The sequence below is a fragment of the Tenrec ecaudatus genome, chromosome 1 (assembly GCF_050624435.1).
Source record: "Tenrec ecaudatus isolate mTenEca1 chromosome 1, mTenEca1.hap1, whole genome shotgun sequence".
Lineage (NCBI taxonomy): Eukaryota > Metazoa > Chordata > Mammalia > Afrosoricida > Tenrecidae > Tenrec > Tenrec ecaudatus.
In genome coordinates, this window is record NC_134530.1 from 177,768,594 (window position 1) to 177,912,772 (window position 144,179).

The 144,179-nt window shown below is 47.8% G+C and overlaps 1 protein-coding gene and 2 pseudogenes across 1 annotated transcript; all 3 read left to right on the forward strand.

The window, feature by feature from the left end:
• The first annotated feature begins 12,034 nt into the window (after nt 1-12,034).
• UCK2 (uridine-cytidine kinase 2) lies at nt 12,035-70,428 on the forward strand. The gene is made up of 7 exons (XM_075564359.1): nt 12,035-12,347; nt 49,987-50,146; nt 50,843-50,939; nt 57,224-57,366; nt 66,660-66,757; nt 68,787-68,835; nt 70,009-70,428. Exons 1-7 carry the CDS (start codon nt 12,249-12,251, stop codon nt 70,146-70,148), a joined length of 786 nt encoding a protein of 261 aa, XP_075420474.1. The 5' UTR covers nt 12,035-12,248; the 3' UTR covers nt 70,149-70,428.
• A 7,250-nt stretch (nt 70,429-77,678) lies between these two features.
• LOC142437186 (large ribosomal subunit protein eL36 pseudogene) lies at nt 77,679-78,021 on the forward strand (annotated as a pseudogene).
• Nucleotides 78,022-78,769: 748 nt separating this feature from the next.
• LOC142437187 (rho GDP-dissociation inhibitor 1 pseudogene) lies at nt 78,770-80,168 on the forward strand (annotated as a pseudogene).
• Nucleotides 80,169-144,179: the final 64,011 nt, after the last annotated feature.

The window sequence follows — 144,179 nt, forward strand, 5'->3', positions numbered from 1 at the left end:
ATACCTATTCAATCTGTATGCTGAGCAAATAATCAGAGAAGCTGGATTGTATGAAGTATCAGGATTGGAGAAAGACATTAACAACTTGCGATATGCAGCTGATATAACCTTGCTTGCTGAGAGTTGCTTGAAAGTGAAGACTTGAAGTCCTTGCTGATGAAGACCCAGGACTGCAGCCTTCAGTATGGATTACAACTCAATGTAATGAAAACCAAGATCTTCACAATTGGACCCATAAGTATTATAAATGGGGAAAAGATTGAAGTTGTCAAAAATTTCCTCTTACTTTGTGATCCACAATCAGTGCTCATGGAAACAGCAGTCAAGAGATCAAAAGATGTGTTGCATTAGGTAAATGTGCTACACAAGATCTCTTTAAAGTGTTGAAAAGCAATGAAAAAGTAAACATTGAATAAGGAAGACTGAAAAAGAATCGATGTATTTGAATTCTGGTGTTGTCATAGAATATTCAAAGCCCCACGCACTGCCAGAAGAACAAACAGGTCTGTACTGACAGAAATACAGCTGGAACGCTCCTGAGAAGCAAGGATGGTGAAACTTTGCCTGGTGCACTTTGGACATGTTCTCAGGAGACATCACTCCCTGGGAAAGGACATCATACTGGGTAAAGCAGAGGGAAAATGAAAACGAGGAAAGTCCTCGTCAAGATGGAGTGACACAATGGCCGCAACTATGGGTCCAGGCATAAGAACAATTGTGAGGATAACTTACTGTGACCAGGCGGTGTTTAGTACTACAGGTTGCTGTGAATCAGAAGCAACTCAGACACCTAACAACACCAGTGGCCAGCCATGTGAACAGTCTTATCCTCAGGCAGTGTGTGTTCGAGAGTGGATTACCAGCTGCCTCCAGCCAGCCCAGGGAGGGGCAGTCTCCCCAGGGGCTTGCCTGGGTGTGTCCTTGATAGAGATCCCAGTACTCGGGTCTCATCACCATGAGTCAGGCCTATCAGCCCTGCCCTGACTGCCTTTGTGGGAAGGCCTCGAGCACTCCTGTAAGCTTTTCCATCAGCTTTATTGAAGGGTTCTAAGCATGGGTAGATCTTCAGCAGCAGACCTCTTAAGAAGTTTGAAGGGCAAAGGTATCCATTTGAAGGCAAAAGGGATTCTCATGCAGCAAAAGGGATTCTCGTGCAAGCCATGGCATATTCAATAGCTTCATATGCACGGTGAAAGTTGGACAATGGAGGGGAAAGACAGATGCAGAATTGGTGCCTTTGAATTATGGCGGTGGCGAAGCATATTGAGAGTAGTGTGGACTACCGGGAGAATAAACAAACCTGGCTTGGAAGAAGTAGAGCCAGAATGCTCCTTAGAAGTGAGCCTGGTGAGAGTTTGGCTGACATGTCATCAGGAGCGATTTGGACATGTTATCAGGAGAGATTTGTCCCTGGAAAAGCACATCATGCTTGGAACTGAAGAGGGCCATGGAAAAAGAGGAAGACTCTCAAGGAGATGGATTGACACAGCAGCTGCAACCACGGGCTCCAACGTAACCGTGATTGTGAGGCTAGCTTAGCACTGGGCAGCGTTTTGTTCTGTTGTGGCTGAGTGGAGACCGGCTCTACAGCTCCCAACAACCATCCATTTCCCCCTTAATTCAAGAGCTGTAGGCAATCACTGACCAACCTTCTATTTAGATTTGTCTTTTGGGGACATTATTTTTACATTTTTAATTTCAAAGTGCCTGCCTCAATAATGGACTTGGGTGATAAATTAGAAAGCTGTGGCAAACAGGAAAAAGGACTTGATATTTTTTAAATAGGTACTAAGAAAGGTTACAGTGGTTAAGTATCATGCTGCTAACTGAAAGGTGAGAAGTTTGAATCCACCAGCTGCCGTATGAGAGACAATGTTTCCAGCAATGTGGAAAGCTCTATGTTGTATAGGGTCACTGTAAGTCAAAATTGACTTAATGGGAGGGAATTTGTTTATTTTGTAAGAAAGGTCTTAAGCAGTCCTGGTGGCACAGTGCTTAAGGCACTGGCTGCTAACCAAAAGGTGAGTGATTCAAATCCACCTGTCCCTCTAGAGCAGTGGTTCTCAACCTTCCTAACGCTGAGACCCTTTAATACAGTTCTTCATGTTGTGGTGACCCCCCAACCGTAAAATTTTTTAGTTGGTACTCATAACTGTAATTTCACTATTGTTATGAATCTGGTGACCCCTGTGAAAGGGTCATTTGCCTCCCAAACTGGTTGCGACCCAGAGGTTGAACTGCTGCTCTAGATTCCCCGGGAAGAGACAGGTGGCAGTCTGCTTCCATAAAACTATTTACAGTCCACTGGAGCTGAATACAGACAGAGAAATAAGTCCCTCCACCTACAGAAAACTGATTTTGATAAATAACTGAAATAGATTCAATGGCAAAGCGATAGTGGCTATCTAACAGACTCTTGAACAAATGGTGCTGGCAAAATGGGATTTCCATTTACAGTATAAAAGCAGAACCCATCACTGTATATAAGAAAAAGATGGATTAAAAATTAACTCAAGACAGATCAAATATCATCTCTGAAACTGTAAAGATAATTATAAATATGGTAAATTTAAAGGTCCTAATTCATGGCATAAGTATATTATCAAACAAAAAATACACAGTAAAAAACTCACAGGGCAGAGTAGGGTTTCAGAGAATAAATCTTCACTGAAGCAAACAGACTTGTCTTTCTCCATGGACTGGTTGGTGGGTCAGAACCACTGACCTAGGTCCACAACTCTATACCTAAGGTGATGAAAACAAACAAACAAAAAGGATTACCCACCTCACTCCCCTCAAAATATTTTGCACATAGGTCAGCTAACTCAGCTGATCATGCCAACAGTCTTTCAGCAACATTGAAGGTAAGGAAGATGATCATTTTAGGGAACGTATTGTAACCTGGGATGAGTTGGTTTACGGAAGAGCAAGGTCCAATCATAACAGTGACTTACAAGTGGCTGTATCCTGGGCTACAATACAAGGTCAGCAGTTTGAGACCATTAGCCGCTTCACGGGAGAAAGACTGATCCCTATGAATTAGTCTTAGAAATTTATGGGGCTTTCTACTCCGTCCTCTAGGGTCTCTCTGAGTTGGGGTGAACTCGATGACCGTGAGTTCGGTTTGATTTTTATCGGGCAACAATAACGCTAGAGTGGTACCTATACACCTTAGAATAATTAACCATTTGAGATCAAAAGAGCAGGATTTATTCACAAAGTTGAGAAAGGTTTGGAAAAGAGGAATGCAAATGGAAAACAGGGAGGAAGTAGGATAAGTGATGTTACATTGTGGGGAATGCAATTTATGAGAGCAATGTGTATGAATTGTTGAATGGAAAACTAATTTGCTCTGTAAACTGTCACCCGACTTGAAATAAAAAGGGGAAAAAATTACCCCATTTGGCGTTCAAAGCATCATCCCCAAAGCCTTCTGAGCTGACTTCTCTGCCTTGAATTTAGCTGAGTCCATGGAAATCACTGTTTAGATGGGACCTTATGTTCTGGAGTGTGTTGGTAAATCAAGAGTGCCCCCGGTTATAACTAATTCTACAATATTGTCTTCATTAACGTCTGTCTTGCTTAAAATCTCATTTATGGAAAGATTAGCTCTTTGGGCAGTGCTTTCGGCACTAAGAGAGCTGAATGCTCACTAAGGCCACGATATCGACCTGGAACAGGAAATAATGAAGTAGGTGCGATCTGAATCTCCTGAGCTGTCACATCGATGGTAATCCTGTGATCATGTGCCGCCTGTTGCTTCTGGGATCAGCAATAGCTTCTTCGCTCCTCCAGGTTGATGGCGCTCCCTCTCCTGGCTCATCTTGGATGTCTTCCCGACCTTCTTTAAAACACTGCATCCAACTAAGAACCGTTGGTTTCTGGGGGAGCTTTCCCATCAACTTGCTGCAAAGCCTTGGTGATTTGGAAAGATGTCCACTTGTGTTTTTTTGTTAGCCGTGACCTCAAAATCATTATTTTACATGGTAAAAAAAGTCCCCTTTATTTTGGAGGTACTTGAATGGGATGAAGACACGGACATTGCCGAGGGAACTTTTCTGCAGGCATCCACTGACTACACGAGAGGTAAGCCCCTTTGGTTTGTGTGAGTAGGAGAGAGAGCAAAGTCCACTAAGACAGCGTTCTTCATCTTACTTTGGTGAGTAGTGAGCAGCCATCTAAGGTGCGACTATTGGTCCGTCCCTGTCAGGACGACAGAAGAGGGATGCAAATAGGAAAACAGGTGGACACAATTAAGCTAGTGGACAAGCAGCCCACACAAACATCAGTCTCCACAACTCTGACACGAGAAGAACTAGGTGATGCTCAACTACCACTACCAACTACTTGGACAAGGATCACATTTGATGCTCCGGGATAGAGTGGGAGAACAACGTTCACCGGAACTCATAATCCTCAGGACACCAGGTTTACTGGTCAGATGGAGACTGGTGGGACCCCCAAGACAATTAACCAGTTACCTTTCAGGTCTGGAACTGAACTAACTCATGTTAGAATAGTCCGCCAATTAAGCCCTGGTGGCATACTGGGTATGTGTTGGGCTGCTAACCACAAGGTCAGCAGTTCAAAACCACCAGCCACTCCTTGGGAGAAAGATGAGCTTTCTATTCCCATAGAGTTATGCTCTCGGAAAACCCACAGGGGCAGGCCCACTACGAGTTTTTTTTTGTTGTGGTTTTAAGGCAAAAAGGACAGATTTAGCTAAGGGCAGGTTAGGAAAGAAGGAGGAATGGAAACCAGAAACACAGGGAGTAGGATAAATGATAGCACTCTGAAGACATTGAAATAGATGAGTTGAAATAAAATGTGATGAATTGTTGAATGCAAAACTGATGATCTAAAAAAAAAAAAGCCTGATTATCCACTCTGTAAACCTTCACCAAATTCACAATAAAAAGTTAAAAATAACAAAACAAAAAACCCAGGACAAACAATCTGGAGGAGAAAACAACAGGACCAACTGTTCCGGGGTGGGGGTGGGGGTGGGGACATGGGAAAAGGGGAGGTGGGGAAAAGGAAGTGGTGTTAACAAACCCAGGGACAAGCGAACAACAAGTGACCCAAAATCGGTGGTGAGGAGGGTGTATGAGGCCTGGTAGGGCTTGATAGGGGCAAAGTAACCGAGAGGAATTAGGGAAACCCAAATGAAGGCTGAACATGGTAGTGGGACAAGAGGAAAGTAAAAGGAAATAGAGGAAAGAGCTAGGAGGCAAAGGACATTTCTAGAGGTATAAATGCAGGCATGTACATATGTAAATATATTTATATAGGATGGTGGGGAAATATATCTACGTGTATATATTTATAGGTTTAGTACTAAGGTAGCAGATAGACAATGGCCCTCTGTTCAATTACTCCCTCAATACAAGAACACTTTGTTCTATTAAATTGGCATTCCATTATGCTCACCTTCCCGATACGATTGCTGAAGATAAAGTGGGTGCATAAGCAAATGTGAAGAAAGCTGATGGTGCCTGGCTATCAAAAGATATAGGGTCTGGGGTCTTAAAGGTTTGAAGGTAAAAAAGTGGCCATCTAGCTCAGAAGCAACAAAGCCCACATTGAAGAAGCACACCAGCCTCTATGATCGCGAGGTATAAAAGGGATCAGTTATCAGGCTTCAAAGAACAAAAAAATCATATCATTGTGAATGAGTGGGGAGTGCAGGTTAGGGACTCAAAGCCCATCTGTAAGCAACTGGACATCCTGTTACATTAGGGTTGCGGGGAGGAGATGAGCCAGTCAGGGTGCAATATAGCACAACTTTCCTCTAGTTCCTAAATGCTTCCTCCCCTCTACCATCATGGTCCTAATTCTACTTTACAAATCTGACGAGACCAGAGCATGTACACTGGTACAGATCAGAACTGGATGTAGGGGATGTAGACAGATAAACCCCTCAGGACCAATAATGAGAAAAGAGATACCAGGAGGGTAACGGGAAGGTACAGGAGAAAGAGGGGAACAATCTACATATAACCCCCTCCCTGGGAAACCGAAACAGAAAAGTGGGTGAAGTGAGACGTCGGACAGTGTAAGATATGACAGAATAATAATAATTTATAAATTACCAAGGGTTCGTGAGGGAGAGGGGAGTGCGGAGGGAAGGGAAAAAGGAGCTGAGACCAAGGGCTCAAGAGGAAAGCAAATATTTTGAGAATAAGGATGACAACAAATGTACAAATGTGCTTGACACAAAGGATGTATGTATGGGTTGTGCTAAGAGTTGTATGAGTCCCCAATAAAATGATTAAATTAAAACAAAGTTTTTTAAAAAAGAGGGCAGAAAGAACCCCCCCCCCAAAAAAAATCAATACCGTATTTTGTTTGGAATTATGCATGTATGAGCTGGGACCTTAGTAGTCATACTTTTGGATGTACACTATTATATTTCTGATTTTGAATGGAAATAAGATAAGCATATAGGCTAGTCCCCGATGCATGCAGCACCCAGAGGTAAATAAAACATTGCCACTGGAGAGGTGAAATGGAATCGGCTTGTCGCGCTCAGAACCACGGATCCTTCACGAGAGAAGGGATGCAGATCAAGAACTGTCAACATCACTGCTTCTTGGCTTTTGGCTTTCGCTGCAATTGCACACTCATGCTGACTCTGTGCTACCTGGGCCAGAACCAGATCAGACTGGAATCTGTATCAAACAATCCAAATTTCCCCCCCAAATCCACTCTCCCCCCCCCCCACAGGGAAGAAAATAAAACCCCAAGCAGGTAGTGAGAAAATGTTTTCTTGACTCAGCTTTAATTCTGAATTTTATGAGACACATTTGATTTTTTTTAAAAAGCCGGAAGGGGAAAGAGAGGAGCTCAAAAAATCAATTCCAGAATCTGCAGTGTAATTGCTACAGTAGGCTCGAATGTGATTTGAACATCCCTACCTCTGGGAACTGGTGACCCGCCTCCCAAGAGAGAATGACACAGCACAGGGACTAGCATAAGCAGCTTGCCTTGCTTTACAGAGAGCCGAGATGCGACAGTCCTTGTCGAGGTCACCCGTCTGGAGAGGACTCTTAATAATTGAAATGAGCATGGGCACATACTGCCTATGAGGGGAGCTGGCCCTAGGGAGGGGGAGGAGAGAGGAGAGAGGAGAGAGGAGAGGGACAACGTGAAAGGAAGGAGTGCCGAGTGTAAACGGATGTCCTCTGCTAATTAGACATTACCTTGAACATACAGGGGTTTTGATCCTTGCCCCCCCCCCCACCTCCTGCAACAGCACTTTTATGTATATTAGCTCATGGAGAGAGGTCAAATATGTATTATTAAAGAAGATGTAGGTTAGCTAGTTCATTAAATAAGTTAGGCCAACTCTTTCCTAGATATACTAGGACGAGATAAGATATAAACTGTTCTAGGAAGACGGGAAAACATTCAGAAATAATGATTTCTGGAGAACTGTAACTGACTAAATGCAATCAGAGGAGTACCACCTTTCCATCTTAAGTGGTGTGAAATAAGGTCTACTTGTGGGCGCCTTTCTACCTCTTCCACATTCGTTTATCTGTTCATTCAACACAATACTCCTTACTTGCCACTCATTCTACTCAGTGGGCTTTGGAGATGTAGAAATGAGACACGGTGTCTACCATGGGCCAGAAATACACAGGATATGGAATATCATAGTTAACAATAAAACAAAAAAGCAAGAAATCTATAATTCTGTTCAGAGAAAGCCATTTTAACAAACAAAACGTAAAGAGATGCTGTGACGGACAGAGAGAGGGGTGGGCCTGATGAGTAGATGTATAAAAAAGGAAGTGAAAAACCCCAACTGAATCCCCTGCCATTGAGTTGATTCCGACTCAGGTGATACCATAAGACCGAGGACAACTGCTCCCATAGGGTTCCCCAGGCTGTGAATCTTTACGGAAACCGGATGACTCTGTGAAGCAAACATAACGCCCTGACACTGAGTTGATTTCAACATACAGTAACCCTGCAGCGCACAATAGAAATATCCCTGTGGGCTTGCGCTTCCAAGGTTATACATCTTCCTGGAAGCTGAAGCTTCATCTTTCTGTAGCAGATTGGCTAGTCAGTTTGAACTGCTGACCTTGAGGCTAGCAGGGCTACCATGTTTTCCTGAAAGTAAGACATCCCCCCAAAATAAGACCGCTCTGAAAATAAGCCCCCCCCAAGCTACCGTAACTCTGGGCTGTAGCGGCATGTGCCGCCGCGCAGCTCACTGTTGGCCGCAGCACAGCCAGAGAAGACAGTAAGTGCGAGGTCTCTTTTAATAAAACAATAAATAGTAAATGTGTACCGTATTCTTCTTCATGGAAAAATAAGACATCCCTGAAAATAAGACCTAGCGCATCTTTGGGAGCAAAAATTAATATAAGACACTGTCTTATTCAATGAATGTACAGATGCGCTTTACACAATTGATGTATGTATGGATTGTGATAAGAGTTGTATGAGCCCCTAATAAAACGTTTAAGAAAAAAGACACTGTCTTATTTTCGGGGAAACAGGGTAGTAATAGCAGAAACTAGGCCATAGACATCTGTGTGTTTACCGCATTCCTTTATCCTCGGCGGGTGGAGCTGTCAGGTAAACATTGGAGTGTTAACCAAAAGATTGGCCGTTCAAACCCACGAACAGCTCCTCGGGAGAATGATGAGACGATCTGCTTCTGTAAAGGTTAATAGCCTCAGAAACCCTGAGTCAGAATAGACTTGGTGGCAGGTTGTCCCTTCAACTAGGAGCACAGTTGACACAGTGGGTTAAGCATGGACCTGCTGACCGCCAGGCTCACGGCTCAAAGCCTCCAGGACAGTTGAGTTTAGGTTTACAGTCTTGGAAACCCATAGAGCAGTTCTACACCATCTTATAGAGTTGTCATGAGTGGGAATTGGTTCGGTTGCTGTGGGTATGGGTTTCCCCTCATCTACCCGAGTATCCCCATGTTAACCCTTAACTGGAGTCTGAAGACGGCACACATGGTTAACAGGGCCAGCTGCAACAGCAAGCTAGGAGGTTGGAGTCCACTCAGGAGTACCTTTGAAGAAAGACCTGGAGTCTACTTCAGAACCATCTGACATCGAAAACCGTTGGAGCAGTTCTGCTGACATATACATGGGGTCATTATGATTAAAGTCTGCTGTCTGGCAAATGGAGAACAAACAAAACCCAACCTACCAATCTTCACTAAGGGGTCAAGCCCCACACCCAATACAAGCCATATCTTGGGCTAGAAAGGGTTTTGCAAATGTCCTTGACAATCTTAGGGAGGGGATTGGCTGTTGGGAGAAGTGAGAGTGGCTCCAGGTCAAGTTAATGCCCCTCGGCCATTTGGTAAGACACCACTGTAGCTCCCTCCTCCCTGGCTTCTAGCTGGTTCTGAATCAGAGACTCTACAAGGCAGGGTAGACATGCCCCCCAGCCCGCCCCTATGCAGAAACTGTTTGCTGGAGTAGAAAGCCTTATCTTTCTCCCATGGAGTGGATGATGGATTCTAATTGCTGACCTTGTGTTTAAGAGCCCAAGGGGTAACCCAGTAACCGACTAAGCTAAGGGTCCTTCCATTGAGCTAACCTCTCCCAAAATGCCTGGCTCCGGGCGAGAGAGAGAGCTACTCTCCCCACCCTGAAGTTCTGCCTTAGTGTCTGTGGAGTTTGGGTTTGGATGGTCGTGATACAATCTTTTCAAAAGTGGAGAGAATGTTTGCATTTCATGATATGTCCAAACTTCCTTTAGACTTTTCAAACTTGTTTTGAACTTAAAGAAATTGACCATGTTTTCAAAAGAGAATGCTACTGCTTTTAGTTCTCTTTTAGACCTGGCACGCCATCAGCTCATTGATACCAGTCAAGAGGGAATGTTTAGTGTCTTCTACCGGGCTCTGTGCTCAGCAAGACGTGTTTCCAGTTTCAGCCCTTTTTTAAGAGCCTATTTTTCCCCCCCTCTTCAAACAGTTACATAACACCTACACAGTGCCAGGCACAATTCTAAGAACTTTACATATAGTAATTCATTCACTCCCCAGAACTAGGACACAATGACCACGATTATTCCCATCTGACGGTTGAGTAACTGAGACACTGGGACATGGTGTATGGAACTGGCTGTGAATGCTGAAATCTGTATGGAGTGGTGGAGGCTGGCCTTGGCACCAGCTCCTGGGTGGGACACGACAGGCAGGAGGGCCATATAAGCCCCTGAAATCAACACACCATCTTACACAGAGGTTTTCAACCTGTGGGTCGGGACACCTTTGAGGGTCATACGACCCTTTCACAGGGGTCGCCTAAGACCATTGGAAAACACATAAATATTTCACAATACATAATTACATATTGTTTTGTGATTAATCAGTATGCTTTACTATGTTTAATTATGTTCAATTTATTACAATGAAAATACATCCTGCATATCAGATATTTACATGACAATTCATTACAGTAGCAAAATTACAGTTAGGAAGTAGCAACAAAACTAATGTTATGGTTGGGGGTCACCACAACAGGAGGAACTGCATGAAAGGGTTGCGGCATCAGGAAGGCTGAGAAGCACTGGGCTAACATCACAGGCCTCTCCAAAGAGAAGCAATACCAGGCATCGCATTGTGAGTTAAAGACTGACCAGCACGGCCAGTGAATGATGCTAGAAATATCTAAATGGCCCTTGACAGGGGAATAAGAAAAGTTCTCCATTCCTGTATACTGCCTCTATGATACTGTCTTTCTGGTGGTGCAGTGGTGTCGTTGGGTTGCTAACTGCAAGTTCAGCAGTTCAAAACCACCAGCCACTCTGCTGGAGAAAGATGAGGCTTTCTACAAATATAAAGAGTTAGTCTCATGATTAAAAAAAAAAAAGAGTCTCAGAAATCCATGGGGGCAGTTCTACCTTGTCCTATGGGGTCATTATGAGTTGGATCAGACTCGATAGCAGTGAGTTTGGTTTTAACTCCAAAGCACCCTGGTGGCACCCTGGGTTAATCAGGGAGCTATTCATCTAAAAGCAGGTGGTTGGACAACCCCCCAACCCCCCCCTCTGTGGTAGAAAAATGAGGCGGTCTGCTACTGTATCTTAGGAAACATTAAGCAGTAGAGCTCTACTGGGGCCTGCAGGTTCACCATCAGTTGGAATCCACTGGATGATGCAATCTTTTTTCTAAGAGGTGACTAATTGCCAATCTCTGGAAAGCCAGTTCAGTTACAGGCATTAACTGGGTCAAGACAGTATTGTTATTTCATGTTCCCACAAACACACAGGAACCTTAGTCTTTGGTACTTGAGGTATCAATCACTGTGGATTGGAGGGATGATTGACTTTCAGAGGCTAGGGACCCTTTATCTACCCTCTTCGGTGTAGAGTGGATTCCCTATTGTTAGACCTCAGAGCAGCTGGTGGGTTTGAACCACTGACCTTGTATTAACAGTGCAATGCCTGGCCCACAAAACCACCAAAGCTGCTTCACCCTTCGTGGAAGCCCCACACAAACTGCCCTCTTTGAGAGAGTCGCAGGAGGCAAGGTCAGCTAAGGGGATGGGGCTTGGGAGTTCCCAAGGCAGGAAATATCTAAAGCCAGCAGCTGACACATTTTGGCAAATTGGGGGATGGGGACTCTCATTTTCTGAAACCACCAGCTAATGGGCAAATGGAATGAACTCTTGGCTTCATTTAAATCCCCCAAGCTTGTTCTAATTATGCGTCCCAAATGTGGGGGCCTCTCCCCATTATTGAATCTGCTTAGTAATACTTCACACGCATCGCCCCCCCCCATTATTATTATTTTAGATGGTAGCACACCAAATTAAACACAACATAGCCTGTTCCTCTTCCCTTTGGACCCACCCAAGGTCTTCTGGGGGCGGCGTCCGGGCCAAGTGGCCTGCAGGGAGGGTCGGGCGCTCCCCTTCGCCGGAGCCCTGAGTGGCCGTGGGCCAGGGAGGGGCGGGGGCGGGGGCGGGGGCAGGGGCAGAAGCCTCGCCGCCGCCGCCTCAGCGAATAGCAGCCGGCTGCCCGCCCGGATTGGAGCAGCAGCATCACGCTGACCTCTGACTGGGATGTAAACCGGGGCGGCCGCTGCGGGCAGAGGCAAGCGCTCGGCTCCCCCGCGAAAGCAGGCGCCGGTGGCCCGGGGCGGCTCGGAGGGGAGCGGCGGCGGCTCGACCTCGGCGGTGCCGGGCGGCGGCGGGGAGCCGAGGAGGCCCGACGGGGGCGCGGCGCGTGCCTGCCATTCGCACGGGCTGCGGGCGCGAGCCATGGCCGGGGACAGCGAGCAGAGCCTGCAGGACCACCCGCAGCCCAACGGCAGCGAGCCCTTCCTGATCGGCGTCAGCGGGGGCACGGCGAGCGGCAAGGTAGGGCCGCGCTCCCGGGCCGGCCGGGCCCGCGCGGCGCCGCGTGTGGCGGGGGCGGGCGCCGGGGAGGCAGTTGCTGCAGCCACCGCGTGGCCGGCGCCGCGCCGCGCCCGGCCGCGGTCCAGCGGGCAGGCTTCCCCGCGCCTCCGCCGGGGGTGCGCTCGGGGCACCGGGGTTCCCGGGGCTCCGTGGGCCGCCGATCGCACGGCAGGCGGACTCGCCCCCGACCGGGGCTCCCCCGCCTTTCTTTCTTTTTAACCCCCGGCGGCGGGTAACTGGTGGCCGGGATCGTGCGGGGGGAGGGGCAGGGAAGCGGATGCGTAGGGTCCCCCCGCCCCAAAGCGGGCTGCTGGGGCGCAGGGCGGCGGGCAGGGTCCCGAGCGAGCCCCGGGCCTGGAGCCCGCGCCCCGCGCTCTGGCACGAACGTGCCGGCCCGGGGCCCCGCCGCGGCGGCGCGAAGGGCGGAGCGAGCCGGAAAGCCCGGGCGGGAGGGCTGCGAGCGTGGCGGGGCCCCGCGAGGCGCCGCGGGGGCCCGGGGCAGCCCCCACCCGGGCCGGGCCCGGGGTGTGATGGAGGGTTTGGGTGGAAGCCCACGTAGGCGCAGCGAGATGGCTGCAGTGGGAAGGTGTCCTTTGTGGATCTTAGAAGAAACGTGGTCGGCGCCAGTGAGAAAGTTGCCGTGGCGCGACGCTCGCCCGTCCCCGCGCCATACGCGCCCCGACCCTGGATGCGTATCCAGGGGGGCGCCCCCGTGGGCGGCCGACGCCCCCGCAGCAAGCGCCCTTTGTGTTATCTGCCTGGCAAGGGAAGTGACTGCTCAGCCTGACTCCAGGCTGTGCCTGCAGGTGGAGAAGGGTGGAGTCCTGCCAGATGGTCCTTTCTTCGCGCCCCTAACTGCCCGTGGGAGGTGGCCACCGGCCGCCCTGCCCGACCTCATTTGGACCGAGGCTTGCGCAGGGGGAGCGGCAGCCGGGGCTCGCGGGTGACGATGGCTGGCACGGTTAGGGCGAGGCAGAGCAGGAAGGCTGGTTGGCGCCATGCGAAGCCAGCCTCGAGGTTTTTTTCCGCTCCGGAGCCGACTCTTCGGAGCCCCTCCTCCATTTTGGATTTTCATTTTCCCTCCAGTCCCGGACTCCTTTGGCGCGAGAGGAGGCACAGGCTCGGCCTCCGTGGGACTCCTTCATGAAGTGACCCTTGCCCCTGGCACCTACCACTTCGTGCCCCCTTCGAGACCGTGAAGCTAATGTTGCATTTTCCCCTGGTTGCGCGTTTTAAAAACCTGCCTTATGTCTATATTACTAAGGATCTAGTAATTCAAAGGAGAGCCGTCGTGCCGCCTACGTCGGGAAGCTTTTCCTGTCCCCCTGTTTCTTCAGCCTATTATTGCACAGGGCCTTTCCTTTGGTTTCCTGGCTGCATCCTCAGCGCTCCCAGAAGGCGAGGCCATGCCAGCACAATGCCAGCCTATGGTGGGGGCCCTAATATAAACTGATGATCCGAGGTCCAGCCCTTCTGGTGGGAAGGAGACCAGATGTGCAGATAAAGTGAGGCCTTTGGAAGCGACTTTTGTAATTGCCCCCAAAGAATTTAGTCACCACAGAGGCGAGAATTAAGACTTTACATAGTGAAATAACTCCGGTCTTTTTGTGTGTTTCTCAATCATCACCTGTTGTAAATCGTGATGGTCAGCAGAGGAAGATGTGTCACCTAGCTGAAATGTCAAATGGGAGCCAGTAGCTAGCCATTCTAGGAGTCAACCTGTCCCCATTTCGCACCGACGAAGCTCATGGAAACTGCCAAGTCTGTTTTCAAGGATGCTGTGCGTCTTTGGCATATGAGAAATACTTTGTCACTGCTTAGATCTGTTTAATAACTTTTTAATTAAGTAAAGTTCAGGGGAGTATTGAGCTTTTGAAATCCTATGTTGTAATCAGTTTCCAGCAATTAATACCTGATTCTGCGAGTTAAGAGTCCCTGTTTTCCCTGACTAAACGTCTAGTGACTCAATTTAAAACCATGGCGACATCTCCTTCAGGAAACCTTCCCCGTTCTTCTAGAATCATTCTTATCCCCTGTTCGCACAGGGTATTCATCACCTTTTAGGTCGATGTGCTTGACTGTTAACTCGGGTTCAGTGTGAGGCCAGCTAAAGGCCCTGGAAGAACGTCCTGACAACCTACCGCTGAAAAGTCAGCCAAAGAAACGCCTACAGAGGGTCAGCTTTGTGCTCCGACACAGATGGGCTTGGAAGAGTCGGGGTTGATTGCATAGCAGTTTTCTGTTAAGTCCTTTGTGCCTTTCCTCCAAAGAATACAAAATTTGCGATGGCCAGTGTCAACAAATTGGACCTCCTCTGGAAGCCTGAATATCTGGTGCAGAAGGGTGTGGGACAAAGTCAGGCAGGCACCTCAGTGGTCCCACCCCTGGGTATTTGATTAAATGCTGATTAAAGGCATCTGGAAGAAAACCAAAGAGCATCATCAAAGACCATTTTAGATCTAGAAGGAGCGTCAAAGTCTCCAAGGCCCAAATATTTAGATTACATTGATGAAACAGTGAGGCTTGAGTTCATATATTCAGAGCAGCTATTTATTGGCCAGTCCAGGCCTCGAACCAGTGATCCTTAGTCCAGTATTGACCGAGGTGTGCAGTTCTCATGGTTAACTTGGAAAAGGATAGGTCAAAAATGCCAGGAAATAGAAATGCAGATTGCTTTGTGTCCCAAAGCCCAACCATACATAGATCTTTATTGTCTTCTCTCCTCCTTCCTCCCTTTTTTGTAAAACAACAGTAACCTAAACCCAATCTCCCCTTCCAATTCCTGAGGAATAAGCCTGTTCTTGTGTGGGCTCTTAATTTGTCTCAATGTTGTGGCTGATCCTAGGAGCAAGTATTCAAGCTCAGACAAAATCGTTTGGGTAATAATAAGCAAGGCAAGAGCAGTGCTTTTGGCCCAGGGACCACGATGTAAAGCTTCTCTTTGAAATGAAGCTGGGCTACAACTTCAGTCAGCTTTGCTAGACCCACTGGCAGGCCACTGTTGAAAACTGATTGCAGGATTATGGGGAGATGGAAAAATTACTTTTGTTGTCTTTTTAAAATCATTTTATTGGGGCACGTACAACTCTTTTTTGTTGTTTTTTTGTTCTGGGTCTTAGATGTCATTTTATTGGGGGCTTGTACAACTCATCGCAATCCACACATACATCCATTGTGTCAAGCACTTTTGTACTTCTGTTTCCCTCATCGTCCTCAAAGCACTTACTTGCTGCTTGAGCCCTGGGGTCCTTTATGGGTTCTAATTTTAGGACTGCACATTTCATTGTAATCTCTTTTTTTAACATTTTATTAGGGGCTCATACAACTCTTATCACAATCCATACGTACATCAATTGTATAAAGCACATCTGTACATTCTTTGCCCTCATCATTTTCAAAGCATTTGCTCTCCACTTAAGCCAGCTGCATCAAGTCCTCTTTTTCCCCTCCCTCCCTGCTCACTTTTGTTGTCTTTAAAGTACTAGATTCTCATATCTCTTCCTGAAGGGACAGATTGAGAGGTAATTAGCATTGTGAGGAAACAGTGAGTTCAAAGCACTTTGCCTGCACCCCGTCACATTTGGGTGCTGTGACTGTTGTCCATGGGACCTTTTCTTAGGTCCATTGAAAAGACAGCTGGGTCTGGCTTCCCTGCTCCTCCATGCTGCCACCAGAGTGGTCTTTCTCAGATTCAGCTCTGCTAGTGTCACTGTGATTTGGAAGGACCCCCTGCTGCAGGTAAAGGTCAAATCTAAGTACAGCACCAGTTCCCTTGGCCCTCGGAACGGTCCTGAGCCCATCCTCTCCCACCCGTCTGGCATCCCAATGTTGCTGTGACAAATTCCAATAGGAGGTAGCTTTAAAGAATGGAAGTTTATCTTGCAGTTCTAGAAGCTAAAAGTTCAAATCCCATTCTTTCTATGTCACAAAACAAAACAAACTCACCACCTAGTCTGTTCCAACTCACAGCCAGACTGTAGGACAGGTAGACCTGCCCTGGGCTTTCCAAGAAGGCCGCTTTCCAGGAGTAGAAAGTCTCATCGTTCTGTAGGAAGAGCAGCTGGTGGTTTCAAACTGCTGACCTTGCGGTTAACTGCCCAAAGCATAACCCAGGAAGGTGCCTGGGCTCCTTTCCTTGCCAATGGCCCTAGGCGTTCATTGGTTCTTTTTTTGTTTTTGTAGTTTTATTGATGTATCTTACACTACGCTATATCCATTCCCGTACAATTCCCCCCATCAGTGCTACCAACTAACATTCCATCCCCCCCAATCAACTTTTCTCCATCCACCGCCCCCCCATCAACTTCCCTGCCTTTGCCACTGTCTCTGAGGGGTTATCCATCTTGACTACCTTGTACCGAGTAGTCTTAAATGTACAAGTGCACATATGCAAAGCTGACAGGATTAATGAGCTGTAACACCTAAAGATCTTAATAGTAAGGGAGGAAATCTTAAGGAAATAGAGGATAGTCATGTGGTTCATCAGTGCCATACCGCACCCTGGGTTTATTGTCCTTTCCACGTACGGCCTTCTGAGAGGGACTGTCCAGTTACCTTGCATGCGGACATTGGAGCATTGCTTTGTTCTTGATGGTCCTTGGGAGGCATCTGACTTCCCCACTGTGTTTTCCTCTGCCTGTGCTGCTCTTTATGTAACTCAGAAGTGATAGGTCTAGGATTATATCACATTACCCTCTGGAAAGTGATTATATTATATCCACAGGTCCAGGGGTTTGGATTCCAACATGCTGTGTGAGGGGACACACGCAATGTATCTCTCACAGTGAGACATACACGCTCATGTTACTGAACCATTTCACATGCACGTCTGTCTGCTCAGGGTCATGTTTGGAATGGCCTTCAGACCGTTCAAGACTCAGCTCTGTTAGTACTTCCTCCAGGGAGCCCTGTTATCCATTTCCTCAGTGATGTGTTTTTCTCACTTCTGCTTCCATAGATATACCCCCCCTTTTTTTTTTTTGGTATGCCACATTTTTGTTTTGGACTGAGGTCCTTTGTGATGCTTCCTTCGTAGGCCATAAGCTCTAGATGCGAACATCTTGTTAGCTTGCTCCTCAGTGCCCATCATCATGTTTTTGAAGCAAAATGATGGCTGGTACAATAATAACCTACTAATTTTTAGTTGTTAAAGCTATATAAATTAGGGTACATTTGAAACTACTCAATCATAAGTTTTGTATTACATTGACTTAAAAAAAACGCTCTTGAGCCCTCATTAGATTGGCTATTCGGCGCTTCAACATTAACTTAAGAATCTGGTGCCGTGGTTAAGGGGCTCACCTGCAAGGACTGGCAGTTTGAACCTCAAGCCACAGAGGTGTGGCAGTTAGCTTCTGGAAAGATGGACGGCCTCAAAACCACAGGGGGGAGTTCTCTGCTCCCTGGGTTGCTCTGAGCCACAATCCACTCAATGGCAGTGGGTTTGAAACCGATAACGGACACTTTCCTTTGGATAGCCATCATTGTACGGATTACCATATGAAGTGCTTGGGGCAGGATAAGAGAAAGTATGAGAGAAGAGCTTTGTCCTTGGTGTTTCACAATTAGAAGCTAGGTTCTTGTCCTTCAGCCCATTTTATCATTAAAGCATTTGGATATCTTCCCACCTTGAAGGTGGCTGGGCAGGCGTTCTTCCCCACTTGGCAGATGAAACACGAGGTAAGGAGAACATTTGACTTGCCGAAGCTCCCGGGGCTCCTAAGAACTGAGTGGAGCCCAGATTTTTTTCATTTCTAAACCCATACCTGCTTTGAACTTCCCACCAGCAATGACCATTTCTTCATAGGTATTTTTAGGGAGGATGGTGGTGACCATATGCGAGTAATTTGGGTCCAGAGAGGAAATTACAACCCCCTCGGCTCCTCTTGACCATGAGTCAGCATCTGCTTTTGGTGCTCTCTGGAGCATGCCCAGGACCCAGGTCTCCTTGGCTCCCATGCTCTTGTTCCTGGGACCTCAGCTGCACTCTCCGTCTGGAGAGGTCACACCTTCCATCAGTTGCACCTGGAACTAGGGGCAAGTTTAGTTCTGTCTTTTCCTCATTGCCGGTGTTGCTGGCGCTCCACATCAGTGGGATCTGGCCCTGCTGCCCTCCCAAGATGGTCCCCACTGCTTTGTACGTAGCCACCCTGTTTGACCTGCCACACGTTCTTCCTCTCCAGGATCTCCGCACCTACTGTTAGCTCAGGCCAGCACAACCCCTGATGCAGTGCTGGCACAGCGCAAACGCCGCCTCAACTGCAGAGCACTCTGAGGTGTGCCGCTGTTTGGTTAGGTCTTGGGATAATGAGGCTCCGTAAAGGAGGCAAGATTGGGAAGCTTAATGCTGGAGGCTTCTGAGATGATACTGTTGGAGCTGTTTTAAGATTTTGAAATCTCTTAGGTTTCAATAAAAAGAGGTCTTGAGTATATACCCAATCCCTCATGGAGTTGACTCAAACTTGCTACCCATACCGAGTGTGGGACAGCTGATACATCTTTCTCCCTTGGACCAGCTGGTGGGTTTAAACCGGCTCACAGCGCAACACCTGACCCACAGCACTAACTGGGCTTCTTGTACTCCTAATATGTATTATGAAAGGATGAAAAGTGAAGTAATTTAAAAAATACTTCTTAATAGTATAAAACCTTTCATCATTAACATAATTAATTTTATGATTGAAGATTTAAAAAAACCCTATATAGCCCCCCCTCAGGAGGTGAATAACAGAAATTTGAGTGAAGGGTGAAGGGAGACAACGGACAGTGTAAGACATGAGATAATAATATGAAATTGATCAAGGATTCACGAGGGTGGGAGGGAGGGGAAAAAGAAAGCTGATACCAAGGTCTCAAGCAGAAAGAAAATGTTTTGGAAATGTTGGTGGCAACATAGGTATAAGTGCACTCAATACAGTTGAATGATGGTTCGTTAAGAGACCCCAATAAAATTAATAATAATAATAATACTAAAAGCCTTGTTTAATATCTGGTCTTAATGTAAGGTCAGTTTCCTCTACACATAGTGATAGAATGTCAAGTGCTCTCTGTACAGCTGCACACATAGTTTTTGGCAACAAAGTTGCTTAAAAATGGAATAATTTGAAAGATCTTTTTCAGTAGATAATTGGGTTTGAGTTGGCAATGTGATAAATGTGTTATTTCCTATGTAAGCCAGTGTTGTCACTGGTGGTGGTGCATCTGTTCCAGCGCAGTAGCTCCCATGCACTACGCACGCGGCCTGCCCTGTTGTGTACGGCTCCATTCACTGCAGCTACTGTGTCATTCGGTCTCCTTGACCCTCTGGTTTTCTGTGTCCTTCTCCAAGTCACGCAAAGAGCATTCTGGTTGCACTTCTTCCCAGGCAGATTTGTTCCTGAAGTCCATGCTAATGACAATATTCCTCACCAATGTCATAATTTTAAAGCATCATTTCTACTTCTATACTTCTCGCTCATCCAGCTATGTTGGCAAATGCTATGATTTGGATCAGGTACACTTTTTTTTTTGAAATCATTTTATTGGGGGCTCATACAACTCTTATCACAATTCACACATACATCAATTGTGTAAAGCACATTTGTACATTCGTTGCCTTCATCATTCTCAAAACATTTGCTCTTCACTTAAGCCCCTGCCATCAGCTCCTCATTTCCCCCCTCCTCCCTGCTCCCCCCACCCTTATGAACCCTTGATAATTTATAAATTATTATTTTGTCATATCTTACACGGGATCAGGTTGACAGCTTTGCTTTTGAACACTTTTTTAAAAAAACATTTTATTAGGGGCTCATACAACTCTTATCACAATCCACACATATACATACATCAATTGTATAAAGCACATCCGTACATTCTTTGCCCTAATCATTCTCAAAGCATTTGCTCTCCACTTAAGCCCTCTGCATCAGGTCCTCTTTTTTTTTCCCCTCCCTCCCCGCTCCCCCCTCCCTCATGAGCCCTTGATAATCCACGGATTGTTATTTTGTCATATCTTGCCCTGTGCGGAGTCTCCCTTCCCCCCTTCTCTGCCGTCCATCTCCCAGGGAGGAGGTCACATGTGGATCCTTGTAATCAGTTCCCCCTTTCCAACCCACTCACCCTCCACTCTCCCAGCCTCACCCCTCACACTCCTGCTTTTGAACACTTTAAAAGAAGTCTTTTGTGGCAGATTTTCCCACATACATGGTTTTTGATTTCTTTGCTGCTTTCCGGGGCATTGGGGATCCAAGTGCTTCAAGATCTCTTGGCTTTTGGCAGGCATGTTTGTCATCTGGATAATCAGGTTGTTAATGACCCTTCCTCCAATCCTGATGCCACATTCTTCATATGGTCCAGCTTTACAGATTATTTGCTCAGATTGCAGATTGAGTCAGGAATAGGGATAGAACTGGCACACGCCATTCCTGATCTTAACCAAGTAGTAGCCCCTGGTTCTGCTTGGCTTATGTACAGGTTCTCCAGGTGCACGAAATAAGTGTTCTGGAATTCTCATTTTTCACAATATTATCTATAATTGATTACCACATATTCAGATGCCTTTGCACAGTCAATAAAACACAGGTAAACAAATATCCCTTTGGTATCCTTGGCTTTTCAGACAAGATCCATTTGGCGTCAGCAATGACTCATTCCACATCACTTCCTCTTCTGTATCTAGCTTGGATTTCTGGTAGGTAATGATGATGTATTGCTGCAACTCTACGAGTTGTTGTCTTTAGCAAAATTTCACTTGCATGTGCTATTAATGGTTTTGTTTGAGAATTTCTTCATTCTGTATAAAATAGAAAGTCAGAACATTTATTTTTGACAATGAAATACTTCACATGGGCATGTAGTTTTGCAACTTTGACAGGAAAAATAAAAAGAATTTTCGCCCAAAGAAGAAAAGATAAAAGGTGGACTAGTTGTGAGGTGCTGATTAAAAAATGCCAATCAGCATTCAGTTGACACTTAACGTGTCTTTTCTGATAATTTCGTTGCTGTTGTTGGGAAGGTAGCAGAGTGTAGGCCGTTCCATACACGGATTTCGACTTGTGTACTTCCTGACATTGGCTCCACGCTCCTCCTGTTTTAGGAGGGCTGGCGGTGTAGCTGCTAAACTTAGACTGCTGACTGCAAGGTCCACAGCTTGAATCATCAGCCACTCCAAGGGAGAAAGATGGGGCTTGCTCCTCGCATCAAGGGTGACAGTTTCCGAGACCCACACTGGCAGTTCTCTCCTGCCCTATGTACAGGGCCACCATGAGTCGGCATCCACTGGACAACAGTAAGAGCCTTCTGACAACAGTTTTAGATCGCTCCTCCCCGTTAGCATAAATTCCGCTCGCTCTGGACGGCTCATCAATTAGACCCTGCGTCTTGTCCTTCAAGGCGCCCAGGTGGCATCATGGTTATGTGGTGTGGGGCTGCTAACCGCAAGGCCAGCGGTTTGAAATCACCAGAAGTCTCGAGGGAGAACGTCTAGGCCTTCCACTCTTGGTCATCTTCACAGAGGCACTTTCATCCTGTCCTGTAGGATCGTTAAGCGGGTTCCCAAGGACCGAATGAATGGGAGTGAATAGTTTTTTGGATGCCCTTCAGTTTCCAACTCCCTAGTGAACCTTTAGGACAGGGTGGAATTGCTCTAAGGGGTTTCAAGGCTGTAAGTCTTTATGAAAGCAGATAGCCACTCCTGCAGGAGCTAAATGCTTAAACACGGTGACATTTGGGTTCCTTTGGAGCTGCCGGTAGCTTTGAACCGTCCACTTTGAACTTAGCAGCTCAATGCCTGCCCCACACAGTACCGCCGGAGAGTCTACATGCTTATGTGCTCTTTAGATCAGTAGTTCCAAGTTGCCTTCCAGAGGATTTGATTCCACTTGTACTCACTAGCAGTTTTTAAATTTTATTTTTTATTATTTTTAGTTATTTTATTGGGGCTCTTAACAGCTTTTATCACAATCCATCCATCCATTGTGCCAAGCACATTTGTACATATGCTGCCATCATCATGTTCAAAACATTTTCTTTCTATTTGAGCCCTTGGTATCAGCTCGTGGCCCCCCCCTCATGAACTCTCAATAATTGATAAATTATTATGTTTTTCATGTCTTACACTGACCACTGTCTCCCTTCACCCACTTTCCTATTGTCCGTTCCTCTAGGGAGTATAATATCAATCATTGTGATTGGTTCCCCCTTTAGTCCCCTACCTTCCCCCTACTCTCCTGGTATTGCTACTCATTATTGGTCCCGAGGGGTGTACCTCTCTTGGGTTTCCCTGTGTTTTGAGCTCTTATCTGCACCAGTGTGCATGCTCTGGTCTAGCTGGATTTGTAAGGTAGAATTGGGGCCATGATAGTGGGGGAGGAAGCATTAAAGAACTAGAGGAAAGACTGGCTGCTTTCTTCCTTGTGACCCTGCTGGAAGGAGATGTCCAATTGTTTGCAGATAGGCTTTGGATCTTTGTTCTGGATCTTTGGTGCCTGAAACCTTTCCCCGTGGAAACCTCATGGTCACACAGGCTTCACCAGAAGGGTTTGAGAGTGCCACCTCTTAATGACATTAGATGTCATTGAACAATTTATTCGTTTGCTCATCTGAATAAAAAACAGGAATGGGGCATCGTTAAAAAAATTCAGGCAAACAAAAAATCATATCAATGCGAGTGAGGGGAAGCCCGGAGTGCTTAGCTATTAATGAAATGTCAATAAGAACAAACTCTGAGTAGTACAATGGGGTGCGGGCCACCCAGAGGTGCCTTAGAAGACCAGCCTGATGATTTGCTTCAGAAAAGTCACAGTTTAGGCCCCAAACCACATTCTCTGCCATCCATTTGACTCTGACTTAGGAGGACCCCTCACTGTAAGACAGGTAGAACTGCCCTTTGAGTTTTCCGAAGCTGTAAATCTTTAGTGGAGCAGAAAATCTTTCTCTTTCTCCCTCAAGATGGTTGTTGGATTTGATCCGCTGACTGTGGTTGCAGGTTCAGTGCACCATCCACTCGCCATGCCGGCCCGGCCCTTTGGAACCCCGTGGAGTAGTTGTAATGGCCGCCAGGAGTTGAATTGACTTGACTAGCAACAGTTACAGTTGGACAAAAGGAATCCAGTGTGGGCAGAAGGCAAATTAATAGGATTAGGAGGTACAAATAATGATAGTAGGGAAGGCCAGGAATTTCATGAAAGTTTCCATTTAAGAACAATTGGATGGATTCTCCTAGCTGAAAGATCAATATTGACTGCTGGGTACAGTTTGCTCAGGACAGCAGGAAGAAAAGAGGTGGAGGGAAAAAGGGGCCTTTTGGTTTTGTGAATCAAGTGTTCCCTGAGGAGCCAGGTGGAGGAGGTCAATGGCGTGTGTGCTTCCGAGAGGGAAGCCAGACTGAAGGTGCAGTTACTTGTGGGTTCCAGGTCCGGGAGGGGCGGGGAAAACCCAAGAACCACAGCAGAACGTCTCTTTGGGGCTGCAGCCCATGAAATGGTCCTGAGGCCATCCTGGCAGAGACTTCGGACTTCTGAAATGCAGGCTGAAGGGACGTCGGCAGGGCACGGCGGGCGAAGAAGCCTGTTTCCCAGAGGGGCTAGCTAATGCTTGGGCACCAACTATAGTGGGTTTCTGCTGGGAGAAGCACCTCTCCCCAGCTTTGACGGTATGCTCCAGGTGTGGAGTGACTCATTTGGGAAGGTGATTGTGACACCAGGACCTGGAAAACCTGTTAAAAACAGGAAAAGCTAGGTTTAGATTTTGTCAGCATCTTTTTAAGAATGAGTAGCCCAAGGTTTTCCTGATCGATGGTGCGTGCGTACTTTCTTAACTTTTTCATTCAGTCTTTACCAGGTAACCTGCCAGCAAATCGTAATTCTCTCTGTAACCCGGCCACCTTCTGTGTAAAGGAAGTATAATTAATAACATGCATTACAGGTAGCCCCCCTCTTATGAAGTGATTTTATTTCAACGACTTGTCAGAAATCAGGTGCGGATGTAAGCTGAATATCTCATTTTTATTTTTCATTATTAGTGACCTTTATTAACTTCTAAGTCCAACCTTTATTTGTATTTGTCGGAAAGCTATAGATTTATTTACTTGTTTTTTAATATGTGTAAAAAACAAAATTTGACGGCCCGAAGGCAAATATGTCAAAAGTGAGTGATTCTGTATTTAGACACTGACTTGATTAATGGGTAAAGGGGCTGGCCTGAGTGACCCGAAATAGAAAGTTCTTATGTGTAAATTAGATGGATTTGAAAGTTTCTTCTAAGGAGATTCTGTTCCTCCCCACTCCCACCCCATTCGCTAGGTGCTTTCGCTCCGGACTCTACATTTTTGATAGTACAGGAACAAAAGGACTGGGTTGGCTCTTATCATTCCGACCGACCCTCCCACTGCTTTAGTAAGCCCTAGCAGGCTCACCGTCTCCCGGTTATAAAAATACCATGGGTAAAATACAAAGGAGCTCCTCCTGGGCATCTGTCAGAGCCTATCCTCCCAGGGGGTAGCAGGCGTGAGGGACAGTGTTAAAGTTGGCATTGTGATGTTTTTTTTCCTGTGGTTGATCCTTTTGTTTCTTGCCTTTACCCAAAAGCACAGATTCTCAGCTTCTTTCCGTTACTTTGTTTCTCCTTTTACATCTTAGAAACACATAAAACAGAACATGCCCATTGAATATTTCCTATGTAGATAAATCCATCACACATTCTTCAGCTTGTGCAACTCAATCCACCTTCCCCCGTCCTCCACAGCAAGCGTGCCCTCTCTCCCATGCCTGGTAGGGAGCCACTAGTGATTGGTTCCTATGTATTTCCTTAAGGATCCTTCCTGGTTGGTGAGTTAACCACAAGGTTGGCAGTTTGAAACTACTAGCTGGTCATTGGGGGAAAGGCTTTCTACTCCCAGAAAGAGTAACAGCCTGGGAACCCCAAAGGGGGCAGTTCTAACCTGTCTATAGGGTCGCCATGAGTCAGAATTGACCTGTTGGCGACGATGACTTTTATTTATTTGCCTATTTCATATAAGTGAGATCATATATATCTGCCCTTCAGAATTGTTTTCGAGGTTCCCTTGTGTTGTGGGCACGTGTTGCATTAGAACTTAAGTCTGAGCGCTCGGTTTGTGGAGCAGTATGGTTTATGGTGGGAATGGTTTGTGAGTCTCCACACATTCAGCCCCCCTTGAGTTCTTCCTGAGTTTTGATGATTGCCAGTGGGCAAAGCTCTGCCCTCATGCGGTGCGTGCTTGGACGTGGATGGCTCTCAGTCCCCTATCCAGCTTAGGAAGGGCCCCTGGGACTTGCCTGGATGTGCCCTTGGTGGAAATGGCATTTGGTCATCACATAGTCCTGACTTAAACTCTGACTCCCTTGGTCAGAGGACCCGGAACCACTTTTTTTTAAACCACTTTTGTAAGGCACTTTAGTCTATTTATCGAAATTATGGTCCCTTTCCCTTAGTTCCACTTGAAACTGATGAACTCCATCTCCCACCGACCCCGATTTTGTGACTGTTTCTTGGTCCTCAGTATCCCATGTAAGTGTCCTTATGGCTCTGACCCCCTGGGCACCGTGATGACCTCATACTGATGGTCCCCTCCTCCACATTCTTGATCCTTGTCCTGTACCAGACTTAATGAATGAACCTCTATAAAGGATATTTGCATTTGGGGGCTTCCTTGTCTCCCCTAGAACAGTATGCTCCACATTTTGTCTATCCATTCATTAGGTGAACATTAGGTTGTTTCTGCCTTTCGGCTATTGGTCTCAGTTTCTCTTTGAACATTTGGAAACAGCTCATAAGTCCCCTTTCTTTTCCTGACCTGGGTGTGAATTTTAGTGACAGCAGGCCCAGCTCTGTAGCTTGTACCCAGCCACAAGTCAAACTCACCGCCATCGAGTCGGTGCCGACTCACAGACTGCTTTCTACTCCCATAAGCAGTGAGTCTCAGAAACACACGGTCAGCTCTACCCTGTCCTAAGGGGTCACTGAGATACTGGGCACAGTTTGGCTTTCTGAAGGCGCAGTCCTTTTATACAATGATGGGCAGCATAAGTCAAGCAGGTACTCTTGCTGCTTTGCTCTGTGTAATCCTCCCCCTTTGGGGATTTACTGAAGAAATTCCAACCATCCGGAGCAAGGGCTGGGGGCGCAGCCTATATTTTCTGCTCCACCAAATGCCACTGGTGTCTATTTAGCATGGCGATGGAGCCTTTCCCCTGGACTCTCGGGAAAGGGAGAGGCTAGTTAGGTAAGTGTGTTTGTTTTGTGGGTGAGACGAGCAAAGAATTGGTGGATTTGTGGACTGACTGGACCGGGAAATGGATCGCATGGGAAGCGTGGCCAATGTGGAAACTACTGGGATTGGGTAGAATGGGCCCCGGCGTCTCTCCAACATCAAGAGAGCGTCCTCTTAAAGGTTATTGTTCCCAAGGCTGCCCTCTCCCAATAAATCTAGCTCCTTTCTTCCCAGTTGCCTCCTTGTTTGATTTGCCCTGTGAATAACTGAGGTGCTGTCTCGGGCAGTTTCCCACTTAGATCAGAGAAGAGGCTTTAGAACTGGGCACTGTCAGGAAGAGGGCCTTTCCTGGAGACAATGGATGCTGGGAAGCAGCTCATTGTAGATCAGATCATCTCAGTGATTTTATTCTGTTACCAACATTTCTCTTCGCTGCACTTGTCTGTCAGTTTGTCGTGCTGCGGTGGCACGTGTCTTGGTCGCGGTGGTGATGCCAAGAGCTTTATCACCGGCATTTCAGGTACCAGCAAGGTCACTCAAAGCGAACAGGTTCAGCAGAGTTTCCAGACTGAGAACAGACTACCAAGAAGGAATAGGCTGTCCACTCTGAGGAATTAGCCTCTGAAAACCTTATGGCTGGTGCTGAAACATTGTCAGATACCGAAACCCTCATGACCAGCGATAGAACCATGCTGAAGATACAAACCAACCTGCCTTTGAAGAAGCACACCAGAATGCTCCTTCGGAGCCAGGCGGTGAGACTTCCTCTGGTCATGTTATCGGAGAGACCATCCTTGGAGAAGGGCAGCATGCTTGGCGAAGTGGAGGGACAGGGGAAGGAAGCCCCTCTGCAAGATGGACTGACACGGTGACTGCAGCAGTGGGCCCACACCTAAGGACGGTATTACTCTGTAGTGCTTTAGGCTCGCTAGGAGTTGGAACAGATGCGCTGGCACCCAAGAACACCAGCAGTTTTCTTTGCTAATAGCACTCTCCTGGTGACTCCATCATGACTCGTGGCAGGGTGGGACTGCCCCATAGATCGTCATCTGCAGAGCTGCTGGGTGCCTACGAACCACAACCTTTACGACGATAGGGTCCGTGTCTGTGGGGCTCCACCCAGCTCCATGATTTCAAAGTCAAGAAATCTTGTTGCCCTTCAGGTATTTTTGGAGTGGATTGCCCTGCGGGGCACCGTCTCCATACTGTTGGTTTTATTGTTCATGTTGTCCTACCTGTTATTTGGCTGGAAGGTGGCCTCTTGAGAATGTATTTAGTTAGTTTCAAGTTAGAAACTGTCTCTTCGGTTCTTCTTGTCTTTCTGACCAGCAAGTCTGGTCTTTTATTGTCTTTGGGTTTTTTCTGTCCCTCTCTCTCCATTGTAACACCTGTTCTAACAGCGACCTTTCATGGTGGTCTCGGTCAGTAGTGGTTTCAGCTGGGGTCCCTGTAGTTCGGGGGCTTTCTCCAAACGGCAGTGTGTCCCCTGTCCTGTAGAGACCAGCTCGATGGTAGCGAGGGCGGTAGCTCTGCTCTCAGGAGTGAGGAAGGAGGCTGTGGTTCGTGGCTACCGTTAGTTTGGGGACTAATGGCTTCCTTGTGTTTTGTTTCCGTTTGCTCCGCTGTACTTCAGGCAGGAGGAGGAGATGCACACAAGCTTTTGCTCTTCAGACTCCCACACAATACTCAGAGCCGACCGGAGAGGCATATCTTTATGAGCCGTGTGTGTTGCTAACGGGCCTAAATGTCCCCTGTGACCTTCATGTCAGAGCTTCAGTTCCAATGTCGAATTTCTGTACCTGTGCCCCCTCCAACCTATAAGTAGACATCTGTCGCTGTGCCTACATATGCATGTGGGAATACTCCCACGAGAGCCTCTTCCCCATTCAGCATGCTTGTTTAGCTCTCTATCAATGCACACATTATTTATATAACGGCTATGCTAGATTGTATGTATAGATTACGGCATTTAACAAAGCTGCCCCTTGATTCTTGTGTGCCTCTCAGTGTCTTTTGAAATAGGCCCGTGTTTCTATATTTTTGTCACTTCTCAGGTTTTGGGTTTCCTCACGCAAGCTCCTGTCCAGCTGGGACTTATGTAGCCTGTGCCAGCTGACTTGCGTGCTCCAAATTTGTAAGCCCTTACTGTATGAACACACACACAGTGCGACAGAATAGGTGCTGCTTGAGTGTTGCCTTGGGGTTAGCTCATGTCACTGAGTCGCGGCTGTGATGTGAAGCTGGAGGTTCTGGGAGTCCAGGTGGGCAGGGTAGGGATTGAGAAACTTGGCCATGGCACAGCCAGCCACCCTGAGTGGAGACTTGAACTCTTGTTTCCTTGTCCCGGATAGCACGGCACATCGGAGAGACGCACTGATTAAATTTGGAAGGCTCTGGAGCCGGTACTCTGGTCAGCCTCCACATGGCCCCTCGCCTCTCGGCTGCGGAGGAGCTGGCATTCAGGTGCTGTGCAGTAAAGTGTGACCGTAGGTAGGGAAGTGTTTTTAAGCCTTAAAGAACTCTCTGCGACAGTGTAGAGCACATCGATCATAAGACACTGCTAGACATTTTGGGTGTGAGGCGAAGTTGGTTTGTTTCTTTTCCAACAATTTTGTTGGCATATAACGCATACCTAATACAATTCAATGGTTCACATCAAGATGAGTTGTACAGTTGTCATCACAATTGGCTTTAGAACATTTTCTTCATTCCTGTGCTCATCACTATCAGCTCCCCAGTTCCTCCCACCCTCCCCTGCCGTACCTCGAGGAGCCATTCATTCATTCATTCATTCATTCAGTTACTGCTTCTCTCCAGATCTACTTTTTCTGGATTTCATATACAGGAAAACATCACGGAGTTCTTTCAGCTCCTGGCAGGAGGCCCTCTTCCCCCGAAAGCCCCCTTTCTTTCTCTTTAACCACTCCTTCCTTTGTCCCTAGTCTAAACCACTTCATCGACATTCTATGCAAACCAAGAGTAATTCCTTAAGGAAAGCTACTTGGACTGACTTGGACAGCTCAACTTAAGTGTGGTTTTCCAAGGAGAAGATTTTGACTGTTATGTTTCTAACTGACTCTTAGACTTGGGCTTGCGTGGCGCCAGCTTTAGAGCATTCTAAATAGATCATTGGGGTGGAAATGGCTTCCAGAGTCTGATGTCACTCCGGACCATAGCAGATTCCAACTGGGGTACGCTTCCAGAGCCCAAGAAGGAAGGGCCCGGGCCCTAGGGTTTTCTTTTGACCTGTGGCGAGCATCTAGACATAGGCAAGACTGAGGTTTATCATGCACAAGCTTATTGCTTGGGGGGAGGGCAGCATTTCATTTCTAGGAAGTTGGTAATAGTTCCCAGAGTTCTCTCACACCTGTTATCTCAATTGATCCTCAGTCAACAACAGTCTTGCAGATGACAAAATTCAGGCGTCCCTCCCCCTCCACAGCCCATACAGCTGGTAAACGTCAGAACCAGCACATGAACACCCTTCCAAATCCTGCTTTCAACTAAGTTCATTGAAGCAACTGGCCACCTCTGGTCCTCAGTACCATTTGAGTCACTTCAGGCCACATTGAGCACCTGTTGTATCCCTAGTGCCTGGTCTATAAAGATGAGTAAGGCAATAATAGAAGGCGCGTAGCTGACATAACTGATGACGGCACGGTACGGGGTGCAGAGTGCCTTGGGAACACCCTTGAGCAGGGAGGGAGGGAGACGTAGGTGGCCAAGGGAGAGCAGAGCAGGTGATGACTGAGCTGGAGGCAGGGTGCACAGCAGTTAGCTCGCTTGGAGAGGGAGGCAGGCGGAAGCATTCAGGTGACAGCAGGAGGGCTGGTGTCAGCAGTGTGCCCTCACATCAGGACATGGCGGGGGGTGGGAGGAAACGGCCGCTTGAGGCCAGCTTTGTGGCCTGGGTGCCTCAGTGGCTCCTGTGTGCACATCACATGTCCCTCCCCTGTTGCTCTGGTTGTCATCTGTCACAATGCCCCCCCCCACTTTCAAGCCCCCTCCAATTACCTTCTCATTTCCCTTTTGACCCCTCCCAGCTTTTACCTTAGACTGCCAGTGTTGGCCTAGCACCAACTGTATGAAGTGATGGACATTGTAGGCTTGGGGGATGGGTTTGTTGCCCCTGGGCCAGATAAACAGAACTCAGGAAACACCAGGTGGCCATGTGATCTGGGCACCGAGACCCCACGCCGCAACCTTTATTGAGTGTTGTGGCCATTGTATGAGATGCTTGATAGCCTCGTGTGAGCTGTGAGGTGTCGGGCTTCTACAGCAGAGGGAGGCTCAGGTTACCAATCGATCCATCCAAGGTTGCTCAGCGACGGAGGCATAGCACCAAGGGTGCACGTGTGGGTGAGCCTGTTCCCAGTGTCCTGCGTGTCATGCAGAGTGACTGGCTCCCTCCTGGTCTGACATCCTAGCAGCCTTTCCCTACATCCACTCAGTTTGCTGACAGAGCGAGAAGCCAGGTGTTCTGCCTGGCCAGGGAATTGACTTGCCCCTGGAGAGAGCGTTCAAGTCCAGGACGTTGATGGGCAGGTCTCGCAGTGGAATGTCTGGGCGTGTCCCAGGATCTGCTGAGGCAGCAGCATCCGCATGGTCCTGACGACTTCCTGCCTGGCGCACATCTCACAGGCCACCTGGCACTGGTATCCCCGTAGCCAACCCTGGGCACCCTCCTTGCCAGAAAAAAGGCCTTTTCGGAGGCGAGGGTGAGTGGGAGAAGCCCAGCATGCCAGCTGTGCCCAGAGCGGGTCCTATAGCCTCACCTGCACGCATATCTAGCCTCAGAGATCGTTTGGGAGCTGCGAGAGAACGTTTAAAGGGCTGGGAAAACTGGGAGTCTCTTGGAGCGGCATCTGTTAGGAACAGGGGCGTTGCCGGGATTGCATTTTGTTTTGCTCCAGAATGTTTAATGCCCGCATGTTTTGAAGTGTGGGAAAGTTAGGACCGTTCCACCAGGTCACAGCATTTACTACGCAGGTCCTGGAGGGCCGTAGTTAAGTCTGCATCAAAGGTCCCTGTGGTCCAGGTGCACTTTGAACTTCCTGGGACAGTTCTTCCCAGTGAATGCCTTCTTCCCAGCCTGCTTTACGGAGGTTACTGCCAGCTTCAGTCACCCCAGTTGCTACCCCCCTGGATTTTCTAGCTGTCTGGAGCAGGAGCCCCATGGCCACGTGCCCTGTGGGCCTCCTTCTTGACTGCTTCCAGAAGCTAACCGCCCGGAGCCTGGTGGGGCCTCTCTCAAGAGTTCTTTTGCACTCTATGTTCGGATCTATGAGCCGTCCACTGCATTTCAGATCTCAGCACTACCCTGTCCACAAGGTCAGCGACCTTGAAAGTGAAAGAAAGACCCTTCCCCCAGGCAAATCCAGACAATAGGCTATTTGCCGTCTCCTGTGCGACCTGTGTGCTGCCTTTGCGCTGTGCACCCCACCTCCTTTTTAAAGTTGCCACCGTGTCCACTCAAAACAGATTTTACAATCGTTCCCAGCCTCCATGCCCGCGGTTAGGAGCACTGGCGGCATAGTGGATTCAAACCCACCAACCATGCCACCTCATAGTGACCCGTTAGGACAGCATGGAACTGGTCCATAGGGATCCCGAGACGGTAAGTATAAATGGGAGCAGACAGCTTCCTCTTCCTCGCACAGAGCCGCTGGTCTCCTTGAACTACCAACCACGTGGTTAGGAGCTGAAACAAATGCATAGAGGAGAAATGGGTGAGGTAGATGGCAGCGCACACAAAAATCGCCCAGAAGCAGAAGTGGAAAAGAGACCAGACACGGCAGCGAGAAAGCCTTCCCTGCGAGCCAGCCACCCGCTGCCGTCAGACGCGATTCCTTGTGGTTACCAGTCCAACGCTTAACTGATAGTGCCACCAGGACTCCCCTTCCCAGAGCCCCCCCAAACTGAGAGAGTGCATTTGTGAAAGCTGTCTACCTGCACTAGATGATTAAGACCTGTGGGTCCGCCCCCCCCCCCCCCGTCCCAAATTCCACTGCAGCACCCTCCCTCTTGGGACCAGGAACACATGGCTTTGACTACAGGCGACAATCCCCATCATCTTTGCTGTAGCTGGTACAGACTCCTCCAGGTTTCCCTCAAAGAGGAACTGTAGGACCCCTCGTCTTCCACCCACACCCGCCCTTCCTTGACCCCACACCACACTGCAGGCCGTGTCCAGACAGGCAGTGCCTCTGACCCACGGACTGCTTTCAGGCTCAGCCACAGGCCGTTGCCCTTTCAGTTTCTCTTTTACCTGCATCTAACACCTGGAGTCCCTTTTTTGCTATTGGAAGCTTTCCTTAGTGAGAGAGAAGAGGGGACAGAGGCCTTAGGACGCAACTCTTCCCTCCACCCCCCACCCTCTGGGATGCACGAGAAGAGTGAACTTGTAATCTTATCTAATATCTAGTAACAGTTTATCACTCCCTTGTTTTTTATTGGTATCCTTGGAACTTTGATGGTAAACTCCAAGAGAGTAGGGACATGTCTGCATGATTTATCTCAATTGTCTAATTATTTACCAGGTATGAGTAGGCACTTGAAATTGCATGCTTAAAAAAGAAAGACAGCAAGGTAACTTGTCAATAATAATGCGTCATAGCAGTACTACAGTTAGTAAGCAGTGATGGTTGTACGGTAAGGGTGGCTCTGCCCCCGTGGCCAGCTGAAGGCAAAGAAGATGAGACTCAGGTTAAACACTGCCCAAGGTCACACAGCAAATAACACCCACGTCTGGATGCAAACACAGGTCTGTGTGACTTTAGCCTCTTTCTGCCCATACTGTTCTTCTGATAGGGAAATATAGGTGAGGCATATTATCTTGTATATATATCCACATAACCACTTTCATAATTTTAATAATTTTTTATCATTTTCAGTGGACAAATGGATCATTACTGGGTGGTCCAGGAGTGCTGGTGGCACAGTGGGTTTAAGCATCTGGGCACAAACTTGCGCCACCAGCTAACCTCAGGGGAGAAGTCGAGGCAGTGTGTCCCCTTGGCCTTGCCATTTCTCCACCATCCTGGGTGTGGTTGCCTTCAGTCTAGCAACGTCTTCTGATGAGACATTCGAATCTGCCATCAGCCACGTTTATGTGGCAGTCTTCTTTGACCTCCCATGTCCTGTGTATCCTGCACACCCTTGGCCACTATTGTGACCTCTTGTTAATGGTCTTGCTCATCCGGATGGTATGTCTTGGCCCTTGTCCCATTCAAGACTTAGCACATGTCCTTTAAGAGAAGGGGGGGAAAGTAGGCGAGAAGAGTCCTTCCAGCATTTCCGAAAGAAATTAAAACACAAAAACCTTGCACGTAAGTGTTGGTATCCGCAAAAGTGTTCATAATAAGCAAAAGGTGGAAACAATACAAATGTTCATCAACTAAAGAATGGATACATGTGGTTTATTATATTAGAAAAGGAATTAAGTCTTCATATATGTAATACTTCAACACTGACGAACCTTGAAACCATTTTTATAGAGTGAAAAAGACCAGTCCTAAAAGTCATATATTGTACACTTACTTCCACTTACATGAAGTAACTGAAATATGCAAACTAGTAGAGACAGTAGATTACTGGCTGCCTAGAACTGTGGAAATTAACACTTGTGCTCTAAATGCTGAGTAACATGACATTAATGTAGTGACTATTGTATAATTATGCATATCTTTAAAAAAAACCCAAGGGAGAAAGATTTCAGGATCAAGAGATTCCTAACCAAGAAATAAACGCAGATTTGCAGCATTTTCCAATGATTTGAATAAAAATTGGTAATAAGATCAGGTACAACTCCAAGAGAAGACATTGGAGAAGAACCGAGCTGGCCTGGAAGTCACAGGAATGAGGCATGCACGCACACATTTACTTAGGCTCCCTAGCATTCTTTCATGCTGAGTTTAAAACTCACTGCCCCCTGAACGCTTGAGCCTGTGTTGGCAAACATCTGGTTTCTCCCTGAGGTTTCATACTTCCAAATGGAGATGCTGACAGCTAATGAATAGGTGAGGCCTTTGGTTTGAGGGGGGTGGGGGTGGGGCAAAGAAAAGGTCACCAGACACCCTTGGAAACTGTACAGAGCAGGTGTTTCTCTGCCCCATTGGCCACCTAGGAGAGTCCTTATTGAAAAGAAAGTCATTAATCCCCGCATCACCCTTGGTCGGAACCCTTAATTCAAAAACAGGCAGGAAGCAACACGGTGCCCTGGTGTTTGCTCTTACCAGCCACTTGGCTCATATTCACAGCCTCCTAAGCTCAGTCCCCCGCCCCCCCCTTTCTGAGTGAACAGCTTGGGTGGCGAGTGTCTGGGGCCGCACCCCTCCCAGGGCTCTAGAAGAGTTCTGGAAGGGCTAAGCTTCCTGTGAGGCAGCCAGTGATGAGTCCCCCATCCCCGCCCCCCCAGGGCTGCTGTGTGCCAGACCCCGGGTGTGGGAGGTAAGGGTGGGTGGGAATGAGGAGAAGGCGAGCCCCTCCATTGGTGTACTGAGGGGAAGCCTCAGGGGAAACCCTGTGAGGAATTGTGAAAGGATGCCGAGCCGGGCTGTGCCTCCCTGAGGGCCAGTCTTCAGCCTGCACCAAGTTTGCGAGCCTCCTTGACAGGCAGTCCTGTGGCTGCGGGCAGCGAGCGGCCTCCTGGCTGCAGACACAGCCAAGTGGCCTCTGGCTTCAGCTCACAGGTCGTGTGAGGCTAAGACGTGGCCGGCACACAGGCAGTGGACAGACAGATGCAGTGGCTGCTCTCGTCTCGTTTTTCACATCTGGAAGAGAAGTCCGTTAGACCGCGGTCGAGGAAGGACGAGGAAGGAAAAGGGACTGTTAAGTTCTTCCGTGGCGCCTGGTCCTGCGCGCCTGTGGCTGGCGCAGGCCTCTGTTGTGGCGATTGTGTCCATCCGTCTGTCCGTAAGCCCGGTGTGTCCGTTCTCCTTCGTGGGATGCGCAGCATTCTTCGCCACCGCCACGGTTTGAATGCATCAGTTCTTGTCTTCAGTTTCTGCAGCCACTGAAAGCCCACGGCTCCGGTCAGATGCGCCTTAAATAAGCCGTTCACTGAGGAAAGCTCTATGTACAAAAAGTCAGGGACTTTGATTGGAGTTTTAGAGATCATGTTTGCTGTCTGGTTTTTAGCTGCTCCCAGCCAGACCCAGGATGTAGGTAGGGCTGTAAGTAGGGCCCGGGGGTGAGGGTGGGGGGGACCAAACAACTGTTTTGATTTCATCAAGGCAAGACCACGTCTCCAGTGTTAGGTGCCTGGGTGTGCTGGAGGTCTGCTCTTCATTCAGCCCCACTGCTAGAGGGGTGTGTATACAAGGGCAGAAAAGAAAAGTAGTAGGGCAGAAAAAAGCGCTGGGCTGTTGGAGAACAAACCACATGGGCCATTTTCTATGAGTGACATTAAAAAATGACCTTTTCTTTTAAGGTAACATCTTAGACTTATTTTCTCTTTCTTAAGCAATACCAGTATTTCATCAACACCAGAAGTTAGACTGTAAACCTAATTCATTTATTTATTGTTTGTCTAAGAAAATGTTCCCAACTTTGCACAGATGATGAGTGTGTGTGTGTAAGTGTGTGTGTGTGTGTGTGTGTGTGTGTGTGTAAGTAGAGGGTTGCCTATAGGGTCTTTTGTAAAGAAGGAAGCATTCATTTCAAGCCAGGAGCTCCCATGGATTCATGAAGTGCCGGTGGAAGCAGATGTTAAGCACACTAAATCTCACGGCCATCTCATAGCAGAACATAGGGCGGAGCAGAACTGCCCTGTGGGCTTCCGAGACTAACCCTTCGAACTGCTAACCTTGCAGTTAGTGGCCCAACGCGTAACCATTGTCACCAGGGCTCCTTGTGGGGATTAATATGAGAATGTTATTGGGACTCATCTCCAACTCACAAGGGTAAAGGTCTCCTTCCACCCAGAACTCCTCCTGGCCTCCGGGCTTCTTAAGTATGAGAATAAAGAATTTGTCTTCATACACTCTCTTCCCAGTCCTCAATTTCCCACAATAAGGAAGGAAACAGTGATTCCTACTTAATGTTGCTATACTTCTTTCTGGATATTATTTTTTTGGTACAAAATAGAGGGAAATTGTGTGTATGTATATTCTCATTGTCATCAAGTGGATTCCAATTCCTAGCGGCCTTACATAACCGAGCAGAACGACCCTTGGGTGTTTCTGAGTTAGTTGATCATTATGGGAGTAGAAAGCCTCATCTTTTTCCTGCAGAGCTGCTGGTAGTTTTGGTGAGCAGCCCAACTGCTAGATCTCATTAAATGTCCCCTCAAGATCTTCCCATGTTCCCAAACTGCCATCGTATGCATGGCGTGCAATGTACTAAGACGTATTGAACTAACCATTTCTTGTCCTGTCCTATTTTTGACTTTGTGGATTGTGTAGGTTGTCCTCCCCAGGGATAAATATCTTTAAAATGTGCATGTTTTTAAAATAAGTTGTCAGATGCCTTCTGGAAGTAGAGCTATTTGTTAACGGGAGGAACAGTTCCACGGAAACCGAGTGGTAGGCTCGTGGGGGGCTGGGGGTGGGGTGGAGAAGAGGGATCAAAAGTTCCCTCCGGGAGCAATCTCTCCCGGAAAAGGAGTATAATATTGTGTTCAGCACACACCAGGAAGTACAGGGCTCCTAGAGCCTGGCTCGCAGATGGTAATTAGTAATGCGGGTTACTGATTTTTCATTTAAGAAGGAAATTGAGTTCTGGACCTGAGAAGACGTTAGATGGCAAGTCTTCCACATCTCTGCCCCCGTCCTTCCCACCATACTTCAGAGCGTACATGCGCACAGCCCAAACCTGGAGGAAGGTTTCCTTTACCTGACAGATTCCTTAGACTTTGATTGAGGGCATGGCGCTTGACTACGTGCACAGAGATGAATAAAACAGAATTCCTCCCCCCAAGATTATGCACTTAAATCTTCAAGAAAGAAGCTGTTCTAGAAACACATAATTCTTAATAGAATACGAAAAAAGAGGCTTAGCCGTTATTTCTTATTATAAATGCAGGAACCATTGTAGGTGAGATGGGGAAAGAGATTATTAAGGTAAGATTAGAAACACAGACTTTACTGTGCGTCTTGATTTTTTTTTTTTCTCTTTAGCCCTACAGTTAGACAGCTGGGCATTTTAGAGAAATTCCCATGACTTTTTTTCTTTAAACGAGACAATGTTAAGATTCTCTCACAAGGTATATTTAATTGATTTTGTTTCTAAAAATGCACATCAGGTTTTACATAATGGTTTTATTGCTGCATCTTTTCTTTAGTTTTCTTAATCTTAAAAACAAACAAACAAAACAACGATTTTTTAAATTAATTTATTTATTTTAACAATTTATTGGGGCTGATACAATTCTTTTCACAGTTCATACATATACATACATCAATTGTATAAAGCACATCTGTACAGTCTTTGCCCTAATCATTTTTTTTCTCTTTTCTTCTTTTACATTTTATTAGGGACTCATACAACTCTTACCACAATCCATACATATACATACATCAATTGTATAAAGCACATCCATACATTCCCTGCCCCAATCATTCTCAAGGCATTTGCTCTCCACTTAAGCCCCTTGCATCAGGTCCTCTTTTTTCCCCCCCTCTGTCCCCATTCCCCCCTCCCTCATGTGCCCTTGGTAATTTATACATCGTTACTTTGTCATATCTTGCCCTATCCGGAGTCTCCTTTCCCCCCTTCTCTGCTGTCCCTCTCCCAGGGAAGAGGTCACATGTGGATCCTTGTTATCAGTTCCCCCTTTCCAACCCACTCACCCTCCACTCTCCCAGCATTGTCCCTCACACCCTTGGTCCTGAAGGTATCATCCACCCTGGATTCCCTGTACCTCCAACCCTCATATGTACCAGTGTACAGCCTCTGTCCTATCCAGCCCTGCAAGGTAGAATTCGGATCCTGGTAGTTGGGGGGAGGAAGCATCCAGGATCTGGGGGAAAGCTGTGTTCTTCATCGATACTACCTCACACCCTAATTAACCCATCTCCTCTCCTAAACCCCTCTATGAGGGGATCTCCATTGGCCGACACTTGGGCCTTGGGTCTCCACTCTGCACTTCCCCCTTCATTTGATATGATATATATATACACATATATACACATACATATATACATATACACATATATACACATACATACACACACTTATATCTTTTTTTTTTGCATGATGCCTTATACCTGGTCCCTTGGGCACCTCGTGATCGCACTGGCCGGTGTGCTTCTTCCATGTGGGCTTATTTGCTTCTGAGCTAGATGGCCGCTTGTTCACCTTCAAGCCTTTAAGACCCCAGACACTATCTCTTTTGATAGCCGGGCACCATCAGCTTTCTTCACCACATTTGCTTATGCACCCATTTGTCTTCAACGCTCCTATCATGGAGGTGTGCAGTCAATGATATGATTTTTTGTTCTTTGATGCCTGGTAACTGATCCCTTTGGGACCACTCGATCACACAGGCTGGTGTGTTCTTCCATGTGGACTTTGTTGCTTCTGAGCTAGATGGCCGCTTGTTTATCTTCAAGCCTTTAAGACCCCAGTCACTATCTCTTTTGATAGCCGGGCACCATCAGCTTTCTTCACCACATTTACTTGTTCACCCACTTTGGCTCCAGCCAAAACAACTATTCTTCAGTACAAGAGCTTCTCACCTATTCTAGCCTGGAAACTCCCATTATTTGGGGGTTTGTGTGATTGTGAAGGGGTGGCCTGTTTTAGCTCTTTGCCATTGTAGGGAGCCATAGGATTTCCCAAACATACTAGAGTCCTCTGTGTGGGGTTAAAAAAATATGCTTGAGTTTTAAAGAAAAATATAGCTTTTAAAATGTCACTCACTCCTCTCTGCTTCCTAATGAATTCTTATGCCTGTTAGCAGGCTTTACTACGATTAGGCTACAGTTGTTAGTAAACTTGTAAGAGGTCTGTGATAACACGAAAGGAGTCTCTCATCTATGAGTTTGGTTAGAATTTTTACTACTATCCTGTAGACTCAGACAGCTTATATAAGAGTTGGTAAAGCTGAAGTTCAACTGGACTGAGTGAGGATGACCGTAGGGTCGTGTGGGCCTGTGAGACAAATGTTCACCCCTAAGGTGTCAAAACGAGGGGTCTCCAAGCCTACCTCATTAAGACATTCATGGAGGGTACTTGGCATGCCAGGCATGCCCTTTCAGGCTGCCTTCTGTACATTACCAGTTTTGACATAACAGATTTGTTTTGCGTTTTACAACCCCTTGGCTAATTCTGCAGGATTCCAAGTAGCTTTTTATACAGTGTGACTGGTTAAGAACAGGGCTGATGACAGATTTATCATTTGAGACAAGAACAAGATCCACTCTGCTGATCTTGACTCCACCCAGAGTATTCAAGGCTAATGAGTCAGGAATGCAAATGTCTGGAGAGAGGGGCAATTCCTACCCAGTGCCTCCCCTGGGTGAGCGGTGAAAGGCCACCCATTTTCAGAGAGGCTCTGGGGTGTGCTTGCTTTATTATTTGTTGGTTAATAGCAGAGGATGCAAACATCCCATTGATTAGTCTGATCAAGCTATGAAGTTTTAGACTAGATGAAAAGGTGAACCGTTTTAGTCCATACTTGTCTTGCACATTATGAATATATTACCATAATAACTAGTTGTAGTTTAGGCTCGAGGGAAGGAATTAACTAGTGGTAACAGTGCCCTGAGCATAACTCAGCTACCGCTGCTGGGATGACCAATCCGCATACCTCCCCTGAAAATCATTTCCTCTCAAAGGGAAGGTTTCGTGACTGCCTCTAAAGCTTCATATCATCCTCTGTATATTCCCAAAGCTTTGCTGGCATTGAAAGGACAAAATGTTATACTGGTGGTTTTTCTACTAATGATTTTCTGAAGCATTATTTTCCAAACACATAAGTGCCTCCCTTACCCCCTCATTGTAACGATAAATTAAGTCCTATGCATTTATTAGTAAATAGACAAAATTTATTTTTTAAATATCCATTTGAGGTTATATTTCATATAAACACTCACAAATATGGTTATTTGACTTTTCTAATAGTTAAAAAAGGTGCCTTTGGTATATGATGTAGTTGCCAGTTGCTTGCTAGGTTAGTTGTCAGTATTGCAATATAATCTTTAACTCATCCTGTTGTGAACAAATGCTCAGCAAGCATCTATTTTGTATCTTGTACTGTACACGGCCACAAATAAGGCAAGTAGCCGACTTCTATCAGGCGCAGACCCCGTTCCTTTAGACCACAAACTTATGTCTATATGTAGGGCAGTCACAGAGATTGTAAGTTGGATTTCAGTACATTTTTTAAAACCATTTGATTTTGGTGGTTGATATTGACCCATTGAAGAGATGGTTTCTGATGAAGGCCACTGCCAGCAGTTTGAAGCCACCAGCCGCTCCTTGGGAGAGAGACCAGTCTTGGAAACCTCACCTGGGCAGTTCTACCCTGTTCTATAGTTGGAACCAACTCGAAAGCAGTGAGTTTGTGGTTGTGACTTCTAAGGTATTCCACGTGGCTGTAAAGAGATTTATCAGAATATACTGATAATAAAGGCCTGCTTTCATTGGGGTGAGGGTGGGGTTGCTTTATTTGGGAGGTTTTCCAAGCTTGCTGCTCACTGCTGCTCCCAAAGCCTGATCCATGGGAAGGGGTGCAGCTGCGGGCCACGGCTCCCACGTCTCTCTCCTGGTGTGTTCCCCAGGGACCCAGCTGCAGGTCTGCCTGCAGTTGTTTGCAGTCACACAGGAAGCCAGTAACCGCAGCTTCTCCGGATCTTACTTCCTTTCAGTTCTTTGCTCTCCCGCTCTCCTAGTGTGGCTTGTGGTTCAGGGTTCAGAAAGCTGCTGGAGTGGTGCCCCCTTGCGGTCGTTTGATTTGGGATGTTCAGACAGAGGGTGAAAGAATAAAGACCACGGAATTGAGAGGAGCATATAATATAGGGGAATTTGCTAAATCTGATCACCAAGCCTTTTCTAAATATAACATGATAAAAACAATTGATACATTTAACTACATAAAATCCAGAAAATTCTTCAGGAATCATTATCTTAAAAAGCAGGTTCTGGGGGGGGGCTGGGGGGAAGCAGATGCTTGCAAAGACTGTCATTTGCGAGAGGGCCAATCTCCATAAATAAAGAGCTTTTATAGAACCACTAAGAAATAAAAGGGCAATAGTTTGGTAGAGATTGGGTGGGCAGGAGACATCAACAGACTGGGTTTAGAGACAGGAAAATGAGCCTTTCTCCATGAATGTTTTGAAACCCCCTCTGTAAAAGACGAAGCGTTTTCTCACAAACCTTGGGCACCTTATTGGGAAGGAGCAATCCTGGAGAAGGTCATGGAGCTTGGTAAAATAGGGGGCAGTGACAAAGAAGCACCCCACAACGAGATAGGTGGGCCCAGTGGCTGCACAAATGAGCTGAAACCTAACAGTTGTGAGGATTGTGCAGGCCCAGGCAGTGTTTGGCTCTGCTGTGCAGAGTCATGGGCTCAGTGTGAGCAGGTGGAGCTGACTCACAGCATCTAACAGCACCTGCTTACCAAGAGAAGACAGCACGCAGGCCACAATGCTAAGGGTATTGCTAAGGGTTTGGGTTTGTTGACCACATTTATCTGGTGACAGGGATTTAGTCATTTGTTGGACTTCGTTGTACATTTGTATACGATGCATCCTTTGTGAGTGAGAAAGAGCTACTCTTTCCTATCAAATTCTTTTCCCTTCTCCACTTCCTAGGACTGGAATGATTCCTTCTTTTGTTGCCCTCTTGGTCCCGCGTCACCAAACCTTTCCTTTGAACGGTCCTTACAAAGGAGCGCTGGTGGCTCAGAGGTCAGAGCGATCATCGGGCACTGAATGCTTGCTCCGTGGGGGAAAGATGTGGCTGCGTGCTTCCACAAAGCTTCAAACCCCAGACTCCAGTGTCTGACGCATAGTGACCTGTACCATTAGGTAGACCTCCCTGGGAGAGTTTCCAAGGCTTTGCAGAATCTCTTCCAGTGTCAGCCTCTTTAGTCTGTTTCCTAATGGATTGCTTATTTTACCGTTGAGCTCTCAGAGCTCTAGGTGACACGCACTCCTTTGTCAGGTTGGAAGTTCAAACCACCAGCTGCTCCACAGGAGAAAGAAGAGGCTTTCTACTCAGATAAAAACTTACAGTTTCAAGAGCACGCAGGGACAGTGGGGGTCGCGTTGAGCCGCCATGGACTTGATGGCAGTGAGTTGGAGTTTGGAGTGGCCCCACAAAGACCTGGTGATATTCTTCCAGAAAGATTAGGGCCGTGAAGACCCTACGGGGCCGTTGTACTTTGACACATGGGGTCACCACCACCAATGGATTCGTCTGAGTCGTGCAGGGTGGGCTTCCATGTGGCAAACCGGCCAGTTGGTCAGAGTACCACGGTCTATACAGAGGCCGTGTCGGTGAGTTTTGCAGGTATTCCTTTGGATTCCAGAAGTAATTTTGGGCCCTGCATGATGATGATGAAGATGAGGCGGTGGTGATGGGTGATGAAGTCAGCAAAACCCAGAAGGGGAGACCCTGGAGGAATCCACATTCTTAGACTGTTGGAGGGGTAAATAAACAATAAGCTGAGTTTTCAAAGACAACCAAAGAGACTCACAAAGGAAGGGAAGTGAGCGCTTGGCATGTGCTTTTGGCTTCTCCCCAGCCAATTGGGGTGATCAACATAGAAGCCCTAAGCAAACTAAAGAGGAACTTCAAAAAAGAAAAAAAAATTTTTTTCCCTTGGGTGGAGGCTTGACACACTAGATATCGTGTCTTCTGCTTTCCCAGGTTAGAGAAAGGACTATTGGAAAGATAGCAGACTTTCTTCCTGCAAAGCAAGGCTGTGCGATTAAACCCACAGTACATGTTTACTCTCCATGTAGCCTTCGTTTTGGAAAGACTCAGAATAGGATTCAGTTGGCTCAGGGCACTCTCCTGTATCCATTGATTTTTAAAAACCAGAGTGAGGGTGGGGAATAGCCCGTTTTGTGCTTTTTTTTTAATTTATTTAAACAACTTATTAGGGGCTCATACAACTCTTACCACAGTCCATACATATACATACATCAATTGTATAAAGTACATCTGTACATTCTTTGCCCTAATCATTTTAATTTTTTTCTCCTCTTTTCTTTTTTCACATTTTATTAGGGACTCATACAACACTTATCACAATCCGTACATATACATACATCAATTGTATAAAGCACATCCATACATTCCCTGCCCCAATCATTCTCAAAGCATTTGCTCTCTACTTAAGCCCCTTGCATCAGGTCCTCTTTTTTTTCCCCTCCCTCCCCGCTCCCCCCTCCCTCATGTGCCCTTGGTAATTTATACATCGTTATTTTCTCATATCTTGCCCTATCCTATCTTGCCTCCCTCCCCCCCCCCCCAGTCCCTCTGCAGTCCCCCTCCCAGGGAGGAGGTCACATGCGTTTTGTGCTTCTTACGCAGGACTCGGCTCTCCATGGCTGCCGTGGGCATGCCATTCTTGCTCTGTGGGTCAGACTGTAGCAGTTGGGTGAGTTTGGAGGTGCTCTCATTGACAAAGGGCTCAGTTTTCTGGGTCCCTCAAGTGGAAAGGGGGGGAGGAATTAGGCTCCGCTTCCTTTTATTTAGCTGTTCCGCCATCTATACCCTGTTGTAAGGGGGCTGCTTTAGCTGCAAACATCAGGTCTTTGTTCGAGTCAACAGCAAAGGTCAAAAATGGGGGAGCAGTTACCTTCTAAGGAGGTTACAGGAGGCCGCTGCTTAACACCTCTGTTTAACTCAGAACTTGGCGTGGTCCCAGCTAGATTAAACTCATAACCATGAGATAGTGAATTTCGAGACTGAATTACCAAGGGAACCCGGCAGCTTCTTGTCTGTTTTTCCTGTGTAGGAGCTGGCGGGTTTGATCCACCAACCTTATAGTTAGCAGTCTAATGCTTACAACCCGACCCCCATTTTTGCATCTGAGGATCCTTATATTAAACAGCAATTTAGTGGATTTCTGGTTTAGTTACATTTCATTTATCTGTCTGTGTTGTGGTAACTGGGTCAATGCACGGAAAGCTTACAAGATTGGTTCTGCGCCCTCTGAGCAAAGTGGCAGAGCACGATCGAATTGTAAGCCTCTAACTCCCCAGGGGCTTGCCCAAGCTTAAGTGGCCCTCCGGAAAGGTTTGCATGACATCTCCTTGGTGTGTCACCCAAAAGAAGTTACCAGTGTTTTGGGTTTCGCAGCGCATATAAACTACAGCTTCTGAGCCTTGTGGCAGGGGCGCCCCCCGCCCCCCAGTCCCCAAAGGAACGATGTGTTGGCCGGAAGGCCAGGTGGTTCTCCTAGACAGAGCCCAGACAGATGAGTGGTGTGCTTATTCCAAAGACAGGGGCAAGGAAAGCCACATTTTGTTTGATTGATGTTTCCTGTGTACAGTCTCAGAGAAGGCGCTAGATGAGGTTTCCTGCCTGCACCAGCAGCCAAGCACCTGGCCCTTGTACTGCACCATTAGCTGCTGGAGTGCTGAGTTCAGGGCCGGCCACACTCAATCCTTACAACCCATTCCAAAACGTAGGGCAGAAGTGAGTGAAGCCAGAGCCCTGGTAGTACTTACACATAACTGGAAGGGTCGCCGTTGGAACCTACCAATCACTGAAGATTTTAGCCTTGCCGTATGGGCCAGGTCCACCCTGTCCTCTCCTGTCATTATGACTCATAATCAGTTTGGTTCTTTTTGATTTCACCCGGAGCTGGCTGGCTGAAAACTGCAGGGCTGTCTACACAGCTAGGTTTTCTCCCATCCAAAGCAGTTCCCTTTTTGATGTCGCAGCAGCTCACTCAGGCAGATCAGACAGATAATTTGATGGAATTCCAAGGTCCTTGGTAGTGTGGCTATTTTGCTTATTTTAATTTGTAGAGACCCTTTCATTAAGTCAAGGCATTCACCCAATGACACTCAGGCTTGAAGCCTGCTGAGAGCTGTCCAGCCTTGTGTTCTGCCCCAGTTCTGCTTTTCAACACTGTCTTGTGCAGCAGGTTTACCCAGTGCAGTGCATCGTTTCATCTTTTGACTGCTGCTTCCATGAGCGTTGAGTGTGGGTCCAAGTAAGACACAATCCTGACAACTTCAGCCATTTATTGTGTGTTACCTACTGGTGGAATTGTGAGGATTAAAAAAATTAATATTTTCTCTACATTGAATTTCAACCCCAAAGAAGGTTGCAATCCCTGATCTTCATCAGCAGGAAAGAAATACACAATCTATAACCATCACCACCAGCACCCCCCCCCCCCCAAAAAAGCCAACATTCAACCACTTCACGGGGTAGCATATGATCAAGAACCAATGGGACTGAAGTGAGAAGTTCAAGCTGCAATGAGAGCATTAGCCAAATCCAAGGACAGCATATGATGGACTACCCATGGAAAGGTTTCAGCAAGCTCCTGAAGCACTCACTCATCATGGTTGAATGTTGGCTTTTTTGGGGGGTCGGGTGGTGGTGGTTATAGTGACTGTATATTTCTTTCTTCCTTCCATAAAAACTGAAACACATAAAAGCAGAGACAACAGCACAATGTGCTTTGGTGTACTTACTCATAACCTGGGTTCAATACTTAGCAAATTAAAAAAAACAACAACATTTTATTGGGGGCTCGTACAACTCTTATCACAATCCATACATCCATCCATTGTGTCAAGCACATTTGTACATTTGTTGCCACTTTCATTCTCAAAACATTTGCTTTCTGCTCGAGCCCTTGGTATCAGCTCTTCATTTTCCCCCTCCCTCCTTGCCTCCTTTCCCTCATGAACCCTTGATAATTTATAAATGATTTTTATCATTTCTTACACTGTCTGATGTCTCCCTTCACCCACTTTTCTGTTATCTATCCCCCAGGGAGGGAGTTATATGAAGATCCTTGTAATCCGTTCCCCTTCTCTACCCCACCTTCCCTCCATCCTCCCGGTATCCTCACTCTCACCACCGGCCCTGAGGGGTTCTTCTGGCCTGGATTCCCTGTGTTTCCAGTTCTTATCTGTACCAGTGTACATACATCCTCTGGTCTAGCCGGTAGAATTGGGAGCATGCTAGTGGGGGGCAGGAAGCATTAAAGAACTAGAGGAGAGTTGTTTCATTGTTGCTACACTGCACCCTGACTGGCCCACTCCTACTGTAAGGGATGTCCAGTTGTCTACAGATGTGCTTTGAAGATCCCTACTCCACACACACCCCTCATTCACAATGATAGGATTTTTGTTTTTTGATGCCTGATACCTGATCCCATAGACACATCCTGACCACACAGGCTGGTGTGCTTCTTCCATGTGGGCTTTGTTGCTTCTCAGCTAGATGGCACTTGTTTATCTTCAAGCCTTTAAGACCCCAAATGCTATATCTTTTGATAGCTGGGCACCATCAGCTTTCTTCACCACATTTGCTTGTGCACCCACTTTGTTTTCAGGGATCGTGTAGGGAAGGTGAGATCATGGAGTGCCAGTTTAATAGAACAACGTGTTCTTGCATCGAGGGAGTACTTGAGTGGAGGCCCAATGTCCATCTGCTGCTACCTTAATACTAACCCTATCAATATGTGCACACAGATCCATTTCCCCATCGTCATATAGAAGTATATTTACATGTGTTACATGCCTGTATTTAGACCTCTAAATGCCCTTTGCCTCCTAGTTCTTTCCTCTATTATCCTTTTCTCTTGTCCCACTATCATGCTGACCCTTCCTTTCCGTTTCAGTAATTCCTGTCAGTTACATTGCCCTTGATCAAGCCCCACCAGACCTCCTACACCCTCCTTGCCACCGATTTTGAATCACTTGTTCCTTTGTCCCTGGGTTTGTTAATAGCACTTCCTTTCCTCCACCTCCCCTCTCCTATGTCCCTCCCCTGAACTGTTGGTCCCCTTGTTTTCTCCTCCAGACTGTTTTTCCAGCCTATCTTATCTAGATAGACCTGTAGAGATAATAATATGTACAAAAACAAGACAGACCAAAACAAAGCAACAAAAGAAAAAAACAACAAATGACCCCCCAAAAAACGCCTGTAAGTAGTTCAAGGTCTGTTTGTTGACCTTTAGGAGTGTTTTCTGTTTGAGTCTGATGGGGTGCCACGTCCTGGCACCACAGTCTATTTTGGTATTCCCTTGGGACTTCGCTGCTCTGCTCCCCTTTCTGTATTGTTGCACGCCTTTAGTGTGGTGGGATCAGATGGGGTGCAATTCCCACACTGTCTCCAGTGTTGACCCCTGTAGGGCTATGGGTCAGTGAGGAATGTCATGTGTCATAGTGGGGACGGCCACTTGGTCCTCTCTGTGCATTGGCTGCTCTGAGCAGGAATATCGTCCTCAAGGTTTGGTGGGCCAGGATGTGCTCCACTCTCTCTTCCTCCCCCTTCGTTTGCTCCCGTGTGCTCTGATCAGACATGTCCCTCTCCCGGAGCCGCAGCTTCAGTGCTGTCCTCTGAAGTGAATTCTTCCTGGGGGGAGGGGCAGCTGTCCACGGTTACCAAGGGTTTTGTGGATTTATTACAACCAGGGATCACCATCTCAATTCCCACTCATAGCTACAACTGCTCCCTGGTCCCTATGGAGCGTAGTTTTCACGTCCGCACACCTGATAATCCCAGGCGGTGTGCGCCGGCAAACTGCTGGCTTTGATGCTGAGGTTCAGACTCCCCTCGCCCAGGGAGAAAGACGAGGCTGTTTGCTCCCGGAAAGATTCCCAGCCTCAGAAATCCCACGCCGGGATGCCATGAGTCAGAATTGACTTGATGTCATGGATTTGGGGGTGCATCCAGTAACCCCGGGGTATTGGTCATTGCACAGTCTCTGTGCCAGATTTGATCAGAGTTAAGGGAAATTGATTGGTTATTTGCAAAATCGGATGGATGACATGTTTGTTTTCCTAAATTTCCACCTGTTTTGTGGGTGAGATTGCTTTTCACTCAAATGGGTGCTATCTGCAGTAAAAACTTAGAATGGATTTTTGATTGTAAACAAATAGCACAACTTCAGAATTGTAAAGATTGATACTCAGCTCTAAGTGAAAAAGGGACCTCACTTGGATCTTCATTATTTAAAGTGTAGGTGAAATTTGGGGGCCTTGGTAAAGGTAGCATGTAGAACTGCCCGCCCACAGCCTTTGGATGTAGAAAACAGAAGGAAGTTAGGAAAAGGAAATTACAGGTCTGCAGATTTTATAATTATATACAGCCTTTGATTACAACATTTTTATTTCTGGATCAAGTCTGGGTTGACTCAGGTTTTGCCTTCCGTGACAATCTTCCTCCCCAAATCTACAGTCCCCCAAGTCCAAGGATGTTGTGTTCAGAGACATAAAGGCCACCAAAACAAAACCAAATCAAATGACTTCAAATAATTAACAGTTGAGTCAAAATATTGTTGTTCCACACGTGCAGAGCAGAACAGAGCATGCTGTACAGGCAGTTAAGTTTGCATCGACTAGTGTTATGAAAACAGTCTCTTCCTGAAGCTCAGAACAAATGCTACCCTTTAAAATATGCGTGTTTTTTTCTTTTCCCTAAAGCTGAGCCCAAAAGCCTCTAACCATGCGTATCTGTCCCGTCTAATCCCATGGAAAGATAGCGAGGCCGCTCAGTGTGAAGGACGGGGCCACACGAAGCCTGCGGGCTCGGGCTCCTTTTGGTACAGCGTGTCCCACTCGTACTGGGATGCCCCTTCCCCCCACTGTTTTAGTATTGGTTAATGATTGTGCCCCATGCTGCCGGAACCCAGCCGTGGCACATGCTTTTGAAGACGCTGTAAGGGTGGAGGACAAGTGTTCCCTCTGACTGTCCGGCAGAGTAAATGGAAACTACCGCGCAGGGTGAGGGCCCAGGGCTGAGGTGCTTGTCTCGCCGGTCACTGACTGGCAGGGCTCTCAGGCCATCCTGTGGGTTCTGTTGACACAAAGAGACGTATGGAGCCAAGGAGTGTTTCGTGGACGCACAGCCAGGACCGATTAGCCAGAGCTCCCCCAGCCTGTCAGCACATCATCAGCAATGTCCTCTTTGCCCTTTCCCTTGGCTTCTTGGTGCACATATGCAAGGAGCACGCATACCTTTCATTCGTCTCACAGTTCGCTCGTGGCTTTGGGAAAGGCTTATGGGAGAGCGGGGAGAGCCTGCTGCCTCCCCGGCGATTGACTACAGACATAGGCGAAGAAGGGATTTAGGGACCTAGTCTCAGTGGGCTCATGCTCCTCCCATTAACCCACTATCGAAACGGGAGCTTTTGGGTTCTTCCTTCCAAAGCCCTTGCTTGGTGGTGGTGGAGGGGGTTCCTCTGCTTAGCACCCCCGGCACGCACCCCCCTTCCTTACCCCAGTGTTCTCTTCTCCTGCACAGTCTTCCGTGTGCGCCAAAATCGTGCAGCTCCTGGGACAGAATGAGGTCGACTGCCACCAGAAGCAGGTGGTCATCCTGAGCCAGGACAGCTTCTACCGTGTCCTCACTCTAGAGCAGAAGGCCAAAGCCCTGAAGGGCCAGTTCAACTTTGATCACCCAGGTGAGTACAGGGCTGGGTGTTGGTATTTGGGGGTAGCGCGCGCGCGCACACACACACTCACACACACACACACACACACACACACACACTGTTAATGACTTGGCAGGGTCGTTATGAGGCTTATAGGAAAGAAAGAATGCAGAAGCGTGTTGTGCTCTGTTTGATTCATTACCTGAAACCAGGGTGACACTGTATGACCGTATTACTCCTGGTAGGCCAGGGCAGTGTGTAGCGCGCACACACAGCAACTGTCTGTCTGTCTGAAGCTGCCCGTGTCATCGCCCAGCTCACCGGCATGTGCGAGGAACACTCTAGCCAGCAGGAAGGAATCCAGAAGGTGCAGGGTGGTGCTTGGGTGGGTTTGCCCAGACAGCCCTGGAAGAGAGCACCGCTCCCTTAGCTGGTCTGTGGCTTGAGCTTCTTGTATTCCGCAAGTCCCGAGCATGAGGTCCTGGGTGGTGCAAGCATTAATGTGTTGGGTCCATAACCGATAATTGATAATCAATAACGGAAAAGGAGGGTGCATCTGAACTCACTCGTACATTCCATTTTGGGACACGGGGGTTTTCATTCTGCATTGGATGGGCAAGCCTTTCCAGGTGCTATATTGGCCTGGCAAGGACGCTCTGGGCCCACTTGTAGGGAGAATTCACTTTAAAATGAAGGTGCATTTCAGCTTACGCTGCTTTCCTCCAGATGCCTTTGATAATGAACTCATCTTCAAAACGCTCAAAGAAATCACCGAAGGGAAAATGGTCCAGATTCCCGTGTACGACTTCGTCACGCATTCCCGGTGAGTTGTTCTGAGCCCCTGCTCCTCCGAGTGTCACCAAGGGCCTAAGATTCCCCTGTGCTTCCTGCTTTTGAGGGGTGGGCAGCATCAACAGGCCGAGGAGTTAGCCCTGGAACAGTGTGGACATCACCTTTGTTAGCTGAAGGCTGGGCTAATGCGTTTGAACTTGGGTGAGGAGCTGACCGCTTATCTGCTTGACATCCCCGAGCTGTCCCTGGAACAAGATGTCGGGCAGGGTTAGAGGAAGGGCAGGATGGAGACTGCTCTCTCTGCTCCTGGTTTGCTTGGGGAGCCAATGATCGGAGAGTCCACCCCACAGACTCGGTCAAGCCCTCCAGAAAGCCATGGGGCCCGGCTTGCATCCTGCGTATTCGCTTGTGTATTGATCACGGTCAGATCAACTGTCCTTTTGCAGTGAAGGCGTTAATGATTCTGATAATAAGAGGAGGGGCTTGACACCCTATCCCTACCCCCAAGTGAAGGCAACAGGTCTGGGGCGGGGGGTGGGGGGCTCTCACCCTTCCCTTGCCTGGTCCTGCATAGACCCAGGCCCCCTTCAGCGCTGTAGAAAGCTCACCCTCAGTTTTAACTGTCCATCTTTTGGGCTTCCCAGTGAAACTCAGTGGCATTTGGTACCAGGTATGGTTCCCTGAGTTCTCTGGGTTTCTGGTTATTAAGTAGATGTCTGTTTTTAATTGTCTTTACTTTCTGATGTCAGCTTTCTTCTCTGTTTGTCCTTCTTGGTTCCTTTCTCTTTACTTTGGGACGGGAAGTTAAGGTCGTGTAGTTCTGTTAGTGTCACTTGTCTCTATCTCAAGCACATGTCTTTTTCTCACGTGCTCCATTTGGCCAGAGGAAGTTGGTGAGGGACCCAGACCCCCTCATCACACAGTGGAGCGGCTTCCTCGCCCCTTCACCCCTCATCTCTGTCCCCTGCAGCTCTACCTTTAATGTGCCGGGGAGGCAGAGAGCAAGACATCACACCCCACTCCTTCTGAATCAGTCTGCTTTTCTAATCGGGCCTCAACAGATGGTGCACGGAGAGAAGGGTTTGGTGTAGCCCCGTGGTGGTAACAAGGTCACAGAGGGGGCTGGGAGATGGACCCTGGGCTGAACATTGCTCCCCCTGCCTCCAGCCTCAGGCAGAGGAGCTTAGGTGCTGGTGGAGGCTCTGCATGGAGCCCGAGCCAGCAGGATGCAGGTCCATGGAGCCACCACTCATGGGCTCAAAGCCGGCACTGGTGCCCATGGCTTGATTTGCACCGCTTCTGTTCCTGTCTCTTGATCAGACACTTACATCTTCCAGTCCCTTCAGGTGCCTCTCAGGGGAAAAACACCAGGAAAGGGATTCTGGGAAATGCCCTTTCCACCCAAAGAGGGGAGTGGAGATGGCATGTTGACAAGAAACCAGCGGGGGTGGGGACACCAGCGAAGGAACCAATGAAGTTTGATAAGTAAAGCAAGGGCGAGAGGGGCAGGGTAAAGCAGGCGGAAGGGCTAGAGTGTCGAGAACAGGTTTCACAGAGGGAGCTGTGTATGAAGGGGAAGCTGTTGTTGGGGGAAGGGGTTTCAAGGTGTAGGAATGACAGACTCTTCAGCCAAGTCTCTGGCACTTTCGACCCCTGGCCCGGGCCTCTGCCTTGCTCGGGCAAGTGTTGAAAAGAAAAATCTTGAGTTCTGCCAACAAGGGTGGCACGGAGCACCCCCTCCATCAGAAAGTCTGCCCAAAGGTGCTCTGTTCTTTCACCCTGTTGGCTGGTGGGTCTAGCCCTGTCAAGTGCCCAGAGACATTCCAACGCTGCCCTCTCTTTCCAGCCAGGCGTCTAGTTCTGCCACCGCTGGCTGCCCCTGCTTCTCCCTGCCTTAGGTTACCTCTGGTGTTGTAGCTCTTGGGTCTAGGACAGTGGTTCTCAACCTCCCTAGTGCCGTGACCCTGTCATACAGTTCTTCATGCTGTGGTGACCCCCAACCATCAAATCATTTTCGTTGCTACTTCAAAACTATAATTTTATCACTGTTCTGAATCGTGCAACCCTTGTGAAAGGGTCGTTTGACCCCTAGAGGGGTCACGGCCCATAGGTTGGTCCAGGAGGTTCTCAGCATAGGCCCCTCAGGTGGAGAGTACATGCTTCCTCTAGCTTTTCCTTTATTGGCCATCCTCTCTCTGTGCCTTGGGAGGGATGGCCAGACTGACCTGGCTCCATGTCAGGGTGTCAAACATCTCACTTGCATGGTTTCTCCACCACAAGGGTGCCACGCTCCTCTTTTGCACTATTAGCAAACTATGAAATCCTCTTGGTAGGCCACGGGGCTCTTTATTTGCATAATCCCACTCAAACATTCCGCTGGATTTGCAAGGCTGTGGCTAGAAAGGCCACAGTCAAGCAATCCATCCTAGCCCACATGGTAAGAAGGCATTTCAGGAACACACCTGGATGGGCTTGGTGGGGACTTGTAGCTGCTTAGCCGTGATGGGCTAACGTGTTACAGGGTGGGAGAGAGGCAGCGGATGAAGGAGCCTGGGGACCCAGGCAGGTCTCACATCATGAAGGCTCATGGAAGTTCGGGTCAGAGTGCAGCTGTATTTGCAATAGGTAGTCACAAGCGGAGGTCATGCAGGAGCGGAGCGATGACCATGGTGGCAGGAGGAGAGGATCTAGAGACCTTACTTAGAGGCCTTGGGATTTGACCAGGTGAGAGATGGGTAAGGATCCCTGAAGTGAGGCTGGCCAGGAGGGCAGTGGGAAGACGCCAACCAGAGCAGCGTGGAGCTGGAGGAGGGGGAAGTGCAGACCCTTTGCCGCATGAATTATTATGTATTAGCCCCAAGAAAGCCCTGGGGAATTCTCACTTCCGGGATGTTTCACTTTCTTTCCTCTGGCTTCTCCTCTTACACCTTATGTTTTCAAAGCCGGGGGCCCATGAAACTTGCTGAGTACCTACCTTTAGCTCATATTACTCACTCACATTCTCCAGAGGACCTCCTGTGCCAAGTCTCTCTGGTCTGACACCCATCTGTTCCATGCTAGCTGGCCCCGCCCTCCTCCGGGCCTTTGAGGATGAAGCACAAAGATTGCTGGGCTGGGGAAACAGCTGCCTATTCACCCACCACAGAAATGTGTCCCTGGGTTTTCCCGTCTCAGAAACCAAATGAGAGGCTTGGGCTGATTACCTGAAAGTCCCTAGTTAACCCCTCTAGGTTTCTTGTCTAGACTTCCCCAGTCAGATTAAATAAACCAGGTGAAACCAGCTCATTCCTTGTTCAGAAATGTACCTTTCTACCGGAAGTCAGAACCTTCCTATTAAAGCAAGACTTCCCCAGGTGAGTCACATGCAGATACACGCCCGAGCTCTGAGTGTGGTTCCATGCATACTCGGGACCAGTCACCGCTCAGCCGACGATGCTTGTAGATCTGAGTTCCCCCGGAGGCTTCCCCTACCCCCGCACACACTACACACGGGCCTGGGAAAGCATGAACCCCAGCTTCTCGGGGTGCCGAGAACAAAGCAGGTAGGCGGTTAAGTTCTCCTTCCTGGCTTTCCCAGCAGGCACTGCTGTTGGGTTGGGAAACCACCTGCTGCGTCAGTTAGGCGTGCTGGTGTGAAGTCGGTACCTGGGAGGTACCTGGGAGCCGGGCACAGCCAGGGCGCTGCCCCTGTGCTTGTGGAACAGAGCCCCGGGGAACCTGCAGCAGAGCCCTGGCCCAGAGAGAGGTACCCTGCTCACCTTCCACCTGCAACTCTCCCAATGGGCCCCTCATTTTAGAGCAGCGGACACTCTGAAACCAGTGTTTCTGAGCCCCGCCTACACCTTAGGCACACCCATGGTGGAGCTTTCGCACCAGCCGCTGCTGCCCTCGCTCCGCCCCCAGACTAATTCAATCAGAACCTCTGGGGCTCAGAGTCTTAAGTATTTTTTAAAAAGCTCCCAGGCGATCGTGATGTTATGTGCAGCTCAAGTTCCACAGCTGCGGATGGCTCCAGAGAGTTTCCTGCTCTCCCTGGGGAGACCTCCTGTCTTCCACACCCGTCTTCTGCCACCTTGAGAGGGTCCCGGGAGAGCCTGCCTTTGAACTTAGACACGGACCCAGAGGTCAAGCCAAAAGGCAAACCGTGAGGGAAGACGCGTGAGATCTTTTAAAAGGTCATTGCTTATGCCGAGCCCCTCAGGTTGGCACGGGTAAGCCTCCTGCCTTTCCTTTGTTCGAATCCGTGAATGTTGGCTGGTAACCCATGTGGGGCGATCACTGGCTCCCTCCCCGAGGTTTCTGGATACAGGGTACAATGAAAGGTTAAGCACACATGCAGCCCCGTGGTATAGTAGAGTCACCAGGAGTCATGCTTAGGTCACATTTGGGCATGTGGTCAGGAGAGACCAGTCCCCCGAGAAGGGCCTAATGTTTGGTAAAGTGGAGGGGCAGTGACAAAGAGGACAGGCCTTTACGAGGTGGCTTGATACCGTGGCTGCAACGAGGGGCTCGGCAGAGGGCGATGGTGAGGGTGGCGCAGGACCACGTGGGGTTCCGTTCTGTTGTGCACAGGGCCGCTGTGGCACCTGGCAGCCACCTGCTGAGAGCCGCGCCTGTGGCCACGCTCCCTAGTGCGCAATCTACTGTTATTAATGTGCGTACCACATATTGTGTGTGCGGTGTGTAGGTGGTTTGTATGCCATGGTGTCCCCATTCTCAGGTGCAATGTTTCTAGCTCCCTAAGACAAAAGGTTGGCTTTATAAAGATTCTGACAAGAAAGCCCGCGCTAATGAAAACGTCAACTCCCGACGGCGCCCTTGTGGAGTGGGCAGCGAGAACAGGACCAGGGCAGAGCTGGAGCCGCACAGTTGCACCTGTGAGAGGCCCTCCCCGTATCCGTTTAGCACTATTGTTCACCCCTTTGGCTTTAGAAGTTTTAAATTTCATTAAATAATATCTGTGACCCAAACACATGGCCACATTAGCCCCTTGTCAGTGTATAATTCAGGGACATCTCTGTAGATCTGTAGCACCCCAATCGGAAAGTCCCCGCCCTGTCCACAGTAACTGTCCCTTCCTCCGATTCCCCGGCAAACCCCAAACACCAGCCCACTGCCTACGAATTGGCGCAGAGGGTAGAACTGCCCCGGTGAATATTGGGTCTGCAACGTTGCAGGAATAGAAAGCTTCAAACAGTGGACCTTGCCCTTCATGGGCCAACTCGCAACCACTGGGGGAGCCACCAGTAACACCCCCTCCCTGACTTATTCTAGGTATGCTGTTTGAGTAGCCCCATAGGATAGTTGCCCCGTTGCCCCCTACACCTCACCGAGTAATAAAAAAAAAACCCTTTACAGTGCATTAGTTGAGGCTTTACCTATCAGCTGCCCTTTTCAGAGTCAAGAGTTTAAATCAACTTTTCAGCTCCCCGCTAGCTTCCCTGCACCCCACCGCTGCGGCTTTCCCTGGCCTCCCTCTTCCAGGATCGGTTTTCTCTTCTTCTAGGATATTTATTGTTCAATAGTTTTATTGCCATACGATTCTTGGACCACACAATCACTTTCAGTCGTTTCTTCGTTCAGAATGGCTCAGAGGGGGAAGCAAATGATAAAAGATGAGCTAACTACTTGCACCACCTCACTTTCTGACACATGGAGCCTGCGTGCAGGGCTCTTTCCACCCTTGGTCGGTGGTCCCAGGGGGTCCTGGAAGGCTGGGATCCTGCAGGTCGAGGTTGGCCCGTGGCCGTCATCCGTACCCTCGCACTATTTTGAACGTGCGTCATCTGCGGCCCACACCCAGGCCTCGTTCTCTTTATGACCGAGTACATTCTGTTGTTTGTGCGGCTGGGCTGGGAAAGCGCGTGGAAAAGTGGGGTGAAAAAAAGTCATGGAATTTCCCCACCAACCCCATGCTTTGCACATTTTGTTCATCTGTTCACCTGTTGATGGGCACTTGGATAATTTCTACCTTTAACTCCTGTGAAAAATGTTGCTAGGATGATCGATACCAGATACCTGTCATTTGTTTCAGGTCTCGGGGTAGATGGTCACACTCCCTGGCCTGGCTTTTGAAAAGTCACATTAGTAACCAGCTTGGACTTGGCAGCCCCATGGGGTTGGGTGGGTAGATGGGGCCAGGACGAAAGGGGATGTCTGCCCTCTGGTCCTGCTTGTGGGCACAGCTCAGCAGGGCACCTTGGTAAAAGAGGCCTTGTCTTCCGCGGTGGGCGGCACGTCCCCTCCGGGCCTGTGAGGAAGCTGTGCCGGAACCCCCCTCACTCCGCGGCCCGTCACCTTCTGTGTGCTCTGCAGGAAGGAGGAGACGGTGACGGTCTACCCTGCGGATGTCGTGCTCTTCGAGGGCATCCTGGCCTTCTACTCCCAGGAGGTGCGGGACCTGTTCCAGATGAAGCTCTTTGTGGACACGGACGCGGACACTCGGCTCTCCCGCAGAGGTGCGTGCAAACCTCAGGTCACCCTGCTTGCTGGCAGCTCTGGGGTGAGGGGAGCCAGCCACCTCTCAACCCCCAGCCCCACACCCACTCCTCTGAGCCGCGGCAGCGCTGTCCCAGGATGTCCTGCTGCCCAGATGCCTGGTGACATTTGGGAAGGGATTAGTCACGTCACCCTTTTGGATAATGAGAGGCATGTGAGGTCATCGAGATGAAACGAGAGGCTGACATTCTGGTCTTCCGGGAAGAAAGTTTGATGATCATGTTGGGCTCCTTAGCAGAATTTTTCCACAGAGGCTGCAGAATCCAGACAGGAAGTCAATGATGGGACCTTTGGGGGCAAGGGCGCCCTGTGCCTAGGGTGCTGGGCAGCTGCTCTCTCGCCTGCTTCTCTGGGCCTCTCCTATCCAGAATGCTTTCTGGAAGTTCTGACCTGTCCAGCCAGCTTGGTCTTTTCCTGTGCAGGCTTTATTCCACACGGGCCTGTTCGAGACCCCGGCCCGGCGCAAAGGCGATGCAGAGGTGCCTGCAGGTGGGAGCTGCACCCGGCAGGTAGCTGGAGGTTATAGAGAAGAGACCTTATTCGATCAGGAGAGGTGAGGGGCCTTCACAGAGGAAGCTGGGTTGATTCTGAGATTGGGAAGGGGGTTGACCGAGCTCACAGGTGATGAAGATGGCAGTGGGTGCCTGGAGCTTCTAGGACAGCGGTTCTCAACCTGTGGGTTGTGACCCCTCTGGGGGGCGGGGGGGGGGGGGGTTGAACAACCCTTTCACAGGGGTTGTCCAATTCATAACAATAGCAAAGTGACAGTGTTGAAGTAGCAACGAAAATAATTTTGTTTGGGGAGGTCACCACAACATGTGGAAACTGTATTAACGGGTCGCAGCATTAGAAAGGTTGAGACCACTGTTCTGGGGCTTGGTGGGGAGTCGAAGATGTCCAAGTTCTTGGTAGATAGTTGTGCTATTGGGGTTGTAACCCTAAAAGTGACCACTGTGCTCTGCTGTAAGATGAGAGTCGCAGGACATTCAGGTGCAGGCTGCTGTCGGGTGGAGGCTGAAGATGGTGAGCAAAGAGGTGGGGAGAGAGGAGAGGTATTGGCAGAATCGGCAGGGGCGTTGAGTGGGGCCACTGGCAGAAGGGAGGAATGACAAGCTGACCGGGTTGTGAGTCTGCATCCTAAGGGCGAGGGAGGGAGACAGCTTGGATATGCTAGTGCGGGCTGAATCTAATGACTCAGGTCAAGCGACTGGCAGATTCACGTTATGTAAGTCTGTGAGTCTCCTTCCTCCATGAGTTGTTTTCCCATTTCTTTTCTGTCATTCTAAGAACGCTGACTGGAGCCCCTGGACTGTAAACACGTTTAACACAACAACTCACTGCCAGCCAGCTCAGAATTGCCCTAGAGGGTTTCAGGTCTCTGCAGGAGAACACCACATCTTCTTTCTCTGAACAGTGAATGGATTCTAACCCCTGACCTTTAGGTGCACAGTGGAATATTTGGTCACAGCACCTTCCAGGCACCTAGAATGGGAATTCCGAGTCCGATACTCCAGGCCCAAGGAACCCTGGTGGTGCAGCGGGTCGCATACTCACAAGGTCTGCAGTCGGGGGGGGGGGCAGCAATGGGAGGCTGGCTGCTCCCTCGAAAATTTACCGCCTTGGACACCCAGAGGGGCAGGTCTACTCTGACCTTAGAGGGTCGTAGTGAGCCGGTACCAACTGGATGGCAGCTGGGGCATTCTGGTTTCAGTTGGCGAGGTGATAGCACGGTACATTGCCCAAACCCTCCAGCCAACAGACAGCCGGAGTCAGGTGGCAAGGGGTTACCTCTGCCTCATGACCCGCTAATTTTGGGGGGGAAATTGTGTTTTAGCCTATGTTGTTGGCAGTTAGAGGCTATCGAAAACTCTCTCAATTCATAGCGCCCTCCCCTTCCCCTGCCCATCGGTGACAGTAGAACTAACTGCCCCATAGGGTTTTCTGGGCTGTAACTAGTCACAAAGCCAGTTGACTTGCCAGGCCTTTTCTCTCCCAGAACCAGCTGCTGGATGAGTTTGAACCGATCACCTTTGGATTAGCACTTGACTTGCCAGCAGGGGCTCCTCTTTAGCTTGTTAGAGAATAACGATGCTGGAAGATGATCAAGCCAATGATTCGTTTCTCTGGGAGAGTGGTGCGCGTCGGGTGGGTGAAACGCGTGACAGTGTGGTAGCAGTCTGATAGCTTTACTAGGAGCATCACAGATACTTGGGGGCAGAAGTCTGTTTTCATTGAGGGGGGTGCTGTTTTCCAGTCAGTTCTCTGAGCACTTCTGGTCTTGCCATGTCGCCAGACGTTAGTGGTAACTCGGGGTTGCTAAGTACTAGTCCAGCCGGTGGTACCAAAGTCCAAGGGAGGCCGTGCAGGAGCAGAGACAAGATGCTGCCCAGGAAACCAGATTCAACGTTGAGTGTAGTGCAAGAGAGCCCCAAAGTGATGGATAAATGGAATCGAAAGATATCGGTGTTCTCTCTCCCACTACCTTTTTGAGACCTTCTCCTATTTAGAAATAAACCAAACTTTGGGTTATAATTTAAATAGACCGTCACCGTGGAGATTAAACTGAAAATCCTTTCTGGGGGGATGGGGGAGATACCCGAGGTGGTTTGTGGACACCTTGGGGTGGGGGAGATCTCTTTTTAAATAGTTTTATTGATGTATAATCCTCACCATGCTATTCAATCTTGGGAAAAAACCCAACCTCAAAACGCGTTTGCATCGAGTGGCTGCTGACTCATAGCCAGCCTCCCAGGGGATTTGTAGGCTCGGTTCTGCACCCCCTGCCTGGATTGTGGGTGCTGCTTCCTCGTTTCATAGCCGCCTTCACATGCCACCCACTGGAAAGTCGCTTTCCCAGCAGACGCTGGAACGTTCCCAAGTGTTTCTATAAACTCTTTCTCCTTGCCACGGAGGACAGAAAGCACACATAGCAGGTGTCTTGTGGGGGTGGCGGCGGGGGCAGAGGGTGAGGGCATGAGGTGGGCTAGTCAGGAGCAGCTGTTGCACATGAGGACAGGCACACGAAACCCAGTCAAGCTGAGGCTCAGGTGGGAGAGCCCTGCCTTGGAGTAAGCAGCCTGGACCAACTCACCCCTGCCCAGTGTCCTCCCCCCGCCCCCAGTGCACGTGACTTCACCTTCCCACTGTGTGCTCTTTGCCCTGGCCCACGCTTGATACAGAGCCAGGGGAGGAACTGGGGTCTGAGGATTTAGGGCTATCACACCTGGTCGCTCAGCCATCCTTCTGTATGCCTAGTTCTCATAGAGGGGCCCTCTGGGTGTCGTGGTTATGTGTTAGGCTGCAATCCGCCCAGTTGGTGGCTTGAACCAGCAGGACAAAGTCCGGGCTTTCTACGCCTGTGAACAGTCTCAACCCCTAGGGGCCATTCCATCCTGTCCTATAGGGTCATTATGAGTGGGACTCGACTCGACAGCAGTGAGTTAGCAGTGTTTGGAGTTGCCATAACGGGGCCCTGGTGGAGCTGTGGGTTATCCTTTGAACTGCCGTGTGCTCCCGCAGAAACCTCCCGGGGCAGTTCGGCTCTGCCTTAAAGGGTTGTCAGGAATCAGTGTCCCGATGGCAGCAAGCTTGCGTTTGTAAGACTCAGCACTGCAGTGGGCTTCCAGGGACATCCCGGCTGAAAGTTGACTACAGAACAGCGTGCTTCCTTGCCTCGTGTCTCAGTGAGGAGTTCGCTTCTAAATTTGTGTTCTTGACTCTGGCTAACCAGAAAAGGGAGGGCAGGATTTGGGGGCTAAGATGGGAAGTCAAGCAGAGAATGTGGGGAGACCTCTACCCCATCCTCTGGGAGGGCCAGTGCAAACCAAGCAATTGTGCTGCTGTGTGTTTGATGAGGGGGCAGCTGACTTCAGGTCCCTGGAATTTCCAATTTATGCCAAGACCTTGTTCTGACTCAGCCTTGTTTCCTGATGGGGCCTGGGGAGCAGGTGATTCCGTGAAGGGGACAGGCTGCCTGCATTGACCTTGGCTTAAGGAGAAGTACAGTTTGTTTAAGGTGGTAACTAGTGAAGGCTCTAGGGGACAGACATGAGCCATGTTTGGTTTTTTCCTTCCTAATCTTAATTATACATTTATTCTTCTACTTTTTCATGGTGGTTGCTGAGAACATAACACTCCAAGACACACTAACTCAACATTTTTTACGTGTGTACAGTTCATTCACTGCCTCCTAAGGTGTAATCATTGGAGTTTCTGTTGTCCATTTACCTCCTTAGATGCCCAGTTTGAAACCACCAGCTGCTCCTTGTGGGGGAGACACACACACACACACATTTCCTACTCCCATAAACTGTTACACTCTTGACACCCTTACAGGCAGCTCCACCCCTGTGCTATTAAGGCTTGGACTCAGTGGAGGTGAACCATATGACAGTGAGGGGTACCATCTGCCCAGGAAGGAGGCACGGAAGGATAGGGAAGGATGGATGGAAATGGTGAGCACAGGGAGGAAATAGGAAGAATGCTGTTAACGCTATAGGGATCACAATCAATGTTCTGAATCATCTGTGTATGAATTGTTGAATGGAAGGCTAATTTGTGCTATAAACTTCCACCCATATCTCCATGAAAAGTTAACAACTGAAAAAAGGCACCAGGGGTAATGATCAGTGTTGGTAGCTGGGCACCATCCAGTTTTTCTGATCTCATGGCAAAGGAGGAATTAGCTAGACTTTCATATCTTCCTCTCCTGGATTCTCTTTCCTGTGCTGTTCCTGGCAAAGGGGATGAAGAACAGAAGCATGGGTGAAGGGAGACAGCGGTTGATGTAAGATATGAAAACAATGATAATTTTTAAATGACGAAAGACCGGAACCTTTCCCCTTGAAACCCAGAGAAAGACAAGTGCTCCATCTCTCACCGCTACAATTCAACACTGTCCCTGCCAGAGCAGTAAGACAGGAACAAGAAATAAATGGGAAGATGCTTCATGTTTATGGACCAAAAGGTTTAAAATTGTTAAGATATCAATATTAACCAACGTAATCTAGAACCTCAACTCAATTCCAATCAAAATTCAAATTGAAATTGAGAAAGCCTGAAGAGGGAGTGTTAATGCCTCCATTGTTGGGATCAGTTCCCCCCTCCTGGTACTCCTCCCATTTCTGTGCACGAGGGGTTTATCTGACCCGGATTCCATGTGTACCAGTGTACATACTCCGGTCTAGCCAGAACTGAAAGGCAAGACTGGGGTCATGATAGTGGGGGTGGGGGTGGGGGTGAGGTGAGGAAGCCTCAAGGAACCAGAGGAATATTGTGTTTCATTGGTGCGATAGTGTGCCTTGGTTGACTCATCCCTTCCTTGTGACCCTTCTGTGAGGGGATGTTCTATTTATTGTCTACAGTTAGGGCTCTGCTCCAAACCCCCTTGTTCTCAACAATATGGGGGGTTTTCTGGTGCCTGTTATCTGATTCCACCACACCCCATCATAGATATTGCAGACTGGTATGCTTCTTCCACGTGGACTTTGTTGCTGAGCTAGATGGCTGCTTGTTTACCTTGAAGCCTTTAAAACCCCGGACACCTTATCATTTGGTAGCCGGGCACCATCAGCTTTCCTGACCACGTTTGCTTATGCACCCATTTTGTCTTCAGTGATCGTGTCGGGAAGTTGAGCATCACAGAGTGCCAGATTATTACAACAAAGTGTTCTTCCACTGAGACAGGGCTTAAGCAGAGGCCCAAAGTCTGTCCACGTCCTCAGTGTATTGCCATATAAATATATGTACGTAGACTAATGCCTCTTTTTATGGATTATTATTTACATAAGGGCCTACCTATGTTTATACCCCTGCCCATGGCTTTGCTTCCCAGATCTTTCCTCTTTCCTTTTACCTTCCTCCTGCCCAACCATCACACTCTGCCTTCTTCTGCCTCTTAGTAATTCCTCTCAGCTAGATTGCTGTGACTCCAGCACTCCCAGGATCTCTGCGCCTTCATCGTTGTTGAATTTGATTCCTACTTGCTCCCCTGCCTATGGTGTTGTTTGATCACCGCTACCTTTCCCCTCCAACCCCCACCCCCACCCCCACCCAAGTCCCTTAGGAAAGTTCCCTTGCTTTCTCCCCGGTCTTGCTTCCCATGCCTATCTTATATCTGAAGGCAAAACAACAATAACAGACAAAACAAAAAGAAAACAAAAGATGGACTGAAAAGAGAAAAAACAGGGGGACGGGGAACCTAGCGCCCCCCCCCCCAAAAAAAAAACCCACAACAAAACAAAACACACATAATTCCAGGTCTGTCCGCTGACCTTTAAGACTATATCTCCACCGGTGGGGGTGGGGTGGGGTAGGGTGTGTTCCAGTAACTACCCCTCCTAGCCTGAGGTTTATTTTGGGGGTCCTCGGGGTTTTTGTGGCGTTGCTTTGCTCCCATTGCTGATCTGTTATGTTTCCTTCTTGGTTCACTCTTCCGTGGGGTGGTCAGACTGGACTCAATTCCACCGTGTGTCCCCGGTATAGTCCTCTGTCGTGGTATGCTTCAGTGAGGGGACATCGTGTCTCCGGCTGCTGGCCTACAGTCCTTTCGGTGCCCTAACAGCTTGCTATAGGACTGTCATCCTCAGGGCTGGGTGTGCCAATATAGGGTGCCCTTGTCCTCTTGTCTTCTTGGTTTGCTTCTGTATTGGTGTGGCAGGCTACCCCCTTTCCCTAACCTGCAGGTTTCCTGGTTCCCTCTGTAGCACATACTTCTGGGGGTGGGAGGTGTCAGTTTGACTCTGATTGAGGCTGGCCCTGTACCTCTCTGTTCATGCATTGCTCCATCTGGTTTGGCACGCTTGGTCAGATGCTTTTTAAATATGTGAAGAGATGGACCCATGTTTCTTTGTTCTGATCACGTGATGTGATTCTCTGCTATTGGATCACCCTGCCATTGCTGGAACCCCGCTTAGCCCTGGAGTAGAGAGAGCTCTTATGCTGTTGGATGCTCTTATGCTGTTTTGATTGGATGTGTTTTCAGCTCCTGCAGCATTCCACCCTGATTCCTGTTTTCATGTCCAGGGTGGAGACCAGTATGGTTGTATCTCTCTTTGCCTTCTCTCATACCTTCCCGTGTTTGTGCCCTGCCATCCCTGCCCCACTGCACCTCCCTTCCAGATGGCTCTGCAAGCCTCCTTCCTCCAGCCCTGCCTCTCAGCGAAACCTGCCCCTTGGCCTGAGTTTGTGGTTTCTGTGGCTGGTCTGCTCTCAGGACCTGGTCAGATCCTGTTGGCAGTGCACCGAGTGTGGAAACTCACACTGTGTGCCAGCTACTGTGCTAATGCGGTTGATGCGCGTCTCCCTCCAGCCCCACCCTTACTGGCATTTTTAACTCTGATTGGAAACATGCACAGGCCACCCATGTGCCACACAGTGGCCTCGGTTATATTCTTCAAAGCATGCTGCCATTCTCAGCTCGCTGCCCCCATGCTTCATTGTTGTGTTCAGCACAGTGCACAGGGCGGTCTTGTCCCTACTCCACAGTGGGGGACGTTGAGCTTCACGAGCCCAGCACCACAGAGCTTGTCGTTAGTGGGGTCAGGATTCAAGTCCGGGTCAGCCTGACCCTGTGGCTCAGCCCGCTCGCCGTGACTCACCGTCTCTGCTTGTGTTCTGTGTGACGTTATGGATGGAGAGACCAGGTCTGGTGGGATAGAGAAATCTGGAGGCCTGAGCAGAGGGCGATAGGAACGTGGCATGGAAGGTGCGTGGTGAGCGAGTGAGAAAGGCATTCTTGCTTTCCTGAAGCTGCCCCCTTTCCTGGGAAAAGCCTGCCTGGAGAAACCAGGCTTTTACAGGGCTTTTCTGGAAAAGCCGCCAAACCGGTCGGTGTGTTTGTTTTTCCCCACAACTCCGATAACCTTTTGATCTGGCTTCCGCTTTTCATTGGACTTTATCTGGCGGTGTGTGAAGAACAAGAGGCCGCCCTCACCGTGTGCTTGGCCACGGCATCCTCATTACCTGCATGTGCCAGAGCTCTGAGGGCCTGGGGGCCGAGCCACGTGGCAGCCCTCCTGGGCTCCGGGCCCAGGCCGCCGGTCCTGCCGTACTGGGGATAAATTTCCTCCTGCGGGGCAGGCAGTTAGGAGACCTGGCCCTCCAAGGACCGCCCAGACTTTGTGTTCACCAGGGAGGGACTGGGGGGGCAGCATTCATGCCTGACCCTGGAGCCCGGGCTGCTCGTCCAGATTTCTGTCAGCCTGGTGTCAGTCGTGGCCCGGACACCCGCCCTCTTCTCCCCGTCCCTGCACCTGCGAGCGTGGGTCTATGTGCAGCGACGGGGCTCCCCCGCAGGGAAAGGCTCTCACCCCAAGCCGGAGTCAGTTGCTGAGAAGGGGCTGCCCTAGCGCCCTTTGCTGCGGTGCCATTCTGGGTCGGGCAGAGCGCTTCGGCAGACAGTGGGCGCTCTTCGTGTGATTTAAGATGACCTCTAGAGGGAGGGACTGTTTGGATCGAGCGGATGTTCTTCCAAACCCACGGAAGCTTCTGTTCCTTCTCCTGTTTATTCCTTTCAAGGGAGCGCAGGCTCAGAGAGGTCAGAGGCAGAGCCAAGGCACCAGTCCCTTAGGCAAACAGTCTCTCATCCGAGTGTAAAACTGACCGAGAGCAAGAAGGTAGACAATGGTGAACTTGGTTGGCCTGGGCTTCTCCACAGTCCTGCAGCCCCCAGTGCCCGCACAGTGGCATCTCATCTCTCACCAGAGGGCGCTCCGTCTGTAGAGTCTGTCTGTGCTGGGGTGAGCTACAATAGTTACCCTCAACACACATACACACACACACACACACACTAACACACACACACGGAGAGGCTTGCACACCACGCATTAGGTGCCTGGACTGTGGACCGCAGGTGAGTGTAGGGATGGATCGAAGGAGGCCCCTCTGAGGTGAGCAAAGAAGAAAGACTCCTACTGGCCTGCCCGGGACCCCAGGGCCAGAGCACCACTTCCTGTTACGCGGAGCTCACTGGGGCTGTGCTGCTTTGTTAGTCTCCCGTGGGATAAATATGCCGGCAGCCCCTTTTATTTCGGGGGGCATTCTGTTGTCGCTGGCCACTTCTGACTGCATTCAGAGGTAAGCACAGCTTGTGCATACCCCCCACCACCTCCGAGCTGCCGTTGACCTATGCTGGGTCTGACGCCCTCAGGAGTGCCAGTGCAGCTGCGCACGGCCAGCCTGCCTCCTCCGGAAGGTCCGGCATGTGCTGGCCCATCGACCGTTTCCCTGACTCCTGTTTTCCCTTCTCTTCCAGTGCTGAGGGACATCAGCGAACGAGGGAGAGACCTGGAGCAGATCTTGTCTCAGTACATCACGTTTGTCAAGCCTGCCTTTGAGGAATTCTGCCTGCCAGTGAGTTGTGCTCTTGGTTTGTTTTGGTCACAGGTAGAACTTAAAGACTCATGACCCAAGCATGTGTCCCGACACGTGGCAGCCATGGCACCTGGTTTGCTCCTCTGTTCCCTAGACGCTCTGTGGGGCCATCCAAATCCCAGCCCAGGCCTCCCCTTCTTGCTGGGTGGAGTCAGGGTGTGCTGAGGATACTCTCCAGCCCTTCTGCACCTTCCAGAGGTCTGCGGTGGCTGAGAGCTGATGCAGGGAGAGCTCTGCCCCAGGGTGGGCCATTTCTGTGGCTTCTGCCACTATAGGGGCTGCTGCGGCCCAGGGATAACTTCCTCCCGGCTCCCCGTCATCCTTGCTGCAACTGCGAATTCTCCTGTGAGGGGATTTTCAGGGAAGGAAGGATAGAAATGGGGAGATGCTCAGCTTTTAGGGAATCAGCCCCCAGTCTAGGAAACACCCCTGAGTTCTTGGAAAGACAGAAAGGTGAGGAGGGCCATCAGGTGGGCAGCCTAGTTTTGGAAGGAGACATTTCATTCAGGAGAATCCTGAAGCTGTGTCATGTGAGTTTTCTCCAATTTGGCCAAACCAGGGTCTACCTTAGGGTAATGTATAATTACCCTCAGAGAGGGAGAGGTGGAGACTTGTACCTGGCCATGGTCTACCTTAGGGTAAAGTATAATTACCCTCAGAAAAGGAGAGGTGGGGACTTCTACCCAGTCTCAGGTCACCATCTCTTGGGAGCTGGGAGTCTGAAGGCATTGACTCTGAATTTAGAGTGAAGCTTTCTCTGTGTACCCTAAAAATCACTTGGTCTCCTCTCCTAGAAAAATACAGCCCCCCATGACATTTCTTTCATCCTATTTTTAGGTTTTGCTTTAAACCAGCCATGACTTTTGTTTCAGACCAGGGACTGGGGGGCTGTGGGCTTTTCCACCTGAGGGCCCTGTTCTTCCTCCTGGGGAGGACTCTGGAAGGAGAACGAGGTGGGGCCGAGAAGCCAGAAACTCTTGTGTACACATGTGGCCAAGGACCTCCCCTGCCTTTAATAATAAAAGCCAAAGTTACCTTACGGTTGAGCACAAATTATGGTTAAATGCCCGTTCTCTGGTGCTTAGCTTGGTCATAATGAAGCTTGACATTCTGGACCACTGGCCGGGTTTTGTTTCTTCAACTCCTCCCACTGCTCAGTTCAGGAACATCCACTTCCTTTCCCACCTGACCTTGGAGCGTGTCTGGTTGGCGTCCGAGCCGCACAGGGGCCTGGTCGAGTGGGGCGGGTGCTGCAAGAGCGAGGGTGTCCATCCTTTATCATACTCACGGCACGCTGGTACCTGTGATTGGTCCACAAAAGCCCGGCGCCTCAGGTTTGCCTTTCGGTGTTTTCTTTTTCAATAGCTCAGGAGCAAAACCAACTTTAGGATTATCTTTCGGGGGTCGGCCTGGTGCTAGGAATGACTAGGATTAGCAACCCCCCCAAACTGTTGTGGTAAAATATGTGTTACATAAGGGGTGCCCGTCTTGCTGGCACAGTTCAGGGTACGCCCTTTTCCCAGTGTGGGTTTTCCTGGGGAAAAGACCATGTTCTCGCCGAAAGGCTAGTTTCGTGTCATTTAGGTAAAGAAGACTGCATTGTGCATTGGCTTCGAATGCATCCATGAAAGGAAGACCCGGTGCCTTTTCTTGGGGTTTCCTCACCCCGCCGCTGTTCTCACACCCACATTTCTGCTACAGGAAGCAGATCCATTGGGTCCCCCCGAGCTTTCACCTACCCCCACCACGAAGTTGGAAGCAGTCTTACCGGCAAAGCCTTAGGCCATCTCCCTCTGGGGACAGAGTAGGAAGGCTGTCCTGTTCTCTGTCTCTCTCTCTCTGTCTCTCTGTCTCTCTCTCTCTCTCTCTCTCTCTCTCTCTCTCTCTCTCTCTCACACACACACACACACACACACACACACCCCGCCGCATTTCCACAGTGAGGGGTGGGGCGCAGTATATCCCACTCAACTCCTATTCATGTGTTGTAAACCTCTTTTCCTCACAGACAAAGCAGTACGCGGATGTGATTATTCCTAGAGGTGCGGACAATCTCGGTGAGTGGAGTCCCTGAAGCCCATGGCCGAGGGCGGGACGTCTGCCCCGTGTCCCTCACAGTTGGGGCGGGATGTGGGGCCATAGGCGCCCTCAGTGCTTCTCAGGAGGAGACACTCGACAACATGTGCTTGGTGTTGCCGTGCTGTGTGACCTGGGTGCCTGTGAGGCGTGTAATTCGTGCTAACCTGAGAGCCCCACTGGCCATCTCCTCTGTAGAAAAGAACCTTCCCTGACCATCTCCTGCTAGGTGTGAATCCGTAGGTTGAATTCATAATGTGACCAGAGAAAGCTGCCCACCAGGGCTGTGTAGTCTGTAAGGGACCAGACCACTGGGTCTTTGACCAGCTTCACCTAAAGGCCAACCTTACAGTTAGCCACCCAGCTCTAAACTGCTACCCCCCCGCCCCTGGGCTCCATCTTGGAGTAGGACACTGGGGGGCTCCTTAGTGGGGGGTGAGGTGTGGGGGGAGTCTCATAGCTAATCGGTGGTTTCAGACCGTGGCTGCCGGTTAATGTTGAGGTTTTTGCTGATTGCGTTGCCTGTGTTGACGCGTCTGGTAAGGAGCCCACGCGTGGAGGGCTGCTATTTGCTAGGCATCTCTAGCTGTTCCTTGAGGAAGAGGTGCTCCCAAAGGCCAGCAGTTTGAAACCACCAGCCACTCAGAGGGAGAAAGAGAGGCTTTTCTACTCCCGTGGAGTTACAGTCTGGGAAACCCATAGGGGCAGTTCCACCCAGTCCTGTGGAGCCACTCTGAGTCGGCATGGGCGCCGGGGAAGTGAGTTTGGTTTGGCTGGAACGAGCCTTGGTGTAGTGAGTTAAGTTGGGGACCACTAACCGGCACGGGAGTTGGTGTAGTGGACTAAAGCATCGGGCAGCTAACTACAAAGTCGGCAGTTCAAACCCACCCCCCTCCCGGGCAAGATGCAACTGTGTTACTATAAAGGTTGGCCAGCTCTGCTGCCCGCCCTCCAGGGTTGCTGAATCAGACGTGACTGATGCCAGGGTGCTCCTTGATCTTGTTAAGAAGGCTGAGCGACTCATCCAGGGTCAAGCCCTTAGGTGGCAGAATTAATTGTCTGGGGGAGCCCTCCGACCCAAGCCGATGTCCCTGCTCACAGCCCACACGGGTGCCCCGAGTCCCTAACGCTCTGCCGGTCTCTGCCCCCCACAGTGGCCATCAACCTCATCGTGCAGCACATCCAGGACATCCTGAACGGTGGACTTTCCAAACGGCAGACCAACGGCTATCTGAACGGCTACACGCCCTCTCGCAAGAGGCAGGCTTCAGAGTCCAGCAGCCGGCCACATTGACCCCGCCCCTGCGGCACCTGGCCGGCCTCGGGGGGGCCCTGGACTGTACATACCGTTGCCTATGGCGTTGCTGTATTTAAGAAAACATCATGGAGATGAAATGCCTCGGTTGTTTTTTGTTTGTTTGTTTTCTCCCCCCTTTTGTACTTTGGAACGGCAAAATGAAACAGAACTCGATCCCCGAGCTTACCTGACAAGCTGTGCCAACTACTGGGAATGCCTGATTAAGAATCCAACGTGTAACCAGTTATAAATACATATATATATATTATATATAAAAGGATCTATTTTTGTGTACGTGTACAAATAATGTAAAGCTGTTTGCTGTATTTTGCTGGAAGGCCGGGGCTGGAGGGTCACTGAGGTGGAACTGCCAGGCAGGATTGGTGTCCAGGGCCTCCAGGCACGGGACAGCTCCCATGGGCTCGGCAGCCCCGGATGGCCTCCCTGTCAGATGTGTCAGATTACGGAGTGTCAATGAGAAAGAACCCGTCCTTTTTTGAATTGGAATTAGACAAGACCTCAACTCAAAAACCAAACTCAGGGAAGAGGCCGCCCGAGGAAAGCAGGCCTGGTGCATTTTCTCCTTGCCCAGTTGCCCTCTGCTTCCTGGCTGGCTCTGGGACTCCCCTGCCTTCCTTTTCCATTCCTCAGTCTCTAAGAAGCCGGAGCTGCCACTGCATCCTGCCCCGCAGGGACTTAACATCAGGTCCAGGTAGAATAGGGAGGGACGCTCGACTGCTGACAGGAAGGTCAGTGGTTCAAGCCACCAGCCACACACTAGTCTGCTTCTGTACAGATGGAGAGCCTCGAGGCGGCTCTACCCCGTCCTACAGGGTCAGAGCAAGTGGCATTGGGTTTGGTCAGGTGGTTTGCTTGTTGTTTTTGGTCATGCCTAAAGTAACTTTGGTTTCCTGTGCCTGGCAAGAAATATCATATCCAGTTCCCTGGGGTGTTTTCCATCCTGCTGAGTGCATCCGACCCCTTGGAGCCTAGACTTTGGCTATGGTCTGTGGCCAGCCTTCCTCAGCGAGGTCTGCCTGCTTAGAGGGAGACCTGGGGACTTGCAGTAGAGAGGCCCTCGGGCCCTTTTGATGGGGTGGCTCCCCGCAGTGCGCAGCACCTACACTGCTGAGCGATGAGAGCGGGAAGGGGCCAGCAGGAGTCTAAGCCCGAGGTAAAGATGGTGTTTCCGATGGAAGACGTTTGGTGCAGGGAAATCCACCTTCCCAGGTCTTCGTCTGGATGGCAACCTCCGCCAGCACCTCCGATTCCTGATGGACTCTTGGGCCGATGTGTGACCGACACTGAGCCGGGCCCGTGTCAGGGGCCTACTTGTCTGTAAAGAGGAGCCTTCCTGGTGCCCGGGAGGAGGTGTCCTCAGTTACTCCATTGTGGCTGCCACTCCCTAGTGCTTCTCGGGGACCAACACCCCCCCCCCCCATGGATTGTCCCTGGATTCTGTTTGAGCCACACAATCAAGTCTGTTGCCATTACCACCCCATCATTGAGTCTCCCCAGCATCCGCATCATCTCATTGGGGCCCCTTTTCTGGTCTCCCTCTGGCCCTACACCTGACTTGCTGTTTTTTTTGCAAGCTGTCACACCCAGTCCCGGGCAGGAGTGATGGGGAGACTGCTCTAGGGGGCCCGCCTGCTGGCAGCGGCAGCCAATTTGCAGTCAATGGAGGCTCCCAAGGTGCTCACTCACGGGGATGGACATGCTCTCCACTGCTCTCGGTAGTCTTGCCTTGTAGAGTTTTGAGTCGAAGGTAGATGGCAGCCCAGGTCAGGATCCTGAGGACAGGGGTACCCCTGTCTACCCGGGTGAAACCCGCCTCTATCTACAAGAGCCTTGCCCTTTCTGTGGGTGGCAGGCTCCACTGTACTTGAAGCTCCCAGGTGCCAAACCACTTAGTGCCTTGGCTGTCTATCCCACTGCCTTGTAAGATGGATTCTTCTCATCTCCGAGCCTTTACTTACATAGTCACTTCCTCATCCACCTGTGGTGTTGGGACCAAGCCTTCGTCTCTTGAGTAGGCCACTCCCGGGGTGGACACTGCTTTCAGGCTGCCCTGACCCTTGTAGAACAGTCCCCCACACCGTGATGGTTTGGCTTAGGGCTCTGGGCAGTATTTGTGCCGCGTGACAGGCAGTGCTGTGCATGGATGGCTCCCCCAGCTTTGTGACACGCCGTGTGGGAGGGAGTGGGGACCGGGAGGCTCTGCCTCAGCATTTAGTCATGGATTCTGAGCTTTCTGCATGAGAAATCCTAGGCTTCCTGAGTATCTTAACCACCGGATTTCTGATTTCACTGGAAAGTCAGGGAGCATGGTGGTTGGAGAGACCCTTTTTGCCATCAGCTCATCTTCATTGTTCCAGGAGGCCCAGAGGAGCAGGCTGCGGCCCACCCAGCGGTTCTCCCTCCCTGTCCACGCACTGTCCGCAGACCAGTCAGGCCCACACTCCTTCACTGGGTGAAGCCTCTCCCCCGGGCAGCCCGAATCCAGTGTGAGCAGAGGTGGGAGCCTGTGTAAGACGGGCAGGCCTCGGAAGGGGCGCTGATTACAGAGTGGCAGAGGGTGGCAGGAGGCAGCCAAGTCAGCGACATCTCCACTTCACCTTTGTTCAGAACCTAATTACCTCTGCACCCAGCTGCTTGCTTCCTCTTTGGTGTGACCGTGTGAACGTTGGCATCCTGCCTCGCTTGGGCCTGGGACTGAATATTTGTCTCCTTGTCCAGGATGGGTTCCCAGTCTCTCACTAGGCCAGGCTGGCGGCTTGCATGCTACTCTGTGGTCAGGAAGCAGGAGAGGCTCCAGCCCCATCGGTCTGTTACCTTCCGGGATCCTTGGACAGCTTTGTGGTCAGTAATCGTGACCTGTGTTAACGGCCAGGGCCGTGGGAGGGAGGGAGCTTCCTGCCGAGACATCTGTCCCTGTGCTCCAGTGATGGCCAGGGCAAGGAACAGGGTTGGGTTTGGTGTGGAGACCAGTGCAAGTTTGGGACCCCAGGTGTTAAAGCACTTGGTTGCTCACTGCAAGGTTGGCGGTTTGAATCCACCCAGAGAGGCCTTGGAGGAAAGGTATGACTAGTGATGTTGACTTCAGGAAGATCAGCCCTGGGAACCCCCGGAACCCCGATCGTTTATACCTGGAGTCACCAGGAGTCAGAACTGAGTTGACGGCAAACTGGTTCCTTGTTTTATCCCCTGGAGTAGAGGTCCGGGTCATGGAATGACTTCTGGGAAGTTGTGAGTTCTCTGCCAGCCTTATCTTTGACACTTCTCAGGGTGGGGTGGGGAAATAATCCTCGTGTCTGGTAAAGAGGGAGGCCGCGCTTTGAGGCGGGCTGGCGGGGCAGGACCTAGAGCGCAAAGTCTCCGTTTGCCTCTGCGCCTTCCGCAGCTCTCCCTGGTGCTGGTGCCAAGGCCAGCCCCTCTGTTTCTGAGAGGTGGTTGGTGCCTTGCCAACCCTGCCTCAGGAGCAGGGCGAGTTGCTAAATACTTTCTATTAAGATCCCCTCAAGCGGCTTGCTTTACAAACAACACTCCCCACCCCCATTTTTTGGTGTGTGTGGTTCATCTGTTTTAGTTTTTTTTGTTTCCTTTACTGCTCTTGCCTTTGTTGTTAGTCCTTACGAAAGTGACCACCTATTATATGTACTTTCCTGTAAATAAAGACTGAACAGAGAAGATCGACTCTGGCCTGCTTCCCTTCTTTGTGGTGCTTGGTCAGGCGGCTGGCTGAGGGACCAAGCAGCCGGGGAACCGTGTGCTTTGTAGGGTACAAGCGTTTACACAGCCTGCTGTCTGTCTGCCTCCCAATCCTGGGGTGCAGGTAGGTGTACCTGCCACCCCCAATTTAAGCATTCATTAAACCGCATGGTGTGCCAAGAACTGTGGAAGCTAGGTCACACATGACTGGGGATTTCTGGAAGGCTAGCGTTTGTGCTCACTTTTGTTTTGAAGTGCTCTAGAACCGAGGGGCAGAGCATTCCTGGGGAGGACAAATGGGTAATGGGGGCAGCTGAAAACCACAAGGCTGTAGGTTTGAGCCCACCCAGTCTCAAAAAGGCCAATGCTTCTCCTTTGAAAACAAACCAGCCACGGAGAATCCTCTGGAAGGCAACACGTGAATGGGAAACCACTGGGCAGCTGGGATTCGTTGTCTTCGAGGGTGGTCATCATGAACTACAATCACCCGGCGGGAAGTCACGAGTGAGGGGCCTGGTGCCGCCCTGCGGACCTGCAGACATGCTGCTTCACCAGGAGCCACGTTGAAATTCCCTTCCCCGCCTGCCACTTTGTTGTGAGGAGGCATGGGCGGCAGGCCAGCCTGCCAGATGGCCCACCATTTGTGACACCCCTGGGCCAGCCTGCTGCGCCACCACTAGTGTGAGAAACCTGTGCTGGCTCGAGCCAGCCGTAGCAGCCGCTCTCAAGGCTTCCCAAAGGGGTCCCCACAGGGCCTGCTGGGTGTTGGGCAAGCCGGTTCTCCTGTTCTGCCCGCCCTGCTGAGAATTTGTATTTCCAACTCAGATACACTGGATCAGAGACCCTTGACAAAATATAGGTGCCGATTAAGTATTTCTGGGGTCCTCCACAAAAAAACCCACTTGCCGTCAAGTGGATTCTGACTCATCGCAAGCCCTATTGGTCAGAGTGGAACCGCCCCTGTGGGTTTCTGAGATGACATTTTTTTGGGCGTTTTAAATTTTATGAATCATATGTACATATATGTATATATAAATCATTTTATTGGGGCCTCATGCAACTTTTATTACAATCCATACCTCCATCCATTGTGTCAAGCACATTCATACACATGTTGCCATCATTCTCAAAACATTTACTTTCTACTTGAGCCCTTGGTCTCAGCTCCTCATTTCCCCCCTCCACGCTCTCCTCTCCCCCATGAACCCATGATAATTTATAACTTATTTTGTCATATCTTACACCATTCGACGTCTCCCTTCCCCCACTTCCGCTGTCCGTCCTCCAGGGAGGAGGTTATATGTAGATCCTTGTTATCTGTTCCTCCTTTCTCCCCCACCTTCCCTGCACCCTCCCGTCGAGATGACATCTTTAGGAAGCAGAAAGCTCCTTTTTTCTCCTGAGAGGCTGATGGCGGTTTCAAACTGCTGACCTTTCAGTTAGCCCATTGCATGCTCTACGATGCCACCAGGGGGAAATACCAGTCTGTGGCGGGAAGTTGAGCCGGAGGGAACCCAGGCTGAAGGGTAGAGAGGGGGGTGGAGGGGTGGGGCGGCTCTGCTGTGAGTAGGGTTCCAGTATCTGGTACTGAAGGAAGTTTAGGAATCTCTTGAAGCAGAGTGGTTCTGCCCCCTAAAACTCAGAATGAAGCAAACTCACTAGATCTTGGGGCATGCCTGTGGTCATTGTCAAAGGAGGCAGGCATCTGGCTTCTCGGACTTCCCGGTCACCATTAGGCAGGGGTCAGGCAAGTCTGCATGGCCTGTGCTGCTTCACCTATTCTGACACCAACCAGTCTCCCCACACCACCCACAGCTACACGGGGTTCCAGAAGGCCTTGCAGTAGAAACACAGATCCGACAATCTTGTGAATTCAGCAGGGGGATTATTAAGCAGGGTAACGGGTCACCCAAGTCCGGATCAGCCAACAGTAAGGGTGCTCACTGTTCCACAGCAACAAGTCTCTCTGGTCCTCAGTCACTGTCCCACAGCTCCGCAGTCTGGGATGGGGGGGGGGGGGGCGGGGAAGGCGCCCACAGTCTTGGCGCTGCTCCGCTGGGTCCCTGTGCCCCAGGGTCTGATGCATTGGTCTCCACAGGCTCTGCGACCTCACTCGCAGACCTCGGACCTTGGTCCTTCCCAGTGGTCCTGTCACCTTTCCCTGTGTCCCAACTGCGCGCACTAGGGGGTGGCTTTGATGGAGGTGTTTGTCCTTTAGCTTTAGGCGTGGTCGCCCAGACCCCCAAGGAACATGAAGGATGTTGTCTTAAGTCCCACCCTTAGTAAAGCACACAGATGCCCCCAAGGCAGACAACAGTTGGTATAGCGAGAATGCCCTCAGGATGGGACCTTAGCCACAAGCGCATCTAATCCAGCTTTTCCGTAGATCAAATAAGGCATTATGGGTTAGAGGGTCATGTGAATGGGCTGTATCTCCATGCCTATTTATTTGCTTACATATATGTTCCAACAAACCATGAACTAAGCATGAAATAAGTGAATACTTTTGAGCTAGGACGAAGCCCAGGCATACTTTATGTTTTTATTGTTATGAAGAATACCATCTCCCAATTTATTTCAGGCCTACAATTTAGTGATTGATTGTGTTCACCATGGCAATCTCCCCTCCCCCCTGCCATGGTGGCCACATTTCCCATTTCTGTAGACAACACTCATTAATTAAAAACTTCCCGTCCCCTTCCCTTTTGTCCCCATTCTTCGCTAATGGGCTTTACTCTGTACACACTTGCCCACTGCTATTTCGTTTAAATAAGAACACACAGTATTTGTCCTTTTGTGACTTCAGTGAGCATAAACTTTTCACCTGTCTGCTTCTGCAGCGTGGGCCAGGCCTGCACTTTTCTATGGCTGAGAAGCCTTCCTTTGTGTTTTTGTACTGCCGTCTGTCCAGCCATCTGTCCATGGATGGCTAAGCCCACCCTTGGCTAGTGTGCAGAGTACTGCCATGTACGTGTCTGCTTACGCTGGTGCTGTCGGCTCTCTTGGGTAAATACACTGACACTGGGGTTGTCAAACTCAATTCGTTCCAAATTCATGTCCGAAGACTGAGAAGCTCAAGAACCGAACATATTTTCCCTAGAAGAAGTCATGGAAATTGGCTGAAGGGAGCTGACATCAAGGAGTTCAAGGGGGAAAAGAATGTTTGGAAACTGATCGTGGTAGCAATTGTACAATACTGCTTGATGCGATTGAACCATGGAATGACGTATCTGTATTAACTTCCAATAAAATGGTTTTGGAAAAGACACAAATAATTGAAACCCAAATAATTGATTATGAACACCTCCCCCCCAAGTACACTTATACATTCATTTTTCCAGGGTTTTAGCACAAAGTTAACAGCCGTAGGTTGTGGAAATGCCCCCTGAAACATCTAAACACAATAGATCCAGTACTTTGAATATTAAATCACAATATAGTAAACTTAATTAAATAAAATTACATTATTTTATGCAAAAAGAGCAAAAAACTCAGTCCTCCCCACAATGACGAATGCCTTAACGCACTAACAGGCACTAGCCGTTAGCTGAGCGAGAACGGCCCTTAGAATGAAAGTCCTTGTTCCTTGTGTCCTTGACGAGATGTGATGTGACTCTCTCGGACTGGACAGGTTCCCCCCTCTCAAAAATATATCTTTTATTTTGGAACAATTTAAATATACTAATGAGATTCTTGTACTATATACCTTTTATGCAGCTTCCTCTAGTGTTAACATCGTACATAACCATAGTACCATATCAAGACCAAGAAATTAACATCCCCTTCCGCCGCGGTACCCATCGAGGACTCGCAGCCATGGCTGTGCGCTCCCCTATGGCCGTGGGCCTCGACAAGGGCCGCAAGGTGACCAAGAACGTGAGCAAGCCAAGGCACAGCCGCCGCCGTGGGCGCCTCGCCAAGCACACCAAGTTCGTGCGGGACATGATCCGGGAGGTGTGCGGCTTTGCACCCTGCGAGCGAAGGGCCATGGAGCTGCTCAAGGTCTCCAAGGACAAGCGGGCACTGAAGTTCATCAAGAAGCGGGTGGGCACACATATCCGAGCCAAGAGGAAGAGAGAGGAGCTGAGCAACGTGCTGGCCGCCATGAGGAAGGCCGCTGCCAAGAAGGACTGAGTGCCATGCCCCCCTCTCCCCACCCCCCAAAATAAAGTCTTTCTAGAAAAAAAAAAAGAAATTAATATTGAAACAACACTATTAACTCATTGCAGACTTTCTCTGGTTCTACCAGTTTTTCCACTAAAGTGTTTGTGCCAGGATCCAACGTGTTTTCCGATCTCGGAGATCTCATGCCATTTGGCATAGTGCTTTTTCATTTAAAGTGTTTCTTGAAGGTTGACTCTTATTAGTTAATTTGCAGCTGCCTTATTCTCTGGAAGGACTGTAAGCTGAATCCCTAGTGGAAACAGGACTGCAGAATCAATGATTCTATGCATTTAAAAATTACTAAGGCCCCTTCTCCCAAGGAAATTCCTAGACTTTCTGAGTGGATTCCCTGTGACTTGAGCAGAGCAAGTCCCTTTGATGTTCTAGTACCAGGACTGGCAACCGAATGAAGAGGGTAAAAGTATTCTATTTTTTTCACACTTCAAAAGGATACTTTTTTAGTCGTGGCACAAATACACAGCTCTGCAGGATTTACATGGTTATTGTACGGTGACCCACATACTTGTATATATTTGGTTTCTCTTAGGCCACTAGGGGCCTCTGCTAGAAACGTTTTAGAATTTTATGATGGACAGGTATTTTTCTTTTCTTTTAAAAATCATTTTATTGGGGCCTCATACGCCTCTTATCACAATCCACACATCCATCCATTGTATAAAGCACATTTGTACATTCATTGCCCTCATCATTCTCAAAACATTTGCTCTCCGGTCACTTCGCTCGGGAGGGAGCGAGACGCCGCACGGTCGAACCCTCCGGTGTGGCAGACCAGGCAAGCAGCATGGCCGAGCAGGAGCCCACCGCGGAGCAGCTGGCACAGATTGCAGCCGAGAACGAGGAGGATGAGCACTCGGTCAACTACAAGCCTCCTGCACAGAAGAACATCCAGGAGATCCAGGAACTGGACAAGGACGATGAGAGTCTGCGCAAGTACAAGGAGGCCCTCCTGGGCCGAGTGGCCGTCTCCGCCGACCCCAATGTCCCCAGTGTCATTGTGACCCGCCTGACCCTGGTGTGCAGCACTGCCCCTGGCCCTCTGGAGCTGAACCTGGCCGGAGACCTGGAGAGTTTCAAGAAGGAGTCCTTCGTGCTGAAGGAGGGGGTGGAGTACCAGATCAAAATCTCCTTCCGGGTAAACAAAGAGATTGTGTCAGGTATGAAGTACATCCAGCACACCTATAGGAAAGGCATCAAGATTGACAAGACCGACTACATGGTGGGGAGCTACGGGCCCCGGGCCGAGGAGTATGAGTTCCTGACGCCCATGGAGGAGGCGCCCAAAGGCATGCTGGCAGCTACAACATCAAGTCCCGCTTCACAGACGACGACAAGACAGACCACCTGTCCTGGGAGTGGAACCTCACCATCAAGAAGGATTGGAAGGACTGAGGCCTAGCCCCCCTCCTCCCCTCCCCTCCCCAAACCAAAGTGCTGACAGGCCCCCTCCCTCCTGGCCCCTTGGCCCGGCCTCGGCTGTGGTCATGCACTCAGTGTCTCCAGGCTGCTTCTGCCTGTGCTGTCCCCAGGTCCCGCCCACCCGCTTGCCGGCCAGAGGGGGTGGAGGGGCAGGCTCCGCCTCTCCTAGGCCCGGGACTGTCACCTTGTAACCATGATGCCTTAACGTGTGGAGTGTGTGCGGGGCCCTGGCTGAGCACTCACCCGGTGTCTGCATGAGCATGTGGCCCTGCCCCGTCTGTCCTCCACACCGGAGGTGTCCAGGCCTTAGGGCTGCTCTGGCTTGGGGAAAGCCAAATCGCCAAAACTCAAGCTGCTCTGGTCTGTCCCAGCAGGGCCGGCAGCTGAGCCTTGGCTGGCCTGGCCCGGCCTGTCAGTATTTATTGTTTCCATGTGTGCTGTCCACTGGGTCCGCCCTGGCTTGCCCTCTGCCACCTCCACCTGGCTCTCAGTGCCACCACCCACAAGCAGGGTCCTGCCCCTCCCCAGACCCAGCCGGGACAACCAGGGACCAAGCACGGAGTTCGGAGCCTTCTCCTGTGCCCCCCTTCCCCCGCCCTGGTTGTGGTGTTGTGTCTGCTAGTGTCTCAGCCTCTGAGACTGCAGAGCGCCCACTCCTGCTCCCCCTCTGACTGGGAATAAATTCCCCCAAAGGAAAAAAACAAACATTTGCTCTCCAATTAAGTCCTTGGCATCAGCTCCTCATTTTTCCCTCTCCTTCACTGCTCCCTCTCCCTCATGAACCCTCGATAATTTATAAATTATTATTTTGTCATGTCTTGCCCTGTTGAACGTCTCCCTTCATCCACTTTTCTGTTGTCCATCCCCCAGGGAGGTCACATGTAGATCCTTGTCATCGGTCCCCCTTTCCACTCCACCCTCCCTCCACCCTGCTGGTATCGCCATTCTCTGCACCGGTCCTGAAGGAATCATCTGCCCTGGATTCCCTATGTTTCCAGTTCCTATTCGTACCAGTGTACATTCTCTGGTCTAGCCAAATTTATAAGGTAGAATTGGGATTATGATAGTGGGGGCGGGAAAGAAGCATTTAGGAACTAGAGGAAAGTTGTGTGATTCATTGTTGCTACACTGCACCCTGACTGACTCATCTCCTCCCCGAGACCCTTCTGAAAGGGGATGTCCAGTTGCCTACAGATGGGGCTTGGGTTCCTAATCTGCACTCTCCCTCATTGACAAAGATTTGATTTTTTTGTTCTTTGATGCCTAATACCCAATCACTTCAATATCTCGTGATCACACAGGCTGATGTGCTTCTTCCATGTGGATTTTGTTGCTTCTGAGCTAGATGGCCGCTTGTTTACCTTCAAGCCTTTAAGACTCCAGACACTATAGCTTTTGATAGCTGGGCACCATCAGCTTTCTTCGCCACATTTTCTTATGCACACATTGGTCTTCAGTGATTGTACTGGGGAGGTGAGCACACAATGATATGACTTTTTGATTCATGATAACTGACCCCCTTCGGCACCTCATGATCACATAGGCTGGTGTGCTTCTTCCATGTGGGCTTTGTTGCTTCTCAGCTAGGTGGTCTCTTGTTTACCTTCAAGCCTTTAACACCCCAGGTACTATATCTTTTGATAGCCAGGCACCATCACCTTTCTTCACCATATTTGCATTTGCACCCGCTTTGTCTTCAGCGATTCTGTCAGGAAGGTGAGCATCATGGAATGCCAGTTTAATAGAGCAAAGTGTTCTCGAATTGAGGAAGTATTTGAGTGGAGGCCCAATGGAAGGACAGGTTTTTTTCAAGTCACATTGTCAATTCGACTATCAAGCAAAGTTGTGCATAAACAGCTCTTTTTGGAACTCTGCTGTTGGAGGAGTGGAACGTTGGGGCTTGGAGCCAGTGGGCAGTCGCCGTGGCACTGCACACGTGCCTGTGTGCTTCCTTTCTGAGAAACCACCGAATTCTATGACTTTACACCTGCACCAGATACAGATGTCAAACCAAACCCACCTCGGCCCGAGTGAGTATGTACCCTACTCCTCATAGTGTGCCATGAAGCAGGGGCAGATACCCCAAAAGGAGAGCACACTTAACTTGTGCTTACTCAGTAGTAAGTGCCTTCACAGGGATGTGATTGAAAACGTGGATGGGTTCACAACAGATTAGTCAGTCAACCCGTGCACACCTGTGTACCGGTGCGCTGTCCCTGGTGGTTCATTTGAAAAAAGACTTTGTTTCTGTCAGAAGGCACCCTGAGGTTGGGAAAGAGACAGAAAGCTAACCACATCAGGAAGAAGAACGTGTGATGTGAAAAAGTAGGAAATTGTGCACCACACATTCGTCAGCAAGCAGACGTAAACCATGCTTGCTTTGCTTATTGGGTAATCTAACTTCGCATAGGCTGTCCAAGGCTGTAATGCTCACAGGATCAGCTGAGCACTAGCACCGCCGCTGTGTACATAAAGAAAGGGGGAGGGAGAAAGATGGCCGACGGGGGCACCCGCATACTCTGAGAGCTCCTCCGAACAGAGCGGGTTTGCTGTCCAGGTAGCTGAATGGTAGGAGTCTGATCTGGAACATGCATACAGACCCCACCACGACACACCAAACAAGGAGGGCAACGCAAAGTACAGAGGACTACACAAAGAGGCTGGACGACATGCTGGCCCAAACCAGAATTAGGCCGACCCCCACATTCGAAGGGAATACCACAGAAAACGAAAATAGATCATCTAGAGTGGGAAAGGAACTGACCCACCACACCACATCCAGAAGGAAGCTGAAACAAGGGAAGGAGAAAGGACATAGTGGAGTACACCTGGGTCCACCAAGCCCAAGGACGATAGACCATCTCAAAGGGCCCATCATACAGAGAGGACCATACAGTTGGCCACACTGCGAGATGTGACATCCTGCACCAACACATGGCCCTACACGGGACAGCACCTGAGACACAGTGGGGGATGTGCGACTGAGCTGACCCCACCACACTGAGGCAAACACTGGGGGCGTGCAATGGAGCAGCGGAGGAAGCAGAGCAAAGGGATCCCGAGGGAGTATAAAGCATGGACTTTTGGGCCAGGACGTGGCACCTCACAAGCTACATCTAGAAAACACTCCTAAAGACCAATGAACTGACCTTGAACTACTAGCAATTTTTCTTTTAATATTTTCTATCTTTTTGTTTTGTCTTTTTTCTCTCCTTTTTTTTTACCTTGTAAATTTTGTATGTTAGTGGCTTTTCTGAGTATCAGCGTGTCGGTGTTGCTGCTGTTGATGCCATGTTCATATGTGCCACTTAGGCACTGTCAAAGTCATCTGCATTTGTATGCACATATTACTATATCAGCAGGTCCACCTAGACAAGATAGGCCGGACAAATAATGAGAGAAGAAAATAATGGGACCAACGGTCCTGGAGGGACATGAGAGCGTGGGAGGTGGGGAAGGGAGGAGGTGTCGCTCAACACAGGGACAAGGGAACAACCAGTGGTTCAAAACCAGTGGAGGGAGGGGATGGGAGGACTGGTAGGGAGTGACCAAGAACAAGGTAACTGAGAGGAATTACTGAAACCAGAATGAAGGCTAAACATGGTAGTGGGACGGGAGGAAAGTGAAAGGAAATAGAGAAAAGGAGTAGGAGGCAAAGTGCATACAGAGAAGCCTAAATACAGACATGTACATATGTAAATATATTTATGATTATGGGGGCAATAGACTTATGTGCATATATTTATAGGTTCAGTAGTAGGATAGCAGATGGGTATTGGGCCTCCTCATGCATAATCCCCCAATACAAAAGCACCTCGCCCTGCTAAACGGTCATTGCATGATACCCACCTTCCAGACATGATCACCGAAGACAGACGTGTGTGTAAGCAAACATGGTGAAGAAAGCTGATGGTGCCCGGCTATCAAAAAGATATAGCGTCTGGGGTCTTAAAGGCTTGAAGGCAAACAAGCGGCCATCTAGCTCAGAAGCAACAAAGCCCACAGAGAAGCACACGGCCTAAGCGAATACAAGGTGTTGAATGGACCATGTAGCAGACACCAAGGAACAAAAACAATCATTGTGTGATCACCTTCCTCATAATCGCTGAAGACGAAAGTGTGCATAAGCAAGTGTGGTGAAGAAGACTGATGGTGCCCGGTTACTGAGAGATGTAGCGTCTGGGGACTTAAAGGCTTGAAAGCAAACAAGCGGCCATCTAGCCCAGAAGCAACAAAGCCCACACGGAAGCAGCACACCAACATAGGTGATCATGAAGGGCAGAGGAGACCAGGTCTCAAACAACAAAGGTGGGGTGGTGGTGAGAATCACATCACCGTGAAAGAGGGGGAGTACATGATGGGGACACAATGCCCATCTGTAGACAGCTGGACATCCCTTCCAGAGGGGTAGTGGGGAGGAGATGAGTCACTCAGGGTTCAGTGTAGCAACAAGGAAACTCAAAACCTTCCTCTAGTTCCTGAACGCTTCCTCCCCTCCCAATTATCATGACCCCAATTCTACCTTGTGGACCTGGTTATACCAGAGGATGTACAGCGGTGCAGTAGGGATCTGGAAACACAGGGAATCTAGGACAGACAAATCCCTCAACACCCACGGTAGGAGTGGCGACACCAGGATGGAAGGGGGTGTAGAAAGGGAGAACCATCTTGGAGATCTATGTGTAACCTCCTCTCTGGGAGATGGGCAATGGGGAGGTGGGTGAGGGGAGACGCCAGGCAGTGTAAGATAAGATATAATAATTATTTATAAACTATCAAGGTACCAGGGGGAAGGAGGGAGTGGGGAGGGAGGGGGAGGGGAAAAAAGGGAAACCGAGCTGATTCCAGGAACCCAAGTGGAAGATGAATTATGAGAATGACGAGTGCAACGAATGTATAAGGGCGCTTTGCTCAATTGATGTATGTACAGACTGTGATAAAAGCCGTATGAGCCCCAATAAAAAGATTTATTAATTAAAAAAAAAAAGATACCCATTTCAGAATAATGTTCTCAAGAAGTAACCCCCCAACATGCACCTTTAGTTCAGGGTGACAGGTGGATGGGGGATTTGAATTTAAAAATCAAATCTATATAAATATATATTGTCTGCGTAAAAAAAGGGGGTGCCAGTTCCCCCAGCACTTGACGCGTCGTCTCTTAGCCGCCCAGTGAGGGCGAAGAGATGCCAATGTGGTTTTGATTCTTATCTCTAATGGCTAATACGGAACGAAACGCTGACGACTTCAATGCTTCTCCATTTATCACAATATTGTTTATTGGTGGAGTTGGGAAACTTTCCGTCTTCTTTTTGTGAAGGTGTGATCTGCCCCCAAGGCCGTGGTCTTTGTGCGTCAAGCCCTTCACTTTCGGGAAGCAGAGTGATTATCGGCTTCTCCCAGGCTGTTAGTGAATCTTCCTCCAGACCCGATGCCACGTTCTTCATCTGGGCCACCTTCTCGGATGATTTGTTCTGCACACAGATTGAATATCTGTGAATCTACAATATCTGTGCCCAGTCAGGAAAACACCTGACAAGGCACTGGGCAAATCTGCTGCAAAAGATTTCCTTCAAGTTCAAAAAGCAAAGATGGCACAGTGAGGACTAAAGGGTGCCTGACCCAACCCGTGGTGCTGTTCATCGCCTCATGGGCAATGAGTGAGCACAGCCACGCACCGACCGCCAGGGTGCTCCTTGGAGGTGAGGAGAGGGAGATTTGGTCCTTTTCTGAGGAGGGCCCGGACCCTGGAGAAAGAGCATCATGCTTGATAAAGTAGAACGTCGTTGAAAAGGACAGAAACCTTCTGTGCACTGACCGCAAACAGCCATGATTTCTGAGACCCTCGTAGTGTTTTTGTGCACAGGGATGCCATGAATCGGAACCGATTCGATGTGTGGAGCATTTTTCTTCATGTGCTTGTTGGCCATTTAAACAGCCCCACTGGTGAAATAAATGTCTGCTCAAGTCCTTTGCCCATGTTTTGATCGGGATGTTTGACTTTTTGTCATTGAATTGTTGTAGTTTTATGTATTATGTTAGACAGGGTTCTCTAGATAAACAAAACCAGGACACTAACAATCATTTATCTCTCATAAGAAACAAACAGTTAATATATAAAGCAGTACAAATGGCTCAGTGCAACTCACTTCCGTGAGAGAGTTATGAGACACTGGCAATCCTTCGAGTCTTGAGGGCCGTCAGGTAGTCCTCTGTAGAGCGATTCAGGCTATCCGGGCACAGGCAGCAAAGAGCAAGGCAGGTCACCAACAGTCAGCCAGATGACAGAGTCCGACAGTCCCCAGCTCAAGAGATGTATACTCCAGTAGCATGTAGAAGCAGGTCTTGAAGGAACCTCAAACCACAGCGACACAGTCCACGGGTTAGGTGTCCCACAGGTAGTGTAGCTTGCAAATTGATTCAGAGAACAAGCAAGGCAGCTGCACACTGGACTAATCATCAAAGAGCAAGAGACAAGAAAGGTGAGACTCCCTGAGCCATTTATCTCCCTGCCCTTCAATTAATCCCACATGTGGTCATTGGCCATGTTGGCACAATAAACCTACCTATCATATGTATGTTTTGGATACTGGATGCTTGTCAGATCTGTATTTAACTTCATTGGAGTAAGGGGTGGGAGAATATGACAATGTGTTTCACACAAATTCGTGTTTAGAAAATAAAATCAATGCTTGGTATGAGCCTTTCCTACTGCACATGTATCTGGATCCGCTCGGGGGTGCCCGGGATGGGGGAGTGGGACTGGCTCACGGCAGTGTTAGTGGAGTGCTGGTTGCGTGCGTGCCTCAGCATGACCTCTGCCTACATGGCCCCAATGTCTAAAGGGGCTTTTACCTGAAAAACCCAGGTTTCTCTTACAAGTATGACCGTGCTGATGTAAAGATTCTTCTTTCTGCTGTTATGCAGTTTCTGAAATTTATAACTTTTCTTTTAATATCCAATGATAATCATCCAGTTCGCTTCGTGGTACCTGTAAAACAGGTCTGCAACTTCTGCAGGGAATGTGGTGGTCCTTATTTTACTGGGAGGGTTTCACCCCAAAGCATTAGTTAGGAAGTGCTGGTTTTCCGATGTGAGCCTGCCATCTAGTGGTGGGACTAAGCTCTCACCTGGAGGGTTACCGCGAGTTGCTGGCCTGTCTTCGCTGGGCATTTGTAGGTGAGTGAGCAACAGGTGCCTACAGCTCTTATGTTGCCTTACTTTCGTGCAAGAAGAGGCTCACAGTCCTTTCAATGGTTTAAAAGCTGCGTGTGTAGCAACGCAAGGTGACTGGGAAGAATCGATTCAAATGAATGCAACTTGACAGGACATGCAGGGCCAGCGGGGGTCGCCTGTATGTGGGACGCTGGTCACCTGGGGACTCTCACGTCATGTATGTTTTGGCTACTCTGGTAGTCGCCAGACTCTCGTCTAAGCAATGTTTGCCTTTGTGTTGTTTTCTTCCTGGAAACATCTTTATTAAAGTTATCACTAGAACCTCTTAGTTTCTCCATGGCTACAACCGATGTTGGTGATCCCCACAAGCACTGTGGTCGCCTGGGGAAGAAGCCTGACTGGCCAGCCGGTGCCCACTTGCTTCCCCATGTGCACCGGCAAGTTTGGGATCTCCTGATCCAGGTGGCTCTGAGTCAGCTTTGAGACTGACAGTGATGGGGGTGGGGAGGGAGAGGGACTTAAAGTGTCACAGTAGATGAGATGCACCTGCAGGCTGGACATCAGGAGCTGGTGCATTTAAAGGTGCATGCAGTTACACAGCAGTTCTCCACCTTCCTCATGCTGTGGCCCTTGAATACAGTTCCTCGTGTTGTGGTGACCCCCCAACCATAAAAGTACTTTCGTTGCTACTTTATAACTGTCATCTTGCTACTGTGATGAATCAGGCAACCCCTGTGAAAGGGTGGTTCAACCCCCAAAGGGGTCGCGACCCACAGGTTGAGAACCGCTGCGCTAAAACTTGCAGTGTTCGTAGGACGGGGGCTCCATTCTCTTGGGCATGTCGTCGGTGTGGCTTTGGTCTCTCCCTGCCTGCCTGGGGACCAGGAAGGGGGTTCTTGAGGTGCTTCTCAAACCCAATCCAATCCAGCCCCCTCTGATGTCAGCCCCCAGGAGCGCTCTGGGCTGGGTGGCCCTGGGAACATTCCACGGGAACCCATGCATGTCTGTTGGGCAAGTTTGGAGACGCCATCTGGTCCCGTGGCTTTCCAGTGTGCTTTCATCACGGGGACTTTGTGAGTGTGTCCTGGGGCTTCAAGGTGGACAACATATCCCCACTGAACTGTGTGGTTAAAGCTGGTCTGGGGATCTGGAGCCTGACCTCTGAGGATCCTCAAGATATTCTTGAGTCCATTGAAGTCCAAGCCCTTCCTTTTGGGGGCTCAGAGGCAAAGCGTCCTGATCCAGGTGCTGCGGCAGGACGAGGGCTCCAGGGACTGAAGTCAGGCTGAGACTCAGAACCTTCCTCCCATCTGTCCTCATGGAGCTGCCCCAGTGCAGACAGGGCAAGAGTGCCAAGGACTGGGGTGACCTTTGCTCTCGGGGTCATTCTTTTGGCAGTAACACGTGGCTGGCAGAGGGAGGGCGGATGAGCACAGAGGGAAGGGCCTTCTTTTCTTTTTTTTTTTAAACATTTTATTAGGGGCTCCTACAACTCTTAGCACAAGCCATACATATACATACATCAATTGTATAAAGCACATCAGTACATTCTTTGCCCTAATCATTTTCAAAGCATTTGCTCTCCACTTAAGCCCTTTGCATCAGGTCCTCTTTTTAACCCCCTCCCTCCCTGTTCCCCCCTTCCTCATGAGCCCTTGATAATTTATAGATTATTATTTTGTCATATCTTTCCCTATCCAGTGTCTCCCTTCACCCCCTTCTCTGTTGTCCGTCCCCCAGGGAGGAGGTCACATGTAGATCCTTGTAATCGGTTCCCCCTTTCCAAACCACTCACCCTCTACTCTCCCAGTATCGCCCCTCACCCCCTGGTTCTGAAGGTATCATCCGCCCTGGATTCCCTGTGCCTCCAGCTCCTATATGCACCAGTGTACAACCTCTGCTCTATCCAGACTTGCAAGGTAGAATTCGGATCATGGTAGTTGGGGGGGGGGGGAAGCATCCAGGATCTGGGGGAAAGCTGTATTCTTCATCGGTGCTACATCGCACCCTGACTGACTCATCTCCTCCCCTAGACCCCTCTGTGAGTAGATCTCCAGTGGGCCTTGGATCTCCACTCTGCACTTCCCCCTTCACTATGGTAAGATTTTTTTTTGGATGATGCCTTATACCTGATCCCTTTGGTACCTCGTGATCGCACAGGCTGGTGTGCTTCTTCCCTGTGGGCTTTGTTGCTTCTGAGCTAGATGACCGCTTGTTCACCTTCAAGCCTTTAAGACCCCAGACACTATCTCTTTTGATATCCAGGCACCATCAGCTTTCTTCACCACATTTGCTTATGTACCTGTTTGTCCTCGGAGATTGTATCATGGAGGTGTGCACCCAATGATATGATTTTTTGCTCTTTGATGACTGATAACTGATCCCTTAGGGACCATGTGATCACCCAGGCTGGTGTGTTCTTCCATGTGGGCTTTGTTGCTTCTGAGCTAGATGGCTGCTTGTTTATCTTCAAGCCTTTAAGACCCCAGACACTATCTCTTTTGATAGCCGGGCACCATCAGCTTTCTTCACCACATTTACTTGTTCACCCGTTTTGGCTTCAGCAGTTGTGTCAGGAGGGTGAGCCAATTTAATAGAAGAAAGTATTCATGCATTGAGGGAGTGCTTGAGTAGAGGCCCAAGGTCGGGAAAGGCCTTATTTTCATTCTCCTTTTTAAACGGTTTATTGTGACTTGGGTACAGATTTCCAGAGCATACCAGTGTTCCATTCAACAATTCATAGATGTTTTGTTTCATCTCATTGATGGCAATCGCCTCAATGTAATATATTACACACACCCCTTCCCGTGTTGTTTCCTGTTTGTATTTCTCCTCCTTTCCTAACTGTCCTGGACTTTATTCCTGGGTAAATCCTTGCTGCCCTTTGATCGGAAATGATTGGCTCTTCTAAGTTGTTCGCCCCTCACTAGCAAGATTGCGCCCCCTCATAGACCCATCTACTGTTTGCCTGGAATGTGAGTCCTGGAGTTGAATTCATTTCCAAACCTGAATGGTGAGTAAGGGCCATACTCTCAGGGGTTCTATGTTTTGTTCCACATTTTGTGGATCATGGGGCGCTGCCAGCTGCTTAATCTGATTAGATAGTCTGCACCTGGGTTTGCAGGAGTTGCAGATGCACACCTTCTCTTCGCTGAACATAGTACACGCATCTTTGAAAAATCCCTTTCCACTCCATTTATTCAACCTTCTTTTCTCAACAGTACCTTACACTCAATGCCATTGGATAAATTATTGATGTCATCAATAAAATCACCTTATACCCAGGGGGATGATTAATCATGTTTTTGTTTGACCTGCGGGGGTTGCAATAAAAGAACAAGACCACTAAAGTAAACAGGAGACATTCATAACCTATGGACAAGCAGATGGATTCTGGGCTCCCACCTAATTCTAGACCAGTGGTTCTCAACCTTCCTAATGCTGCAACCCTTGAATACAGACCCTCATGTTGTGGTGACCCCCAACCATTAAATTATTTTTGTTGCTACTTCATAACTGTAATTTTGCTACTGTTATGAATCATAATGTAAACATCTGGTATGCAGGATGTATTTTCATTGTTACAAATTGAACATAATTAAAGCATAGTGATTAGTCACAAAACAATATGTAATTATATATTGTGAAGCATTTATTTCTGATTACAAATAAATGAAATTTTGTCTTGAAGCATGGTGTAGCCTGGGTAACAGTCTGCACCAGTAAACTACATTGCTACATTTTGTGACAGTATGTGTAAAAAGCCACTGTCAGTGCAAAGGTTGAGATAGCTTCTTTCTCACCAGATCAGCACATCTGCATGTAGGCAGATCCTCCTGGAGATGGATAGAGGAACGGTGTCTTGGTTCCTAAGACCCTTGGAAATATGTGTTTTCTGATGGTCTTAGGTGACCCCTGTGAAAAGGCCATTTGACCCCCAAAGGGATCTCGACCCACGGGCTGAGAACCACTGTTCTGGACCCAACCCAAGAAGAGTTAGTTCTCACATCATGGTCCTGCTTAATACTCACCTTCTTGAAGTGATCACGGATGCGAGGGTGCTACAGAGAAGTGTGGTAAAGAAAGCATGGTGCGTGGCTATCAACTGGCTATCTGGGGTCTTAAAATTTGTATGCAAACAAGCAGCCATCTAAGTGAGGCATCAACTAGATCCACATGGAAGAAGCACACCAGCCTGTGTGATCCAAAGATGACAACAAGAAAATCCAAATGATGAAGGGAAAAGCATCAGCTTAAATGGAGAACACCCACTTGGTAGAAGAAGGCTGTGGGGGACAATGGGGACCAAAATGCATCTTCAAAGTACTTAGTTGGATTTAAGCATCTGAGATTCCCTCTGGCCTCAGGCAAGGGGCTCAAATAGTTTTGCTGTCAGACGCAGATTATTGTAAACTTGATGATGGTGGATGAAACTATGGCATAGTATGATACCTAGTTAGGTGACCTCCCTCTTAACCCAACCTGAATTCGTTCTAGGTTTAAATATTTCTCACTTGTTCCACAGTAGAAAATTTTCTCTTTGGATATGTTTTTGATTTTTTCTATTATGTTTCTCAGTTTATGAAACACAGGAGTGGATACAAAGAGATGCAATGGTTTATTGGTGATGGGGGAGGGTGAGTGGAATTGGGGAGCAAATAATGGATGCAGGAGGGGGTGGGTACACTAGAACAGTTTTTGACGATGCATGTACAACTCTTTTTAAAACCAACTTAACTATGGAAAAAAATAAAATAAAGACTATGAAAATGAAAGAAAGAAAAACCCCTTTCTGCTTCTGTTGAACTTACAGCAATTGCTCTGACACTATTTGTAGCTCTTTGAGCACTTTCAGCGATTGCGTCATTCACTCAGGATACTCGTTGGAGGTTGGGTGGAGCACAAAGGTGAAACGATTGTCTGTCACTTTAGAGGTTTGTTTACTGAAGTAACAACTACAAGCGAATAAAAATGCAATCTTTCCTTCAATCTGCTGCTCCAAGACATGAATGCAACATACTGGCGTGAATCAGGGAACCAATGGAGAGGTCTGAGGGGTCAGCCCCAATCCTAACTACATGGAGGGCCCCATCCCCACAGAAGAATGCACTTCAGAAGACAGCACTGAAGCTACAGCTCAGGAAGAAGGACATGTCTGATCAGAGCACACAGGAGAAAATGAAGGGGAAGATAGAGAGAGTGAAGTATATCCTGGCCCACCAAGCCTTGAGGACAATATTCCCGCTCAGAGCAGTCAAAGTACAGAAAGGACAATAGGGCTGGCCCCACTACGAGACATAAAGTCCATCACTGACCCATAGTGTGACAGGGGACAACACTGGAGACACAGTGTGGGAATTGTGCCCGATCTGACCCCACCACACTGAGGCAAAACACTAAGAGTGTGTAACAGAACAGCATGGGGAGCAGAACAACAAAGTCCCCAAGGAATATCAGAAATAGACCAGAAAACACTCCTAACAGCCAACAAACAGACCTTGAACTATTTACAGACTTTTCTGTATTTTTGTTGTTGGTTGTGTTTTGTTTTGTTGCTTTGTTTTGCTCTGTCTTGTTTCTTGTGCATATTATTATCTCTGCAAGTCTATCTAGATAAGATAGGTGGGATAAACAATCTGGAGGGGAAAACAACAGGAGCAATTGTTCTGGGGGACATGGGAGAGGGGGAGGTAGGGGAAAGAAAGTGGGTGTTGACAACCCCAGGGACAAGGGAACAACAAGTGATTCAAAATTGATGGCAAGGAGAGTGTAAGAGGCATAGTAGGGCTTGTTCAAGGGCAATGTAACAAGAGGAATTACTGAAAGCCAAATGAAGGTTGAGCATGATAGTGGGACAAGAGCAAAGTAAAAGCAAATAGAGGAAAGAGCTAGGAGGCAAAGGGCATTTATGGATGTCTAAATACAGGCATGTACATATGTAAATATATGTATATATGATGATGGGGAAATAAATCTATGTGCACATATTTATAAGTTTAGTATTAAGGCAGCAGATGCACATTGAGCCCCTACTCAAGTACTCCCTCAATGCAAGAACATTTTGTTCTATTAAACTGGCATTCCATGATGCTCACCTTCTCTACATGATCACTGAAGACAAAGTGGGTGCATAAGCAAATGTGGTGAAGAAAGCTGATGGTGCCTGGTTATCAAAAGATATAATGTCTGGGGTCTTAAAAATCTTGAAGGTAAACAAGCAGCCATCTAGCTGAGAAGCAGCAAAGCCCACATGGAAGAAGCACATCAGCTTGTGTGACCATGAGGTGTCAATGGGATCAAAGACCTAGAACAAAAAATCATATCATTGTGAATGAGGGGGAGTGGCAGATTAGGGACTCAAAGCCCATCTGTAGTCAACTGGACATCCCCTTACAGAAGGGTCTTGGGGAGGAGATGAGCCATTCAGGGTGCAGTGTAGGAATGATGAAACACACAACTTTCCTCTAGTTCTTAAATGCTTCCTCCCCACAACTATCATGATCCCAATTCTACCTTACAAATCCGGCTAGACCAGAGCATGTGCACTGGTACATATAAGAGCTGGAAACACAGGGAATCCAGGACAGATGAACCCCTCAGGACCAGTGGTGAGAGTGTCAATACAGGGAGGGTGGAGGGAAGGTGGGGTAGAAAGAGCATACATGTAACCCCCTCCCTGGGGGGCATACATGTAACTCCCTCCCTGGGGGATGGACAACAGGAAAATGGGTAAAGGGAGACGCTGGACAGAGTAAGACATGAACAAATAATATTATTTTTATAAATTATCAAGGGTTTGTAAGGGAGGGAGGAGCAGGGAGGGAGGGGCAAAATGAGGAGCTGATACCAAGGGCTCAAGTAGAAAGCAAATGTTTTGAGAATGATGATGGCGACAAATGTACAAATGTGCTGGACACAATGAATGTATATATTGATTGCGATAAGAATTGTATAAGCCCCCATAAAATTAAAAAACAAAACAAATAAAACCAAATGTGCTCGACACAATGGATGTATGTATAGATTGTAATAAGAGTTGTATGAGCCCCCCAATAAAATTATTTTAAAAAAAGAAGGGGGGAGGGGAAGAGGACCTGATGCAAAGGGCTTAAGTGGAAAGCAAATGCTTTGAAAATGATTAGGGCAAAGAATGTATTGATGTGCTTTATTCAATTGATGTATGTATATGTATGGACTGATAAGAGTTGTATGAGCCCCTAATAAAATGTTTTTTTTTAAAAAAAGGGTGACATTTAAGAATGGGCTAGAGGTTACTTTTTCTCCCCTAACAACATGCAAACTATTGCTTCTTAATATTTATTTTTATTTTGCCTTAGGAATAGATTGTGCCATGAGTAGTTGATGTTTTAATTATCAGCCCAAGGCAAATAGAAAGTACTTTAATTTAAAATATCAATATAGATGATTATCTCAACTCTGCCAGAAAGATGTGAATTTGCACGCCTTTTTTTAAATTTTAACAATTTATTGGGGCTCATACAATTCTTTTCACAGTTCATACATATACATACATCAATTGTATAAAGCACATCTGTACAGTCTTTGCCCTAATCATTTTTTCTCTTTTCTTCTTTTACATTTTATTAGGGACTCATACAACTCTTACCACAATCCATACATATACATACATCAATTGTATAAAGCACATCCATACACTCCCTGCCCCAATCATTCTCAAGGCATTTGCTCTCCACTTAAGCCCCTTGCATCAGGTCCTCTTTTTTCCCCCCCCTCCCACGCCATTCCCCCCTCCCTCATATGCCCTTGGTAATTTATACATCGTTATTTTGTCATATCTTGCCCTATCCGGAGTCTCCCTTCCCCCCTTCTCTGCTGTCCCTCTCCCAAGGAAGAGGTCACATGTGGATCCTTGTAATCAGTTCCCCCTTTCCAACCCATTCACCCTCCACTCTCCCAGCATCGTCCCTCACACCCTTGGTCCTGAAGGTATCATCCACCCTGGATTCCCTGTACCTCCAACCCTCATATGCACCAGTGTACAGCCTCTGTCCTATCCAGCCCTGCAAGGTAGAATTCGGATCCTGGTAGTTGGGGGGAGTAAGCATCCAGGATCTGGGGGAAAGCTGTGTTCTTCATCTATACTACCTCACACCCTAATTAACCCATCTCCTCTCCTAAACCCCTCTATGAGGGGATCTCCATTGGTCGACACTTGGGCCTTGGGTCTCCACTCTGCACTTCCCCCTTCATTTAATATGATATATATATATACATATATACACATACATATACACACTTATATCTTTTTTTTTTTGCATGATGCCTTATACCTGGTCCCTTGGGCACCTCGTGATCGCACTGGCCGGTGTGCTTCTTCCATGTGGGCTTATTTGCTTCTGAGCTAGATGGCCGCTTGTTCACCTTCAAGCCTTTAAGACCCCAGACACTATCTCTTTTGATAGCCGGGCACCATCAGCTTTCTTCACCACATTTGCTTATGCACCCATTTGTCTTCAGCAATCCTATCATGGAGGTGTGCAGTCAATGATATGTTTTTTTGTTCTTTGATGCCTGGTAACTGATCCCTTTGGGACCACTCGATCACACAGGCTGGTGTGGTCTTCCATGTGGACTTTGTTTCTTCTGAGCTAGATGGCCGCTTGTTTATCTTCAAGCCTTTAAGACCCCAGTCACTATCTCTTTTGATAGCCGGGCACCATCAGCTTTCTTCACCATACTTACTTGTTCACCCACTTTGACTCCAGCCGTTGTGTCGGGAGAGTGAGCATCATAGAGTTCCAATTTAATAAAAGAAGGTATTCATGCATTGAGGGAGTGTTTGAGTAGAGGCCCAAGGTCCTTCCGCCACCTTAATACTTGACCTATAAATATAGACACATAGATCTATTTCCCCATCCTCCTATATATATTTGCATGTACATGTCTTTGTCTAGACCTCCATGAATGCCCTTTGACTCCTAGCTCTTTCCTCCATCTCCCTTGACTTTCCTCCTGCCCTACTACCATGCTTCGTCGCCACCTGGGCTAGAGTATACCTCTTCTCTAAGCACCCTTACCCTTGATCATTTCCCACCAGGCCTGCCACTCCCCCTTCTCTACCATTTGTGGACCCATGTTTTTCCCTTGTCCCTGGGTTTGTTAACACCACTTCCTTACCCCCTACCCCCCCACCCCAAGTCCCCCCAGAACTGTCGGTCCCGTTGTTTTTCCTCCAGAGAGTTCATCCAGCCTGTCCTATTCAGACAGACCTGTGGAGTCACTAACATGCACGAAAACTAGACAGAGGAAAACAAAGCAACAGTAGACAACCAGACAACAAAACAACAAAAACAAACCACTGACAAAGAACAGAACAAAACAGTTCACAAGAGAAAAGCTTGTAGTTAGTTCAGGGATCGTTTGCTGGCCCTTAGGAGCGTTTTCCAGTCCAGTCTGTTGGGGCACCACGCCCTGGCCCCAAAGTCCACTTTCAGCATTCCCTGGGGACCTTGCCACTCCATTCCCTTGCTGTTTCGCTGCACTCCCCCAGTGATTTGCCTCGGTGTGGTGGGATCAGGTCAGGTGCAATTCCCACACTGTGTCTCCGGTGCTGTCCCCTGTATCACCCTTAGTCACTGAGGGGCATCATGTCTCATAGTGGGGCCAGCCATGTTGTTCTCTCTGTGGACTGGCTGCTCTACTCAGGAACATCATCATCATGGCCTGGTGGGCCAGGCTGTGCTCCACTCTCTCCTCCTGCCCCTTCATCTGCTCCCGTGTGCTCTGATCAAATATGTCCATCTCCCAGAGCTGCAGAGTCAATGTCGTCCTTTGGAACAAATTCTTTTCGGGGGAGGGGCAGGAATCCACTTAATTTATGGTGCTGGGGCCAGCCTCCCAGACCTCTCCACCAGTTCCCTCCTCCACGCCGGGATATTGCATTCACACCATGCGACACTGGGTTGAAGTCTGGTCCCACTTTCCCTGTGGAGATATAAACAATACCCTCCCCTTGGGTGGATTAGTGCCCCATGACCCCACTACCCTTTTCTTCCTTGTATTCATCCTTTTGTTTTCCTTTCCCCACCTCCTCCACCATTGTCTACCATGTGCATCCCTGGTTTTGGTCTGGTCTCTTCCATACTACACCGTCTTCACCCCTAAAATGTTTGTATACAGTAGCTTTTTTCCCTATGCCACTTCTGCTTTAAAAAAAAATTTTTTTTTTTTAATTCTTACCTCAGCGGACTCATGTTGTACTTGTCCTTTTGTGCCTGACTTACTTCGCTTAGCATGATTTCCTCCAGTTCTTCCCATGCCGCTATGTGCCTCATACGTTCATCACTGCTTTTTAGTGATGCATAGTACTCCATTGTATGTATATACCACAGTTTTTTAATCCAATCGTCAGTTGATGGAAATTTGAGTTGCTTCCAACTCCTTGCAATTGTGAACTGTGCCGCAATGAACATTGGAGCACAGATGTCTGGTCTTGGTTTGTTTCTTGCCTCTTCTGGGTATATGCCCAGTAGGGGGATTGCTGGGTCATATGGTAACTCTATTTCCATCTGTTTTAGGTATCGCCAGATTGATTTCCATAGTGACTGTACGTACTTACAGTCCCACCAGCAGTGGATGAGAGTTCCTGTCTCCCCACAGCCCCTCCAACACTTGTTGCTTTCTGATTTTTTGAATTGGGCTACCTTTGTGGGTGTCAGGTGGTACCTCATTGTTGTTTTAATTTGCATTTCTCTTATGGCTAAAGATCGGGAACATTTTCTCATATGTTTGTTGGCCATTCGGATTTCTGGTCCTGTGAAACTTCTGTTTAAGTCCTTTGCCCACCTTTCAAGTGGGCTATTGGTTTTTTTCTTTTTGGAAGCTAGCAGAGTACTGTAGATTTTAGTAATAAGGCCTTTGTCTGATGTGTCATTGCTAAAGATGTTTTCCCAGTCTGTGGACTCTCTTATTACTCTCTTGGTGAATTCTTTAGATGTACACAAGTGTTTTATCTTCAGTATATCCCATTTGTCGATTTGTGCCTCCTCTGTGTTTGTGTCCTTCCCTATTTCTGATAGCCTGTGTATTCCCTGCGCCAAAGTTCTCAAGTTGGTCCCAATTCCCTCATTGATGGCCCTAATAGTTTGGGGTTTAACTTCAAGGTCTGTGATCCACCTTGAGTTTATTCTTTGCACGCCTTTTTTTACTTAACAATAAATGTAAAATGGAACTACCCCCCCCCCTCCAGTGATATTTGGTTAATTGGTGTCATGTCAACCCAGCTGAGTTCTGTAGAAGGGATTCCACCTTTTGCACAAGAGTTTCAGTGTTTCCTAGGCTGTGTAGCTAAAAGGGGAGCAGCCTGTTTGGGGAACCCGCTCTGCAATGAAGAAGGTTTGACCTCATCACATACTAGGTGTATGATTGTTCCACTTCGGTGTCTGTTTCTGCAACTGGAAATAATGCTCTTGCTTTTCTCAGCTGTTGAGTATTGGATGAGACGATAAGTAGAGTAAGGAGCCTTGGTGGTGAAATGCATTAAGTGTCTACTTGCAAGATGAGCAGGTAGAATACACCAGTCACTCTGCAGGAGAAAGGGACAGCAGTCTGTTCCCAGAACGATTCACAGCCACCGACAGCCAAGGGAGTCATTCTCCTCTGGCTTCTAGGGTCTCTCCCGTCGGAATTGACCTGGTGCAGTGGGTTTGGTGTTTTACAGGTACTGTGGTGGGAATTACGTCTAGGCATAAGAGTTGCCTTGTACAGGTGGTGGCTGGGTAGGGGCCCCGAGTGGGATGTGGAGGTGAAGCCGAGTTCTTGGATGACCTGTCTCCTTCCGCCACAGCTTCTGGGAGAGGCTAGCTGATCTGAGGAAGAATGTCTAAACCAGTGGTTCTCAACCTTCCTAATGCCATGACCTTTTAATACAGTTCCTCATGTTGTGGTGACTCCCCAACCATAACATTATTTTTGTTGCTACTTCCTCACTGTAATTTTGCTACTGTTATGAATTGGGCGACCCCTGTGAAAGGATCGTTCGACCCCTAAAGGTGTCACAATCCACAGGTTGAGAACCACTGCCCTAAACTAAATTTTGTATTAGCCTGCTAGAGGCCTGACCCCTAACTAACCTTGGTTGTTACCAAGAGGTGGGTTAGCAAAACCAACAGAATATTTTGATGCTGATTTGGTTCTGAAAACTTAAAGCTTTACATTAAAAAAAAACCCAAACAACAACAACAACAAAAGCCCACCAAGTGATGTGCGCTATTGACATGCTCAACTCATTCTAGAGCCTTCACCCACTCTCGGGACTGTGGGCCTCCCATGCCTGAGAACTGCAAGTTTCTCTGGGCCTCATGGTAATCCTGGCCCCGCCTGGCTCTGAGATGGGAGTTGGCTCAGGGATGGGGTATGCTAACAATGGTACAAATTATGTAGAATGTAAAATTCATCCTAACACTTAACGGGGACCGCAGCATAGTGTGTACTAAACCATGCAGACATCAAAATGAAGGGTCACCTGGGAGCTGAAGAGAGAACTGAGGGGCCAGGTATCTTTAGTGCCACTCGACTCTATCTGTCTCCCCCTTTCAGGTGGGGGTCCCCTCCTCGCAAGATGCGCCTGGATCTGGGTATATGAACCGCCTCCTCTTTCTTGTTTAGTGTTTTTAACCTTCTTTTGTGAGTCACGGAGCCCCTGGGCAGTCTGCCGTCTAACCACCACTTCTCAGAGTCATGATTTAACATGCATAGGATAACAGCCCAAGCACATGAAAGGAAATAAAAGATTGAAATTCAGTTATCAAAATAGAAAAACAAATCTACGATATCACAATAGCTTCATTTTTTTCAACATATCAAATTGCAAGATCCAGTGAGAGGCCGAAAAAGGACCACCATTTTGTGCTGGTGATACCTGTACACGATTTTAGAGATTTCATAGCAACTATAAGGTGTTATGAAAAGAACTTGGTTCAGTTGGTGGCAAAGTCACAACGATGACTAACTTTTCTGTGCTTTGTTGTAGACATCCGCCACAGAAGGACATGCTAAATTCCAGCTGGTGTTAGGCTCCATCTACCCCACGTGAGAGAACAGAATTGTCCCATAGGGTTTTCTAGGCTGAAACCTTTAAGGAAGTTGACTGCCTGGTCTTTGACCCTTTGCATGGACTCAGTCATTTGATCAGCAACTGTCGTGCCACCAAGACTTATAAAAATTTCAGGTAAGAGGCTAGTGGCAATAATAACTTTCCTTCACCCTAACCCAAGTTCATCGACTACCTGAACTCTATTAAAAGACTCCGTAAGCATCAGTAGACCTCAGATTAGTAACTGCTGTGACAGATCCCAAGGTGCCCTGATGGTGTAGTAGGTTATGCATTGGGCTGTTTACCACAAGGTCAGCAGTTTGGAACCAACAACTGCTCCACCAGAGAAAGATGAGGCTTTCTAATCCTCTTAAGATATACAGCCTTGGAAACCCACAGGGGCACTTCTACTTTGTTCTGTAGGGTTGCGATGAGTCGGAATTGACTCAATGGCAGTGAGTTGAGTTTGGTTTTTGGCTTTGGTTCTAGATCCACCTGGTGACTAAAGTAAAACAAAGACATCCCATCCTCCACCCCCTTTACTATGTGGCTTGAATGAGCGGGCAGGCCCCAGCCTCTTTTCCAATAGTCAATGGTTCTGGGCGGCCGGTTTTGAGATGTCCATGCTATTCCTGCCCAAGAAAAGCATGCCAGGTGCCAAGAATGTAATTTCGAAGGTTCTTGGAACTGCATTTGAAAAAGTAATCAGAAAGTCAAATTAATTTAACATCATATTTTATTTGAGTGTTAATGTATCCAAAATATGATTTCAACACGCAATTAATATAAAATTTGTAATGAGATATTTTGCACCTTTTTGAGTGTAATTCTTTGCACTTCCAGCACATCTGAATTTAGATTAATTGCATTTCAAGTGCTCAATAGGCGTGTCTTGGACCACACAGGTTTATACAATTCAAATGTTGTTATGTTAGGGCTGGGCCAGGGCTCCAGTTGAATGTTCTTCTGGAGCCCAGAGAGATAGCTAGAGAGCAGGGCTGTGGCCAGTCCGGACGTGGTGGGATTCTACCATCATGCTTTACTCAGGCTTCTCCAGTCCTAGCACAACACCTGGGGTCCTTCAGGAGCGACCCAAGTTTCGGGGCACCTTCTCTGAAAGCCATGAGGAGTGGTCCCAGGAGAACAGGGAAGAGCGTCAAGGAGGCAAACTCCTTGAGGGTACAGGGCTTGAGGAAGAAGCCGTTCCACAGCAAAAATACATACATATGCTGGCTACAGGATGGGTGAGGATAAATCTAGTTCTTTTCAAACAATCCAGGGTGAAGAGAGAGAAAAGAAAATCAGTGCGCTGCAAAAAAGGCACATCAAGAAATATGGTAAGGCAAACTCTTATTTGGGGTAATATTGAATCAATGGAGAACTCTCATAGAGATTCCATTTGTCCCACAGAAAACAAAGGGAGATGGATTATTAAATGGAAAGTGGAAGTCCTTAATAATCAGTGGAGAAGGGGAGCCATCCCAGAATCCTCTAGTCCTTTTTAAAAAAGAGGTCAGGAAAGACATCCTGAGTGTTGTCTTTTTCACTGTAGGCAACATAGTCATCGACAGAGATGTCACATCCTGCCAGTCTACATGGCTCTGTGTGTGTGTGTGTGTGTATGTGTGTGTATGTGTGTGTGCTTGTCTCCTCTGCTAGACTCGGAGTTCCTTGAGCGCTGAGATGAGATCATGACTCACTTCTCTTGGCTCTTTGTTTGCTCATGTTGCTAAGCATTTCAATTCCATGTTGATTTTGCATCCTTTAAGTTAGTCATCATCCTTAGTAAATGTGGTTAAGCTTTGGTAGAGTTCCTCCCATTTTTTATGAAGGTCATGGCTTACCATGGCATCCTCTGGATTCAGTTTCCTTCCTAAAGGATGTCCTCCCGGGAGCGCACCCTTGAAGGAACCTTTCACAGAGGGGTCTGTGATAAAGGCTTTGTTAGAAAGTATCCTGTTTACCTTCATTCTCCATTGTTGCTTTTTGAAGCCTCTTTTTGGTGTCTTGGGTGAAGAGTTTGCCTTCATACTGTGTGATAACTTGGCTGCGCATTTTCTTTTTAAAATAATTTTTATTGGGGGCTCGTACAACTCTTATCACAATCCATCTTATCACAATTCCTCTTAGTTACATTATCCTTGATCATGCCTAACCAGGCCTTCCACACCCTCCTCACCACCGATTTGGATTGCTTGTTGTTCCCTTGTCCCTGGGTTTATTAACACCACTACCTTTCCCCCCACCTCCCCATCTCCCATGTCCCCATGGAACTATCAGTCCCATTGTTTTCTCCTCCAATTGTTCATCCATCCTATCTTACTTAGACAGACCTGCAGAGATAATAACATGCACAAAAACAAGACAGAGCAAAACCAAGAAACAATATACAACAAAACAACAACAAACCAATGACAAAAACAAAACACAGCAAGAAAGAAAAGCTTGTAGTTCATTCACGGATTGTTTGTTGGCCTTTAGGAGTGTTTTCCAGTCCAGTCTGTTGGGGCACCATGCCCTGGCCCCAAAGTCCACCTTCAGCATTCCCTGGGGACCTCACCGCGTCACTCCCTTGCTGTTCTGTTGTACCCCCTTAATATTTTGCCTTGGTATGGCGGGATCTGATCGGGTGCAATTCCCACACTGTGTCTCTGGTGTTGTCCCTGTAGGCCTATGGGTCAGTGAGGGACATCATGTCTCATAGTGGGGCCAGCTATGTGGTCCTGTCTGTTGACTGGCTGCTCTAATTGGGAACATAGACCTCCTGGTCTGGTGGGCCATGGTGTGCTTCACTCTCTCCTCCTCCCCCTTCATCTGCTTCTGTGTGCTCCGATCAGATATGTCCCTATTCCGGAGCTGTAGATTCAGTGCTGTCCTTTGAAATAAATTTTTCTGAGGGGAGGGGAAGTGTCCACTTAATAGTTGGTGTTGGGGCTGACCCCGAGACCTCTCCACTGGTTCCCTACTCCATGCTGGCATGTTGCATTCACATCTTGGAGCACTGGGTTGAAGTCTGGTCCCTCTTTCCCTGTGGAGACACAAACAATACCCTCCCCTTGGGTGGGTTAGTGCCCTGTGCCCCTGCTACCCTTTTCTTTTTATTATTATTATTATTTTCCTTTCCCCACCTCCTTTTTAGTTGTCTATCATGTGTATCCCTGTATTTGGTCTGGTTCCTGCCATATTGCCTGGTCCTTACCCCAGGAATGTTTGTATACCATAGTTTTATCCCTATGTCCCTTTTGCCTTTTTTAAACTTACCCCAGCAGCCTTTCAAGTCCTTCTATATTTAAGTCAATGCTATCTTGAGGTCTGCTTTCTCTTTTTTGCCCTCTGGGTGAGGTTTTTCTATGTGATAGTCTCTTATTTAGGCTTGGTGAGTGTTGTTCTTATGCCCATACTGGGTCTGCAAGGATCTTTTGTAGGACTGGGTTTCTTCTAACGTATTCTTTGAGTTTTTCCTTGTCTGGGAAGACTCTTACTTCTCCATCTATCTTGATCAATAATTTGGCGGGGTAGAGTATTCTTGAGTTTGCATTGTTTTCCTTCAATTTTTGGGATATGTTACTCCACTCTCTCCTCTTCTTCATAGTTTCTGTTGATAGGTCTGAGCATATTTTTCTTTGGGAACTTTTATATGTGATTGCTTGTTTTTCCCTAGCTGCTCTCATGATTTTCTCCTTTTCCTCAAAGTTGGATAATTTAACTATTATGTGCCTTGGTGACTTCTTGGGATTCAGTCTAGCTGGTGTTCTTTCAGCCTCATGAATGGTTGTCTGTTTTTCATTCCTTAAGCTGGTGAAGCTTTCCCCCAAGAATTCTCTCACTATTGTTGCAGATGACTTCTTTGCTGTGTCTTCATAGCATCATAGCTCTTAAGTTTTCTTCATCTTCTCTGATGATCTTATTAGATTTTTGTTCACGTTTGTTAAAGTCTGCTTAGTTTTCCTGATGCAGTTCTCTGATTCCTCTAGTCCTAGTCCTGTCTCTAGATTCGTTAGTCTGCTACTGGTTTTTGTTCCTCCTCCCTAAGCTCCTGCATTTCTCTTTGGTTCATGGCTTTTACCTCTTCTATAATTTCATCCCTTTTCTGCATTGTTTCCCTTATCTCCTGTATGACTACAAGTAGCATTCTGAAAATTTCTTTCTGTGGCAGCTCAATGTCTGCTTCTTCTATGCATGTCATTATGTTCAGGACATCTTCTGCCATTGTCTTTTGTTTCTCCCGTTTTTTTTCATTGAGGTCGTTGGGGCTGATTGCTGTTTGCATTGTGTTGTTTTAGAGGAGCCAGGTGCCATTTTCCAGGGAGTTGAAGAGCACTGGCTCTGTCTGGGTGACTTGTAGGAGTGCTTCTTCAAACTGCCTTTAGCTTATTTCACTATGGAATTAACCTACCACTTTTTCCTCTTGTGGCTTCCCTCTCAGGGGAGTGATCCAGAAGGGTTGCCTGCTTTGGTGTTGTGGAGGTTGGGCAGAGGTTCCAGCAGCAGCATGGAGCATGGAGGAGTATTGGCAGAGCTGCCTTATGCCCCCAGGCACACAGGCAGGCATTCCCCAGTAAGAAGTTGAGCAGAGTATCCCCTGGTGGAGATCTGCAGGGCCTTTCCCAGCCTCGATAGCTACACAGGGTGTTGCTCACATAGCTGGGCGTGGCACAGGCGTAAATGCCCTAGGCTAAGGGGAGTGGTCTGGAGGTTAGCAGTAGTGTGTGAGAGACCAAGAAAGAGACAAAGAAGAGAAAAAAAGGTTAAAAAGCAAGCCTGTAAGCCTGTGGGGGCCAGCGGAGGGGGAGGATATAGTGAAGAGATGGAAACAAAGCAACAATGTAGCTGAGTCACCATCTCCACCAGTGGAGCTGCAAGGGTTTAGTCCCTGCTCTGACACAGATGTGTTAAGAGGCCCCTGTTCAGCCCTCTGAACCATGGGGAGGGTGGGGGGCAGAGAGGAGCTGCAAGGGTCCAGTCACTGCTCCCAGGTGGGTGTTGGCAAACTGTGGCTGTGTTGAGACCAAACCACCCAACAGGCTCCAAATGGTCCCGGGCTCTGGCAGGGACAGTGGTGGGGCCAAGGTCAAGCCCCAGCCGGCCTCCACTGAGGTAAGCCAAAAGCCCCCAGCCCCTCAAAACCCCATGGGTGTGTGCCTACTTATCTTTATGATGCTCCTCCTGCATTCCAGCAGTGTTGAATTTCCCTCTAAGCAACTCTCCTGGGCTGAATTCTGCAGAGTTCCTCTGGTATGTGTCACTCCGTTGCCATCTTGCAGGAAGTCTCCCTTGTTTTTTAAATAACAATGCCTTCCCCTCACTTTTGTCTCAACTGGCTCCCTCTAGGTCAACCGTTCTCAACCTGTGGGTCACGACCCCTTTGGGAGTCTACACTTTCACAGGGGTTGCCCGATTCATAACAGTAGCAAAATTACAGTTATGAGATAGCAACAAAAATAATTTTATGGTTGGGGGTCACCACAATATGAGGTATTGAGGGGTTGCGGCATTAGGAATGTTGAGAACCACTGCTCTAGGTTCTGTGTGTATAGGATCCTTCGTTCCCTCCTCGAAATCTCTTGCTTTCCCCTTTGCATAACTCAAGGCTACATTTGAGCACCATTCCTCAGATCTGTTTCCAATTCACTTATTCTCTCTTCACCCAAGTTCAATTTGCTAATTATAATTTTGTTGACCTTACTGTTAGCCTTCAGAAAAACTATTTCCCAAGTCAGCTTCTTCTTCTTTTCCTACAGTGTCTGTTCTCACATTTGCTGTTCCTGACTAGCTGGAATTTTTTTTTGTGTTTGCACATGCTCAATCATGCAGGACATTTATGATATCTTTATGTAGAAATTAAAGGTATTTTCAGCAGAAGAGTTTTCTAGCTGTCTGAGCCACGATTGTGAAATAAATAGAACTGTATCATTTGTTTTGTTAGATTTTGTTTCTCCATAACAGCATTTGTCCACAAGGTCAAATGTTCCTTGGAGTTCCAAAATTTCCATGGTTCTAGGTATATGAAGTGTCCCAGGATCTGGGCTTGTGTAATTCCATCACCCATGCTGAACTGCAGGACCTTAGTCAGAAAATATAGAACAGGCTGTGCCCAAACCAAACTCACTGCCATCGAGTCAATGCTGACTCAGAGCGACTAGCTCTGGGTTTCTAAGATTGTAACTGTTGACGGGAGTAGGAATGGATGCTTGATAATTGATGACTGCTCAGTGTGTATGTATGTATGTATATATATACATATACATATATATACATATATACACACACACACCAGTCACATATATGTGCTATTATTCCTAGCTTATATATATTATATATATAATTCCAAGCTTATATACATATATAAACTAGGAATTATGATAGCACATATATATGTACATATTTTTAAAAGAGCTTCATGGACACATGTGTCTGAGGTGTTCCTGAGAAAGAGGATGAATTGTGTGAATTATGCCTACGTGTGGGCCAGGCCACCAGCTCCGAATTCAGAAACTCAGCCGCGATTGTGGTCTATTTCTCTTGGCACTGGCCACTAGGTGGTGGAAGTGATCTGTAGCAGTCAAGCTCTGCATTAACCTTCAGAACAGCTGGAGGACAGTCACTCCAAAGCCAATATTGCACACCTACCCCTGTGCGTGCCAGATACCCTGTTACCGTGTCAAGCTCCCCATTCTCCCAAGGACCTCATCAACACCCAGTGGACACTCATGTGTAGATATGCAAGACACAATGGAAAGTGCATAACAACAATCCCAGTTCCTAGATTTACAGGGTCTCAGGGAGGAGGAACTATAGCAGACTGGCTTCCTGGAGATCTCAGGTTGGTAAACCTGTCAAAAGGAAGCCTCCAGATCCCATTTCAGCTGCTGTTCATGGAACCGAGCAATGCTTCCACAGGCTCTGTCATGCACCTGTTTGTTCACATTGACTGGCCTCCTTGAGGTCTCCTGGGCCTGACTGCAGCTGACAAGCTGCATGATTCTGGATCAATCTTTCATAAGCCTGCATCTCTTTATTTAGGAATGAGCACACTAGTCCCTTCAACCTCACAGGATTGTATCAAACTCAAATGAAGTGATGTAGGTTAAAGGGCTTTGAAAATTCCCAAGTGCCATCGTTGTACGAGACATTGGGATGTCCTCAGTGGGTTCAGCCGGGGGCATTTATTAAATTGATTGGAATGCAGAGTCTTGCAGGGCAAGCACAACACCACTGGTTAATGTCCATCAGACTAGACTGGGACACATCTCAGAGAGCAGCCAAGGAAAACAGCATTGTCATTAAAGTGCCCAGCTGATCTCTCTGCTTGGGAATGACTCATCTTGGTGTCACAGCAGGGGAGTCTCACAAAGTGGCAGCTTCTCAGCACAGGCCCTGTGGGAAGGATCTACTTCAAGCTGGAGAGGGGCTCGAGAAAGAATATTTAGAGTGGATTTGGGCTTTATGGGAGAGCGTGACACTGCCCTAACTCCTGGGAGGAGCTCCCCAGATGATAACCACCATCACGTCTCAAAACCCAGTGAGATCACTGAAAGGCCAACCTCCCCTGTAGTGGGAGACAAGCCTTTCCAGCAGTAGGCCCGGAGAGTAGAGCGCACGGGAAACAGCACAGCCAGAACACCATGGCAGTGTTGACACATTGTGGAAATTGTACCCAGTGTCACTCAGCAGTTTGCGTAGAAATTGTCGAAGGGGGATATAATGGGCTCTGTTAACTTTCACCAGAAAAACAATGAAATGTTGAAACCAAAAAACCCAATGCAGTGAGTGGTCCGTCCCATGTCCTGAGGGAAGAACCTCAACCCCTTGTCCCCTTGGTGGGGAGCTAAGCGTGCTGCCCACGGTCCCTGGGAAGAGGGACGAGGAGGCCAGACTGGGGATGGCTCTGTGCCACTTGGCCTGCAGCAGCAAGCACAGCCCAGTGAGTCTTACATCCCTCGTCCCACAGAATCTGTTTAAAGAGCAATCTGTCATCAATGTGGTCCTGACTGGGGCTTTAAAAGCTGCCAGTGAAGTGAGCTTTCTGTGCAGACACAGTGAGTATGTGTGTTTGGGGTAGGGTGGGTGTGGGGGGGTATGGGTAGGGGAGGAGCCCTGCTGGACAGGGATTAAGCATTCGGCTGTTAACCTTAAAGCTGGCTACTGGAGGGAGAACAATGGGACTTAACCATGTACAGTCTTGAGAACCCTGTGGAAAAGTTCTACTCTGTCTTCTCGGGTGGATGGCAGTGAGAAAGAACCACCTTGATGGCAGGGTGTTGGGTTTGGGAAGCTAAGGGGTATGTTGGGAGATGTTGGGTGGCAGGAGGTGTGGGAGGGGGCAGGAGCGGTGGGGGAAGCCCACCAAAGGAAAAGCTAGTTTCAGAAGAACGTTTCCTCTGAGCTGGTTCTAATCAGCCTGGTGGCTACTGCTTTCCATTGGAGATGTCATTATTTCTGCAGATCACCCAGTCGGCAACAACACTGTCCAGTTTGCTAATAAGCATTTTATGGTAGAGACTGTGGCTATGAGTTCTGGGCATGCTCAGATCTGGAGGTTTTTGTTGGTTGCATTTAGGTGTACACGGAGGAAGGTCCTCACTGCTTGCTGCTTGCAGGAGTGTGTGCAAAGCCAGTGGTTCAAACCCACCAGCTGCTTTGCGGAAGGAAAATGAGACTGCTGTGCTCCCGTCAGCCTGCACTCTCTCTGAGTCGGAATCGACTCTGCGACCATGGCTTGGTTTGGTTCGCTGCCTTAACAGCCAGGAGTGCCGGGCAAAGGTGGATGCTTGATGTCTGTGTTTGTTGACCAAACTATCCCACAAAGAGAAACCCCAAATCCCCAAACCAAACAAACTCAAGCCTCTTGTCATCGAGTCAATCCTGACTCCTAGTAACCCTGTAGGGCAGAGGAGAACTGGTCTCTAGGGTTGCTAAGGCTGTAAGGTTTAGGGGAATAGATTGATACAACTTTCTCCCAAGGAACAACTGGTGGGATCGAACCACCAGCCTTCAGGTTAGCCACCAGGTTAGCAGGACCCCCCAACCCCCATCGTGGCTCCAGCTCCTAAATGCTTTTCATTCTCCAGCATGCTCGGTGTCAAACTCCACCAGCCGGCGAGATTGAAGTTCCTCCCCCTCATTCATCAACCTTTTATCTAGCCAGGCTCTGCTGCCTGCCTGCCACGGCAGTTCATGATTTTTGTTTGAATCCTCACTTGAATCGTAGGCGGCAGATGCTACCATCACTCTGCTTTCCATGAAGGGAAGTGAGGTTTAGGAGAGGTTATGCAAATTATGTCCACTCAGCAGTACCACAGAGAAGTGGGAATTTGAACCTGGGTTTTTCTGATCGCAGAGCTTAAATCCTGTCCCTTTACCACTGCCTCTTCTGTGTCATGCTCTTTCAGACACTGAGTCCTTTGCTACCATCCTCCCCGACCTGGGCATCCTCACAAATGCCAGTTCCCCACGAAGCTCAACTTTAGAAGCCACTGTTCTTCTGACCAGCAGCTAATTTACCTCGGCCTCTTAGCCCGGGCCTCATGTTCTCTTATAGCATTTATTTGGGGACTTTATAGTCCATATCTGTGCGTTATGTTAAATGCATTCACCATTGCTTCTCTGAGCTAGAAGCATCCACATTTCACTGTAATTGGTCGGTCGCTTGGCCCAAGGCTCTTTTAAGGCATCGCCTTCTTAAACTTACAATTGTGTTTTCAGGGGAGGCTGTTGAATCAATGTATTTGAATTGTGGTGCTGGAGAAGACTATTGAATACCATGGACTATTCAAAGGACAAACAGTGTCTTGGGAGAAGGCCAGAGTGTCCCTTAGAGGCAAGGATGGCCAGACTTCATTCATCTCATGTACTTTGGAGATGTTGTCAGGAGAGATCAGTCCCTGGAGAAGGACATCATGCTTGGTAAAGTAGAGGGGCAGCGACGAAGAGGAAGGCCCTCACAGAGATGGACTGACATCGTGGGACAGGCACAACTGTGCCAGCAGGGCAGGAGCAGGGTGTGTTTTGTTCTGTTGTGCATAAGGTTGCTATCTAACCACAAGTTGTATGTATTGCTCCTTTCAGAAGTTCTTCCCACAAATAATCCTCTAGTAAGAGTAGCCAGGTCTGGAGGGCAGGACCTCAATAGAGCTGCCTGAGAAAACCAGGGGTTGGTCTTATCCTGTTTGTGGTAGTTACATAATCTGGTGTCAATTTGGGACTTGAGAGGATTAAGAGTGAAGGAGTAGAGTCTCTTCTGTCAATCGGATCATAGCCAATGAGGCCTCTGTGTGGGCATGGCCTTCTCCTAAGAATTCTGGGAAATCCGCAGGAGACACCTCTCTCTCTCTCTCTTCTTACTCCCTGGGAGACATTGCAGCTGACAAGACACATGGAACTACACTAGTGCCCTGAGCTGGAGAAGACACATGAACCTCCTACCCTGATGCAACCAGACCTTGGAAGCCGGAGAAGCCATGTAGAGACCCCTGTCAGCACTGAGATGCTTACAATGCCACTGGATCCAAAGACTTTCTACCCACTGGACTGTGATCATCCTGCATTCAGCGTCATTGAATGTGTTTCGCGAGTCTGAAGAGGACTTTATAGATTGGTATCAGACATATGGGCTAATGTCAGACTTATGGGTTTGGACTGGACTGGGTTGGGCTGCTTTCTTAATGTATACTTACTCTTTATATAAAACTCTCTCTTTTCACTTATGAGTCTCCATGAGTTTGTTTCTCTAGTCTACCCTGACTAACACATTGAGTGAAAGAATGTGGGAACAATTAGATTTACACAGAGAAGCATCGTCAGCAAAGGCCTTGAACCATGGGATTCTGTTCTGAAGACGTGACGGAAATGACAGGACTGGGAGCAGGGAGGCAGGAGATGGTTGGGGCTTCTGTTACGTAGGGCTTTAGAGCAACCCAAGCCGATCCCTTTGTCAGCAGAGTACCCACTCCTCCTCCTCCTCCTCCTCCTCGATGCTGTTTGTACAGAACAAAGGCCAGGGAGTCGTGGACACACGGGGGTGTTTTCATTCCCTTTTGCCTCCACTATAGAGCTCTCTTTTTGAATTGTGGGGAAAAAAGGTGGGGGAGGGGGTGAATTGAAACCCTTACCTTCGAGAAGATGGTTAAATCTACTTAAGGCCACTGCTGTGGGCTGTTCATTTGCACTCTCCAACAGGCCAGACATGTGTCTCTAACTACTGCATCCCTCACGATGGAATTTGGGGAGCCTCACTGACTTCCAGACAAGTGCGTCTCCATTACAGAGCCCCGGGGAGGACTCTTTTGGGCAGGATGGCAGGCGCATTCCACCCTGTTTGCAGGGGTTCTGGGCCGAGCCCTCACCCAGTGGCATGGGGTTGGGGAAAAACTCTGGCAATGCTGTGGGGACCCAGGCAGGCTGGGTCCAGACACCCATTACTGTGTCCACTGAGAGTCCTGCTTCTGCATTCCTACAGATACTCCTCTACTAGGTCAGAGGTCAGGGCAGTGGTAAGCTCAGAGTGGGCGGGATGGGAAGAGACGTGGAGGCTCTTGGAAGGGGCTTCAGAAGGGTTATTGTTACTGTTCGGTGTCATCCATCTGGCTCTGCCTCAGTGACCCTCTAGGACAGAGTAGACGTGCCCCCTTAGGGCTTCCTAGGCTACTGTCCTAATGAGAGCAGACCATGAGGTCTTTTCTGCCAGAGAGCGGCTGGTGGATTTGAACCTCTGACCTTTTGGTTAGCATCTTAGTGCTTAATCGCTGTGCCACCAGGACTCCTCTCAGAAGGGTCAGATTCTGCTTTTTGATCTAGGCGGTGGTGACTGAATGTGTTTTGTCAATGATCATGGACTAAGCTGTACATGTAGGACTTGCGATCTTTCCTCTCTCTGTTTGTATACAGGAGCCCTGGTGGTGTAGTGGTTTTAAGTGGGGCTGCTAATCAAAAGGTCAGCAGTTTAGAACCATCAGCTGTTCTGTGGTTTCTACTCCTGTAGAGAGTTACAGTCTCAGAAACTCTACCTTGTCCTAAGAGTTGCTATGAGTCAGAACGGACTTGATGGCAGTGAGTTTGGTTTTGGTTCAATATTTTAATTAAAAAGTATTCTTAAAAATTCCATGTTTCTGATGGTGGGACAGGAGGAAAGTAAAAGGAAATAGAGGAAAGAGCTAGGAGGCAACAGACATTTATAGAGGTTTAAATAGAGGGATGTATACATGTAAATATATTAATATGTAATGATAGGACTATAGGTCCATGTACATCTGTTTATATGTTAAGTATCAAGGTAGCAGTTGAACATTGGGTCTCTACTCAAGTCATCCCTCAACTCAAGAACACTTTGTTCTAACAAACCGACATTCTGTGATGCTCACTTTCCCAAGATGATCAATGAAGACAAAATGGATGCATAAGCAAATGTGGTAAAGAAAGCTGATGGTGCCCTGCTATCAAAAGATATAGTGTATGGGATCTTAAAAGCTTGAAGTTAAACAAGTGGCCATCTAGGAGAGAAGCAACACAACCCACATGGAAGAAGCACACCAGCCCATGTGATCACGAGGTGTCAATGGGACCTGGTATCAGGAATCAGAAGACTCAAAACAATCATATAGATGTAAACAAGAGGAGGGCTGAGTAGAGACCCAAAGCTCATCTGTAGATAGAAGGACATCCCCTCACAGAAGGGTCAGAAGGAAAAGATGAGCCAGCCAGGGTGCATTATAGCACTGATGAAACACACAACATTCCTCCAGGTCTTTAATGCTTCTCCCCCACCCACTATCATGACCGCAGTTCTACCTTACAAATCCAGCTAGATCAGAGCATGTACACTGGTGTAGATAAGAACTCTTGACACATGGAATTCAGGATAGATAACCCTCATGAACAGTACTGGGAGTAGCTATAACATAAGGGTGGGGGGGAGAAGGGGGAGAAAGAGAGAATTGATCATAATGATCAATGTATAACCCCCAAACCCCCTGAGGGGGACAAATAAGAGAAACATGGGTGAAGGGAAACAGTGGGTGGCATATGATATGAAAATAATAATAATTTATAATTTCTCCAGTGTTCACGAACCTGGAAGGTTTGTAAAGGGAGGGAAAAAAGAGGAGCTGGTGCCAAGGTCTCAAGTAGAAAGAACATGTTTTGAAAATGATGGTGGTAACTATGTACAAATGTGCTTGATACAATTGATGTATGGAATATTGTAAGAGCTATAAGAGTCTCCAATAAAATGAATAAAATTTCTTCTTAGGGTAAGTTTTATTTTATCAAAGCAATTTCTTGGGGCTTCTCATTATCTTCAGTGGGTTAAAAAAAGAACTCTGTAAAATACCAGAGTGACATTTAGTTATAGAAAATGGTACATCAAAGAATAAAAACCATATAATTGGGTGCACACCTCCATGATACGATCGCTGAGGACAAATGGGTGCATAAGCAAATGTGGTGAAGAAAACTGATGGTGCCCAGCTATCAAAAGATATAGGGTCTAGGGTCTTACAGGCTTGAAGGTAAACAAGCGGCCATCTAGCTCAGAAGCAACAAAGCCCACATGGAAGAACACACCAGCCTGTGTGATCACGAGGTGTCAGAGGGATCAGGTATCAGGCACCATCAGGAAAAAAAAATCTTACCATAGTGAATGAAGGGGGAAGTGAAGAGTGGCGATCCAAAGCCCATTTGTCAGCCACTGGAAATCCTCTTGCAGTGGAGTCTAGGGGAGGAGATGAGTCAGTCAGGGTGTGATGTAGCACTGATGAAGAATACAGCTTTCCTCCAGTTCCTAAATGCTTCCTTCCTCACAACTATCATGATCCGAATTCTAACTTGCAAGTCTGGATAGAGCAGAGGTTGTACACTGGTGCAGATAGGAGCTGGAGGCACAGGGATTCCAGGGCGAATGATCCCTTCAGGGATAGTGGTGTGAGTGGCGATACTGGGAGGGTACAGGGTGAGTGGGTTGGAAAGAGGGAACTGATTACAAGGATCTACATGTGACCTCCTCCCTGGGGGACGGACAACAGAAAAGCGGGTGAAGGGAGACATTGGACAGGGCAAGATATGACAAAATAATAATTTATAAATTATCAAGGGCTCATGAGGGAGGGGGGAGCGGGCAGGGAGGGGAAAATAAAAAGAGGACTTGATGCAAAGGGCTTAGTGGAGAGCAAATGCTTTGAAAATGATGAGGGCAAAGAATGTACAGATGTGCTTTACACAATTGATGTATGTATGGATTGTGATAAGAGTTGTATGAGTCCATAATAAAATGTTTAAATAAAAGAGATAATGACTGGGAAATAGCTTAAGACTTCTCTGAGTCAAACACTTAAAAAAACAAAAGAAACCAATTCCATGAGAATTAAAAAAAGAAAATGGTGAAAAACACAGACAGCTCCAAAAGTGTCACAAATGGAGTCGAGAAGCCACTATCTAAAGCATAAATTCACAATAGAAATCAAGACTTCCTAAACACACATGTGACATCATAAAACATTATTTAAAAACTACTAGTGTCATCAAGTGGTTCAAAGAGTCTCTAAAATTAAAAAAAATGTTCCATTTGGTAGGCATTATCAAACAAACAACCCCCCCCAATTATTTTATGCTTAAAATAACAAGATTTAAATTGAATCCTAAATGCATTCTATATTAGGGAGAGCAACAGTAAAAATGATCTCCATGTCTTTGTCACATAGCTTCAACAGTCAAAAGGATTCTTCTTTGTCTTTACCACCAGTGTCTGTAAACTAGAGCCAAGCTCACACCTATCATTCCAACCACAAATATTTCCAGTAACTATTTCATGTGCATATTTATAAGAAAGTCAATGTTTTGGAAGTGATTGTTGTAGCAATTGTACAAGTATGCGTGATCTACTTCAATTATGGAATGTTATGACATCTTTGGTTCTTCCCTTTGTGTATCAGTAGTCAGTGCAATGAAATCATGAGTCAGCAACTTCTGAGGTGACCAATGAGATACATTTTTTTGCACCCCCCCCTACCCACCCACCCAAACTGGCACCCGGCCCCCCCGAGATACATTTTTAAAGTATCAATAAAATGCATGTTTTTATGTATTTTACATATTTAAATCTACTGTGGTTATTATTACTTATGCTGCTCCAATTATCCTATCTGGTCAACAGGAGCCCCTTCAAAACTGGCTGCTGTGCCATAGTCATATGCCACCATACTCTTGGAGTTGCCTCTCATTTTGGGTACAGCAGGAAATAATTGCGACTGGATTGTCATGTTTGTAGGGTTTTTTTTGTGTCCAGAGCCAGGAGTTTTTGTTTTTGCGAAATAAATTCAAGACTGATACTTAAAATCCAAAATAAAAATTCTAGAGTTTTAAAAAAAAGTCCGTATTTCCACTCTTTTAAAAAATCATTTTATTAGGGACTCATACAACACTTATCACAATCCATACGTACATCAATTGTGTCAAGCACATTTGTACATTCATTGCCCTCATCATTCTCAAAACATTTGCTCTTCACTTAAGCCCCTGGCATCAGCTCCTCATTTTTTTCCCGTCCCTCTCCACTCCCCCCTCCCTCATGAACCCTTGAGAATTTATAAATTATTATTTTGCCCTGTCCACTGTCTCCCTTCACCCACTTTTGTGTTGTCCGTCCCCCAGGGAGGAGGTCACATGTAGATCCTTATAATTGGTTCACCCTTTCCAACCCACCTTCCCTCTACCCTCCCAGTATCGCCACTCACACCATTGGTTCTGAAGGGATCATCTGCCCTGGATTCCCTGTGTTTCCAGTTCCTACCTGTACCAGTGTACATCCTCTGGTCTAGCCAGACTTGCAAGGTAGAATTGGGATCTGGGGAGGTGGGGGGAGGAGGAAGCATCTAGGAACTAGAGGAAAGTTGTATGTTTCATCGTTGCTACATCACACCCTGTCTGGCTCATCTCCTCCCCGAGACCCTTCTGTAAGGGGACATCCAGTGGCCTACAAATGGGCTTTGGGCCTCCACTCCGCACTCCCCCCTTCATTCACTATGGTAATATATATATTTTTTCTGATGGTGCCTGATACCTGATCCCTCTGACACCTCGTGATCGCACAGGCTGGTGGGCTTCTTCCATGTGGGCTTTGTTGCTTCTGAGCTACATGGCCGCTTGTTTACCTTCAAGCCTGTAAGACCCTAGACCCTATATCTTTTGATAGCTGGGCACCATCAGCTTTCTTCACCACATTTGCTTATGCACCCATTTGTCTTCAGCGATCATATCATGGAGGTGAGCACACAGTGATATGAGTTTTGTTCTTTGATGCCTGATAACCGATCCCTTCGGCACCTCGTGATCACACAGGCTGGTGTGTTTTCCATTCTTATTCATTGTATGGTCTTGTGCGTGTCACCCTGAGTCACAGTTTCTGCATTTCCCTCAAGGGGGCTGTGGTCCTGCTTGTGAGCCCTCAGTGAACCAGTGCCGGCCGGCTCCTAGTCCAATGCCCGCACGGTGTTCAGGAAAGCAGCAGGCCACACCAGACTACGCTATGAAGGGCTGCTCCCATGTGCCACCCCCCACCCCCCCCACCCATTTCCCCACCACTGTTCTTCTCTACGGTTTTAACCTCCCATCATTGGCACCTCAAAGCCCAATCCCCTTCAGGGCACACACCTAAAATCCCTTTTTTCTGGTGAGTCCTTCCTCATTCCTGAGCCCACCCATGGCTCCTTGTCGTCTGTCCTGCAATCGCTGTGGGATGGATTCCTCTGTCTCTTCATCTATACCCCTCTCCCAGCCGTCAGATCAAGAGCGTGGTGACCAGGGCTATTCTGCTAGGACCCCACAGAGACCCTGGCCAGCAGCTGCCTCTCTGTGGGACACACTCATGGCTTCAGGAAGGAAAACCATTGGAAGCACCTCCCCCAGAGTGGCTGCCTTTGTTCAGCATGAAAGCAGCACGCTGTGTTTTCACTCCTGGGGAAATGTCATTTGAAAAGGCACACAGCAAGCGTTCGATGGCACATCTGGCCTGCCCTCTTGACTGGAGAGAGGGTGAGGCACCGAGGAAGTTCATGACTGGCTTAGACAGTCTGCTCCCAGAGGAAGAGGAAGATCCTGGGACCCGGCCAGAGGGAGATCCTTCCAGACCAGAGGGGGCTCAGCTGTCATTAACTGGATACCCCTCACACTGCGCTTCCTTCTTCCTTCTCCATGTCTGAGCTCGGGCTTCCTTTCTGTTTCTTTCTTTCTTTCTTCTTTTTTTTAACATTTTATTAGGGGCTCATACAACTCTGATCACTATCCATACGTATACATACATCAATTGTATAAAACACATCTGCACATTCTTTCTGTTTCTTAGAATAATGCCCATCCCAATTCCTGCACAGGAGAGGTGTGAAGATGGAACACATGCCTACTGACCCTCCTTTCCAAGGAGTTCCCAATGGAACCGCTTCTTGCATCACTGCCTACTGCCCGTGTGTAAGGCACTGACATTCTGTAAGAGCCTCAACATTGGACCAGGCCCCCGCCTTCCACTGGGTCCCTCTCTACTCTCTTCTCCCCATACCTCAAATCACGAAACTCACTCACCCCACAATCCTCCAGTTTCCAGCACCATCATCATGAAGCCTGAAGACGTTGCTGTGACCAATAAGGCTCTTTCGGCTCCTTTCTCTGCATGTCTTGCTTTGTCATCTGCCTCATCCTGGATCCCTGCTTTGCTCCCTTTGGGGACCTGGTATGTGGTTCTTCCGATGTCACATGTCCTTACGTCATTTGGGCCTCGGCTGGAATGTGGCCTTCTCAGAGAGCCTGGACTCTGTGACTCCCTTCACCCTGATTTAGTTTGCATCATTGACGTTAGTGATGTCATTGCTCGGTACAATCAAGTCCGTCCGACCCCGCCCGGTCCCACAGCACACCGTCTTTACAGCGTTGTCGTGTTGAAGCCCATGCTTGGTCCATTGTGTCCATTCATCTTGATGAGGGGCTCCTCTTTCCCTGGACCCTTGACTCAACCAAACACGATGTTCTTCTTCAGGGAGTGGTCCCTTCCGATAAGATGGTCCAAGGATATTAGATGACGTGTTATCAGGTTTGTTCCTAAGGGATATTCTGGCTGTACTTCTTCCAAGACAGATTTGTTCATTTTTCTGGCTCTCCATGGTACGTCTCATATTCTTCCTCCAAGTCATACGTGAATGAATCTTCTTCGGCCTTTATTGCCCAGCTTTCCCACGTGTGTAAGATGGCTGACAATACCACGGCTTGGGTCAGGTGCACAATAATCCTCAAATTGATAAATTTGCTCTTTAATACTTTAGAGAGACCTTTTGTAGCAGATTTTCCCAATGAAATAGACGGGTTGATATTGATAGTATTTCTCTACAGTATGTCTGTATACCTGTGTGGTACAAATGGTGAATGTGCTCAACTTTTACCTGGAAAGTTGGAGGTTCAGGTCCACCCAGAGGTGCCTTGGCAGAAAGACCTGGTGATTTGCTTCTGAAATGTCAGCATTGTGGAGCAGAGTTGTACCCTGACACACAGGGGTGCCATGAGTTGGAACTGACTTGACAGCAACTAGTTTGGTTTGTGTTTTATGTTGATGGCTATGTCCGTCCAGCTACAGTTTTCTCTGCTGATACATCTTCAATGAAGCCTGTCTCCTCACTAGAACATTATTCCTCATGGGCGGGGACTTGTGTTCTTTTCTACTCTATCCTCAGAGTGTAGAACACTATCTAGCATGGAGATATTTATTGAGTGAATCAATGACTGAAATGAGACAATGAATTTGAGATCCCCTTGACACATTCCTTGGGGTTGTCATTGTCCCTAGCCTCTCTCCCCAGCTGCAGGAAAGCTACTGATCTGTTAGCAAGGGCCCGATTTCTTTGGGACTAGTGTGAGAGCCAGGGTTTTGGGATCAATTTTCTTGGGTTCCGATCCCAGCTTTACTGTGGGAAACTGAGAGCTGGGAAGAGCGTGTATGTGGACAAGTTCTTTTTTTCTCCCAGTTAAGAATCGTGGGAGGCCAGGTTTCTGGGTGGTGGGAGGCTTTCACATTTGTGGGGTGGAGGTGCATCCCATTCAATTCTCCTAAGTAAAAGTGATTCCCCACAATGTTACCCTGTAATAATGCCAATGTAAAGTGCTTCTTGAAAACACATGGTTGCTTACTATACTCTTGAAGGTCAACTGCTTGAAGGCTGTCTTCCTGAAGGTTATCTGCCATCAAAAGCAGTCAGACCATCTAACCCGAAGCACAGTCTACTCCCTTCTGATAAGGATCATAGATGGTTCCATTTGAGAAGAGCTAAGGGGCACAAGCCAGCTCAGATCCATCAAGGTTGGGATGGCATCTTGACTTAGAACGTACCCTTCTTATGCACCTTCCTGTCTCATGTGTTCCTCTAGTACCTCCCCTTCCTATCGCATGTGTACCCCCAGCCCGCCCCCCTCATGTTACATGTGTGCCTCCACTACAACCCATTCCTGTTACATATGTGCTTACAGTGATTTGCATGCCCAAGAGTATATAAGCTTGTGAGAGAAGACAGTACTCTCTCTCTCTGTCGGAAGATGTGAGCCTGCGCAGGCCTTGTATGATGTCTCTTTAATTTATCCCTCAATCACACAACTGCCCCATCCGGATGTGGGGCTGGGGGTGGATCCTACATGTTGGAATTTCTTAGACGAGTTACTTCATCTCTTTAGACTGCACGCAGTCCCATCTTCGGTAAAGAGAGATAGTCACCCCTGCGCCTGTTCAGGTCTCGCCGAGGGATTATAGGAGATGAAAATGGCTACCCCTTGATTCAGTGTACCCCTCATGAATTCCTTTTGCCCTAAGAATTTACCTCATAATAGAAAAGACATAATGGGGCCTACAAGGAAGTCCTCCTGCTCCAAATCCAGCCGGTGTTCTCCAACTCAGGTCTACCAACTCACGGCCGTCCAATGGCAGCAGCGCTTTCTCCTTCACTTTGTGTCTTTCTTCCCACTTAGTTCTGAACTCAGGGGAAGAAGGCAGGGGTTATATAAGGTGCTGGAAGCGGCCACTTTCACTTGACCTTCTCAACAATTCTGGTTTTCTCCACATCTCACAGGTGGGCAAGCGGAGGTGTGGAGAGGACATGTCCCCTGGAAGACAACACAGCCAGTGGCAGAAGTGGGAGCCACACCTGAATCAGCTAGTTCTGAACCTCTGCTGTTTTCTTTGACCATGGTGGCATGTGTGAGAGCATGAGTATGTGTGGATTTGGGAGAGACTATGGGTAGGTGAGAGTGAGTTTGGGTAAGCATTTGGGTGTGAATTTGGTGTATGTGGGTATGTGTGAGGACGTGGATGTGAATGAGTTTAAGTGATTGTGAATTTGAGTGTGTGTGAGACCAGGGATGTGTGTGAGTTTGACTGTGTATGAGACCATGGGTGTGTGTGAGCGAGTTTGAATGAACGTGTTTGTTTGCGAGTTTGGTGTGTGTGTGTGTGTCTATGGATGTGAGGGAGTTTGGGTGATTGTGAGTTTGAGTGCGTATGAGAACATGGGTGTGTGTGAGTGAGTTTGAATGAATGTGTTTGTGAGTTTGGTGTGTGTGTGTGTCTATGGATGTGAGGGAGTTTGGGTGATTGTCAGTTTGAGTGTGTATGAGAACATGGGTGTGTGTGAGTGAGTTGGGTGTATGGGGGTGTGAGTGAGACCCCGAGCTATGTGTGGGTGTGTGAGGCCCTGAGCTATGTGTGGGTGTGTATGAGGCCATGGGTGTGTGTGAGTGAGTTGGCTGTAGGGGGTGTGAGTAAGACCCCGAGCTATGTGTGGGTGTGTGAGACCCTGAGCTATGTGTGGGTGTGTATGAGGCCATGGGTGTGTGTGAGTGAGTTGGGTGTATGGGTGTGTGTGTGAGAGCCCGGGCTATGTGTGGGTGTGTGAGACGCGGAGCTATGTGTGCGTGTGTATGAGACCAAGGGCGTGTGTGAGTGTCAGAGGAGAGGACAGTGCAGGGCGTGATCAGCAAATTTTCTCCAGAGCTGGCAGAAGTTTAATCAAAGGCACTGGAAGCTGAGACATAGAAATTCAAGGGCGGATTAGGATGGCATGAGGTGGGGGTGGGCTGGGGAAGAGCCAAGCAGAAAAGTATTAGGAACTCTTCCTGGGCTGGGACGCTGCTGAGGGAGCTGGTTTGCTGGTGGCCTTTGCCTAATGATGAGCCCAGCAAGGCCTTAAGTGACTTTGCCCAAAAAAGTGACAGGCAGGGTCCTCTGACAGCCACACTCTCCCAAGGCAACAGGAAGGAAAGGAAGCAGCCTTGGTGGGAAGGCTTGGGTAGGAAAAAATTTTAAAAGTATTTACAAAATAAAGAAACTTTCATGCGTCTCTCAAATATATATTTCCCTCATCCCAATGTGGCATCCGGGGTCTTTCGAACATGTCTCCCGCATCCCAATGGGGCGACTTGAAGATGGCTGTTAAAACACAAGTGTGACCCAGGAGGGCGGGGGTTTTCAACCCGCCAGCAGCTGGTCATTGCCCTGTTGTCACAGTGGCTTAAGAACTTGGCTGCTACCTGGAAGGTCAGTGGTTTGAACCCACCAGCTGCTCCTTGGGAGCAGGATGAGATAGACTCCTTCCATAAAGACGGGAAGATTTAGGGAACAGTTTTGCTGTCTTATAGGGTCTCTATGAGTTACAGTCAACTCAATGGCTATGGGTTTGTCTTTCGGGGTGCTAGCTGTTCGGCTGATAATTGCCAGATGAGCTCCCGTCAGCTTCTAGAGATAAGCTTGCAGGAAGGGGCACCCTTGGGGACCTGTAGTTCTTAATCAGCACTGGTTAGCCTACGAAGGCTCAGACATTTTTTCTCTGATGGCTTCAGCTACACTGCAGAGACTAAGGTTTTGGGGGCCAGGAGAGGAGGTAAGGGAACAGGTTCACCACAGATGTTAGAGGAAGCCTCTGATACTCAGGATTCCCAACCCCCTAACTTTACAGAGATCAGACATGTGGCAGGGAAAGGATTGGCTCCTGATGGGATGCTCTCTACTTGACGGGTGTCCCTTCCTTCCATAAAAGGTGATGGACCCATGAGTTTTGAGCCAGAAAGCACAGTCATGTCTTTATTATTTTTTTATTAATTACTTTATTGGGGAGGGGCTCCCACAAATCTTATGACACTCCATCATTCCGTTGTATTAAGCACAAATGTACATATGTTGCCATCAACATTTCCAAAACATTTTCTTTCTACTTGAGCCCTTGCTACCGGCTCCCCCAGACAGTGTCTTTTTACCAGCTGTGTGATCTTTTAGAGAATTCTGGTCCAAAGATTCCCCATTGGTAAAAATTTACTTCAGTAATACCCACCTCCTTTTTGAGTTGATTTGAGATCAGCAGCTAATTTCATCAGTTGGAAAAAAAAAAAGTCGCATCCCCCGACATCTCCCCTTTAATTCCTTCAGATGTCCCCCAGGTTGCCCGATGTTTCTTCTCCATCGTCAGCATTGATGTCAGTGTTGCAGGAAGATACAGCACTAAAGAGGCAGCATCCCCTGGCCCCAGGCCTCTGGGATCGAAAGCTGACTGTAGTTAGTTTAGTTTGTCATTAATAGCAGAGAAATGGATCCAGAGCGAAAGCTACAGAGGCTAGGGAAGCATCAGGAGGTATGGATCGAGAAGACCCAGAGCAGTGGTCACCACCTTGGGGAAGAAGGTAGCGGGAGAGGAAGCCCAATGGGGGCCGGGGGCTTCTGAATGAGGTGTTGTTATGGTGGGAAGGTGAGCACCAAGGGCAGGGTTTGGATTAGGGATGCTGGCCCAGGAAATGAACCAAAGATGTTGGGCTTTAGGCAAGTTCTGGACTCATCTGCTGTGTTGGCCCCAAGGAGCTCATGACCATCTTCTAGAAGAAGCCTTCAGCTCCTAGCTTCCTGGCAGCGCTGTGTCAGGTTGGCTGCAGAGCCCCACACTCAGTACAACTCCCAGAGGTCCCTTGTGTCCAATAACCCCAGCACAGTGGCAGACACAGAGAAGGAGCCCTCAGGAGCAGATTACCCAATAAGCAAGGCGAGCACCAATGTAAAACTGCTCACCACAGATTAGTGACTAAGCATAAGTAAGCATCTGTTTACCTTGCTTACTAGAGTGTGCTGTACCTGTCCAATGTTGTACATTTGAAAAGAGGTTTAGATTCCACAGGATGGTGTTGTAGGGTTGGGGGAGATACAGATGCCAGCCACACCTAAAAGGAAACCTTGGATCGAGTGAAAAGATGTGAGCTTGCTCCCTACAGTTTGATAAGTAAGCCCAAACAAGTCCGTGCTTATTTTGCTTATTGAGTGACCTGCCACTGGGAGTCCTCCACATTCACCGCACCAGTGAACAAGGCACCGTTCTGCTCTCCCGGAGTTATTAGTGACAGGCTCACTGTCCCTCCATTCCCTGCCTGAGAGCACCAGGTTCCTGCCGCCTGCCACGCTCACTTCCTGTCTTTGCATCCTGCTAGGTGATGCTCTGGGTGAGCAATAATCAAAACAAAAGCCTTAATATTTAACACTCAGGGAGCCGAAGTCCTTTCTGTACCACACAGAGAGGAGAACAAACCACCCTGGAGAAGGCCCCACTAGGCTCCAGTTTCTCTGCTTCAGCGGCCTTGAGTGTTGGAGCTGTTCTTTCTAAGTGGATTGGAGGCTGTGTTTAACACGTCTTTTAGAAAAAGGAGCCTCCAATGATTTTCCTTGGGTAAATTCAAGGAAAACAAATGAAGGGCCTACCATGAACCAAAGGTGTAATGGGTTACGTGTTAGGCTACTAAGGAGAAGGTTGATGGTTCCAGCCCCTGAGCTTCCCCAAGGGAGAACAATGAGATTTTCTGCTCCTGTAAAGATTTATAGCTTTGGATGCAGTATATAGGGTCCTTTTGAGTTGGAATCAACTCAATGGCAGTAGGTTTGGTTTGGACCATGAACCAGCAGCCCTTGGTGGTTAACTGAAAGGTTGGTGGTTCAGTTCCACCCAGGGATGCCTTAGAAAAAAAGTCCAGGTGTTCTACTTCTGGAAAAAGTAGTCCGTGAAAACCCTACACAGCACAATTCTACGCTGACACATTTGGAGTTGCCATGAGTCAGCATCAAAGCCCTTAGCATTCCTCAAGTTGAAAGAATTGCAGAAAACATTCAAACTTCAAGTTTCCACATTGAAGGATTCCATGGACAATGGAACTGTGGTGGTGTAGTGGATTACACGCCAGGCTGATGAGTGCAAGGTCAGCAATTCAAAATCACCAGCCGCTCCTTGGTATAAAGATGAGGCTATCTTGTTCTGTATCTCGGCAGTCTTGGAGCCATACTGAATGATTTAAAATCAGGGAAGGCTTGTTATGGTTGAGTCCTTTCAGTATGCCTATTCCACTTCTATGCGGAACAAATAATCCCAGACTCTTGAGTTTATGAAGTACACAGCTTTCTGACTTGAGAAAGGCCCGTTAACAACCTGTGATATGCAGATGATACAATGTTGCTTGCTGACAGTGAAGAGGACTTGAAGTACTTACTGATGAAGAGCAAAGATCATGACCGTTAGTATGGATGACAGCTCAACTAAAGATAGTAAAAGGTCCTCACAACCAGACCCCAAAACAACATCCTGATAAATGGAAAATAACGAAGCCGTCAAGGGTTTCATTGAGCTTGGATACACAACCAGTGCCCAGGGGGAGCAGCAGTCAAGAAGTCAAAGACAAAAAGGGAAAAAGAGACAAAGAAAGGAAAGGAGGAAGAACATAAAAAACATAAAAAATCAAACAAAATCAAACTGGTATTTTGAGTGCATGCGCAGTATGTCTTATATGCACGTGACAGCTGGAAAATGAATAAGGAAGCTCCGAGAAGAGCTGACAGCTTTGGATTATAATACTGGTGAAGAGTGCTCAATGTACGGTGGACCGCCTGAAAAACAAATCTGTCTTAGAAGTACAGCCAGAAGTCTCCTTAGAAGAGAGGAAGTTGAAACTTTGTCTCACATACTTTGGACATGCTATCAGGAGAGGCCAGTCCCTGGAGAAGGACATCATGCTTGGTAGAGTAGAGGGTCAGCAGTGTAGGAAGACCCTTGATGTGATGGATGAGACGGTGGCTGTTAGAATGTGCTCAAACACAGCAAGGATGGTGAACAACAGTGGCGCAGGCTTAGGTAGTGCTTTGTTGCGCTGTGCGATGAGCTGGAATTGACTCGGTGGCACCTAAGAACAATGATATGATCAGAGTCAATTCAATGGCAAGAGCGTCTGCAAGACAGGCATTTTGGTCTATTTTGTTCTGACATTTAATTTAATTTATTTATTTCCCCCCCCCATCACAATATTTTATTTATTTATTTAAAACATTTTATTGGGGCTTATACAACTCTTATCACAATCCATACATGCATCAACTGAGTAAAGCACCCTTATACATTTGTTGGCCTCATCATTCTCAAAATTTGCCTTCCGCTTGGGTTCCTGGAATCAGCTCATTTTTCTTTTTTCCCTCTCCCTCCCTCCCCGCTCCCCCTCCCTCATGAACCCTTAATAATTTATTAATTATTATTTTATCTTATCTTACACTGCCCAGTGTCTCCCTTCACCCACTTTCCTGTTGCCCATCCCCCAGAGAGGAGATTATATGTAGATCCCTGAGACTGGTTCCTCCTTTCTAACCCCCTTCCCTCCCGGTATTGCCACTCTCACTGCTGATCCTGAGGGGTTCATTCGTCCTAGATTCCCTGTGTTTCTAGATTCCAACTGTACTTCTGTGCATCCTCTGGTCTAACCAGGTTTTCAAGCCCCTGATGGTGCTGGTTCATAGTAGGGAGTCCTCACAGTAGCCCTACCACAGACCGGACTCCTTCTCAACTGCATATTGGAAGCCAAGGTCTTGGAGGTGAAGTAATTGCCCAGAGTCACATAGAAGAAGGCAAGCTGGTGAGTGAGGTCACACATACGCACTCCAAGACCATCCAGATTTCCTTGGATTAAAAAAAATCAATTTATTGGGGACTCTTACAGCTCTTATCACAATCCATCCATCCATCCATCCATCCATCCATCCATCCATCCATCCATCCATCTATCATTTCAAGCACCTTTGTACATATATTGCCATCATAATTTTCAAAATATTTTCTCTCTATGTGAGCTCTTGGTATCAACTCATTTCCCCCCTCCCTCACTCTCCCTCCCTCATGAACCCTTGATAATTTATAAATTGCTAATTTTTTCCTGTCTTAAACTGACTGATGTCTCCCTTCACCCACTTTTCTGTTGTCTGTCCAGCTGGGAGGGGGTTATATGTCAATGATTGTGATCGGTTCCCCCTTTCTCCCACCACCTACTCCTTATCCTCCTGATATCACTAATCTCGTTATTGGTCCTGGGGGGTTTATCTGTCCTGGATTACCTGTATTGCAAGCTCTTATCTTTATCAGTGCATATGCTCTTGTCTAGCTGGATTTGTAGGATAGAGTTGGTATTATGATAGTAGGGGGGAGGAAGCACTAAAGAACTAGAGGGAAGTTGTATGTTTCATCAGTGTTATATAGCACCCTGATTGGCTCATCTCTTCTTTGTAACCCTTCTGTAAGGAGATGTCTAGGGAAAGGTAGTGGTGTTAACAAACCCAGAGACAAGGGAACAACAAGTGATCCAAATCGGTGGTGAGGAGGGTGCGAGAGGGCATGATCAAGAGTAATGTAACAAAGAGGAAATGTTGAAACCTTGGTGGGGACTGAGCATGATAGTGGGACAGGAGGAAAGTCAAGGGAAATAGAGGAAAGAGCTGGGAGGCAGAGGGCATTTATAGAGGTCTAGATAAAGACATGTACGTATGTAAATATATTTATATATGAGGATGGGGAAGAGATCTATGTGCATATATTTATAGGTTTAGTATTAAGGTAGCAGAGGGACATTGGGCCTGCACTTAAGTACTCCCTCAATGCAAGAATATTTTCTTCTATTAAATTGGCATTCTATGATGCTCACCTTCCTGACACAATCGCTGAAGACAAAGCGGGTGCATAAGCAAATGTGGTGAAGAAAGCTGATGGTGCCCAGCTATCAAAAAAATATAGCATCTGGGGTCTTAAAGGTCTGAAGGTAAATAAGCGGTCATCTAGCTGAGAAGCAACTAAACCCACATGGAAGAAGCACACCAGCCTGTGTGATCACGAGGTACTAAAGGGATCAGTTATCAGGCATCAAAGAACAAAAAATAATATCATTGTGTGCTCACCTCCCTGATATGATCGCTGAATACAAATGGGTGCATAAGCAAATGTGGCGAAGAAAGCTGATGGTGGCCAGCTATCAAAAGATACAGCGTTTGGGGTTTTAAAGGCTTGAAGGTAACAAGCATCCATCTAGCTCAGAAGCAACAAAGCCCACATGGAATAAGCACACCAGCCTGTGTGATCATGAGGTATCGAAGGACTCAGGTATCAGGCATCAAAGAACAAAAAATCATATCATAGTGAATTGGGGTGTGTGTGGAATGAAGACCCAAAGCCCATTTGTGGGCCACTGGATATCCCCTTACAGAAGGGTCTCAGGGAGCAGATGAGCCAGTCAGGGTGCAATGCAGCAACAATGAAACATACAACTTTCCTCTAGTTCCTAAATGCTTCCTCCTCCCCCACTTTCATGATCCCAATTCTACCTTGCAAGTCTGGCTAGATCAGAGGATATACACTGGTACAGATAGGAACTGGAAACACAGGTAAACCAGGGCGGATGATCCCTTTAGGACCAGTGGTGTGAGTGGCGATACTGGCAGGGTAGAGGGAGGGTGGGTTGGAAAAGGGGAACCGATTAAAAGGATCTACATGTGACCTCCTCCCTGGGGGACGGACAACACAAAAGTGGGTGAAGGGAGAGACGTTGGACAGGGCAAAATATGACAAAATAATAATTTATTAATTCTCAAGGGTTCATGAGGGAGGGGGGAGTAGAGAGAGAGGGGCAAAAATGAGGAGCTGATGCCAGGGGCTTAAGTGGAGAGCAAATGCTTTGAGAATGATGAGGGCAATGAATGTACAAATGTGCTTTACACAATTGATGTATGTATGGATTGTGATAAGAGTTGTATGAGCCTCTAATAAAATGATATAAAAAAAGGAGATGTTCACTTGTCTACAGATGGGCTTTTGGTCTCCACTTGGCCCTCCCCCTCATTCACATTGATATAATTTTTGTTCTGGGTCTTTGATGCCTGATACTTGATCCCATGGATACCTCATGATCACAGAGGTTGGTGTATTTCTTCCATGTGGCTATATTGCTTCTCAGTCCCTGGATGGTTTTTATGTACTATTTTATAACAAAGGAATGAACAAGATGGTGTGACAATATGTGTTCCATCTCAGAATTTGCCAAAATATGTTCTAGACATCTTTTTTTTAGTGTCTTGATTTTAATTTCAGAAGAAAGTATGACTCAGGTGTCTTTAAAAAAGGATCACCAACACATGAGATCGGATGTACAAGGGATATTATTTAAGGAATTGCTCCCGCCTCACCTTAGCACTGCTCTATTTTTAGAGCCAACATTGCCACAGAGTCGCAGAGGGGCAATACCAGGCTCTATTCAGTGATCACTAAGCTCGTTGTGCTTTAGAATAAGGAAGCACTGAGTTTTATGTGTGGACAGTTGAAGAAGTAAAACATTGTAGAACTGGCAGTGATCTTTTATTTTATAAATCATTTTATTGGGGCTCATACAACTGTTATCACAATCCATACATACATCAATTGAGTAAAGCATCCTTATACATTCGTTGCCCTCATCATTCTCAAAATTCACCTTCCACTTGTGTTCCTGGAATCAGCTCATTTTCCTTTTTTCCCTCCCTTTCCCCTCCCCCTCCCTCATGAATCCTTAATAATTTATAAATTATTATTTTATCCTATCTTACACTGCCCGGCATCTCCCTTCACACACTTTCCTGTTGCCCATCCCCCAGAGAGGAGGTTATATGTAGATCCCGAGATTGGTTCCCTCTTTTTACACCCCCTTCCCTCCTGGTATAGCCACTCTCACCGCTGGTCCTGAGGGGTTCATCTGTCCTAGATTCCTGTGTTTCCAGATCCCCACTGCACCGCTGTGCATCCTCTGGTATAACCAGGTCCGCAAGGCAGAATTGGGATCATGATAGTTGGAGGGGAGGAAGTGTTTAAGAACTAGAGGAAGGTTGTGAGTTTCATTGTTGCTACACTGAACCCTGAGTGACTCATCTCCTCCCACTACCACTCTGCAAGGCATGTCCAGCTGTCTACAGATGGGCATTGGGTCCCCATCCTGCGCTCCCCTCATTCACGATGATATGCTCCCCCACCGCCGCCTTTGTTGTTTGAAACCTGGTCCCCTCGGCCCTTCATGATCACACATGTGTTGCTTCCATGTGGGTTTTGTTGTTTCTGGGCTAGATGGCCGCTTGTTTACTTTCAAGACTTTAAGTCCCCAGACGCTATATCTTTCAATAGCTGGGCACCATCAGCCTTCTTCACCACACTTGCTTATGCACACATTCGTCTTCAGCGTTCATGTGGGGAAGATGATCACACAATGATGGGTTTTGTTCTTTGGTGTCTGCTACCTGATCCCTTCAACACCTCGTGTTCACTTAGGCTTGTGTGTTTCTTCTCTGTGCGCTTTGTTGCTTCTGAGCTAGATGGCTGCTTGTTTACCTTCAAGCCTTTAAGCTGATGGTGCCCGGCTATATCTTTTTGATAGCCGGGCACCATCAGCTTTCTTCACCACACATCTGCTTAAGCACACATCTGCCTTCAGCGATCATGTTGGGAAGGTGGGTATCACGGAATGACCGTTTAGCTGAGCAAGGTGCTATTGTATTGAGGGAGTGTGTGCAAGGAGGCCCAATGTCCACCTGCTACCCTACTAGTGAGCCTATAATTATATACACCAAGGTCTATTCCCCCCATAATCATAAATGTATTTACACATGTACATGTCTATACTTAGGCTTCTCTGTATGCCCTTTAGGACTGGCAAGGATCTTAAGGATTACCAAGACTAGTTAGTGCCATCAAGTTGGTTCTAACCCATAGTGACCCTATGCACAACACAAGGCAAGATTGCCCGGTTCTGTACCATCCTCACAATTTGTTCCCATGCTTGAGCCCATGGTAGCAGCCACTGTGTCAATCTCCCTCCTTCGAGGGCCTGTCTTTTCTTCATTGTCTGTGATTGATAGGTTTATTTTGTCAATTAGGCCTTGACAGGAACAGGTGAGAGGAGTTTAATCAGGTCATATTGGAAGGTGACCAAGATAAATGCTTTCTGAGGCTGGCATCCCATCTTTCTTTCTCCCGGTCTTTGGAGTAGGGCGTTAGTTCTTTGCCTCAAACATGTGCTGTACTACCTATGGCCGAGCCAACCTGTGGAGCGTGTAGCTTTGCCAGGCATTGCTGGAGTTTGAGGCTCCTTTGAGACCTACTTTGCCATGCTGTTGGTGGATCGTGTAGATGTGTGTACATCGCTGGAGTTGGAGATCCCATTGGAGCCTTCTTCTCTAAGCTCCCATGCTACTGACTATTGCTGCCCCACCCTGCTACCTGCCGCCTGAGGGCAGACTTTGCTGTCTGCTTCTTGACCTTGGATCTGCAGCCTGAATGAGTTGAAAAACCTACAGTATATTAACTATTCCAGGACAGTGAGTTGAACTGAGCCCTCTGTACTGCTGTGCAGACTAATTAGTCAATATATTCCTTCTTGCTGTATAAAACTAACCTTTTATATATATAAAATTATAACTGTCCTGGTTTTGTTTCTCCAGAGAACCCTGCCTGATACACTGCTCCTCCAACATGCCAAGCATGATGTCCTTCTAAAGGGACTGGTCTCTCCAGAAAAATGTCCAAGGTATTTAGCATGAAGTCTCTTTATCCTTGCTTCTAAGGAGTACTCCGGTCCCACTTGTCTTTTTAGTAGCCCATGGCACTTTTAATATTTATCTCCAACACCACAATTCAAAATGAATGGATTCTTCTTTGGTGTGGTCTTTACATAATATCATGTCAATTTGAAGGTATTAAGAATGAAGGGGAGTAGTCTAGCCTGTCAATCAAGTCACAGCCTGATAATGCCTCCTGGTGGGCATGGCCTTCCCATGAGGATTCTGAGAACTTTCTCTCTCTGCCTTCCTCTTCCTGTTGATAATCCCTGGGGAGACTTGCTGAGACCTGCAAGAGTGCTCTCTCTGCTTCACCTTCCTGTGGAGGAACCACACTCAGAGAGCTGGAGGAGCCACATGGAGACCTGCATCAGTGCTGAGATGCTTCTGCTGCCACTGGAACCACAAGACTTTTCACCCATTGCCTGTGATCTTCCTGCATTCTACTTCTTGCATGTGGCTGTGTAAGTCTGAAGTGAGATTTATGGACTAGTATCAGGCTTATGGGCTAATATCAAACTTATGGGCTTGATCTGGAATGGGTTGCGATGTTTTCTTGATATATAATTACTCTTTTATATAAAGCTCTCTCTTACATATATGAAGGTCCCTGGATTTGTTTCTCTAGTCAACCTTCTCTAACACATTCAATATTCCTTATTCAATGTTCAACATTTGTTTTGTATTTAGCTGCTGTGTTTTATTGACTATTCAGACAATTGACTGTGTGATTCATAACAAATTATGGACAACATTATGAAGAATGGGAAATCCAGAACACTTACTAGTGTTCATGCAGAACCTATACATAAACCAAGTGGCAATTGTTAAAACAGCAAGGGAGTAATGAATGATTTAATATCAGGACTAATGTGTGCCAGGATTGTAATCTTTCACTATATTATTCAGTCTGTATGCAGAGACAAGCTGTATCACAGGAAAAAGAATGCAGTATCAGGAGTGTCGATGTTCAACTTTCACATGCATAGGAGGCAATTGAAAATACCATTGCTTTGGGTCCGGTGCACCTTCGTCCTCCAAGTAACATCCTTGTTATTCCAATCTCCTTAAGAACTCTTGTGCAGCAGATTTACCTAATGCAACTCATCTTTTGTATCTCTTGACTGTTACTTCCATAAGCATTCATTATAGATCCAAGCAAGACAAAATCATTGACAACTTCTACCTTTTCTCCATCCATTGTGATGTTACTTATTGGTCCAGCTGTGAGGAGTTTGGCCTTCTTTACATGTAAAGAAGTTACCAAAGTGCCACCCTGACCAGCAGCATCTGGAAATCTGTTACAAATGCAAAGTCTCAGCTCCCATTTCACACTGCTGAATGAGAAACCCTGGGGGAGGGACCCTCTAAATCTGTGTTTTAACAAGCCCTCCTGGTGGTTAATTCTTATGCCCAGATTTACAACAAGGTTTCTCAAATTTACACCCAATAATTCCTTGTTGTGAGAAGCTGTCCTGGCAGGCTGTTTAGCAGTATCCTTGGCTTATACCTAAGAGATGCCAGTAGCACCCTGCCTTCCCTTTGTGACAAACATTGTCCTGATCTTGCCAAATACCTCTCTCTCAGAACACAAAATCATCTGCAATGAGAAGCACTGATCCAGACCTTTGCTTCTCAAAGTGTGACTCAAAGTCCTGTAGGATAGGTTTCTGAGAAAGGAGCTGCTGGTGGGTTTGAACTGACAACTATGTAGATCGCAGCCTAACATGCAACCACAACATCGCCAGGGCTCCATATTAGGATGGGAATCACCTAGGAACGTACTAAGTGTGAAGACTCCTGGGCCGCTTCTGAATCAGAATCTACATTTCAGCAAGATTTCCAGGTGACTTGTGTGCAATGATTGATATGATTGAACTAAACACGTCTCTTCACACTGAAGATGAGGAGATGCCATTCCAGAGGCTGATGACTTGCCCAAGGGCCTATTTCCTGTCTCCAGAGCCCTAGACTCTCTCATCTTTGTGTTCCTTTTCTTAAGTTGCTCATGGGATTAGAAGCGCTATCCACCTGGATCCTAAGGTCAACATTTCTGGAAGGCCTGAGAGTGGAGGGACCTAGTGCCAGGGGACAGAGCTCTCACACCATGGAAACATCAGCTTCTGTAGGAGCCAGCACATAGGCCTTTGTGAAATGTATTGGTCAGGTACTTTTTAGACTATCCCTCAAGTGGGATTTTTCTGATGTTTTCCCTCATAATTAGACTGGGACTAGGGGTTTTTGAGAAGAAGACCACAGAGGAAATGTGCTATTTTCATCATAGAGTAGTTTTTCCTTCTTCCTCCATAACGGATCATATTTTCCTGAAAGCAAAATGCTCTGCTAGCCCACCAGCAGCTAGCCAGTCAGCAGAGCAGCTTTATTTAACCTCGTTTGATGCAAAGTAAATCTTGTGTAATAAAGTACTTCTACACGGTTGCAGCATCTCTAGTCCAGAGTCTCCCATGGCTGATAAAAACCAGCCAGGCACTGTGAGAACTGAGATTTACTGCCAAGTCCCTCCTTTCTTTTATTAATGGGGAGTGATAGGCCTAGCCCTTCTCTAATGATCGGCCAACCACACAGCAATTTGCCTTTTACAGTTCCCATTCCTGATCATTGCACCACCTGAGTCCGACAGGTTGATATCAGGCTCCTGGAGAACAAAGACAGCAGTCGGTCCTGAATCTAGCCTACTGGTAGCAAGAGGGATGGGAAAATCCAAGCAAGTACAGAGATCTCTGTGTGTTTCCTTTTGATGGAGTCCTGGTGGTGTAGTGCTAACCACGCATTGGGCTATGATCCACATGATGGGCAGTTCAAAACTACCAGCAGCTCCATGGGACAACAACTGGGCTTTCTATTCCTGAAAAGTCAGTCTTGGTAACCCAGGGGGGATCAGTATGAGTCAGCACTGACTAGATGGCAGTGAGCTTAGTGAGAGGGCCCCTTAAGGCAGAATCGCATGTGTGTGTGGCATTACTAGCCCAGGGAGATTCTCTCCATCAGAACAGACTATAGCCATTATGATGGATTTGCCCACCCTCCACCCTTACAACACCTCCCCTGCTCCCCTGCACTCCTCCCTGTTGACCTGCCAGATTTTACAATCAATTCTTAATTGAAGAAACTCTACCCAGTTAAGATCATTAACTCACTGTCAGTGAGTCGATTCTGACTCATAGCAACCCTACAGGACAGGGTAGAACTGTCTCCTGAAGGTTTCTGAGACCGTATCTCTTGATAGGAGTAGAAAGTCTTACCTTTCTCCTGTGGAATGGTTGGTGGTTTCAAACTGTTGACCTCATGGTTAGCAGCCCCACACCTAACCTACCACATCAACAGAGTTCCTTTAAGATCATTGAGGTCTCTGTTCAAGTGAAATTGTTGTTTGAGTCCATGGTATTGGTTTCTTATTGCTCTTCTAACAAATCACCACAAATGGGATAGTTTACAATAATGCAATTTTACTATCTTGCAATTATGAGGGTAAAAAGTCCAAAGTGAGTCTATAAGTGTCAAAGAGAAAAAGCAACAAATCTTACTTTAATGCTAAAGATTTATTACTCAGTAGGCACAATGGAGTGTGAGAGTAGTTGAGGCAGAGGTGATGGCATGAGTCCCATTACAGAAGCGGGATGAAGAAGGACCGGCTTAGAAAATGAACAGCCATTACTTTGTCTAGATCAGTGGTTCTCAGCCTTCCTAATGCTGTGATGCTTTAATGGAGTTTTTCGTGTTGTAGTGACCCTCCCCAATCATAAAATTATTCTTGTAACTGTAATTTTGCTATTGTTATGAGTCAGGTGACCCCTGTAAAAGGGTCATTTGACCCCCAAAGGGGTCACGACCCACAGGTTGAGAACCTCTGGTCTAGATCCTAAACCAAAGCTCACTACCAAGTGTCAGTCCGGATCCGTAGCAACTGTAGAGTAGGAGCAGCACTGCCTTCTTGGATTGCTGAAGCTGTGAGTCTTCATGGGAGCAGAACGGCCCATCCTTCTCCCGAGGAGCGACTCCTGGGTTCCAACTGCCCCCCTTGCACTTAGCAGCCCTGCATGTAACACCCCGCCCCCAGGGGCTCCTCCGAGCGCCCTATGCAGTATATACGAGGGTGAGAAAAATAGGTCTGGCTCAGCTTGCTTGAGACTTGAAATGATGTAAAGATGTGGGATTCAGTTTGCTGGTGTGCGGAGACTTTTGAGGTTTCTTTTTCGCATAGGAATGGCTTGCTGTATGGGCTGGTATACTAACAAATAGTAACAAATGAGAAGATAGTCCCATCTTCCTCTCCTGAGATGAAACCAAGAAGTCACACAAAAGGCAAAAGAGGGGTATCAGGGTGTTACATTTCCCCACAGGTCTGTGGAAAGGAAGCACTGGCCACGGCCAGCCTCACGTCCCCGTTTCTGAAGTCTCTCATGACTCTGGGCTGGAGGGGTGCAGGGAAGTGTGACAGGACGCTGTGTCCCCCAGTCATGCAGCTGCCAGGTGCTCTGTGCATCTGCTCTGGGAAAAACAGGCACATGGAGACCTGCTTGTGACTCTGAGCCCCCTCCAGGAGGCCGGCATCATCCGGAACATAGTTAAATGGAAGGAAAGCAAGGTCAGGAAGGCGTTCAGCGGTATTCAGCTGCTTAGCCTACATCAGGCTGCCTGACAGGGTTCCTGAAATGTATGTCAGAGGAGAAAGGAAGGGAAAAGGCCGAATCCTTTAGGTTTCTCTTTGCTACGGATCGGGGGGGGCGGGGAAGAGTCTGGGGAGGAGGGATACAAACCAAACACTCATAACAAAAACAAAGTCTATTTTATTTGGCAAAAAATAGCCTTGGGGATTGCCGATGCGCATATCTGTGAATGGGTCATCTCCACACGAAAAATGACGCAAGGGCGGAGGAAGAATAAAGAGGGAGGCGGCACATTTGGAAGAAGAAAAACCAAGAACCAACCAGCACCTTCGGGTCCACGTACTTCGTGTTGTGTCTTGTGATTTTCGTGTTTTCTCGTGTTTAGGGAAGAACAATGGAGCTAAGGGGCACGGGGCGGACACAGAGGATACCAGGGGCCAACTGGAGACTTGCGAGGACGTTGCGGGATGGCTCTACTGTGATGAAGGACGTATTAACCTCACAAGACAATGGGAAAGTGACAATGAGTTGAGCAGGGACTTAAGGCTGCTCCACAGCAGGTGGAACGCAGAGTTTACTCAAACTGGTGACTTTCTTGTCTTTTTAATGTGGCTGAAGGGACGTGGTGGGCGGTGATAGCTTATCAGGATGATCCGAGGCTTTGACAAAAGCTTTTTATTGTGGAAAAATTAAAACATACACACAGTAAACAAGAATGATAAATTAAAAATGGCAGCATAGAAAATAGCAAATTCTATCTTTCCTCTAATGAAGGATGAGTAATCTAGAAAAAGAAAACCAAAACCAATGCTTTGGAATTGAATATAATTTTTTAAATGATAACCAGAGGAATGCTAATGGAAAATTCCGAAGTTGCTGGATTTTGGTGAGAAAGTGTTGGGGCATCTTAACTTAGCCACTGACCAACTCTCATTCCTAGCTTGGCAGTGGCTGTGAAGACAGCAATTTATATTTCTGATGTGATTGTACTTGTTTGCTTTGACCTGTCAGTGGCCCCTTGAATGACTGACTCAATGGCTTGCCTTTGGTCCCCCCCACCGTTCAGAATTTTCTCCTGGTTGAAATGGTTTCCTGGGTGTATTTATTGAAAGAATTTACAGACGGGTATGTTATCCGTTCCCCTGATTTTAATACTGCATGGTTTAAAGTCAGGAATGGTGTGCATCAGGGTTGTATGCTCACATCGTCCTTACTTAATCTGCATGCTGATGTAAATCTGCTGCATGAGGACTCTTTAGGGTGAGGACAAGCAAGGATGTTACTTTGAGGACCAGGGTGTGCCAGACCCAAGCCATAGTACATTCAATGGTCTCATATGCACGTGAAAACTGGATATTGACTAAGAAAGACAGGAATATTGAATCAAGAATATTGAAAGTACCATGGACTGCCCAAAGAATAGAGAACTATGTCTTGGAAGAAGTATGACTAGAGTGAACCTTAGAGGCCAAGATGGAAAGACTTTGTCTTACACACGTTGGGCATGTTGTCAGCAGAGACCCATCCCTGAAGGACATCAGGTTGGGTGAAGTGGAGGGATATTGAAACAGAGGAAGTCCCCCAGCAGGACAGACTGACACAGTGGCTGCCACAATGGGCTCAAGCCTAGGAACAATTGTGAGGATTGGCGCAGGACCCAGCAGTGCTTGGTTCCGTTGTGGGTAGGGCTGCTATGAGTCGGGAGCCACTTGATGGCACCTAACAACAACATATTAGCCATAACTACGCAGGGCCAGGAAAAAACTAAAAACTCTGTTAAGGAAGAGACTAGGGAAGGAGATACTTGGGACAATAAGGGCTTTCATAAGTCCCTGCACACACCTGGGAATCTGGAGAGCTGCCTACAGCCTAGGGTCAGACATGCTCAGATAAGAAGTAAGAAGCTCCTCAGCTTCCACTCTGCCAGGTTTTTCATGCTCTGCAGAAATCGGAAGTTAGGGCGGAGGCAGAGCTGGAAAGAGCTAGGTGTTACAAGAGTGCAGCAGCATGTAGCCTGTCTGCAAAGACAGGGAGAATATTTTATTTACTTTTGTCTCTAGGCTTTTAATAAAACTTCTGCCAAACCACTAGTTGAGAACTAAGCTAATGTAACTAATACTTCAGTAGCCACCCGTGTTAGTGTGGGTAGACTAGAGAAACAAATTCATAGACACTCATGTGTTAGTGTGGGTAGACTAGAGAAACAAATTCATAGACACTCATGTGTTAGTGTGGGGAGACTAGAGAAACAAATTCATAGACACTCATGTGTTAGTGTGGGGAGACTAGAGAAACAAATTCATAGACACTCATGTGTATAGAAAGAGCTTTATACACAAGAGCAATTGAATATCGAGAAAGCAGCCCAGCCTCAGATCAAGTCCATAAGTCTGATATTAGCCCATATGTCCGATACCAATCCACAAAGTCCTTTTCAGACTCACGAAACACATGCAATGACACGGAATGCAGGAAGATCACAGGCCACTGGGTGGGAAGTCATTTTTTTTTGGATTTTATTTATTTATTTATTTTAAACAATTTATTAGGGGCTCATACAATTCTTATCACAGTTCATACATATACATACATCAATTGTATAAAGCACATCTGTACAGTCTTTGCCCTAATCATTTTTTTCTCCTCTTTTCTTTTTTTACATTTTATTAGGGACTCATACAACTCTTATCACCATCCATACATATACATACATCAATTGTATAAAGCACATCCATACATTCCCTGCCCCAATCATTCTCAAGGCATTTGCTCTCCACTTAAGCCCCTCAGGTCCTCTTTTTTTCCCCCCCACCCTCCCCTTTCCCCCCTCCCTCATGTGCCCTTGGTAATTTATACCTCGTTATTTTGTCATATCTTGCCCTATCCGGAGTCTCCCTTCCCCCCTTCTCTGCTGTCCCTCTCCCAGGGAAGAGGTCACATGTGGATCCTTGTAATCAGTTCCCCCTTTCCAACCCACCCACCCTCCACTCTCCCAGCATCGTCCCTCACACCCTTGGTCCTGAAGGTATCATCCACCCTGGATTCCCTGTACCTCCAGCCCTCATATGTACCAGTGTACAGCCTCTGTCCTATCCAGGCCTGCAAGGTAGAATTCGGATCATGGTAGTTGGGGGGAGGAAGCATCCAGGATCTGGGGGAAAGCTGTGTTCTTCATCGGTACTACCTCGCACCCTAATTAACCCATCTCCTCTCCTAAACGCCTCTATGAGGGCATCTCCATTGGCCGACACTTGGGCCTTGGGTCTCCACTCTGCACTTCCCCCTTCATTTAATATGGTATATATATACATATACACATATATACAAATACATACACACACTTATATCGTTGTTTTTTTTTGCATGATGCCTTATACCTGGTCCCTTGGCACCTCGTGATCGCACTGGCCGGTGTGCTTCTTCCATGTGGGCTTTTTTGCTTCTGAGCGGGTGGGAAGTCTTGTGGACCCAGTGGTGTTGTAAGCATCTCAGTACTGGCAGGGTTTTCCATGTAGTTTCCCCGGCTCCAGAGGTCTGGCTCCATCAGCCTCTCTCCATGTGTCTTCTCCACAGGAATGTCTTGCAGGGAGTGAGCATGTGTCCTGCCTCCAGCAAGCTATTTATCTCCTTAGCACCTCCAAATGAGGTTATCAAGTTACTACCTGATTGACAGGCTAGACATCACTCCTTCACTCTGTATCCTCAAATTGACAGCAGATTATGCAGCTACCACACCACACAAGACAAACAAAACCATTTTGTTCTTATTGGAATAGACACCTACTCTGGATATGGATTTGCCTTCCCTGCACGTGATGCTTCTGCCAAAACTACTATTCGTGGACTTACAGAATGCCTCATCCACCGGCATGGCATCCCACATAGCATTGTTTCAGATCAAGGAACTCACTTTACAGCAAATGCAGTGCGGCAATGGGCCCATTCCCATGGAATCCACTGGTCTTATCATGTTCCTCATCATCCTGAAGCTGTCGGCTTGATAGAACGATGGAATGGGCTCCGAAAGACACAATTACAGCGCCAACTAGGTGGCAACAACTTGCGGGGCTGGGGCAAGGTTCTCCAGGAAGCTGTATACACTCTAAACCAGCGGCCAATATATGGTACTGTGTCTCCAATAGCCAGAATTCATGGGTCCAGGAACCAAGGGGTGGAAGCTGGAGTGGCACCACTCACTATTACTCCTAGCGATTCCCTTGCAGCATTTTTGCTTCCTGTCCCAGCAACCCTGTGTTCCTCAGGCCTGGAGGTCCTGGTCCCGAAGAAAGGAACTCTCCCACCTGGAAACACAGCACGGATTCCACTGAACTGGCAGCTGAGAATGCCCCCTGGGCACTTTTGACTTCTCATGCCTTTGGATCAACAGGTCAGGAAGAGTGTCACCGTAATAAGTGGTGTGATTGATTCTGATTACCAAGGAGAAATTGGACTGGTACTACATAATGGAGGTAAAGAAGAATATGTCTGGAGATCCCATAGGCTGACTTAGTGTTACCATGCCCTGTTATTAAAGCAAATGGTAAGTTGCAGCAACCCAATCCTAACAGGACTTATAATGACCCAGACCCCTCAGGAATGAAGGTCTGGGTCACCCCGCCAGGCCAAAAACCACAGCCAGCTGAGGTGCTTGCTGAGGGCAAAGGTAATACAGAATGGGTAGCAGTAGAAGGTAGTTCTACCTATCAATTACGACCAATTGCAAAAGCGAGGCTTGTAATTGCCAATGTATTTTCTTTGTATGTGATTATTGCGTATATTTCCTTTGTTCAAGTATGTTATATCAGATATAATTTGACTCAGTGTGTTTTCATTTATATGTATGATAGATGATTGATGATAAGTATAAGTGTGATTTCATTAATATCTGGAAATTATATAAGTATGTATTGGTAAAGGATTGTGTACAGGTGCCAGGCTGGCAAGGGGTGGATTGCTATAGTTTATTGTGCCAGCCTGGCCGATAAACACAAGTAGGATTAACTGAAGGGCAGAGGGGTAAATGGCTCAGTGAGCCTCACCTTGGTTGTTCTGTGCCTCAGTTTAAAGGAGTACACTACCTGTGGGATGCCTAGCCTGTGGACTGTGTCGCTGTAAGTTGAGGTCCCTTTAAGCCCAAATGATTGGAATGTTCATCTCTGGAGCTGGGGACTGACAGTTGATGACAGTTGGGGACCTGCCTTGCTGTTTGCTGCCTGGGTATATATAGGCCAGCTCTCTCTACAGAAGGGGACTGGCACCTGGCAGCTCTCAAAACTTGAAGGACTGCTAGTGTCTCACTGCTTTATAATTTAACTGTTAATTTCTTGTATTACCTATCTGTATGTTATTTAACGGTTTATTTCTCAAATTCTATATCTCTCTTTATAAGTATATTTGTATATCATTACTAGCAATCTGGTTCGTCTCTCTAGAGAACCCCGTCCAACACACCATCTGTATGGGTTTTAGTAGAATACTGTATGTAGTCATTATCCAGCTTCAACAAATTGTTAACAACCTGCAGTCCTTATTTCTTCCATCCCTCTACTCACTCTCTGCCCTCCACTTAATTTTATTTTATTATTTATTTTAAAAATCATTTTATTGGGGGCTCATACAACTCTTATCACAATAAATACACACATTAATTGTGTCAAGCACATTTGTACATTTGTTGCTATTAACATTCTCAAAATATTTTTTTTTTGCTTGAGCCCTTGGTATCAACTCCTCACTTTCCCCTTTCTTCCCCATCTTCCCTCCCTCATGAGCCCTTGATAATTTATAAATTATTATTATTTTGTCATGTCTTACACTGTCTGATGTCTCCCTTCACCCACTTTTGTGTTGTCCATCCCCCAGGGAGGAGGTTATATGTAGATCCTTGTGATCGGTTCCCCCTTTATACCTCACCTTCCCTCCACTCTCCTGGTATCAACACTTTCACCACTGGTCCCGAGGGGTTCGTCTGTCCTGGATTCCCTGTGTTTCCAGTTCCTATCTGTACCAGTGTACATCCTCTGGTCTAGCTGGACTTGTAAGGTAGAATTTGGATCACGATAGTGGGGGTGGGGTGGAGGAAGCATTTAAGAACTAGAGGAAAGTTGCAGTTTTCATCATTGATACACTGCACCCTGACTGGCTCATCTACTCCCTGGGACCCTTCTGTAAGGGGATGTACAGTTGCCTACAGAAGAGCTTTGGGTCCCCACTCTGCACTCCCCCTAATTTAAAATGATATAATTTTTTTGTTCTTTGATGCCTGATATCTGACCCCATTGACACCTCATGATCACAGGGGCTGGTGTGCTTCTTCCATGTGGGCTTGGTTGCTTCTCAGCTAGATGGCCGCTTGTTTACCTTCAAGCCTTTAAGACCCCAGATAGTATAGCTTTTAATAGCTGGTAGCATCAGCTTTCTTCACCATATTTGCTTATGCACCCGATTTTTCTTCAGTGATTGTGTCAGGAAGGTGAGCATTATAGAAAGCCAGTTATTAGAACAAAGTGTTCTTGCATTGAAGGAGTACTTGAGTAGAGGCCCAATGTCTCTCTGCTTCCTTAATACTAAACATTTAAATATATGTACATAGACCTATATCCCTACCCTTATATATTAATATATTTATATGTGTGTGCCTATATTTATACCTCTATAAATGCCTTTTGCCCCTAGTTCTTTCCTCTATTTCTTTTTACTTTCTTCCTTTCCCACCATCATGTTTGACTTTCATTAGACTCAGTATTTTCTCTTGACTACATGGCACTTGCTCAAACCCCATCAGGCATTCTATGCCTTCCTCATCATTGACTTTAGATCCTTATTGTCCCCTTTCCCCTGGGTTTCTTGGCTCCCTCCTCCCTTTCTCCCACCTCCTCCTCTCTCACATTCCCCACGCCCCCCAGAGCCATAGGCCCCATTGTTTTCTCCTCGGGATCAGTTATCCTATCTGTTATATATGGATAGACATGAGAAAAAGAAAAAAGAGAAAGAAAACAACAACCCCCAAACAATCCTATAAATATTCCCACGTCTGTGTACTGACCTTTCTGAATGTTTTCCAGTCTGATCTGGTGAAGTTCTCTCCCTTCCCCCTAGCAATCCCGAGGTCTATTTTTAGGTATCCTTGGGTACTTCATTGTTTTGCTCCCCTTGCTGTTCTGCAGCACTCCTATCGTGTTTTGTTCTAGGGTGTGTGTGTGTGTGTGTGTGTGTGTGTGTGCGTGTGTGTGTGTGAAACCAGGCACAATTCGCTCCCTGTGTCTGCAGTGCTGACCCCTGTAGCCCTGTGGGTCAGTGAGGGGGCACTGCGTCTTGTGGTGGGGCCAGCCCCAAGATCCTCTCTGTGTATTGGCTGCTCTGAGCAGGAACGTTGTCTTCGAGGCTTGGTGGGCCAGGTTGGCCCAATGAGCATTTCTATTGTGATATCCCATTAACATTGAAAATATATTGGGTCCTGGAGGATGCTTAAAGATTTTAAAAGTCAGTATCTGGTTTTTATTTACCTTTGCATTTCTTTTTTTAAAAAACTTTTTGTTCTATCTCTTTTCTTTTTTGGTTTTCGTTTTTCAATTCTGCCTTTGAATTTCTTATTCTCACCCCCCTCTACTCCGGTGCTCACATGTAGTCAGTGCACAGTACATGTTTCTGAAGTTCATCCATATTACGAACATGGTCTTTCACATTGCCCCCGAGTCAATGGGACATGTCATGGGCTAACAACTCATTCCATCTCTTGGACAGATGTATTACAAAAGCTTTTGATCTATCACAAAGAAAGCTTGATGAGATTCTGGGCCTGAATTAGTTTGATGAGATTTGGGGTATGTGTGTGCAAAGATAATTTTGGAGTCTGGTGTGCTCCACTGAAATGAAAGTTTCTTTGAGGCAGGAGCCATCCTGTTCCCACTGACAGCCTGTCAGGCATGTCATCGGTCTCCAGTAACCGCCAAATCAAGCTATCTGGATGGCTCCTTGCATTGTTTTAAGTGGAAGGCAATTCTCATAGTATTCTCCTTTCATATAGCCTCTCATCCTGCCTCGAGAACTTGGGATGGTAGTGTGTGTGTATGTGTGTGCATATGTGGATGCTCACATGCAGGCAAGCTAGAAAACAGACAAAATTTATGGTATTACATGTTATAGGGGCAGAGAGTACCATCTTGGGCAAGCAAGAGTGAAGGAAAATAGACTATGAGCAGGAAGGAGGAAAGACAAATACAAGAAGCCACCAAACTGATGTCAGTTTAACCAATAAGCATATCTGTGTTAGACCAGGTTGACTAGCGAAACAAATCCAAGGACCTTCATATATGTATAATAAAGAGCTTTATATCAAAGAGTAGTTGTATATTAAGCAAACATCCCAGCCCAGTCCAGATCAAGTCCACAAGTCCAATATTAGCCCATAACTCCAATACTAGTCCATAAATCCTTCTTCTGACTCACACAGTCATATGCAGTGATGTAAAATACAGGAAGGCCACAGATCAGTGGGAGAAAAGTCATGTGGATCCAATACTTGTGGAAGCATCTCAGCGCTGATGCAGGTCTCCACGTGGCTTCTCCAGCTTTCCAAGTGTCTCACCAGTAGGAAGGTGAAACAGGGAGACAGAGTGGAAGAAAGGGGAGCATCCTCCTGAGAAGTCCATGCCCACAAGGAGTCATCATCAGGCTGTGACCTGATTGACAGGCTAGACTCCACCCCTACACTTATGTATCAAGTTAACATGAAATTGTGTAACTACCACAATAGCTATTGCTCAACCGCAAGGCAGCTGTCTGGATAATCTGTGGGGAAACAATGGGCAGTCTCTTGGGAAGAGGAAGGGAGAAGAATGGATCCACTGGCTCTTGCTTATGTCTTCTATTTTTCATTGGTCAAAATTTCTACCTGGAGAAGCCATAACTCCTTTGGATGCCAA

Coding starts and splice junctions, on each gene's coding strand:
- UCK2 (XM_075564359.1), top strand. CDS start 12,249: ATGGCCGGGGACAGCGAGCAGAGCCTGCAGGACCACCCGCAGCCCAAC. Junction 12,348..49,986: donor GGGGCACGGCGAGCGGCAAG/GTAGGGCCGCGC, acceptor TCTCCTGCACAG/TCTTCCGTGTGCGCCAAAAT. Junction 50,940..57,223: donor GACTTCGTCACGCATTCCCG/GTGAGTTGTTCT, acceptor TGTGCTCTGCAG/GAAGGAGGAGACGGTGACGG.